Consider the following 121,896-nt stretch of genomic DNA (forward strand, 5'->3'; position numbering starts at 1 on the left):
AACCGCTGAGCCAAACTGGCCAGGCGGGAGATTCTTGATTACCTCTTCAATTTCCTTAGTTGTTATTGGTCTGTTCAAGTTTTCTGTCTCTTCCCAGTTTAGTTTTGGGAGACTATGTGTTTCTAGAAATTTGTCCATTTTGGCTAGATTGTACAATTTGTTGGCATATAATTGTTCATAGTATTTGTTAACGATCCTTAGTATTTCTGTGGAGTCAGTTGTTACTTCTCTTTTGTTTCTGATTTTGTTTATTTGGGTCCACTCTCTTTGTTTCTCATTGAGTTTAGCTAAGGGTCCATCAATCTTGTTTATCTTTTCAAAGAACCAGCTCTTTGCTTCATTGATTTTTTGAAATTATTTTAGTCTCTATGTCGTTTATTTCTGCTTTGATCTTTACCATTTCTTTCCTTCTACTTGCTCTGGGTCTTTTTGTTTTGTTTTGTTTTCTAGTTGTTTAAGTTGTGAGGTTAGATAGTCAATTCAAAATTTTTTTTGTTTCCTGAGGTAGGCCTGGAGTGCTATGAACTTCCCTCTCAAGACTGTTTTTGCTGTGTCCCACAGATTTTGTTTTGCTGTGTGTTCATTGTCATTGGTTTCCAGGAAATTTTAAATTTCTTCCTTGATCTCCTTGGTAACCCATTTATTGTTTAATAACATGTTATTTAGCCTCCATGTGTTTAAATGTTTTTGTGTATTTTTATCATTAATTTCTAGTTTCATGCCATTGTAATCTGAGAAGATGCTTGATATGATTTCAATCTTCTCAAACTTGTAGAGACTTAGTTTATGTCCTAACATGTGGTCTATCTTTGAGAATGTCCCATGTACACTTAAGAAGAATCTGAATTCTGCAGTTTCAGGATGTAATTCTCTGTAGATATCTATTAAATCCATTTGATCTAGTGCATCATTTAGAGTCTCTGTATCCTTGTTAATTTTTTGTCTAGAGCATTTATCCAGTGATGTCATTGGGGTGTTAAGTCCCCTGCTCTGATTGTATTGCTGTTTATTTCTCCTTTGAAGTCCTCCAGAAGTTTTTAAATATATTTTGGTACTCTTATGTTGGGTGCATATATGTTTACCAAGGTTATATCATCCTGTTGAATAGACCCTTTCAATATTATGTAGTGGTCTTCTTTGTTTCTAGTTAGGCCTTCATTTTGAGGTCTATTTCATTGGATATGAGTATTGCTACCCAGCTCTTTTTTCCTTTCTGTTTGCTTGGAAGATTTTTTCCTATCCCTTCACTTTCAACCTATGTGATTCTTTTGTTATGAGGTGGGTCTCTTGTAAACTATATGTAAGCAATGCTTTCTTAACCAACTAGCTACTCTGTGCCTTTTGATCAGAGTGTTCAATCCATTTACATTTAACGTTATTATTGATATGTACTCGTTTATTGCCATTTTTGTTTATTGTGGATGGGTATAAATATATATTTTTTATCCTCACCTGAGGACATTCTTCCATTTTTTGTTCAGATAGAGTGGGAAGGAGAGAGGAAGAGAGAGAGAGAGAAACATCAACGTGAAAGGGACACATCGAGGGGCTGCCTCCCGCAGGGCTCAACCAGATCCAGGGACAAACTGCAACCAAAGTATGTGCCCTTAGCAGGAACCTAACCCAGGTCTTTCTGGACCACAGGCTGACACTCTAACTGCTGAGCCAAACTGGCCAGGGCTATTGTGGTTATATTTTTCTTCCTATTTCTTCTACTAATTACAGCAGTCCTTTTAACATTTCTTGCAGTGCTGGTTTGGTGCTAATATATTCCCTTAGCTTTTTTTTTTTTTTTTTTTTCTGGGAAGCTCTTTATTTGACCTTCTATTTTGAATGATAGGCTTGCTGGGTAGAGTAGTCTTGGATTCAGATCCTTGTTTTTCATGATCTTGATTACTTCATGCCATTCCCTTCTGGCCTGTAGTGTTTCTGTTGAGAAGTCAGCTGATAACCTTATGGGGGTTCCTTTGTAGGTAACCTGTTGCTTATCTCTTGCTGCCTTTAGGATTCTCTCTTGGTCTTTAATTTTGGGCATTTTAATTATTATGTGTCTTGGTGTGGGCCCGTTTGGATTCTTCTTACTTGGGGCTCTCTGTGCTTCTTGTACCTGTACGCCTTTTTCCTTCACCAAGTTAGGGAAGTTTTCTGTCACTATTTCTTCAAATATATTCTCTAACCTTTGCTCATTTTCTTCTGCAACTCCTATTATATGGATGTTGTTACATTTCATATCATCTCACAGTTTTTTTAGACTGTCTTCCTGTTTTTTAATTGTTTTTTTCTTATTGGTTCTCTGATTGGGCAATTTTTTCTACCATCTTCTAATTCACTGATCTGATCCTCGGTGTCCTCTACTGTGCTGTTTACTCCTTCCAATGTGTTCTTTAGTTCTGCTTTGTCATTCTTCATTTCCAGTTGGTTGGTTTTCAGTGATTCTATATCTTTACTCATGCTGTTGAGCTTCCTTATGATTATTACTCTGAACTCTCCCTCTGATATCTTGCTCAATTCCCTTTCATTTATTTCATCTTTTGTTGAATTATCTTGTTCTTTCATTTGGGATTTGTTTCTTTTTTTTTTTTCACCATTTTGGCTGTCTCAGTGGGTTTTAAAGCCTGCCAAATTTTTGCTGTGGGTGTTGGTATTCTGCTGGTTGTGGCTCCCTCTACTGGGTTTGGATGAGTGTGGAAGGACCAATGTTAAACACCACTGTCAAGTCTTACTTTCCTGGGTAGATTTGCAAGCCCAGGAAAGGTTCAATTATCCTCAGGCTTTTTGTCTGGGTGCTATTAGTCTTAGTTACTTGATGAGCCTTGGGTGTAGCCCTCAACTAAATGAAAAAGAATCCCTCAGGTATTTAGGGAAAGAGGATTTCCAGAGGGTGGGGCAGATGCTTACTGGTCATTAATGAGCCTTCATTTGCATTTCTCTATCCTGGTCAGGTGGTGTTAAATTCCTGAGGGAGGGGTGTTGCTTCTCCCCAGGGTTCTGGCAAGGCACTCTTTGAGTTAGATGGCTACTGTCCTATGAGGGAGTGATTCAGCACAAAACTCCCATTGCCATCCCAGCTTTCCAAGCTTTAAAGTATCTCCACACAGTTCCAATCCAGTCTGCCCTCCAAGGTGAGTGGCTGAAGCTAATTTAGTGCTCTGTTCCCACCCTTTGTGCTGTGGAACCGGCTTGAGATTTTAACCCCGAGGGAGCTGCTCACAGCTAAAATTGCTGCTGTCCGTGGGCTCCCAGTCCACCCTCTTGCACCTTCGCAGTTCCTACCAGGCTCAGTTTAGTGTTCTCTTTCTGACCGTGGTTATATGGGTCCTCTCCAGCTGCTTTTCTGTTGGTTTTTCCTGATGATTTGCCTTTATTTTAGTTGTAATTCCAGTTTTGTCCTGGGAAATGGTCTGGTTAGCTTCCATTCACTCTGCTGCCATTTTGGAATCATCAATGTAACCATTCTTGACAAAGCAAGAACCTATAGGTTGCAGACACTGAGTACAACAAGCTTTCGAAAATATTATGATGTTAAATGTTTTGTATAAAATAACAAATCCTGGAGATATCTATTCCTTTAATGCAAATATGTATTTTGTGGGGTTTTTTTTTCCAGAAACCAACATTTTTGAAGTTAGTTTCTGTCCTTTGTGCTGTGGAACCGGCATCTACAAGATTTAGAAAATAAAGGCAGATAAATGTTCTCTACAGAATATTTTTCTTCTTTGGCTTACTAAATAGTTTCATAAATACCTGTTCTGATATGGTACAATATCCAATGTTATAAATGAAAAATAGAGGGTTAGAAGTATTGACAGAATGGTTACTAAGAAAAAAATGTATAGATATACACAGAGATGATAGATACATCTATAGATAGATATATAGATAATAACTGGATAAGGACATAATTGAATATAGAGAATATATTTCTGGAAGAAAGCTCAAGAAGTTGGTAATTATTGCCTCTAGTTAGGAGAACCACAGACAGGAAGATAGGTGGGAGGGAAATCTATTTTCTACTGTTGCCTTTTTTGTACTGTTTAATTTTTTATATCTTCTAAGGGACTGATAAACTGAAACAGAGAGATGGACAAGCACACACACACACACACACACACACACACACACACACAAAGTGGATAGGTAATCCTAATCCTAAATTCAATTTATGACTATGTGATCAATTTATTATATAAAATATAGGTCACTACTCTTGAAAGAATTAGCTCCTAGTGTGGAATATCTTGACTTATTAAAAGAGTCTTTATTTAATTGGATAAATTTCTATTCTGTTTGCAAATAGAATTAAATAGAAAGGACCTGCACTTTTGAGGCTTGGTAATTTAATGAAACATTTACAATATCAATGAAGAGAAATAACATTTAAAATGTTTCATCTTATAAAATTTTCTCTTGAAGAAATGAATCTCAGCAAGACTAGGCATAGTATTTGAGATAATTTTCAATAATATTAAAATTAGAATTGAAACTATCCTCTACTGAAATAAATTTTCTTGATCTTACTGGTAACCAAGCACTTGAAGAAATAATATTTTCTTAACTAAAAATAGTATAGTCTACAGAGAAGTGCCAACTGAAGTTGATGACAATCCCACATATATTTACCATAAGGACAATTTGAAGATTGCAGGCAATTTAATTAAAAACATAAGCATAAAATCTCATTGAAAAAAAAATATTGATACTATCAGCAAAACCTTCAGAAAAATGCTAGCCACCTGTTATCAGAGACAAGTATGGTTAAGAAACCAATTAACATAAACATATACAAAGAATACTTTTTAAATTTCTGCCATGAAGTATTTTAAATTTTTTTTACTGTTGAGATTAATCTTTAATAAAACTATTTGTGATCTATTATGTAAAAAATTTTACTTGACATATACATATTTCAAAATATTATATAAAAATTATGTAATTCCAATAAATGTTATCTCTTTCTATTCTCAAAGTTGAACTAGTTTAGAAAATATAGACACAGTCACACCAGTGGGAGAGAATCAATGACGCTGATCAACAAGGTACCAGACACCATGGGACCTAGTTTCACTACCCCTTAGGTACTTGACTTCTTTCTCATTCTCATCACATTATCCATTAAATAGATAATATGTGAGCACTGTAACAGGGATGTCAGGCATTTTTTAGATTCTTTCTGTAAACTGCTACCAGTCAAGAACAAGGTAAAAGCATTCCCACCCTCCTTTGAAAGAGGAAAACATGAGTCACTGCCCAGCTCTTTCCTTGCTTTGCAAACTCTGGACTTAAAACTAAAATTGTAGGCCAAGTTTCTTAACCTTCAGCAGGCAGAATTCCATATGAATAGCCTGTCCCAAGGAAGGTTCCCTTTGAGAGTCCTTTATAAGGAAGAAAGCAGAATTTAAACAAATACACAAATCAGTGGGATAGAACAAGAATACTACAACCTGGCTACATGGGGCTTCTCTCAGGATCACAAGGAAGGTTCAGTGAGGAAAATTCTAAATTTTATATATGACATGAGAAAACCCAAGTGTCCATCTATCTAGAATAAAATCCAACATTCCTAATTTTGAGAGATGTAGCATAGGAATACGCAGTGGCTACCTTCCGTGGTCAATCAAACCAGCACTGTGTCTAAAGTTAAAATACTAGAAACGTGCTCATTTTAATGTCAGAAGCTAGACAATCATCTCCCCCTCTTTAGGATTGCACCTGTCAATTTATTGAGTAATTAGACAAAAGGAGGGAAAGAGAGGAAAGAGGGAGGAAGAAAGAAAAGGGAGGAAGAGAAGGGAAGGAAGGAGGAAGGAAGAGAAATTTATGAAACAATATCCTGCCTTAGGGGGTCAGCAAATATCTTCTGTAAAAGGCCAGACAGTAAATATTTTAGGGCTTGCAGACCACACGGCCCCTCACAGACACAGCATTGCAGTTACAGAAGTCGCCAGAGGCAGTACCTAAGGAAATGAACGTGGCTGGGTTCCATCCAGCAATCTCTATTTATGGGCATTGAAATTTGAATTTTGTATAATGTGCACGTGTCACAAAATATGATTCTTCCTTTGATCCTCACCCTCCCCCCCCCAACCATTTAAAAATGTAAAAGCAATTTTTAGTTCCTTGGTTGTTCAAAAACAGGTGGGGCAGATTTGGTAACCCTGCCCTACATCATTCTGACACTGATTAACTTTGGGGAGTGGAACTTGAGAAGTGTGTGTGTGTGTGTGTGTGTGTGTGTGTGTTGGGTGGGGTGCACAAGGAAATGCAGCACTGAAGAGAGAAGAGAGTTATACTTTTTGTTTTGACACAACTCCACTTGAAAGATGCTTTGCCATAATCATAGATTAATGATAAAAATGTAAGTCTATTTGATAAATATTAAACAAATTTATCTAATTGTCTGTTTTCCTATCTGCTGTGTTTTTGCATAATACGGTAAAGGGTTTTATAGAAAGACTGTAAAGAGTAATCAGATTATAAAAATGTTGAATTTTAAAACAGCATTTTTGTTCTCTCTCTCTCTCTCTCTTTCTCTCTTGATAAAATAGGACCTGATCTCTGGCTATTAATTGCATTCCTGTAAAAAGAGTAACCCTTAGGAATTTGTTTGCTTTATGTCTAATCTGCAAGACTCACTGAACTTTCATGGAGAACAATGGTGTACACACAGTTCTTACATTCAGAACAGTCCTTTCTTCCCCACTTATTTTTTTCTGGTGTTGAACCCCAGCCAAACATTAAATTACCTTGGGAAGTAAAAGGTAGACGAGAAAAAAGTCCAAAGACTGTATTTGGCCTCATTTTATAAGGACACTCAATCTCAATTTAGAGAACGAGAGGCGAGGATTTAGCGTGAGAAGCATGAGAACAGGACTTTTCTGACAAGCCTATTTTGTAAGTTTGCAGGTGAATGTGCTCTTGTTTCTATGCAGGCAGGGCTGTAGGTCAGGGGTGTGTATTTGTCTGTGTCTATAAATCCACACCCATTTTTAACCAGAAACATCCAGATTACACTTCCAGCAAGAGCACTGCTCGTTCAGGTAAGCAAGCAAAATCTCCCGATTATTTAATCAGTGGTCAGGCTCTGCTATATTGAAATAATCCATGTGCTGCTATTCAAAAGTGAAGTCCTCGGGAAAGGGTAGGGAGCATTCAATGAAATTCTATATTTTTCTTTTAATGAACTGGATTTCCTTGGCTGACTTCCTATTTTTATTCTCTACTTATATGAATGATATGATAATAAACTAGCATTGACTAAAATCTGGCCCTTCAAAAATTATGCGGCAAGGAACAATTGTTCTTCCTTGTTTTCTCTAAAATTTTGTTTTAAAATAGGAAATATTTTTATATAACATCTAAGTAAGTGATTTGTGCTGGATTACTTTGAAGAAGTAAAATACCAGTGGTATCCAAAGTTCACTGGCCAGTGTTTATAACACCTAGTTGTAGACACTTGGTTAGGAGCCTCCTGAGTGCACTATTGGAGGCAGCGCCAAAGCCAGAATGCATTCTCCTCTGCATCCCCCTGCAGCCTAACGTGCGCCTGGTGTCGGGGACTCAGCAGCCCGCCTTCTATTTGCCCAAGGAAAACATGTTCGTCCAAAAATAGAAATCTATGAATTGATGCAGCGTTATCATAGACTATATTTTCATACCCATTTTACAATTTCTCAAGTTATGTAAAACAGAAATTCAGTATTTTTATTTTTGAAGAATAGTCTGTGATAATAATACATCATAACTTGAAATTTGAAGAAAAAAAGTTTGATTCCCGCTCAACTCTAAACTTGGCAGCTGTAAATCAGGCAAACGGTGAATTTAACTTTTTTCAGTACCGAGTTCACCTACTGATCTCTGTCTCTACCACAGAGAGCCTTTTTGGATGCTTTTCTTCAGATCCACTTTGCTGACCTCTGCGTTCTATCCAAGACCCCTGGGAAAATGCTAAGCACATCAGATCTTCAGGCATCTTCCCCAGGAAAATAAACTGAGGCCCATAAAATTTTACATAGAATTTCAGGGTTTTTTGAGCCTCCTGTAACTCGCTCACAGACTTTCTGGAAGTCACTGGGTCAAGGCTAAGGCCCTGCCCTCGATGTTCACTTCAGTTTCTTTGCTGCAACTTTCAACCTGACTGGGACTACCCTCCCCCACAGTGGACTCTGTGGTCCCCCTTCAGCTGTCTCTGTCCCCTACTGAAGTCTTTCAGGTATAAGAAGACCAGTCCTTAAGGTTCAGGATGGCATTCTAAATGCTTTATGGTATTAATGACTCATAGGAACTTGACTGGACGTTCTTATCAGACACTGTGGTTATTTTTTAACAGGTTTTTTTCAACAATTAAAAAAAAAGAAAATTTTAAAATGGGTTCATTGAAGATTAGGAAAGGAAATAATTTAAATAGGGCTGACCTGGAGTGGCAACCCTTTTCAATCCAGAGGGGGACTGAAGGGCTATACCACGGGCAAAAAAATATACTAGAATGAGTGGGATGAGGAAGCGTCTGGGAAAACCCAGGACACTTAAATTCCCCAGCACCATGTTGTTCTCCGTGACTACAAGTGCTCTGATACATAATGAGCCTGTTACCACTGCCAAACAGTACGTTATTTGAAGGTGCATTTGTCCTACAAATCGTTCTGTTTTCCACCATGCCCAATGCAGTTATATATGGCAATATTCATGTTTGAGCAGAATCACAAAACAGTCATTCACTGTTTTGTTGGGGAATTCACTACTAAGGAATGTAAGTCAACAGGAAAACTGCTTTGAAGGAATTTTAAAGAAACATGAAAGGTTTCTGTACATTTAATATTTTGCGATGCTTTCAGAACTGCATGCTAACTATTTTTCAAATGGGTTTTATATGCTACCAATGCTGTAACTGTACATCTCACAAGCATTAAATGCTCCACGTAAGATATTTATCAAGTGGTTGAACAGGACTTTTCTGACAAACCTCAGATGCAACTCTAGACTTTTTTTTTCTTCTTCTTTATTGATTTTAGAGAGAGAGGAAGGGAGAGTGAGAGACAGAAACATGGATGAGAGAGAACATTGATTGGCCACCTCCTACATGCCCCGACTGGGGATTTGGCCCACAACCTGGGCACACGCCCTGACCGGAAATCGAACTGGCAACCTCTTGGTGTGTGGGTCAATGCTCAGCCACTGAGCCACACTGGCTGGGCTTCAACTCAAGACTTTTAGTTCTATCTTAACGTGCAGAGTAGAAGGGACAGTACCTTGACTTAATTCATTTGAATTCTAGCTAACCAAGAGAAAATTATAGATGCAGTGAGTCTGTTCTTTGCACACATATTTAATTTATAGCACGGTGACAATAAACTTGATTATTAAAAGAGCCAGGTTGTAAACTGAAGGACAAGAGGCTGAGTCACTGATGGAAGAGTGAGAAAGATGAGTGACCACAGAGAACTTGAAAAACAAGAATCTCCCTATTCTATTTTCTTCTCTGAACTCTATTATACGCAATATGTGTTCATGCCTAATGTTAATTATCTTGGCATAGAGTTAAAATGTTTTAATCCACCCGATCAAGAAGAATCAAAAATAATATTTTAAAAATTTATTTATTTTTGTTACAGATGTTTCTCCTTTTCCCCCCACTGATTCCCCCCTCCCTCTCCCATACAGTGGGTTGCCTTTCCATTTTGATGTGCAGAAGCTTTTGAGTTTGATGTAGTCCCATGTGTTCATTTTCTCCTTTGTTTCTGTTGCCTTAGGGGATGTATCAGTGAAAATTCTGCTGCGTATGATGTCTGACATTTTGTTGCCTATGGTTTCTTCTAGGATTTTTATGGATTCATGAGTCACATTTAAGTCTTTTATCCATTTTGAATTTATTCTTGTGTAGGGTGTAAGTTAATGGTCTAGTTTCATTTTTTGGCATGTAGCTGTCCAATTTTCCCAACACCATTTATTAAAGAGGCTGTCTTTACTCCACTGTATGCTCTTGCCTCCTTTGTCAAACATTAATTGAGCATATTGCCTTGGGTCCATTTCTGAGTTCTCTCAAAAAGAATATTTATGCATGTAGCCCTGGCCAGTTTGGCTCAGCAATTAGAGTGTTGGCTTGCGGTCCAGAGAGTCTCGGGTTCGGTTCCCCCTAAGGGCATGTACCTCGGTTGCGGTTTGTCCCCGGCCCTGGTTGGGTTGTGCAGGTGGCAGCCACTCGATGTGTCCCTTTTACGTCAATGTTTCTCTCTCTCTCCCTCCCTCTCTATCTGAACAAAAAAATGGAAAAGTGTCCTTCGGTGAGGATTAAAAAAAAAAAAAAGAATATTTATGCATGCCAAAAGTCACCTTTGCATTGCACTGTAGCATTGAAAGACCTTTAATGCACCTGGTCTTATTTGTGTTTCACTGTAGTGCTGTGAGCACGAAAATGCAGCCAGACGTGAGCTTTGAGTGCCCCGACCCAGTTTTCTTTCAACTTCACTGGACTGCTCCCAGGATGCCCAGAATGTGCCTTCTCACCAAGTGGACATTTATTGAGTTGATTGCATTTTAAAAACATTTTAAAAATAACATGTGAAGGAAAGTTCTAGAAGGTGGTACCATGTCAACTCACACAAGCAGAGCAAACTGTCAGCCCAGGTGTGGTCTGAATCTTAAATGGCAGCTGGAAGTGACCTACTAGATTCTGAAAAGTATGTTCTGTCGTCTAGTTCTTCGGAGGGATTGCCGAGAACACGCGATGCTACACTCAGCTTCGGCTTTCTGCCTCTTACTGGTGGCGGTTTCTTCCAACCTTGCCATCGCAATCAAGAAAGAAAGGAGGCCTCCTCAGACGCTCTCTAGAGGTACCAGAATCTCATTTTATTTTCTAAACTCAGCCTTTTGAATTGTTTTAAAAATTCCCAGTCTCTTACCCATAGACTACTTACAAAGCAAAGTCAACTGGAATATTTTGTTGTTTACCACTTTAAAATAGGCAAAAGCAAAACCCAGAAGAGATCGGTTGGCTTTTAAAAGCGTGAACCAAAGAAACGGAAAAATAATAACAATTTGCTATAGCTTTTGTTGAAATAGTGGTGAATTGGTTTGGTTGCCTGTAACTCTGGTAAACAGAGTCCTGGAAAATAATAATTGATGTGTTATAATAATATCCTAAAGGGAATTAAGATCCCTCAAAATCTGCTCCAATTCCCTGTTCTCTATTCAGGCAAATAATAATAATTTGGAGGGATTCTATACAAGGATCTCCAGAAACTTGCATTTCATCCCGCCCTCTGAGAATTGTGGTTAACCAAGTGTCTGCTATACTGACTCCAGAAAACTGCTGCAATGGTTTTTGACATCATAATCTAGACCTATAATTGGCTACGAAACATTTCTATTTTGTACTTACTGCCTTCCTTTGGCACAAGAAACCAATATATCTTCATCTGTAAAGAAACAGTTTATACAGAAAATTCTCAAAATCAATTCCTACATCCAGATAACAGAATGGGAACAAAATCATTTGTCTCCATATAGCGAATTTAAAACCATTAGAACAAACCTCAAAAATGCTTGTCCACCACTTGGAATAGTATATGAACGGAGCAAACAAATGGAGATCAATTATAGCATAGTTTCAAATTTTAAAATATTGACTTTCCAAGTTTGTTCATTTCTTAACAGCTGTATTGAGCACCAGCCAAGTGTCCATCCAAGTTCAGCCAAGTTAATTCATTCCACTTTAGTTTAAAACCATAGAAACTATAAACCCAAAAAACCAGTGAATTTTTAAAAAGAAATAATTTTAAAAAGGAAATATTTTCCTAAGTATAATTTATCATGTATCTGTCTGTATAAACAACAGTTATAAGCCAATGAGCTCAGTAGTCTTACATACTAACCTTAATGCCCCTAAAGTCCTCCAGGACTGAGTTAAACTGCAAGCTACAACTAACTTGACCATAAGGCATCAACATTCTGTCTATTCATTTTCAAACACCTATTAAAAATGTTTGGTGGCCCTAGGGTGGTGACTTAGTTGGTTGGAGTGTTGTCCTGCACACCAAAAGGTTTTGGGCTTGATTCCCAGTCAGGTCACATACCTAGGTTGCAGGTTTGATCCCCAGTCAGAATGCATATGGGAAGCAGCTGATCAATGTCTCCCTCTCTCTCTCAAAAAAAAAAAAAAAAAGGCAATAAAAAGCATATCCTCAGATGAAAATTAAAAGTTTGGTGAGTTTTCATGAGAAATATACTCAACATATATGGTAATTTTTTTTTTAGTCCTCACTATAGGATATTTTCCCACTGATTTCCAGACAGAGAGGGAAGGAGAGAGAGAGAGAGAGACATTGATGTGAGACAGACACACCAATTGGTTGCCTCCCACATAACCCCAACCAGGGCTGGGACCCAACCAAGGTCCATGTCCTTGACCAGAATCGAACCTGCAACTCTTTATTCCGGGGGCTGACACGCTGACCACTGAGCAAACCAGCCAGGCCTGCATGGTAAATTTCAAACAATTTGATGAGTCTGCTACTTCACTTATTTAAAAACTATTTTTTGCCCTGGCCGGTTTGGCTCAGTGGTTAGAGCGTCGGCCTGCGGTCCTGAGAGACCCGGGTTCGGTTCCCGCTGAGGGCACGTACCTCGGTTGCAGTTTGTCCCCGGCCCTGGTCGGTTGTGCGGGTGGCAGCCACTCGATGTGTCCCTTTCACATCGATGTTTCTCTCTCTCTCTCTCTCTGTTCCTCTCTCTCCCTCCCACTCTACCTGAACAAAAAATGGAAAAATGTCCTCGGGTGAGGATCAAAAAAAAAAAAACCAACTTTTTTTTTTTTTTTAATCCTCACCCGAGGACATTTTTCCATTTTTGTTCAGCTAGAGTGGAAGGGAGAGAGAGAGAGAAAAACATCGACGTGCAAGGGACACATCGAGTGGCTGCCACCTGCACGACCCAACCAGGGTTGGGACAAACTGCAACCGAGGTACATGCCCTTAGCGGGAACCGAACCCGGGTCTCTCTGGTCTGCAGGCCGACTCTCTAAACGCTGAGCCAAACCGGCCAGGGCTATTTTTTCTTAATATATTTTTTTATTGATTTTTTTTTTTTCAGAGAGAGAGAGAAACACCAATATGAGAGAGAGAAGCATGGATCAGCTGCCTCTTGCATGCCCCTCACTGGGGATGGAGCCTGAAACCCAGGCATGTGCCCTGACTGGGAATCGAACCACGACTTCTCAGTGCATGGGATAATGCTCAATCCACTGAGCCATGCTGGCTGGGCTTTAAAAACTATTTTAATCGGGATTATGACTGGTATCTGCTGGGAACTCCATTATTAAGAACTGGTGCACATTCAGTCAAGCCTTTTACCATTTGTGAACATGTAGGGAACAATGGCGGGAATGAGGCTCAGACAAATGAGGACTAAAGTAGGGGTAAGAGGGAAGAGTTGGGGTGCAGTGTACAGAGACACATATGGAGTCCCTTAGAGAAGGGAGCAACACCAGTTAGGTAGAGTATGTTAGGAAGAAGAGGAAAGATTATTGGGAAAAAGGTAATAAATGTTTCAAGAAAAAAAACAAAAAACAAATGAACAGTACCCCCAAATCCTAACTTCCTTTTGAGTCGAACCAACTGTCCAGCATTCAACACCCAGCCCTGTGACTGGCATATAGTAACTACTCAATATGTATATATTCTATGAATAAATTAACTCTCAGAAGACAGAGCTGGAAATAGAATTATGATAATGAACAGAGAATTATGATAATGGACAGAGAGCCTGAAGACAGTTCAAACTCTATCATCTTTGGCCTATTGTGATTATGAGATAAAGTGTGTATAACCGATAATTATAACACAGTATGGCTCCCCTACAATGAACTGTTTGAGAGCAGGGATTGTGTTATTTTACCCAAACATACCCAGTGTTGGAGGAGTAAGGCATACCGCAGATGTTCTAATGTTTCTAGGAATAAGCTGAACAGGAGAGAATAGTAATTCCTCCCATTGCTGAAGTTCCAGAATTGAATGATATTTACAATAAAATAAAATACAAAATTAAGTAGGAGCCCAGTCTCACTGGCTGATCCTAGAATAACTCTTATTTAATGCAAAATATGGTGTGAGTTTACTACACGGATTCGAGCAAAGTTGTAAAGAAAATCTTCCAGTTCTTCGGTTTCTCTCTTCCCTCTATAAGCATAACCAATGGATACAGGCAAGGATGCTGTGAGGGGTGGGCGGGATCGGGAGGAGGGTGTCAGTGGGGGAACAGGAGAAACATCTGTAACAAAAATAAATTAATTTAAATTTTAAAAAAGGAAAATTATTCAGGATTATTACAGATAGAAGGAGTACTAAACTAATATAATATGTCTTCCAAAATCAGGCAAAAACAAACCAACAACATTACTGGTAAGAGTGCAAAATAGTGCAACTACTTGGATAAAAGTCTAGAAGTTCCTTAACCGATTAAATGTAGATACCATGTGACCCAGCAATTCTACTCCTAAGTAGATGACCTAAGATAAATTAAAAATATGTCCACATAAAATATCTTTGGGTGAGGATTAAAAATAAATAAATAAATCAATAAAAATATGTCCGCACGAAAGCTTGTATACTATTGTTTATAGTAGCAGTACTCATAAAAGGAAAAAGTAGAAACAACCTCAATGTCCATCAACTGATGAATGAATAAATAAATGTGATATAGCCATACAATGGAATAATATTTGGCCACATAAAGGAATGAAGTGCTAACACATGCCACAACATGGTGAACCTTGGAAACATTATATTAAGTAAAAGCATCCAGTAACAAAAGACTACATATTGTAGGCATCCATTTATATGAAATATCCAGAATAAGAAATTTATAGATACAGAAAGTAGATTAAGTGTTTCTTAGGGCTGGGGGAGAAGGAGGGATTAGGGGTGATAGCTAAAGGGTACGGGTGTTTTTTTTAAGCGATGAAAATGTTCTAGAATCTATTATGGTGATAGTTGTGCAAATCTGTGTATATAGACAACAGGTGTTCACTTTCAATGTATGTGAACTATATTTTAATACAGTTGTTATAAAAAACAAAACAAGCAAAAATCATGGAAATGTGTTTATCTTGCTTTATAATTCTGCTGTATAATTTCTCACCATCTTTTTTTAAAATTATTTTTTTCTTTATTGATTTTAGAGAGAGAGAAAAGGAGAAGGGGAGAGAGAGAGATAGAAACATCGATGAGAGAGAACATCAATTGGCCGCCTCCTGCGTGCCCTGCACTGGGGATCTGGCCCACAACCTGGGCATGTGCCCTGACCAGGAATTGAACCGGCGACCTCTTGGTGCATGGGTTAACTCTCAACCACTGAGCCACACTGGCTGGGCTCTGGCCATCTTTTAGCTATGGTATCAAAACCAGAAACTTCAGTCTGACAACATGGGAAACACAAGAACATCTGGGTCCAAACTAACCTAGAAATATGTCTATTTTCAAATTAATTCAATCTTCTTCATGCAAAGACCGAGACATTTCCTGAAAATACTCAGTAATATTTCTGAATGTTTTTGTGTATTCTGTTTCTCAATAATGTTATTCTTTAATCTCTAATACACATTTCCAACTACCCATATCACTTTTCTAAAAGCTAGTGGGTCTGCCTCTATTCATTGCTTTCTGTTTCCCTTTCCTTCACTCCTCTAGATGCTTCCAGAACACCTGGGTTTGTTGTGTTTCTCAACCATGAAACACCAGAATTTTTCCAAAGCAAAATTTTGGAACTTTTTTTCATGAGGTATAATGATTTAGAAAGGTCAGCATTTCTTGACACTCAAGATACAAGGGCACTGTATAGCATGGTCCAAAGTATTCCTAATAGATTTACAAAGTATGCAAAGATTGAGTATTATTTTCTGCTGTTCATTCTGAAACTAGAGTTTTTGCATGGTCCAGAGGTAGCCTTTCAACTATCACTAATAGAATTTATTGGGCACTTACTGGGTTCAAAGCCATGGAAGGACCTGGAGGATTGAAACACAGTCACAAAACCTCAGCACTATCATCTGAAAAAATAGCATCTCTTCGCATCTAACTATCATTATATATCCTCTAGTCTATACCATATGTCAGGTGACTGCTTGGGAGCTTAAATATCTGTAGATAGATATCTGCTTGTCACGAGCCTGTTTGGGAGCTGCTCTGAGGTCCTGAGATAATGAACTGATTTCTATTTTAGGATGGGGAGATGACATCACTTGGGTACAGACTTACGAAGAAGGTCTCTTCCATATTCAAAAAAGGTAAAATGTCTCTCCGTTAATTTTGACAGATCACACACAGAGGAGCCAGAAACTAGCAAGCTAGCTTCTAAAAGGATACCTCATGTATTTTGCTCTACTATTGTATGCTCTTTTGACTAAGAGTTACAGTTAGAATATTTTTTTATACACAAGAGCTCTAAATACCTTTGTATTAATGTCTTTTTTAAAAATATTTTTGACTTTTAGAGAGAGTGGGAGAGAGAGAAACATCGATGCAAGGGCAAATATCAATCAATCAGCTGTCTCCTGCACACCCCCTACTGGGGATTGAGCCCGAAACCCGGCATGTGCCCTGACCAGGAATGAAACTGGCAACACTTTGGTGCCTGGGGCAATGCCCCACCAGCTGAGACACACCAGCTACGGCTGTATTAGTTTCTTAATTAGCCAAGCAAGTTTTGGAATTTAGTATAAACGAACAATTATCAGTCAGTAGGCATTATACAAGCTTAAACAGGAAACTGGTTTAGCATAGCAGTTCCCAAGCGTATCTGATCAGAACAATTCAGAGAATTTTCTTTAAAATCCATATTCATGATCAAATAGTTACTGAGTAGCCAATGCTATGTGCCAGGCATTGTTCTATATGCTCAGTGACCAAGAGTGACATGATTTTTATCCTTGCAGACTAACTAAATCCTTGGGGATCGAGCAGAGAAACTTGTTTTTATATTTTTATTATTATTTTTTTCATGTCTTTTTAATTGATATTTTTAGAGCGATGGTAAGGGAGCGAGAGATAGAAACATCCATGTGAGATAGATACATCAATCAGCTGCCTCTTGCACGCCCCCTATTGGGGATTGAGTCAGCAACCCTGGGCATGTGCCCTGACTGGAAATCAAACCAGATCTCTCAGTCCATGGAATGATGCTTAATCGGCAAATTTGTGTTTTTAAAAAGCTCCCCCCAAATTTATTAACTATCTGAAGAATGTTCTATTCCAATATTCTTTAAAGAAGGAGAAAAGATTTGGAAAAAATTCCAAATGAGACAGATTCCATCTGTCTCAACGCTGAACAAATATTACCAAAAAAAGAAGTCAACAAAATAATCATCTCCAAATAGGAATGTAATAAACAAGCAACATATTAGCAAAGAGCAGCCAGCCAGCAGAGCATTTAGAGAATGCACCCGATTAAGTAAGATGTAGTCTGGGAATGCCAGGCAGATTCAAGGTTAAGAAATCTATTAATTTAAATAATTTAATATTTATAAGGAGACAAATCATACAAGTATTTCCTATCTCCCTAAATGCTGAAAGGCATTTAATAGAATGCAAAACCCATGTTTGAATTAGTTTTTTAAAGATTATTTAACAATATTAATTTATTTCATTTATTTCATTATAATAAGGAAATATTAATCCCAGCAAAGAAAAACCCACATCATGCTTAGTAGGAAAACAAACATACAATATACAGATGGTGTATTATAGAATTGTATCCCTGAAACCTATACAATTTTATTAACCAAAGTCACCTCAATAAATTCAATTTAAAAGTTAATTAATTTTTTTAAAAAAAAGGATCCCATTGAAGTCTGGATAAGATGAGGATGTCTACAGCCACCATAATTCGCCCTTAAAATGAAACATTTGGCAAAGCTATAATATAACAATATATCTGTGATAAATAAATCAAAATGGAGATTATAAAAATAAAACTGGGTACTACAGAAACTTTTTACACAACAAAGTGGCATTTTAAATCGTAGGAGGGGAGATAAAATATGTAAAATCAATTAGTGTTAGAGAGAAGTTGGTAGCCATCTGGGAAAAATAAATCAATTTGGATCCATACCTTAAATTTCATCACAATAAATTACAAATATTTCATCCTAAAAATGAAGCTATTAAGGTACTAGGAGAGACTATTGCAAAATTAGAATTCTTTAAATTCTCGGAGCAGGGAAGGGCTGATAGTGAGGCAAGAGAGTTTCCTTGGAAGCAGAGATAAAACACGTAAGTTTTGTTCCCCACATGCTCTTCTTCCCCCCCCCTGGGAACTCTGCTTGCAGTTGTAATGCAGATAAAAATACAATCATTGCCCTGGCCGGTTTGGCTCAGCGGTTGGAGCGTCGACCTGCGGTACAGAGAGACCCGGGTTCGGTTCCCGCTGAAGGCACGTACCTCGGTTGCAGTTTGTCCCCCCGGCCCTGGTTGGTCGTGCTGGTGGCAGCCACTCGATGTGTCCCTTTCACGTCGATGTTTCCCTCTCTCTCTCTTCCTCTCTCTCCCTCCCACTCTATCTGAACAAAAAATGGAAAAAATGTCCTCGGGTGAGGATAAAAAAAATAATAATAATACAATCATTAATAAATTATAATACAAGAATAAACTGTGTTTCATGTACTCACAACTGTAAATTTACTTTTGCCCACCCCTGTATATCAAAATTATAAATGCATATACTCTTTGACCTAGAAATTCAACTTCTGGAAATGTATTTACCCATGTGCAAAATCTTATACAAATAACATCACCAAAGCAGTGTTTGGAGATAATCTAAACACAAAAAATGGGAAGCAATTTAAATATCTGTCTTCAGGGCACTAAAGACTATCCAGGACATGCTATCCAGGAGGTGCCATTATGTTAAAAAGGCAGAATGCAAATACATGTGTATAGTGTGCTGGTATTTATATTTTTAAAAAAGAAAGGACTATATACATACACATACACGTGGGCATGCATATGAACACATGCACTACATGGACATTCATATGCATAAACATAACCATATACATTTATAGATATATGCATGTACATAAACATGAACATATGCTTTTTAATATTCATAAACATGTACATACACATATTCAGGTATATGACCTGAAAACCTGTTTACTTCTGGAAGGCAGGAGTGGGAGGGAAAATGTTTACCTTTTAAACTTTTGAATTTTAAACCATTTGAATTTGTAACCCATTTTAAAAGAAAAAAATGCAGACTTTTAAAAGATGATTCACCAAATGATGCTGAGAAACTGGGCTTGGATGGCGCTGGTTTTAGAGAATCTCAGAAGCGCAGCTATCAAAGATGTTTACTCTTTCTCTCAACGCAAGTTTCTCACAACCCAGGGGGCTAGTCATGAGATTTTTAAACCGGGGACCACCTGTTTGTATTTGATCTGAGACCTAACGATGATTTTTATTTTTTAAAAAATGTTTAATCAAAAGAAAACCACTATTTTGGACCCATGAAAGTTACATGATATTCAAATTTCAGATTCATAAATTAAGTTTCACTGTTAATACAGCCACACTTGTTTTGTTATATATTATCCACGGCTGCTTTTGTGCAATATGGGCCAAGTTGAATAGTTGCAAATAAGACCCCTCAGCCTACAAAACCGCAAATATTTACAATTTGTCTCTGCCGAAAAGAGCCCTTTTCCAGACTGTTCCTACTTCAATGTCTGCCAGAAACACTTCTCCGCTGTTCCTGAGATAGTGTCTTGGTTTGAATGCCTACACAACCTATTCATTGCTGAACTGTTAAGACTGAGATTTCTGTGGTCTTGATACATTTTTCCTTGGACACCAATTATCCAGAAATCTGATGCAGAAATGAGTTTTCTAAGAGTTATATCCATGTCTTTCCCTACACATATCTCCTTGTCTCCAGCTGTTGGACAGGTGCTGGGAAGAAATTCGCTGACTCATGACCCTAAGCTGTTTCGTTTCAGGGTACCTGCACCTACCTAAGCTTAACCAGAGGAAGAGTTATCTAGTGGAAGGGTTACCACTTGATGTTTAGAAGAACTGAGTGCTATGCTTGCCTCTAAAAATATGTCAATAAATATTCCTAGGGTTAGGTTTCTTAAAAAGCGGAATAATATTTCATTCATCAAATTTCTAATCTGGTTTTTCACCAATGAGTTTGAAGTTGTAGGCAAATGTTGGTTTTATATCCATGTCATACATTTTAAAAGTGAGTTATAGGATTTATTCTCACCTAAAATTTACTTATATTTCAAGTCTGATGACTAAATAAAATTAATAACAATCCAAAGTCTGTTATTTAACACTTTTCAAACTAAAGTTAAAAATAGGATTATCTAGGGACAAGTACTTCCCATGATCATCTCTGTTGTTTTTAAAGAGATTTAATATGCATACATGAGGGTCTATCTCTTTTTTGTACCCAGCATTCTCTCAAATTAAAGAAACATTTTCAAAAACATTTTATATATCCAAATCATAATTATTTTCTCCTTCATTATAGTTAATATTCTAATGTTTTTCTTACTATAATGATCAGGAAAGTCAATTAGCTACCACAAAGACTTTTTTTCAGAGAGTTAAAATCAAAATAAAATTAAAAAATGTATAGAGAGGGAACTCTCACTGAGATGGTTTGAATAGAGTGAGTTGTTACAAGAATAAAAGGATGTGAAAATAGTCAAACATTAATAGCATTTTTGCAAAAACTAAGAAAACAAACACCTAAATAAAAACTTTGACTCTCCTGAACTCTTACACCAGCTGGTCATTGGAAATTGATATCTTGTTTATAATATCCTTTCATCTCTGGAGAATTGATTTTCGTTTCTATAACTGTACTACAGTGCACAGCGGAATGAGCTGATGAGCTTGTTCAGTTACCCCAGAGGTTCTGAGTGGGCCTGGGATGGAGCCAGAGAATTTCCATTTCCATTGAGCTACCTGGCGATGTCCAAAGTCCTGGGGCCATGTTCTGAATGACCCGACTGAAGACAACATAGCTATGATTTGTCAATCAGATTGTACTTTAGTCTTGTTAAAAGTACGAAAACTTTACATCTCATTTCACTGTGCATTCTGACCCTGAGTTAATCACCTGACCTCACTCCATACTCTCTCTGTTTAGTAACAAGCCGTTGATGGTTATTCTTCACTTGGAGGACTGTCAATACTGCCAAGGTAATTTTAGCTCCTGAGCTCTTACTGTATTTCCAAAAGAACTAGAAAAGGTGACCTGGTAAAAACTGTTCAGGTCTCACTCAGAAAATCCCATTAAAAAAAAGACAACTCACATACTACCATTTTACTCAGGTGCTTAAAGGCTACGGTGATTGTTAACAATCTTCTGAATATATTTATATGTTCTTTAGAATTTTATTTCCCTTTCCCTCCCACCAAAATAAAAGTGGAAAAACTTGCTGTTTTAACCAGTGTTACATGAAATTATAAAATTGGTGGCTTGCTTAGTAAAAACACCCCCTAATGTCTTCATGGACAAATTCTGTCCATCATTGCTTCCCAGTGACAAAGTGGCCATAGACCAATGTACTGTTTACGTCCAAAATATAGATGCAAGTAAATGGGAAATACCAGTCTTACTTTGCTATGTTATTTATATTGAAAGCATCTTTATTCTTAAAAGTGACTGGTGTTCATTATGTTTTCCCCACAGCACTCAAAAAGGTGTTTGCCCAAAATGAAGAAATACAAGAAATGGCTCAGAATAATTTCATCATGCTGAATCTCATGGTACATGACCTCCACAATGTTTTCTTAACATCACAATTCAATGGAAAATTTGCATCCCTCTTTAAATCTATTTTTAAGACTAAAAGAGCTATAAAATATTGCTGGATATACACTGTTGCATGAAATGGAAAAAGACCACGATGTATAATTTTCTGATAACCTTGTTCACATAAAATATTTTCAAAATCAACTGTCAAAAACAATGCAACCCAATGACATTTTTTTTTTCCTTTTCTTTCTAGCATGAGACCACGGATAAAAATTTATCACCAGATGGACAATATGTGCCTAGAATCATGTTTGTGGGTATGTGTGTAATCTCATTCCATCAGGTTTACAAAATCAGTAGCATTTTTGTTTTTATTTATTTTTAAATGTCAGTTCAAGGGAAGTCATTTCTAACCCAGTCAATAACAAGTATTGTTATTTCTACAATTAAAATTCACTACATCTATAATATGATAATTTAAATATTTTTAAACTAACTGATGCTATTAAATCATTATCCCAGTATAATTTCAGTAAAGTTCCCCAAAGTGTATTGAGAGAGAACTATGACACTGTAAAATGAAAAAAAATTCAGGTTAATTCATCATAAATGTGTTTAACATTTATTTGTTTTAGATTGAGGCAAGAATGATTGTTAACACATTTCAGATAACTCATCAGTAAATTATTTTTTCTTTGCAGATCCTTCTTTAACAGTCAGAGCTGATATAACTGGAAGATACTCTAATAGACTGTATACATATGAACCACAGGATTTACCAATATGTAAGTATTCACAGATTATCTGAACTGTTAGAAGGGCCAGTGATGCCCCACATCGGTGCTTCCCACAAACAGTGCTATCGACAAACCAGAATCACTGGGGTAGGTGGTGGTGGTGGTAGTGTTTAAAATGCAAACCCTTGCACTGGCTGGTTTTGCTCAGTGGTTAGAGCATCAGCCCATGGACCAATGAGTCTCGAGTTTGATTCCAGTCAAGGGCACATACCTGGGTTGCGGTTCGTCCCCAGCCCTGGTTGGGGTTTTGCAGGAAACAACCAGTTGATGTGTCCTTCTCACATCGATGTTTCTCTCTCTCTCCCTCCCACTCACTCTATCTGAAGATAAATAGAAAAATATCCTCTGGTGAGGAATAAAAGAAAAAAAAGCAAACCCTTAGTTCCCATCAAAATTAGAATTTCTGGGGCACCTCAGAATCTTTTTTAACAGAAATATCTAATAACTCTTACAGTCACTAAATTTGGAGACCACTAAAAAGAATAAAGTAGACATTAAAATTAAACAAACTTTAAGAGAGGCAGTCCTTTCTGTGGATATCAAAGATCATATGTGTCAGGTTCAAATGAGGTCCATGAAAGCATAATATTCTTTAATGTTGTAGATACTCATGTTTTCATGGCTATTATTTTAAATGGGCCAGATTTAAGTTCAGAGATTAAAAGATGATAACATTTTACACTTTCATTTACTAATAAACTAATATTTATTTACTTTTATTTTAGTGATCGAAAACATGAAGAAAGCATTAAAACTTATTCAATCCGAGTTATAAGGGATTTCCTCGAAGAGGTTACATGTCATGAAGACAACCTGCTGGTGAACTACTACTAAATATGCAAATATATGGGTTTTGTAACATTAGCATTTAGATTTTTCATGTTTGCAACATTCTTACGAAAGTAAAATTATATTTCAATAAATGTCAAGACCTGAGCATGACAATGTAGTAGTCGTTTGACTTCTGTCTGCATCGGTAACAAAGAAAGTTGTCATGAGCTGAGAGCTAGGTTAGGTTGGAGACAGGAGGGCCTGACCGAGAGATGTGTATATTAGGGGTCTTGATTTCTTCACCTCCCTTTCACGCCATGTAATTTAATCTCATTCTGCTCCTCCGCTGCATTGAACCTGACAGTATAGCTCATGAATGATGTTCATGTTTCCGGAACCAATGGGTGGACCTCTGGCACTTATTATTTGAACTATTAATAGCGTATTTCAGAGTTAACCGTTTACTTCTTTTTTACCTTAAATTAAAATAGACATTTCAAAACTAATTGCAATCAATTAAAATATTTTTAAAAATTTTAATTCTATGTTTTTCTTAATTATTGGGTGGATATTTAATACTTTTAATAATTTTAGAAAGAGTGTATGTAACTGCCTCTAGACGACTGAAAATTTTCTCCAGTTAACTAGCAGGAGAGGTTTGCATCCATTTTGAAATTATCAAAAAACCAACCGCCAATTCAACTCTTCACAGGAAGCTCTGGAAGAGCTGGGAAATATTCTCAGAAGTGAGAAAACGTTTGAGATGGACAGAAAAGATCCTAACCCATAGGATTTTATGGCATTAAAATAATTTGAAAATTTTTGACATTTAAAAGTACACTTTAATATGAGACATATGTTCAATGTCTATGATAGAAATTTTTGATTAATTCCAATGTTTCATGAGTCAGAGAGAGAAAAGTTTTTCCAGGTTTTATTTGATCAATATTCCATTCTTTTTAAGCAGACTTAATAACAGACCTATTTGGATATGAGTGGGTTTCCTGACCAATAACTAGATATCAGTGCCAGATATCCATGTACAAAAGAATATTAAATATCTTATTTTATTCCTTTTTTTTTTTAATGAATGTCAATGCCAATCAGCATTCGCTGATTTAATGGTTTAAAGTATGTAGCTGATCCGTTGTTGCTTTGATAGTACAGAGGCAGAAAAGGTCAGTGGTCATTTGCCATGAACTAAGAAAAGGTCAGTTGACAATTTAGTTGCTGTTTTAAGACCAAGTAAAATAAAATATTTACTTTTTTTTTTTTTTACTGTGGTACATGCCTCTAGCGGGAACCGAACCCGGGACTCTCTGGTCCACAGGCCGATGCTCAACCACTGAGCATATTTACTATTTTTTTCAATTAGTGTAAAAATATTACTAAATGAAAAATTGATTCTTCATCCTAAAAAATATATGTGCCTTTGTATTTTAATATGCATTTGATTATATTTTATTATATAATTTAATTATAGATATAATTACATATATGTGCTAATATTTAATATACATATACACATGATTATTTGGTAAGTTATGTTAGTCAGTGTAATCTTATAACCATTTTAGTTTTGTTCTCTACCCTACTTTAACAATTAAACTCTTATCCCAGTTGATATTTCTGTCTAATTTCTTCACTTTATGAAATTAGTGGTTTAGATTTGATCACTTGTGAGGTGATCCCTAACTTTGAAATGTATTGCTATGCTTAGAATCTATATGCAGAGTTGGACAAAAGTAGGTTTACAGTTGTTCATATGGAAAAGAATACATTAATAAATAATAATACAAGAATAAACTCTGTGTTTCGCATACTCACAAATGTAAAGCGACTTTTGTCCCACTCTGTAGGTATATATAACTTTATTTCCATTTCTCTTAACCTTGTAACTTCCAAAAATTAATTATTCCTTTTCTAACACATCCAATGTTCAAAATTAAATTACTGATATCAACTACCTAAAATAGTACACACAATTCTGTGTGTATAGGGATATTTACAGAGGAGAGTTCAGAACTCTCATTTGCATTTTAAAGAGATAGCGTAGTCAAAAAGTTACAGATTCACAGAGATTAGAGTTGCAGTAAAGGATATTAGTTCAATTTAAAATAGAGATAAACGACAATTTTTTTTTTTTTTTTTAGTATAAGTATGTACTGTGCAATATTTGGGACCTACTTATACTAAAAATATATTCACCATTTATGTGAAATTTAATATTAACTGGGAGACCTGCACTTCCATTTGCTAACAACGGCAACCCTAGCCTGGAATTACTGTACTAGATGCTCCCTCTCCCCTTTTTGGGGCCTAAAATAGCAAGATTTCTTTTATATTTCAAATCAATCTCTCAATTTCTGAGTTTGAAAAACCTCAATGATTTTATAGCATTTACTATTTCCCAATTATTCAAACATTTAATCTCTGCGCTTTGCCAGACACTGTGTTTGGTATTGTGGACCGAAAGATGAATTAGATAAAAATAAGGCCGCTCGGCTCGCCTGCAGCATTCATAGCCCAGCGGTAAGACCTGTAAGTGAGGGGGAGAAATCTTCATTAAGTAATGCAATCGAATGCTGTGGGGGCAGCAGGGAGACTGCCCGTCTTCTTCAGGACTGGGAGGCTGCTCACACCTGGAGCACCTGTGGAGCTTGAGCTACAAGAGTGTCCTCCGCCCCACAGGGATCAATACAGCGAAACCGAGATCAAGGCATGCCGCAGGGCCTTGGGACATTCTTGTTCATGTGCTCACTCTAAAATACAAAAGGAGGCAGGGTTTTCTTGGTAGAGTCTTTCAAAATTTTAGATTAGGTTTAAAAACATATTGTGCCAAGCTCAGACAAATTTACCGTTTTAACATACCGATTGACATCCTATAGAGATTGATAGGGATTAGCCTGAGAGTTTACTGTAGTACTCTTTAAAAAGGGGAGTACTCTTTACGCTTAAAATGATTTATAAGACACAATCTGCATAGTCACACACAACCTTATTGAGTAAACAAAGTTAAGCTTTTTTTTCTGTTTTTAAAAAATTGTTTCTTATACAATGTGTCTTTGTCACTAAATGGAAAACCCGTGAAAGCAATCTCTGTCTCTCTGTCCCTCTACCCCCATTCTCTCTCACACTTACACACATACACACACACACACACACACACACACACACACACACACGAGCTCACAGAACAAATTATGAATGTTGAGCAATCATCCATAGTAAGATGCCATTAGATGTGTAACTCCCTTGGTGTTTTCAGTGATTAGCTTTATGAATTTCGGTTTATAAACATCAGTTTATAACAGATGAAACAAATCCACTGTCTACAACTTTGTAATCATGCAACGGGATTTTTGCTGAGTATTGATTACTGCAAATTCTGGAAGCATATTAGAGTTATTTCCAGGATAGGATGCTGTTACCGGTTAAGGTGTACCGCCCCTCCCCCCCCAAATTCATAAGCTGATGTCCTAAACCCCCAGCACCTCAGAATGTGGCTTTCCTTGGAAATGGAGTCATTGAAGATAGAATTCATCACGTTCATATGAGGTCATATACAAGCAGGATGGCCTCCCATCCTATATGACTGGTGTCCTCATAAAAAGGGGAAACTTGGACACAGAGACAGTACACAGAGACATCGCAGGAAGGCGAAGGCAGAGATCAGGGCCATGCAACAGATGCCAAGGGATGATGCCAAGGTTCCAAGGTTGCCAGGGAAGCATGAGGAGGTGAGAGGTATGAAACAGATCCTCCCGCACAACGTGAGAAGGAGCCGCCCTGGCAACACCTTCATCTCAGACTTCCAGCCTCTGGAACTATGAGGCAATACATTTCTGTTCCTAGTCACCCATGTGTGGTATCTTGTTATGACAGCTCTAGCAAACCAGTGCAGATGATTTCTCCTCCCTTCCACAATTAGTGTGGTTTCCAGGGGTAAGGAAACACCCCAACTTCCCATCACACTCTTGGATAGCAGCCCTGCGAGGATGGAAGGATCATTTCTCACAATGAATTTGTCAGGTTCTAGTTCTACCCTCCAAACACATTTCTGCCCAATTAAATGCTATTTCAGTCCAAAGAGTTTTACAAAATAAATTAATTTAGTGGGGTTTATGAAATACCCAAAGTCAATGCTTTGGCTTTTAATTCAAAAGCAAATGTCATTCCCAGAGAAAGAGCTGATTATTGTATTTGGCATTTTTAGTTATTATTAAAGCAAACATGTGCTGAACGCTTTCTGTGTTCTGGTCACTGTGCTGAGGTCCTTGCATGGATTGTCTCATTCGTACCTCCCCACACACGTGTGAAATACTGTTATCCTCATTCCACTAATGTCATAGCTTAGGTCTGAAGATGTTCAATAACTGGGTTTGAAAAAAAAGAGGTCGCAGCTAGTTAGGGGAGCCAGTACTCAAACCCAGCCTATCTGGCCCCAGAGTCAGCACATTCACCACCATAATATTCTGCTTTTGAGTCACATGTTGTCAAACGCTAAGATTTAACCAAAACTAACATGCAACGACTGAAAATATTCCGAGGAGATCCTTTATAAAAGAACAGTTCACACTGATCTCAAGGAACGTTTTATAGGCAAAGTGTACACGGCTGTCCTTCTCAACTGTGAGCCTCCATCCCCACACACCAAAGGACAACCTTCCACCAGGCTTTGGTGACTCATGGTGACTGTGCTGCTGAACTGGAGAATCGTGGGGGCTGGAGGCGGAGGGGCAGGATCATGTAACTCCAATATTCTCAACACACCCCTCGCTGAAAATCCCTGACCTACACGACCCATCAGTCTTACTTTGTCACGCTGTGCACGGTACCCAGAGGACAATTGTAAAGAAGACACTGTGCCTTTGGCAGCTTTCTTCACTTTCTCAAAACCTCTTCCCAAGTTGCACGTGGTCATCTTGACATGACCACTACCCAAATCCTCCCCCTACCCAGGTGAACCCTTACCCCCACAGCTTTTGGATCGCCGTGACCCATGTTTTCACCTGTATTTCCATGTTTGAGGATGGAAAGCTGGAGATCTCAAAGTTTTAGAGGTTCCAGGTGCTAATAATAAGTGGCCTTTTAACGACCCCTGAAAACCACCTGTTTACCTAAACACCTGCAGCTGGTACCACACAGAAGCCACTCTCTTCTAACCATTCTTTTTTTTTTTTTTGGTATGTGCTCCTAGAGGGAGCCGAACTTGGGACTCTCTGATCCGCAGGCCGACGCTCTAACCGCTGAGCCAAACTGGCGCAAAGGCCACTGCTTCAAGGAACACCGCTCCAGTGCAGACGCATTTCAGGTCCTGTGGGCGTATTGTGAAGCAGGGAGAGCAAGCATTTCAGGGAGAACTCCAAGGTCAAGTGTCAGCCACATATCTGTGTCAGTTAAAATGAGGACTTCTGGTCATTTAACAAGACAAACCCCTGAGCACAGATTGTTCTTTTCTGCCCTCACCCTCTCCACGAATGAACATCTCTTTCTCTTTCAGCTCATGTGGGGAGACAGACCTGCTGTCGCCATAACAAAACATGAGTGACTTAGTTTATGTATTCATTTCATTCCTTGCACTAGATCATCAGCATAAAGAATTCACAAATGCACCCGCGTACCGAAAGCTGATGGTATTTTTTAGCCTCCTTTTGACCCCATTACTGTACACGAAGAGAACTGAAAGTAATCTTTGTGGGTTGCAGAAATGTACACACCCCTTTGCAATTTTATCAGGAAATCTTTGCATGGGGCAGCTCAAACAAACCAGGGCTGCGGAGCGTCCGCTGCCGTCACCGGGGCTGGAGAAACAGGATACCAACCTGTATCCGTCTCCTTGCAGGTGGGTGTTGGCTCGCTCTTAGCAGATGGTGGGTCTGGATTCTAATGTATGATATATTTCTCAATCGACAAATATTTGCACTGGACCAGAATAGACTAGAAAAAACAACTTCCTCAGCTTTGCTTCTAAAGACTATTCAGAGTTCTAGGACACCTCAGCATTGAAGTTCAAAGTAGGAAGTGGGTGAATGAACAGGAGTCCTGTCTTTCATTTCTCTGCTGCTGAAAACCTGCCCTGACCGATGAAGGGAAAAGGTTGGAAGGCAGAGTACGATGAGGTGCATTTGGAAATTACCAGATTTTTCTCGTTTGGAGAGCTCTCTGGAGTGTACCATGCAAGCATACTTTAGCTCTAGTGAAAGGATGCTAGTCAGGTTCCCAGTTGAGCCAAAAAGGTGGCCTATCTAGTTCTCCTTCTCTAGTAATTTATAGTTTTTTTCCACAGTATGCTATGGTCATGTTTTACCCTAAATGTGAATATGCTGATGAAGGAATTTGAATAAATGTTCAACAGGTTTAACAGAGTATTCGTTTCACATTATATTTTTACAGCACACGTATCATAGTCGCCTCTTCCGTGCGGGCCTGTTCTATCGCTTTTGTTTCTTTCATACTTATTGAAAAGGCAGGGATTAGTGTTTGTTCAGCTTCCCTGCTGAACTCGAAAGAGCTGCCCCACCGCAGAGGAAATGAGACAGGCTGATTTCCAGGGGACGATGATATCATGGAAAACATGTCGCCTTCTACAAAGCAGCACCAAAAGAAAACCAAGAGTCAATCCCTGGAATGAGTATAAATTTCACAAATGCAGTAAATGTTTTAAGTCCACTAGAATGGGGTCTTTTGACTTTTGAAAAGTAGTAACAATGGGAAAGCTTATTTGCATGAATACTCCTCCAAAAAGCAAAATAGTTTGATCCATACACCTCATCCACCATGACTGGAAAATTTGATTTGAGAAGGAAGATCATTTGATTCATTTGTATGTCTCCACTAGGAAAAAGCAATCAGGGCAAGACACAATTTCCAAGGGGCTTCCCTCCAGAAAGAAGGTCCAGAGAAATGCAGTGAGTGACTGGGCCTTCCAATCATTCAGGAATGCCCGAAGATAGCTCGTACGAGGACCCAAAATCTCAGCAACCACTGGGAGAGCCAGTGCAATGAGCGTGGAGGAATGTGGAATAAGAGAGAAAGTCAAGGTTGGGCATCTGGGAAAGATTCAGTGAAAATATTAGGGGATTAACATTAACACACAAAATAGTTTGATCCATAAACCTTGTTCTCTCTCTCTCTCTCTCTCTCTCTCTCTCTCTCTCTCTCTCTGTCCCCCCACCCCCCCCCCAGCAACAAGTTTGAGATAATTAGAAAAAGAAAGGAACTTAGACGTGAGGCTATGAGTTATGACATAGATCTTTACTTATGTTCTTTGAGAAATTCAAGTAAAGTGGAAATCATGTCTAATGATTTTTGTTGGATGGAGCTCTATAGGGCCTGAGAGTTATCTGAATTAGAATTATCACTTTCATCAAACATTCTGCTTATTTATGATTCACAATCTATGAAATTTATCTTCAGAGCATAGATATGAGAACATACCGGTCTTAAGAAAAAAATTATTCTTTGATTATTGAGAGCCTTCCAGCATCTCAGATTCAATCATGCCCAAACAAATGGACAGGTGTCTCTCCCCGACTACGCAGACTCTCAGGAGACTTCCCCAGAGTTGGAATCTTTTCCCTTTTGGGTACTTCAACTCTCCGTACTGCAGATTTCCCACCTGCCTTTCTGACCAATTTTTCGTGATCCCGATGCTCTCTAATCAACCTCCCAACTTCTAAAGCACTAAGGCTCCGCACGAGCCCTCCTTCGTCTATTACATACAATCTCTCTGCAAGCTATCTCCTCTAATTCCATGTCATTAAAATCTAATGAGCCAGTGACTCGCAAATTTTATGTTCAGCCCAATTGAAATAGAGGCTTCACTTGATTGAAAAATAATTAGCTATTTGTTTGTTTTTTTGTGTTGTTTTTTTTTGTGAAACAAGAAAACTCTCTGAGGAGGATCAAAGAAACCAATCCTGAAACAACCTTGCTCCTTCAGCAGACAAGAAATTCTGTTTATTCAAGCAACAACCCCACTCAAAGAAGGAATGTAAACTACCAAATTGGGAGGCATTGAGCCAAGGACATACGTTGGTGGCCACCGACGCAGCAGCCCTGATTACAGGCCACGGCGCACCACCTGCTCAGTGGGACGTCTTCCTTGCAGGAGCTCGGCCTAAAGGAATCCCAGTTACTGGTCTGTGAGCATTCTTTCATAAATTGCAAGAACTCGGACCAGTCCACTGTGGTCTATGAGATCTGAGTAAACTCTCAGAACATGACTAATCTTGGAAAATTGGAAGAATCAGCAACATTTAGCACATTTGCTGCTGCACTGATCAAAAACCTATAAATTGGTATAAAAGCTTGCAAATGTTCTGTGATGTTTTAGGAAAAGCTAAATTAACGATAATGGATTTAGAAAAAATAAATTTTACAAGGAAAATGCCAGGATAAAGTGAGGCACCAGAGGCCTCTGATACAGGCGATGCCTTTATTTGTGGAACAGGGGAATGGTTGACAACACAAAGAGTTGCCCCAAAAAATGTCACTGGGTCTTGGATGTACTCCTCTGAAAGCTCACCCTAGCAGAGACCCAGGTAACACTGATGACCAGGTGTCTATATGTGAGTAAGGATGCTGTATTTGTGATACAGGAATGAGACACCAACACTGGCCTCATTTGAAGGCCTTCTGGATTTTTGAGTCTTTTACTTTTCAGTTGAGCACTACACCAGTCATTTAGGACAGCGATTTTCAACTTGCATGCAGCAAGGATTTTTAAAACATGCAATGCCTGATTAGTCAGTCGGGGGCACCGCCTCTTTTTCCTTAGACTGTCAAATCAAAAAATGACAACAGTCAACACAGATGTAGTCTGGTGTGAACAAATCTAAATTATACCTATTCTTTTAATCAGATCGGCAATAAATATATTTTTGGCATGCTGAAGTATTTTAGTAATTAGTTTCTGTGCGCCATGAGATAAAATAGTTTGAAAATTGCTGATTCAGAAGGGTTTTGGAGGTATTTGCTTCCTAGGGTGTGTCTGTGATTGTTGCAACAATACATCAGATACCAGCATCTGGCTGGATGAAGATGTGCAATATGTACATTTTACCAAATTAAGACACAATCTATTGTAAGAAAGATCATTATTTTATATATAACACTAAAAACAACTCAAGTTGATGTAAAATGTTGCCAATTCAACTAGGACACGTGATCATTTGTGAAAAAACATTCCAATTTCAGATCTGGTAAAACACCGAAAATGTACATTTTGAATAGAAGAAATATGTGTGTAAAAAGATGGAATGGAATGCTAATCTTGATTTCTAAGTTCAGACACCAATTCATAATTCCCTGGATCCCAGCAACCAGTTAAAGTTATTAAAAAAAAAAAAAAAGGTAACTTCTTGTTTTTGTAAGTTCAAAAGAAGTAGTTTTAAATAAAACATTTTCAGTATATTATATATACTGAAATTATATATCATTACTTTCACTAGCCTCTGCACTTTTGAATGCAGAATGGTTTTAAAGCCAATGCCTAGTAGACGTATGACTTTGGACAAGTTGTATAACCTGTGGCTTTTTTCATTTGTAAATGAGGATAGCAATAACAGTGTACCTTTTATAGTATTGTTGGAGGATTGAAAGAAGATGTGGAAAGTGCTTGGAATGAATGGGGCCTAGAGCACAGCGAGCACCAAGTAAGTGTAAGTGAACATATCGCTTCACACCCGTTCATACTATTGTGTGCACTGCTTCTGTGGGTTAGGACTTCACACAGAGCACAGCTCTACAATGTTGGGGATCTCAGCTGGGAAGACTTGAGGTGATGGAAGGTACCCATCAACTGAGAATCATTATCTTAAGGTGTCTTGTATGTCTGGCAGTTGATGCTGGTTGTTGGCTGGGACCTTAGCTTGTCTGTCCACCAGAAAATATATATGTGTATTCTCCTTGTGGTCTCCCAATGTGTATTAGTGTGGGTGTCCTCACAGCATGATGGCCGTGTTCCAAGAGCAAGCATCCCAAGAGAACCAGGCAACAGTTGTATTGCTGTTATGCACTAGCTTTAGAAGTTAGATAATGTCACTAAGCCCCACCAGGTTTATTACTAAGAGGAAACATAGAACTCATGTTTTAATGGGAGGAGTGTCAAAGTCACATTGAAAGAAGAGCATGTGGAATGGGGGGTATTTGTTGAAAACTGGTTGGAAAATACAATCTGCCAAAAAAGAGTGAGAGAGAATGAGTGGGAGAAAGACAAACTAAGACGACCGGAAAGAAGAATCCCTCTTTGGCATAGCCATGCAGAGAAACAATTTGGAGAGGCACTTGATTTTGCTGTGTCAGAAAACCATTGCCCAAACACAGAAACTCATTCAGAACGGTCAGAAGTGTACTATGTTCATAGACTCTGAAAGACAGAATATCGTAAAAAGATTTTAAAAGTTGCTTCCTTCTCAAAATAAGTAGAACAAAGAGAACAATAAAATCAAGTTCTTGTTAGATATATCTATACTCGGGATCCAGCATAAACTTGTTAAGGAGAGAAATTCAGCTAGCCTGTGCCTAGAAAACAAAGTGAGCAAAAACAAATCATTTAGGGGATAAAAAAGGCAATTAAAATCTTTTTTATAGCTCTCAAGGGATTACCAGATCTGTCTGTGCTCTTGACATTTGAACCAAGATGGATGAACTTGAACAGAATCACCAGAGACCTATCCAGTGCTTCCGGGCTTATGCAAATGTTCTGGCTGCTGTAACTTCCTGAAGAGAAATAATAATGTCAGATCCTGACACTTGATAAATGTTTATGCTCCTATAAATGATGATGACTCAGAGGGCCACACTTTATCACCTTCAACTTATCTTCAAAAATAGGGAAAATACTCTTTTTTGGGGAATGAACATCATTATTCATCTGCAGCTGAGGATATAAATTCAAATCCATCATTGAGTAGGATACAATTTGAGCAATTTTTTTTTCAAGCTTTGTTTGGAACTGTAAGGGGGACCCAAGGGGAAAGTAAAGTCATCAAAACCTCACCCTCATCTGCTGCACACAGCTTCATAGAAGACTAAAAATGTTTTAGGAGAATATTTTTTAGAAGGAACTATAAACAGTAAAAGAATATGGAGAGTCCCCTTGGGTTAGAAATACTCCAAGGTCTTCCTATCCAGTTCCTACAATTTTTTTTTTTTTAATGTTGGTTTTGTTTGGTACCTTCAGAGTTCTCAGAACATCATAGACACCCATCAACACATTAGTCAATAGAATGATGTAGACTATTGCATTGGTTAACAGATATGGAACTCACCCATATACTCAATGCTTCATTCATACTGTAGGGAACAATATAAAATAGATGTGTTAAAAAGAAATACAGTTTATTTTCAAGTTTAGATAGCAACTGGATCTAGCTTATCCAACTGCTACTAAAGGCTTCACTTCAGTGAATGGACAAATCAGTCTGTTTTTAAAATATAAGATGAATGGCTTAAGAAGCGTTTATCTCAACCTACTGATATTAGGTTTTATGTTAAACTGCTCAGGTTTTTAACTAGTTTGTTGTCTTAAATAAGTAAATGTTCCCACTTGAAATCTTATTTACACTATTTTTTGGCAGAGACTTTTCCAAAGGCATATCAAAGTTTAACGTCAAACTGGCCGGATATACATTATCATAAAGTCCAAATTAATGATAATTGACACATAACTTCATGGCAACAGGAAGTCACTGTTCCAAAGCAGTACTTGTTTATACAGTTGCATTATGAAAAGTTTTCAACCCAAAGTTTCTTTTCCCTCTGCTGTATCTAGAAATTCAGACTCATCAATGGTCAAGATTTGGATTAAAGAACAAAAAGGAACCAGAGGGAAGTAAGGATATATAAGAATAATGCCTTCTCCTTGCAAGTTATGAAGGTACCCAAGGGCTTTCCAGAGAGAACTAACAAAGCAAAGTAAACTTGGAGCAAATGTCTTGAGTCTTATCATCAAGACAAACCACTACCCTCCCTAAAGAGAATAGAGGAAAGAATCAGTAAACTTGAAGACAGAAGAAAAGAAAATCACTCAATCTGAACAACAGAGAATAAATGTACTGGGGGGAGGGGCGATGGACACAGACTCAAGGACATGTAGTACTAAATCAAAAGATTTAACGTTCATGTCAATGGCATCTTGGAAGGAAAGGATAAAGATGTTGGGACTTGAAGTCTGAAAAATAATGGCTGATAAACTGCAAGTTTGGCAATAGACATAAACTTACAGAATTCAAACAGGATAAATTTATAGATATCCACACCAAGACATAAGAGAATTGAAGTTCTGAAAACTAAAGACAAAGGACTTGAAAACAGAGAAACAACACATTGCCTATCTATAGGGGAAAATAATCAAAATGACAGATTTTCATAAGAAATCCTGGAAGCCAGGGGAAAAAAGTGAACCCAGAATCCTGTATCCAGTAAAATATTCTTTGGGAATTAAGTGGAAATCAAGACATTCTCTAGTAAAGGAAACAGAGAATTTGTTGCCAGCACCTACTCAAAATGGATGGCTCAAGAAAATCCTTGAAACAGAATGCAAATGTTGAAAGAAGGAATCTTGAAACTTGAAGGAAGAAAGAACAACATAAAGAATAAAAATACAGGTAAATGCATAGATCTGCCTTTTCCTCTTGAGGTTTCCAAATTATGCTAGATACCTTAAGCAAAAATTATATCATGTGATGCTCATGATGCATAGAGAAAATATTTAAGACTATTATAAAAAGGTAAAGATAAAGAGATTTGAAGGAAGGTAAAGTTTCTACAGTTCATTCAATTGGTAAAGTGTCAACACCAGTAAACTATGATGTGTACTTGCAACATAATACTAGAGCAACAGCTAGAAAATATATACAGAGATACACTCAAAAATACTATATCTAATTCAACATAAAATTTTATAAAATGTTCAAGTAACCTACAAGAAGATAGAAAAGAAAACCTATTCTGCTTAGGTTTGAGTAGAAATGGCTGGTGGCTTAGTCATGTCCTTTACCAACACAAGCTGTGATCCAGCTTTAACCTCCCTCTACTGTGACCATTGATTATAACACATGGGTCTACATACTCAATGGGCCCCACTGCTAGCCACGACAGTTGGACTCAATATTAATCAAAAGTTGTGTTGAAAAAAATAATACTCAGGGCTGAAAGAAAAACAAGAAGCCTATTTTCCCAGTCACTTGGGTCAAGCAAGATCACTAGAGATAAGAACTCTTAAACTACAATGAACCCCTGTCCCTCCTCCCTCATTCCATGCAGAATAGCTTTTATTACAATGCATTTTGGTATGAAGCTATCAGCTACACTGATATGAAGGTTTTTCAAAGAAACAGCCTCTATCTAATAATAACAACATTGGTATCTTCCATTCATTGGGCACCTCTTACATATCAGACATCTTGTATAAATTATCATTAATCCTTAAAACAATCCATTTAGACTGTGACTATACTGAGAACTTCATTGCAAGAATTTTTTTATGACTTTACAATATTCTCATTAAGAGGAGATACTGGGCAGCCCTGGCCGGTTTGGCTCAGCGGTTAGAGCATCGGCCTGCAGTCCAGAGAGACCCGGGTTCAGTTCCCGCTAAGGGCATGTACCTCGGTTGCAGTTTGTCCCCGGCCCTGGTTGGTTGTGCGGGTGGCAGCCACTCAATGTGTCCCTTTCACGTCGATGTTTCTTTCTCTCTCTCTCTCTCTCTCTCTCTCTTCCTCTCTCTCCCTCCCACTCTATCTGTACAAAAAATGGAAAAATGTCCTCGGGTGAGGATAAAAAAATAAAAAATAATAAATAAATAAATAAATAAATAAAGGAGATATTGGGCAAATTCTGAGTTTAGGTGGGAGAATAATTGATAACATGAATTATAATCAAAAGGCTGAAAGACAAATTTAAATGCTACTGGATGTAAGGAGACAATTGAAGGGGCATTTCCTTTTTTATTTATTTTTTTGTTATCCTCACCGGAAGACATTTTTCCATTTTTGTTCAGATGGAGTGGGAGGGAGAGAAAGGAAGAGAGAGAGAGAGAGAGAGAGAGAGAGAGAGAGAGAGAGAGAGAGATAAACATTGACATGAAAGGTACACATCAAATAGCTGCCTCCTGCACAACCCCTACAGGGGCCGGGGACAAACAACCGAGGTACGTGCCCATGGCGGGAACTGAACCCGAGTCTTTATGGACCGCAGGCCAATGCTCTAACTGCTGAGCCAAACCAGCCAGGACTAAAGGGGCAATTCTTATAGTCAGGGCAGTATTGCTATATACTTTCTCAGGGGTTCTTAGTATATTTGCATGTCAAAAGCAATCCAGATTTGGCCCTGGAAATTCCTCCATGCTCTCTTTCACTGTAACAGACATGAAAAGTATTCAACCCAAGCTTCTTGAAAAGTCAGACAGTTGGGATTTTGTCCATTCCTGCACTAAAGCAATAAGTGTGTGGGAGGCCCCTTAACCTCCTCTGCGCCTATGCCCCCATTTGTAAGATAAGGAATCCACAGTAATTTATCTCTAAGCTCACTCTCAAATGAAAAATCCCATGATCCTACTGAAAATATTTTAGAGACAAGCTTCTAGTCCTGATTGTTTGAAGCACGTGCTATTTGTTTGTTTGTTTATTTGTTTATTTTAGAGAGAGAGGAAGGGAGAAAGGGGAGAAGGGGGAGAGAGAGAAACAGAGAGACAGAGAGAGACAGATTTGTTGTTCCACTTATTTATGCATTCATTGGTTGATTCTTTTATGTGCCCTGACCTGGAATTAAATCTGCAACCTTGGCATTTCAGGACAATGCTCTAACCAACTGAGCTACCCAGCCAGGGCAAAGAACATGATATTTATAATTCCTGTTGGCTTCTGGGTGATTACTCAATGTCCAGTAATTTCTGTAAAAGTTAACACAACTTGACAATGACCAATCTTCATCGTGGTGTTTTAGTGTGCTAGCATTGTTTAGTTATTTTAACTGTTTAGAACACACAGTAAAACCACTGTTTCCTCAAAAATTTTTTTCTATTTTTGGTTCCAAGGCCATAAACTTCTTTCCGTAGCAGCCAGATGTTATGTAAGATAGCTCATAGTGGAAACACCACAAAAGATGATAAATCAACACAAACCAGTCACCACAAGGAAAACTACAGCTCCAAGCACACCCCCAACAGTAGTTCAATACACTTATGAAACACAGTGACTGCAACCGTGGCCTCTGGATGTCTGAGGAGCGGGACAGCTCGCCCTGGAGCCACGTTTTTCCTGATGTCACGTGAGATAAGGACAGCTTCCTGCTTTCTCAAACAGCGCTTTTATTTATCTATTTTTAAAATCTTTTTTATTGATTGATTTTAGAGAGAGAGGACGGGAGAGGGAGAGAGAGGTAGAAACATCGATGAGAGAGAATATCGACTGGCTGCCTCCTGCATGCCCCCCACTGGGGATCAGGCCCACAACCTGGGCATGTGCCCTGACCAGGAATCGAACCAGTGACCTCTTGGTGCATGGGTTGATGCTCAACCATTGAACCCACCGGTGGGGCCAAACAGTGCTTTTAAAAATCAGATGAACCTGGCCAGTGTGGCTCAGTGGATTCAGCGTTATCCTATGAACTGAGAGGTCCCAGTTCAATTCCTGGTCAGGGCACATGGCCAGGTTTCGGACTCAATCTCCAAGAGGGGGTGTGCACGAGGCAGCCAACTGATGTTTCTCTCTCACATTGATGTTTCTCTCTCCCTTCCTCTCTCTCTCTAAAAAAATCAATATAAATTTTAATAAATAAAAGATAAAAGTCACACGATATGATGATGTCCATAAAAGAATTTTGTGCATCAAATAGCATACTGACATGGGAAGTTATAAGTAGCTCTATCTTTCTAGGAATAGGTTGTACATTATCATATCAACTAAGCAGCGGTCTCTAATTCTAAAATATCTAATTTGATGAAACTTTTTTTTACATTAATTCAAGATTTCCTCAAGTGTGTCCCATATACTGTTAATAGATATCATGCAAAAATGAACAATAAAATCCCTTCCAAAATATTTTTGTTCAAATAGTCTGAAAAACAAGCTTGTTTAAGTGAAGTCAAACAGACTTCTTTCCTGCAGAACTTAATAAAGCTTTTAATATGCTAATGTGCTATTCTCCATGGACACTGCTTAACGCAGTGAGTTCTAAGCTTATTTGACTGTAGAGCTATTTTCCTAGGGAACATCACTTGGTAATAATGCCCAGTGAGTATCATTAGGAAACATGGCGCTAATACACATTTTTTTCCTGTACAGCTTGCTGACTGAGGCAGAACCTATTCAGCTCCTACCTCAGAGGTGGAATTCCAGGCAGAGCCATAGAAAGATGGCCCAGGAGCTAACACTGATCCAGCTGGGTTAATCTCTATTCACATTACATTAAAATAAAGAGGGCTCTGGGCAGCAGATATTTTAGAAATGGCACATTTTTCTCCCCAGATTTTAAAGCAAAACCACAAGTAAACAGATGTCATCAGGCTCAAAGTCACCCATGTGTATCACCAGGGATATTCTCACCCCCACCCATAGTGTAATAGCCCATGTTCTTTTTCCTTCTGTTCTCTACTCAAAACTTAAGGCCCTAAACTTTCTAGAGCATAATGGGGGTCCATAATAAGAACTTACTTGGCAGCCAGACTACCTGATTCTGAGGTCCATCATCCACAATTTCCCAGCTGGATGGCCCTGAGCAACCTACTTCCCTTTCCTCCCATGTTGAGTAAATATAACAATATAGGCATTCTCACTCCTTCAATTTAAGAACTGAATACACTGGAATAAATCACTTGTTTTCCAAACTCACTACTTGCTGTCTGAAAGTCAGGAACCAAATGGATTTGGACAACATGAAAGCCCTCGTTATCAAACTTTGAAACCCAAACTCAATAACCAAGTAGATCTGAGAGTCAAGAATATGTATGGTCCCTATATGATAGCGTCATTGTGAGAAGTAAATTATTTAATATCCATTAAACACTTATGAGAGTGCTTGGCACCTAGTATTTGCTATTCCTATGCTTCTGGCTAATGTGACATGATATTCCATAAGGGGTATCAATGATAAACCTCTTCTAGGCAATTTATTTTTATTTAACAGACGCTCTTAGTACTTTAATCTGAAGTTCCATTAAGGGTCTGACCCTCATATGTCATTTATGCATTCATTATTTGTTTTTACCAGAGGATGAGGATCTTTTGAGGAAGGAAAAAGAATACAGGGATACGAACCTCATTTCTAGTCCCATCTCTGCCAAGTACTAATCACAACGCATTAGGCACGGACATAATCTCTGAAGCTTCTGTTTCTTCTTTGGAAAAGTGGAACAAATATTACCCTGCCTACCTGGTGAGGTCAAAAGTGTTCTACAAATGGTAACAAGTGACACGCAGGAAAGGAACTGCTTGTCACTCCACTTAGACCCCTGCTTATATTATTTCCATAATATAACCTCAGAATTATAGTCCTAACCCTAACACCCATATGAAACTCAAGAGTCACAAACAAATATTTTGTTGCAGAGGAACTTAGAACATCTTTCACACTAATCAGCAGACTTGGCTGTTATATTCAGTAAGGACATTTTCTAACACAACTTGCTCAAGCACCCAGCATTTATTGAGCACCTAGTAGGGACCAGGAGCTGATATTGGTGCAACCCTGGTTGAATCGTGGAGTACATGACTCATTACCTACACAAGCAGATGTTAATGTAGCTTTTCCCTTGCACCTGCCATATTGCTGATCCTTATCAAGTCACTTAGCCACTGCTCAAGCTTCCTTCTGTGTAAAAGTGTCCTTCTGCTTCATGGGATCAGGACTATTCATAAGATCATGTTACTGAACTGTTTGCATTTCCTCAAAAGGAAAGTATAGCTGAAAACCAGTATACTTATCAGTGAAGTATTAGGGACTGATTTGCAAATGCAATGCCTGCTTTGTTGTTCACTCCCTTTTTTCCCTCGGAAATCTAAAACACTTTATCTAAAAGGTCATGTGTCCTTCCTGAATAGCAGAGCCGAAGGTGTTTGTATAGCATTTAATGTTTAGCCAACCCTTTACCTGTCACTGCTGATTTTCCTCCTAGCAATTCGATGTAATTCATTACTACCATACTCTTTTAAGAAATGGAGAAGCCGGGGACCCAGTGTATACACCGCTATCAGGTGCGACCACCCATATTATCCTAACTCGGTCAGGTGAGAAGTCGTCGAGTTGAGTAGCATTTTTAGCTTCTTTTTAATTTTGTCCCCAAGTATAATTGACCATGCAAAAAAGATTTCATTCTAGCAAGAAAAGAAAAAGGCTCACATAAAATATGAATCCAGTGACAGATAATAAAAAGTATTACTATTATTTAATACAAAAGAAATTCTTCTCTCTCTCTTCAGTATTATTTCCCCTGATCCCAAGTATCTGCTGAATTACCCATAAAATATGCCATCGCCTTATCTCATATAAATATGAAATTAGAAAAAAAAGAAACAAACAAAACAAAACAACTAAAAACCTTAGGTTAAAGTAAATGGGAAGAGCCTGGCTGGTTTAGCTCAGCGGTTGGAGCGTCAACCTGCAGACCAGAGTCCTGGGTTCGGTTCCCACTAGGGGCACGTACCAAAAAAAAAAAGTAAATAAATAAATAGGAAGAGCCTCTAAGAGTGATTTCAACTCCACAACCTCTACTGTGTGAGTTTCCTTATTCAAAAGCAATTTGATTTTCTGAGAAAACACCATAAACCCCAGCTATCTGAGGACCATTTAAAGTCATGCTCTCTGACCTCAGTTGGGCCCTTACTATCTCATACTTTCACAATGACTGCTTTAAATCTTCTCCTTCTCCAATTCCCAACTTCCCTTAAGCAGACAATATATCTCCTTTTTGCAGAGGAGACTAAAACCAACCATACCAATGTCCATCAGCTTCCTTTGACCTTCCATTTCTGCCTGCTAAAGAAAAGATATTGCACTTTCTTGTCAAGCACAACCCTCCACCAAAATTCCTCCACTGTCTCATCATGCCTCCTGTCTCCCTTCAATTCCTCCAGCCCCTCAGGACCCTTTCCCCACAATCTCTAACGAGCTCAGATGGGTTTCTTTCTTAAGTAAACTTTCATCAGCCCTGCTGCTTCTGCAAACTCCCCTCCCCTCTCTTGTGATCAGTTTCTTGAGTTTTCGGTAGTTCATCTTCCACAAAGTATTCTCCACCCAATCACATCTTCAGAAGGGTCTGGCCTTCACTCTCAGTCACTGACTTCTAAAACATCCTTTGCAGAAACTATTCTATTCGTAGTTGACCCATGAGAAAGACAGCTGACTACAGAGTGGTTAAGAAATTTACCAACCTCAGCCCTGGCCGGTTTTCTCAGTGGTTAGAGCACCAGCCCATGGACCAGTCTTGGATTCAGTTCCAGTCAGGGGCACGTACCTCGGTTGTGGTCCAGTCCCTGGGGTTGTGGGGGAGGCAACCAGTCGACATGTCCCCCTCACGTCCATGTTTCTCTTTCTCCCTCCCTCCTACTCTATCTGAAGAGAAATGGAAAAATATCCTCTGCTGAGGATTAAAGAAAAAGAAGAAGAAATTTATTAACATCATGTCTTCAAAATACAACTTGATTTCATATCAAAAAAGAAAGAAGTGGACCTCCAGTCCTTCCTGGTAGGCAGGATTGCAGCCCGAGCTGGTGGTGGCCCAGGCTCCCAGCCCCCCGCTGTGCCAGGTGACCATGCAATCTGACGCACCCCAATACAGGACGCACTTTTACAGGTGCGATGCCCCTATGTTTTACAAATAGCAATGTTCCCACGCACACAGTAACCACGTCCGAAAGTCGCTCAGTGGCAGGATTTTGCGGTGGCCTGTGACCAGGCCTCCCGACCTGCTCCTCCAGCCGGCTCCCCAGGGCCAAGGTTCATGTCTCACTCCCTTTGTCTCCCTGAGGTTCCCAGCACAAGGCCATGAGCAGTCAAGTACAAAAGTCACTTTATGTGTAAAGAATCTAAATTATCTTTGAGTCTTAAAGGAAGTGTATGCTCCAGCGTCCTGCAGAGGCAAAGTGGGCGACAAACTGAGACAGTATCAGCCAGGAACAGGGCAGGGACACAGCAGAGAGCAGGATCCTGAGGAATGCGGGGTGGGGAGCAGGGCAGGCCTGGCGAGGTAGTGGGGGGGCTCTGCCATTCCCGCCGCCCACCGGGTCCTGCTCTGCCGTGTAATCCACGTGTAATCCACATGTAATCCACGTGTAATCCACAGTCAGTGCACAGACATCGCAGCCCCTGGCAAGTGTTCTCGGCTCCATGGACACTGGTGTGGAGCCTTCTGTTGCACCAGGACGTGTACACGGCCCCTGGCAGTCTCTGGCTCCCTCCGACCTCACTCAGCTCCAGCCTCCTCCTTTCCTGGGGCTCCTGCCGCTGCCGGGCTGGCACCCTCACCTCCTCCTCCGGGAGGCCTTCCCTGAGCACCCTGTTCAGCATTACAGACACCGCTGCCAACTCGCTCACTTGCGCTATTTCCTTCTGCCCCACTAACCTCTGACACACTTGTCTCACTAATGCATTTCGTTTACTGTCTGCCTTTCTGCCCTGAAATGTCAATTCCGTGAGACCAGAAATTGCTCCCTTTTAGTCACTACTGAAACTCCTGTGCCTATAAAGGTCCCTGGAAATAGCAGTCACAACTATTTCTTGATTGAAGGAAGTCCCCCTCACCTTTACCAATGATTCATTATCACCAAAGATGCTTAAGCACCTGGTATGTGCACAGGGATAGATGAGATAGATACAGATATAGACAGAGATATATACACACCCATATGGATATGTATACATATATGCATATACATATGTATATACATATACCCCCCTGGATAGTATATTAGATATACAGTGATACCTCGGTTCTTGAACATAATTCGTTCCAGGAGGACGGTCGAGAACCAAATTGTTCGAGAACCGAAGCAATGAAACCCAATAGGAAATAATGGAAACTGGATTAATTCGTTCCAAGCCCCAGAAAATGCCTATTTACTGGCCTAATTTGTATATAATATGTAGAAAAACATAAGTCTCAACAAGAAATAAAAGTGTACAGTATGTCTAAGGGTTAAATTCAGTGTAAAGCGTGACTCTCTCCACAAAGCGTGACTCTCTCTCTGCACTCACACTGACGACGCAAGCAAGGCGCGCTGGGCCGAATGAACGCCATTCGGCTCAACTCGGCTCATCTCGGAAGTTCGAGTTCCAAATATTTGTTCGGATTCCAAGACAAAAGTTTCTCGAATCTCCTGGTCGAATACCGATTTGGTCGAAATCCGAGGCGTTCGAGAACCAAGGTATCACTGTATTAAGAACATAGTTCATATTAAACACTGAGTGTTCTTGCGCATCCCAGGAAATATCCCAACTCACCTCTATTCAATCAGTTTGCTTTCTTAGATGTTTACACTAGAGTACACATATCCTGAATCTTATCACTTCTCATTCTGAGGATAAACACATACAAACAGGAAATAGAGCCTTCTTCTACTTCTCCAGAAAGAAGTAGGCAGTATTGTCCTTCTTCCCACCCCCGCCAGGCCTCTGTCTGGGTACCCATCTGCTGCCCTGTACATTTTAATCACCACCTGACTCGCTCAGGCTTGCTGCCAAGCTCCCGCCTCACCTACATCCCTTCGTCTCCTCACCAATCAATATGGGTAAAGCCCAGGGATGGCTCCACCAGGACCTTAAATAAAGCCACTCCCATGTCACCATGGCAACAACCACTCCCTAAGAATCGCTCCTTAGACAGCACTCTTTATGCTATCCCCACAGGACCCTCTTTTCCAGGGAGCAACTCTGAGTGCCAAGTTATCGCGAGAGCATGAACACAGATGAAGCCAGACCTAGATCTTGCAGGAGACGGGGCTGCTTCTGTACCCCCCTCATCTCCAAGTGACAGTTCCCGGATCCTTCAGAAGTGCAGGATGTGTTTAGGAAGTGATTTTGCTGCAAGGAAGAGAGCTACAGCTGAGAACTCTGCTGAAACTAGGGCCCCTCAGCCAAGAAACAAAGGAAAGCAACTTGTTTTTTGCCGATAGAAAAAATAAAATGTGCTCTTGCAAAAAAGGGAAACTCTACACCTGTGCTATGTGTGAGTGTGGAGAGGAAGTTTATACTATCCTCTGTGCTGGAATCTTCTAGAGGGGATGTCCCTGAACCAGAGATACCACTCAGGCACTTGCCAGACACAAATTCACAAATCCTTCAAAGAAACCTGTCTAGAACCCAGCACACTGGACTCCTGCAGAAAAATAATCTCAATAGATGATGAGTTAACAAATAAAAAGTACAGACATCTGCAAAAATGTTCCCCCCCAAGCAAGAGTCAGCAGACAAAACAAATCTGTTGAGCACTCACCATCCAAAAAGTATGTTTAAAAGTATTAAATGTTTAAAAGGAAAGAAGGTAGAATGCTGTGAAAAATAAACAGGTGGATTGAGAAAGAACGCAATAAAATTTCTAAAAAGAAAAAAATAGCCCTGGCCAGTCTGGCTCAGCAGTTAGAGCGTCAGCCCTCGGACCAATGGGTCGCAGGTTCAATTCTGGTCAAGGGCACCTACCTCGGTTTCGATTTGTCCTCGGCCCTGGTTGGGGTCGTGTGGGAGGCAGTCACACGATGTGTCCCTTTCATGTGGATGTTTCTCTCTCTCCCTCCCACTCTATCTGAACAAAAATAGAAAAGTATTCTCAAGTGAGGATAAAAATAAATAAATACATAAAAACTAAAAAATAAATAAACTTTTTAAAAGTGACCAGAGCCTACCAGGTCCATGGCCTGCAGTGGTGACAGTGGAATCCCCACCCTGATGCTTTTGGCAAGACTCGATGTGATATGCATTTGCATTCGATGAAGGGAAAACTTTCCCAGGATGTCAGAAGGGCAGCACTCCGCTCCAATTCCGGCAATGAGAAGGACAATTCCTTCAGAGCCCAGGGGCATCATGCTAACAGAGAAGGACAGAGGCATCCTGTCTCAGTGCTGATTTACCCCACTTCTTGTCAACAAAGCGCTCCGCCTACTGAATACACAGACATCTTCCCTTGCCTTAAGCACTGAGTACAGGTATATTCCTGGGACCACTTCTTTTTTGGACTTTAGATAACAAGACAGTGCATATTTGTGGCCATATCTTTGATGCTGACCTGGGGTTGGGAATAAAATATAAAACTTTTTGTGCTAAAGTAGCATGTCAGAATCCCGGCAATGAGCGAGCATAACTTGCCCCCTGGGCACCACTTTTGCATTGCGAACTTCCTTTTTCTGAGCTTAATAAATTTTTGCTGCATTATTGCCTAACCTGAAATGATCCTGCAGGGTGTCTTTCAAGGGGGGAAATGACTGCAAAATCAGAACAGTGTGCAAAGCTCCCTGGGAAAGCTGTCATTTTTGAAAACTGTGAGCTAGTTCGATCCATAGTTCCAATGAATCCTGCAGTTTTTGCAGGTAACAAGATGTCAAAGGAAGTATTATTGTTCCTGATATAATATGTCTTGAGGTTTAGTTCTGTTTTGTTTTTTACGTTTAATCTTTCCTTGATCACATGTGCCAGAATAAATATTATATTACTTCCTACATGGTCTCTGCTTTATTCTAGCTCAGAACATGTAGTTAGTCAACAGGGGAGGCAGTTTTGCCAAAATTCATAAATGTACACTGTTTGAAACAGTTACAAAAGTGACACCTGAAACCAACAGAAATAAAAATTCTATTTTTGCTAATGACAGTAATCTGTAGGGAAAAAAAAAACTCTTTATTAAAATGTATGTGTTAGTTGAGTAATCCCAAAGGAATTCTTTTAGGACCTTTTATCCAGTAGTATTAAACTAACTAAATGACTCTACTAGGCAAAATTATGCAGAAAAGCTTACAATAAAAGTTGACAAATGGAGCTGCAGGAAAAGTGGTCTTTTATGGCAACCAATTCACTGCAAAGAATAAAGAGAATATGGAACATAAGATGAGGGGCCAATTATCTTTTGAGAGTATCGTACTTAATAAGTTAGCACTATAATAAAACTTCAAAAATCATAGCTATAGTTATTAAAAGCAATTTAAAACACCCACTAAAATGTAGTCTTTTAGAAATTTTAATAATATTTTACAGTTTTTTGCTTATTTTCTTTCCCATATTAAGGAAACCATTAGTCCCAGTCTTCTAAACTAATCTGAGCCACAAATGATACACATTTTGGACATGTCACAGAAAAGTCTTTGAAAGCACTCTGAGGAAATGAAAGTTTTCATTTAAGAGCAGAATAAAATGAGCCCAAGTTCGACTAGTGAAATGAATCAGATAAGATTAATCTTTAAGTCATAAATAAGATATCCATGTATTTATTTGACATTTTTTAAAACTTCCTATTTATAGTTCGGTGCTTAAAAAACACACAAATCATCTTAGTACCAATTCTTTTATTTTAAACAAGGTGACCTAGCTGATTCCATATAGAAATCATCTTATAGAATATCTATATTTTGTGCCCTGGAAAATTTTGAGTATTCCTTAAACCATCTTTACAGCCTCAGGAAATTCACCAAATGGTTTAATATTTATAGTAATTAGTCGGTAGAATTTCTTGCATTAAGAGACCTGTTACGACTGACATCCCTCAGAAGAGGGGATGGGGGGGTGGGGGTGGGAAGAGATAAACCACAGAACTTATATGCACGTATGCATGACCAATGGACATGGACAACTAAGCCAGGGACGGGGCGGAGGTGGGGTGGGGTGGGGGTTGCCAATGGGGTAAAAAGGTAAAATATCTGTAACAAAAAAATAAATAAAAATTCATTAAAAAAAAAAAGAGACCTGTTACTTGGCAACCTAATATAAAATAGGACTAATAGAAAACTGGTTTAACTGTAATTAAGATACACTTCTAAAATTACATCCCAAATAGTCACTGAATTTAACCCATTAATGTCCATCGTGCAGAGTCGAAAAGCCCATAAATAATGAACAAATGTGATCTTTTCCTATAAAGCACAGATTAGAAAAAATGCAATGTGGTGAACACAGCAAAGCTTAGTCTTCAAATGATGACGAGGTCTTAACAAAATCAGGAAGAAAGTAAATGGGGCAAGTTTCTTTTGTTTGTTTTCAGGGCTGACCTGAGCACTATGAGAATAAGGTTATTACAGGATGAGTCAGATGGAAAACCCAGGCAAACAGAAGAATACTGAGAATGTAATACATGTTATTCTTTCACTGGTAATTAGCTTTAAGGATAAAATATAAAAATTGGACAGTGCAAAGTGTCCCAAAAGCATAGTTTGTGAAAGCAATAAGATATTGTACTTCTTTAAATAACCATAGAAGTTTATCTGAAAATACCCAAATTACCCAAACTCTAATTTTTTAAGCCAATTCTTTCACTAGGAGAAATAATGTCACAGAATCAATTAGTATAAAAGATACATACAAAACCACTCAAGGAATATTTGGAACCAAAGATCACAGAAAGACTATTGTGATCTTCCAAGAAATATATTCAAGTGCATGCACAAAAAATTGGGGTTTTGGAAAGTTACTTATTACGATTAGACAGATGAGAAGATTATAAGCATAATAGTACTTTCCTTTTAAGCCCATTTGTTTAATCTGTTTTCTGCTGTGGGTTCAAAATATTAAAATTTGTGGGGTTTTGCTTGTTAAAAAATAACTTTACAAACTTGGAAGTATTATATTACATGAAATAGTACACCATGTGTTATGTTCACCAAGATAATATTGATGTGAATGTATTTGTTATTTACATATTAAGTGGGTACTCATTTAACAGTCTCTTACAAAACACCTGCCATTTCAGTATATAGACCGCTGAATAATAAGACCGAAGCTGTGGTCATGACCACAGGACGCTCTGCTTACATTGGATAATAAAATAATGATATAATCGTTTTTAAAGGAGTAAATGTGGAAAGAATTATTTGAAAAAAATTCACAGAACTGAGTCCAAGTCAAGTGGGATGATGCTTTATAAAAACTCACTCCCATGCTTCAGGAGGCTGACAGCATCTGACGGCATCTCTGCTTGTTCAGCCTCCACCCTAAGGAGTGTATTTGCCATGTAACAATATTGACTCTAGGATCAGACGCCAACTGCTAAGGACACGTCTCCTTAATGTATAAGAAACTCTTCTTTCATATATGGCTAACGTAGTCACTAGACCCAGACCTATTTTCTCAATGACACTTATTTCCAGCCTGTCTAAACTCGTCAGTAACATGTCACTTCAACTGGAAGTTCTAAGTATTTATGAGATAATTCACTTCAAATTCCGAAAGAATGTTCGTGTGTCCTTTATAACTACCTATCTTCGAAAAGATGAGAGTTCATGGAGAAATGACTTAACCAATTTGGATGCTGACAGTTTCAATTACTTTTGATTTCTCCTTCCGGGTGAGGCCTACCTGCACCGTGATCTAATACGATTTCGGACTGTGGGCCTTTATTCAGGCAGAACAAGAGAACTGAACATCTGTGAGACTAGGATTCCTTCCAGCTTAGTACAAGGTATAACATTTCTGATGGCCAGGGAAGAAATATTAGAGTGTGCTATAAAACAAGTGCAGAGAGCTAAATGCCAAATTCTAAAGCTGTGGGCTCCTTGAGATGGCTAAGCATGGACACTCAAGCAAAAGTTGTCTAACCTGGGTGTACGAATGCCGCAGAGGGCTCCTTGGGTTAGGTCCAGTATATAAATGAGCCCCGTAAAATAATTGTAAAATTGTGTGTATGCCTTTTACCTGGAGAAGAACATTATAGATCTCGTCATCTAGACCATATAATTTATTGTTCAAATTACTGAGCCAAACTAGCCAGGGCAAATTATAATACTTTTAAGAGTAAAATGGAATATCCTCAACTATTATGCTCAGCAACAGGCTTAAAATGAGACTTTTCTGGGGAAAGTGGAAGTATAGTCACTTTAGCAATAACCCAAGAAGGTAATATGCTACTGTACCAGAGAATTTGGTTTTTCATTATTTTTTTATTTTTTTATTTTATCCTCACCCAAGGACATTTTTCCATTTTTTGTTCAGATAGGATGGGAGGGAGAGAGAGGAACAGAGAGAGAGAGGGAAACATCGACATGAAAGGGACACATCGAGGGGCTGCCACCCACACGACTAACCAGGGCCGGGGACAAACTGCAACCGAGGTACGTGCCCTTAGCGGGAACCAAACCCAGGTCTCTCTGGACCACAGGCCGATGCTCTAACCACTGAGCAAACCCGGCCAGGGCTGGCTTTTCATTATTTAAACTCAAAAGCCATTCATGAATTTTTATTTACGGCAATTGATTGTTTACACAATCAGATGTACTCTCCAGGTGTCTGGAAACATATCAGACAGCTTTTGGAAACCATCCCAAAAATTTTAAGCCTACAGTCACCTTCTCCTATCCTAGACTCTCTCACGGGCTCTTGATGTCGGTTGCTACTGTGTGCTTTGCAGTTTGTACTAAACTTGGGTTCAGGGCATGGCACTGGCCTAAATGTCCTCATACTCTTTTCTCTGATTCTTTCTGCAAATTGCAAACACTTCTTCATCCTCCTAAATAAATGAGTATACCAAGGTTTGGGGCTGAGCCATCTGCTCTACATGTTCCCTTGAGAAATAGATTGAATTATACATCTTTCAACAGAATATATCAATGACAGATTCACAGTATTTGATTCAGGCCAGAGCCCCAAACTCGACCCGGGAACTTTGGTCTCCTTGAGGAGCAAACTGATAAAGTTACTCATATTCATAGTATTAAGATTTCTATGTAAGGTTAAGAAAAAAGTTTTTAAAATATTGGAATAACGTTTTTGGGTATTTGTAAGATAGAAGCTTACATTTTACAGAATCTGAATATTAGTCGGTGACTCATTAAAAATGGGACTAGAATTAGGATTTTTACTGGAAAGCTATAATATATTTCCTGGTTTCTGAGCAATATTTATATGGATAATAAAGGTCAAATTACTCCCCAGCAATTTTTATTTATGATAGTTACAAAAAGTGCTAAAGTGCTTAGAAAGGTGTTGCTAAGGAAATTTGTAAATCTGCCCCCTTGAATACTCAAAAAGTTTAAGAGAATTAGATGTATTGGTAGTAAACTTATAAATATAGTTAAAAATATTCAAGGGAGCCCTGGCTGGTGTTGCTCAGTTGGTTGAGCATCCAAAGGGTTGCTGGTTTGATTCCTGGTCAGGGCACATGCACGGGTTGCAGGCTCTGCCCCAGTAGGGGGCATGCAGGAGGCAGCTGAGTGTTCCATGTTATGCTCACATGGATGTTTTTTCTCCCTCTTCCTTCTTCTCTCTCTAAAAGTCAATAAAAATATTAAGAGAATTTAATTAACAAAGTTTGCAAAAGGGGCTTTTTAAAAAATTATAGAATTTATACCTGAAACCTATATAATTGTATTAACCAATGTTATCTCAATAAATTCAATTAAAAAAAAAAATACTGAACACATAGCTACAAAGAACAGACTGGTGGTTGCCAGAGTGGGATGTGGGGGGAATGGTGAAATGGATGATAAAGGTGATCAAAGGGTATAAACTTTATTATTAGACAAATAAGTTTTTATTATAGATATAATTGGGGTGTAATGTATAGCATAATGACTTAGGTAACAGTACAATACTGTGCATTGGAAAGATGCTAAAAGAATAGCTCTTAAAAGTTCTCAAAACAAGAAAAAGTTTGTGGTAGTGATGGATGTTAACTAAATTTACTGTGATGATTGCTTCACAGTATATACATATATCAAATCATTATGTAGTATACCTAAAACTAATTAAATATTATATGTGCAAAACATAAAAAATAAAAAGAATTTCACTCTTGGACAAGAGTTAATAGGTCACTCTGGCCAATCATACTTTAAATATATGCTCTATGCCCTGGCCGGTTTGGCTCAGCGATTAGAGCATCAGCCCATGGATCAGAGAGTCGTGGGTTCGATTCCAGTCAAGGGCACGTACCTCGGTCGCAGTTTAATCCCTGGCCAATCAGGGTTATATGGGAGGCAACCAGTTGATGTGTCTTTCTCATACAGATGTCTCTCTCTCTCCCACTCTAGCTGAAGATAAATGGAAAAATATCCTCGTTGAGGATTAAAATATATATATATATATATATATATATATGCTCTAACGAATCTCCTTTGTTTTTTTTAAAACAGTTAAAAAAACATCTTTATTGTTGAATGTATTTCAGATGTCCCAAAAGGGGCTTTTTAATTGATTGGATTTAATTTAGGTAAATTTATTCTATTGAAATTTATTTTAATTAGACATCAAGAAACAAGTTGTAGAGATCTGTTGTACAACACTGTGTTTACAGTTAACAATAATGTACTGTACACTTTGAAATTTGTTAAGAGGGTAGATTTCATGCTATCTGTTCTTACCACACTAAAAAAGGTAAAAAGAAACAAGCTAAAACAGATTTTCAATTTTATACCAATTTACTATCTTTAAAGACTACATATTTTTGTATGTTTTATACAAATATGCAAAATTTATATATTTTTAAACTCAAACTTGTAGATTTAAGAGAATTAGGTTTTAAAATTTTACCTTTGATACAATGAACAGCAACTAAACCCCAAGGAGTGCCAATTACTTTTGTACACAAAAGTCCCCATTAGACATTAAGATAAACTCAAATGGCAATCAACTCTTCCTATATGTCAAACACTAATACTATCTGTCTAATTCTCTAAGCTAGAGTTTAGGGAGAGCTTATTTATTCAGCAACTTGGTTTGCAGTTAGATATACAGGAAGTCTCGCTCAGTATCTGTAGGGTATCGGTTCCAGGACCCCCGGGGATACCAAAATCTGAGGATGTTCAAGTTCCTTATGTGAAACAGTGTAGTATTTGCATATAATCTATGTACACTCCATTGTATATTAAATCATCTCTAGATTACATGTAATATCTAATACAATGTAAATGCTATGCAAATAGTTGTATTATTTAGTGAATAATGACAAGACAAAAAAAAGTCTGTACTGTACATGTTTAGTGCAGACACAGCTATCATAGGTTTAACTACATAATACATATCAGCAACAACATAAGATGTTTTTTCAAAAATTTCCATCCGTCGTTGATTGAATTCACAGATGTAGAACTCGCAGATAGGAAGGGCTGACTGTGTTTTTGAAAAAGCTCCATTAGGAGCAAGGTGCTTGAGTACTTAGAAGCTATTCTCATTTTCCTCTTCATAAAGCTCATTATCATTATTTTGTGAGGTTAACATTTGCTTATAGGTTTATGTCTTTACTTCTTGACATCAGAGGCTAGATTGGTAGACTGGAAGGAATACTGAATTAATTATCAACTGTTATGGGAGATTTCAGGTCCTCTACTCATAACAGTTTTGTGTCTCTAGGCCAATTATATCCACCCATTTGAGTTTATTTCCTTATTTTTAAAAGAAAATTATAATGTCTTTGGAGGTTGTTATGATGACTAATTTTTTCAAGAATACGTGTTAAAAGTTTAAGCCTTATAATAGGCTATATACAAAGAGGAATCAATAATTCTGTTGTCATGGAGTTAGCAGACATAATATTAGTTAATTAATAGATTGAAATCTAAACAATTTTAATACAGAGAAGCAAATGATACATTCTAAAATAATAACTAGTATTTTTTAATGCTGACTATGTACTATGTACCATTCTAAGCACTTCACTTCTACTATCTTCGTAAAAACACAGATCCTATAAAGTAGGTCTTACTGTCCCCACTTTACAAGGGAGACATCTAACACGGAGAGGGCAGTTAGGTTAGGAGAGTATGGAATAGTCATAAAGCTAGATGTAAACTCAAACCAATCTGAATCTATACTTTGCCCTCTTAACCACCAGACAACACTTCCTTGAAAGTCGAGTCTAAACTCCTTAGAATGGCACTAGAGATTCCAGCCATAAAGCCCCCAAAATGCCTTTCCAATCGTATTTATAAATTTCCCAGATGGCTCTCACGGCAGCAAAGCTAATCCTATTAAATAGCCAACCAAAAAATGTTTTGCAAATTCTAAATCACGGTCTTTATCTGGAAACCTTGCTTTCTACTATCAGTTTGAACATTCTAATGGACAGCTATCTCTGTCTCCTCTGAGAAATAACAACGGATGTCTATACCACTTGGCTGACGTTCATGGCATGCTCTTCTCATGGGAATGGTTAATTTTCAGTGTGGCTCTATCTTAATTCTTCTATCAGATTGTAAGTACCCTCAGGGCAGGAACAGTATCTTCAACTTTGTATTTTCCAGGGCATAACCTGAATTGCGATTATTTCTGCATGAGTCTGGCTACCTTCATAACTGACTATGTCTTTTTCAGCTTTATATCTTTCACATCTGGTTGTAATATCTGCTACGTAAATAGGTTCAATGGATATTTAGTGAGAGGGGTTGCAGGGCTGGGGGGAAAAGATAAAGGAATTAAGGGGAAAAAACCTGACACAGACAAAAGTATGGTGATTACCAGAGAGAAAGGGGCATAGGGCGAGGTGGAAGAGGTACAGGGGGGATAAATGGTGATGGGAAGAGACTTGACTTGGGGTGGTGAACACACAGTACAATATACAGATGATGTACTATCTGAAACCTACATAATTTTATTAACCAATGTAACCCCGATAAATTCAATTAAAAACTTTAAAAAGCTAAAATAAAATCAATAATACTAAATACTGTTTAGTAATATTTGCTAGTTATTATTACTATGTCTTCAAATTTTACTCAAAAATAGAAAATAACCTACTTTAAAATCTGCTTGTACAACAGCCTCTAAAATTACAGTGACACAAATATAGAAAACACAAAGGTGTAGCATCCACTCAATTAGGCTATTAGTAGGGTCATTAGTACTAAGCTTAGTTCCACTCCCAAACATTACTTTATATATCAGATTTTCCAATCCTACTCAGGAAAAAAAAAATGAATTAAAAAAAGTAGCTACCTAGTAACAACAGATTTTTACAGTAGCAGACAAATCTCAAAGACTGATCATATGGCATCATGGTAAAAGTAATGCTGTTTAATAAAATATAAGAAAAACTTTTACGATCTACAAAACCCTAGTTGCTTCACACCAAGACAGTTGTAGGTGTCAAGGATACCAGTCACCATGGTGCAGGTGGGCTATGTTCTATTATCTACTTCCTCCCTGCCATACCTTAGGCACTAAGGCACTAAGGCACGAGGTAGGCACAGGAGCACCGTAGAAAATTATAACATCATCATAAATTATAAGCCAAAGACCCACATTTCAGAGATGATACATGATGGCTCTGAGGTTATCCAGTGAGCGAGCACCAAGGCCCAGGACTCAGGACTCAGACTAGAATCTCTATAAAAAAAAAATACATACTTAAAAATGTTTGGAAATATTATGAACTTAACTCATTTTAAAAAGTAATTTTTGCAAGCTTGCATCCCATTAGTTAATTTCTGTTTTTAAACATTTCTGTATTTTGAGCTTTTAAGAATTGCATACAGCTTCATGAACAAAACACAAGACTGGCTTTTGTTTTATTTTGTTTTTCATAAAAATCTGAATTCAGGCTTAAAATTTTTAGTGAACAATTGCATAATCTTGAATTAAAAAAGAAAAAGTAGCCCTGGCTGGTTTGGCTCAGCCGTTAGAATATTGGCCCTCGGACCAAAGGGTTGCAGGTTCAATTTCCCATCAAAGGTGTACCTACCTGGGTTCCAAGTTCAATCCTGGCCCCATCTGGGTCATTCGGGAGGCAACCAATCAATGTGTCTCTCTCACATCCATGTTTCTCTCCCCCCCCCCTTCCCTTCCACTCCATCTAAACACCAATGGGAAAATATCCTCGAGTGAGGATTAACAACAACAAAAGACAGCTGTGACCTCAGGTTTCTAGGTCTGAAAAACTATGTAAATAGCTTCCTGCATGCCTGGAAGGAAAGTTGGCCATTAAATGAATGAAAATATCTGTGAAATACCTTTGAACTCTTTGGAGGGAAGTTGCTGCATATATACAATTGCAGGGTAATTCATAAGAAAGCATAATATCAGGGCATCCTTTTTCAATCCATTTCTTCAGTCTCGAAATACTATGTAAGTGTTTGATTTGTATGTTGTTCATACCAATAGTCAATGTATATTTTGTTTGTCAGGAAGAGGGGAATATATCATGGAAAATAATTGGTCCCATCATGGAAGATAGCAGGTTATCTGATTGTGAGGTTGCAACTGTGAGTCATCTCTTGTGTGCTTTTTAACTCAGTAAAGGCAGTTTGCCCAAAGGGGAGGGGAAAACAACCTACAAACCGCACACTCCACATCCAATCCTGTAAAGACAAATCAGCCTTCGGGCAAATCAAATGTCTTCATTCCAGAGTTTACCTGGATTTGGCAGTCTGCCCATCTTCTCCAAGTCGCTTAACAATGTGCTTTCACAGTTAAAAACGTGCACACTGAAACAGCACGTCGTTTGCAACATTAAGGACAAGAACTCTTTAGCCCAGGAAAGGCAACTGCTTGGAAAAAGGAAAGTTCCCTTCTGAGTTTGCAACACGTAAACGAGAGACTAGTGGGTGGGACCGAGGTGTGCTCTGGTGCATAAATAGAGGCTGGGCCGAGGGAGCACACTTGGAAGCTTGGACGCATCAAGGCCACCTGGCTCCAAGACAGGTGGGCGGGGAAAGACAGGTAAGGCTCCTGATATTAGCACTTGTTGGAAGGACACTCACTAGCGTATATTCTAGCCTCTGCTTACTGTGTGAAAGAGAGTTTCAAAGGCAATGGAAATGGGATTTGGAGAAGGACTGAATGGAACTTTCACCAAAGGTTTGCGGGGCCTTTCTTTGGCCTGAGCTGGCAGAGCGCTACGCTCCTGAACTGGTTCAAGGTAATGCTTTCTCCCTTAGGAAATAGGAGGTTTGAGAGTGGGTGAACTCTAGGTGTTTTCAAGCGTGGGCCAGGGCTCAGAGTCTTCTGGCACTGGGCACTGGGCACTAGATGCTCTGCTTCTCTCCCACTGTCTAAAGCAGAGGCTTGTGGTGCAGGGAAACCTCAGCTCAGGCTGCCGACTTGCAACTGCAGTTCAGAACATGACTGCAAATCAGAACGACAGTTCTCTTTCTCTGGGTGGTATAAAGAGATTGTTGTTGCATTTTCAACCTTTAAATTGTAGTGTAGACTATCAGAGAAATCTGGGTGCTTTCCTAGAGCAGTTATGAATAGGGACACCAAATCTTCTGCAAGTTCATTTCTTGCTGAAGAAGAAGACAGAGATAGAGTAACTAATAAAAAGTGCTGGTTTCAGAGAGAGACAAAGAACAAATGGTCACTGTCTCCCAAAGCTAGCATTCTGCTTTTTTTTTTTTTTTTTTTAATTAAAAAAATTTCTTTTCTTTATTTATTTTAGAGAGAGAGGAAGGGAAAGGAAGAGAGAGATAGAAACATCAATGAGAGAGAACATCAATTGGTCGCTTCCTGCATGCCCCCCACTGGGGATCGGGCCCACAACCTGGGCATGTGCCCTGACCAGGAATCGAACAAGAGACCTCTTGGTGCATGGGTCAATGCTCAACCACTGAGCCACACTGGCCGGACAAGCATTCTCTTTTGAGATGATTTATATTGGAAGTTTGCAGAGCAGAGTCTATCCGCATTATGAAAACTCAGTAGACTGAATCTCAGAAAGTCAGCCCACAGCAGGATGTTTGTACAGCAGGAGTTATATTAGGCGAAATTCTGTTGTCCTGCCATAAAACATATGCAAATAGCAATAGTTCCAACCTGTAAGCCATAGAGCTATCGCAAGGGCTCCTGACAGTCACTTGCACAGCCAGAATTGTCAATGGATTAAATAGGTAAAGCGCTTCACCACCAGTTTATGATTTTTAAAAGATATACATAGATGCTGTTGCTCTAAATAAAATACAAAATCAAATGAATGTTGATAAATTCAATGTTGATAAAAGTAGCTATTTACAATGATGTTTCTAAATCAACTAATATTCAAAAAGTACAATTATTCTCTCATAAAAGTTCTTGGTTTTTTTAAACACTCAAAATAAGTCTGTGTTCTAAGAGGTCTGGGGATTCGTTGACTTGTAATACATTTGAGTTGTTTCTGCAGAATGCTAGGGTACAAAAAGTGTTATTGGCATCTCCACGAATTTATCAGTGCAGAAAATAAAGAAAATGCATCCTTGATTTTTATTTATTTATTTTGAGTAAGACATTTTGTGGCTGCATACTACTACTTGCATAATAATTAGCCAGTTTAATATATGGGATCAGGTGGATTTGACGATTTAGCAACACTTTTTTTTTTTTTAATTCGCAAAGGTTCCCACTCAAGCAATCAGAACGTGAAAAACTTCCCCCTTTAAAAACACTAAGCGTTGAAAGTCCATCCTACTTCCTTTGCTGAATTTATTTGCTTTCATTCCAAGCCTACACCAATATTAGAGTTAGATATTTCTTTCAAGCAATTTCAGTCTTTGGCTTTACTGAACTCCCAGGTCTGTGGCTTCGCGTGTCACGTTCCCTGGATAACCAGCCTGCTCTCGCTCTCTCACTCATTCGGATCTTCCCCCATTCACCCTCCTGTTCACGGGCATCTGCTTCACAGCAGTGCAACCTTCCCTAAGAATTAACTGTGAAATACAGGAAAAAGACAAAAACTAACAAAGAGACACCCACGGGGTTGCTTTCTCTGTTATGAGTCCCATCAAATACTTTCGTGCACACAAGTACGTGCCCACAGCCACCTGCTATACCAGGCCAAGAGTCAAGGTTGTGTCGGTAGAAGGAACTTGGTGGATATATTTCAGTCCATTCAGAACTAATGTATGGTGTTTCAATGAATAGTACACTGGGGAGTTATGTGGGTGCAAGTTTTCAGTTAAATGACAATGTTGGCAGGTTTTAAATTAAATAAGGAATCACTTTACTCTGATCATATTCTTCAAAGGCAATGTCCCCATTTTAACAGAAGACTAACGAAGTATCTATGATTAGAGTCACTGTTTCAAGATGAGAAAACAGGAGCCAACACTGCAAAGGTGCAAGATCAAGGAGCCTTTGGGTGATTTATCAGCACCCATCTCATAAATCTTCATCTCTCTGAATTTCAGATGCTTAATCTATAAAATGAGGCATTGGGGAGGTGGGAAAACTGGAGGGAACCGATAAGGTACCTCCCAGTACTAAATGTTTTAAATATAAAATTTAAGTGTAGATTTCTTTAGCTATAAGAGTATATACATCTACTTATTTTAATAATATATTTATATCTACATTGTAGATTTCTATGGAGATCTATATCAGTAAATTTATATCTGTATGGAGATTGAAAGATAGATGATCAATAGATAAGATAGATGATAGATAGATAGATAGATAGATAGATAGATAGATAGATAGCAAGCAGACATTCACACTCTGTATTCTTAGGAAATTTCTGTGGAAGGTAGTTTCTCACTTCAATTCCATGTTTTTGATCTCAGCTAATCCTGTTTCTGTTGTAATCCATAGCTGTGATGTGGTCTGAAGATTTTAAAGACTGCTAATTCCCTTTTGTTTCATTGATTTCTTGTTTGTTTGTTTGTTTCATTATCAGATTTGCCATGGAGAAGATTTCAGTGTCAACATTCTTACTCCTGGTGGCCCTCTCCTACACCCTGGCCAAGGATACCACTGTCAAACCAGGAGCCAAGAAGGATACAAAGGTCTCTTCACCCAAACTGCCCCAGACCCTCTCCAGAGGTAGGTAGGAGTCAGTGTCTCCCGAGCTTCCAATGCTACTTAATTGGGAAGCTGAGACTTGTGTGCTGAACATATTTTTTCATGTGTTCCCTCTAGATTTATCAAAATGTGTAATTATTTCTACTTCGGTTTTTCTCCTTTGGTATCAAGTATATATCCCAGTCATTATCATTGCTTTTCAACAGCTTTGGGTCTGAAATGATAACAGCTTTAACTCTACGGGTTCGTTTGGTCCTAGGTTGGGGTGATCAACTCATCTGGACCCAGACATATGAAGAAGCTTTGTACAAATCCAAGACAAGGTAAAGAGGGTTCCACAGCTTCCTCACACCTCTCAGGAGCACCATCTAGTGGTGTTTAGCTGTACATGAAACCCTCATCAGTAAAATTGTCCAATCTCTCTTTTTCTTTTAAAGCAATAAACCCTTGATGATTATTCACCACTTGGATGAGTGCCCACATAGTCAAGGTAATTTATGCTTCTAAATATAATTTCCTTTATAGGCTTTGAGCTTTAGGGCCAAGGTTTAGATCACTCATTTTGATACCCTTAGCACCTAGCTCAGTTGAACAAAAAATAGTATTTCATGTAGTAGAAAGATATTTAAAGTAACTTCCAATATTTCCATGTTTTGTGTAAACCACTGTTGCATTATTGGGAAAAAACCCCACAAGCTCTAGGATTCATCCTTGACATCCTCCTCTTTTACCCCACACCCAGTACATCAGCAAACACCATTGGCTTTGCCTCCAAAATATATCCCCAAGCCAGTGCCAGCTTCGCGGGCATGAGCGGCACAGGGCCCCACGCTTCGTTTAAAAGCTCTGTAGTCGCTGTCTTCAAATTCTTAATAATTTTTGAACAAGGGGCTCCATATTTTTATTATGCACTGAGCTCCATGTATCATGTAGTCCTGCCCAAGCCCAACCACTTCCTGTTGTCTAACTGCTCCTGCCCTGCTCCAAACCACGCTCTGGACTTCTGTAACAGCCACCTGCTGGCCACCCTACAGGCAGGTCTCCGTACAGAAGCCCGCATGAAGCTGTTAAACGTAAATTAGATCCTATCAGGCAATGTGCTCAAGTGGCTTCTACTCACAGGTAAAATTAAATCCAGATTCCTGACCACGGCTACGAGGCTGGACACAATCTGGCCTCTGGACCCTTCCTTTCTTACCGCTCTCTCTTGTTTCTCTCCACTCCATCGAGTCTGGCCTCTGAGCTCACTTCTACCCCAGGACTATTGCTCTCAGCGTCCCCTCCACATAGTGTGGCATACCCTCGACATCTTAGAATGGGCCGCTCTCTCACTTCAATGTCACCTCCGCACAGAGATCTATCCACTCCACAGCGACCTCTTACTTTGTTTCATTTATCTTTAAAGCACATTATCCCCACCTGAAGTTATTAGATATGTATTTGTTTACTTATTTGTGATCTGTCTCCTACATGGGGCATTTGAGCTCCATGAATAAAGCACATTACCTTTTTTTTTTTTTTTACTGCGCTATTTCCGGTGCATAAAACAGTGCTTACCATAGAGTATCCACTCAATAAATATAGGCTGGGGGAAAAAAATAAAAGAATGATGGACACATGATGATAGATGAATGAATGAATGTCAAAGGTGGTCAATAGGCTAGGTACTACCACATTAATCATTTGCTGAAAGGGAAACGTTGAACATACTGTTAAAAATACAGTTCAACTTAAAATATAACAGAAAACAGTGCTTTTACTTGTGCTGAGATGGATGCTTACTGATTTTTCTTTATATTATAGCTTTAAAGAAAGTGTTCGCCGAAAATAAAGAAATCCAGAAACTGGCAGAGCAGTTCGTCCTCCTCAATCTAGTTGTAAGTTTCCTTTTCATCAACACTGACCTTTCTCCAGGGCTCACCATTCAAGATGGGTAATTAATTTTTCCTATACATCTTAATCATGTGTAGGATGAACTGGGATCTGTTCCAAAAACTCATCTCAAACACTGGAGAGAAAAACGATACTTTATTTTATTAATTATCTATCTTCCATGTCAATGTTCTTATTTAGTAATTAATAACTCCAGGTTGTCTGAAAAGTACTCTCCTGTTAGGATTTTCTCTGTTGCTGTAGTAATTGGAAGGTTTTGGTATTTTGCAAATTACCTCCTGTGCCCCTTCCTGCAGGCTTGGCTGCTCCTCAGGCATCCTTAGTCCTGTCTCCTCTCTCCCTGGAACAGACAGCTCTCTGGTTGTCCAACTCTAATCCTGCCTTTGTGCCTTAGCCTCCTGCATGCCCACTGACTTCACCATCACCCCCCTCCTGAAGTTCAAGCTTTCTGCCAGACTCTATCATAATCCTCAACTCAAGTGAGTCAGTCAGTCTCCCTCCCTCCCTCCCTCTCCCACTCTTCATAGGTTGACAGGTTGGCTTCTAAGAACAGCAACCCCATCAATAGTTCTTCTTCTCCTCCCCTCCACAGGGTCTTCTTCTTCTTCCTATCCCTAAATATTAAGTGATTTGGTGAATCTCTGTTTGATCTACTCTCTTATTTTTGTAGTTTATATTCTCTATGGATCACATCTTACCATGTCTTTAACCATCGTCCACACACTGATAATTCCTACATCTTACCCACACATGCCACAACTTCCAACTGATGTATGCAACCGTGTTCCAGGCATCCCATAATTCGCTTCAACTCAACATGTTCAACTGAATTGCTCAGCTGGGTCCAGGCTGTTCAAATTGCTCCTCCTTCTTTATTCCCTATTTCATCGGAAGTGTTATTGTAGATTGGACTTTCCTACACACCTACGGTCGTCAAAAAGACCTGTGGTTCTAACTTTTAAATATTTTTGTGCTTGGTCACTGTCCTATACACTGAGGATCACCGTTTTAGTGTAAGAATTGTTCACTTTGACCCTGGCCAGTTTGGCTCAGTGGTTAGAGCGTCGGCCTGTGGTCCAGAGAGACTTGGGTTTGGTTCCCGCTAAGGGCACGAACCTCGGTTGCAGTTTGTCCCCAGCCCTGGTTGGTTGTGTGGGTGGCAACCACTCGATGTGTCCCTTTCACATCGATGTTTCTCTCTCTGTCTCTGTCTCTCTCTCTTCCTCTCTCTCCCTCCCACTCTATCTGAACAAAAAAATGGAAAAATGTCCTCGAGTGAAGATAAAATTAAATTAAATTAAATTAAAATAAAAAATAAAAACAACATATAAGCCCTGGCCAGTTTGGCTCAGCGGTTAGAGCGTCGGCCTGCGGTACAGAGAGACCCGGGTTCGGTTCCCGCTAAGGGCGCATACCTCAGTTGCACTTTTTCCCCGGCCCTGGTTGGTATTGCGGGTGGCAGCCACTCAATGTGTCCCTTTCACGTTGATGTTTCTCTATCTCTTCCTTTCTCTCCTTCCCACTCTATCTGAACAGAAAAATGGAAAAATGTCCTTGGGTGAGGATAAAAAAAAACAGAATTGTTCACTTTGCGTAGCTCACTGCCATATTACTAAATGGCTCCCTGCCTACAAGGTAAATTCCATCTCATCTCACATGCCATTCGGGTGATCACTTTGAAGACCAAGTGGAGATCATGTACCTCTTCTAACAAGCCTCCATTGCTTCTTAGCTAGTTATGAACACATGTAAACACAGCGGCATGGTGCGCAAGAAAATACCTGAGCTGGCCCCGAAGCAGCTCTCCATTATCTTCTCTCACACCCCCTCCTGCACCCCTCTGCTTTAGTCCTTCCCAAGCACCTGGCCCTATCAGAAAGTGCTATGCATGTCCTCCGCCTTGCAGTCTCTCCCCTCTGCCCAGCATGGCCTTCGTTTTCATGTAACTGACTTATTTTCAGTTTTTAAGATTCCTCCTTACCCACTTCCTGAAGTCCGAATAGAGCTTGCATACTGGGCTAAATGTCCTGCTTGGGGCACCCATGGCACCTGCATATCCTCCATCATAGCATTTCAGCCACCGGGTCCCCAGTATTCATTTTCCTACCTGTATCTTCCAGTAGAACATGCATCTATAAGGGATAAGTGCTATACATTGCTACATAAAAAAACTTTTAAGTAAAAATGTGATAAATGGGTAAATGAATGCTCAAGAAAATCCTGTTTCTTTCTGTACGTTCTCCAAAAATGACTTCTGCATTTTTTCATTAATCTACTTCCTCCTACCTCATAAAAGATGTGTTTGCCAAACACGATAACTCCTTTTGAATTCTTCCTTCATGGACATTTTTGCTCTTTGTCACAGACATTCAGCTCTTTTCTTATTTTTATTGTTGAATGTATTACAGATGTTTCTCATTTTTCCCTCATTAACCCCCTCCTCCCCACTCCCACCCTCCTCCTGCCTTTCCCCACACTGTTGTCTGGGTCCATTGGTTATGCATATAAGTTCTTTGGTTTATTTCTTCCCCTCCTCCAACTGCCTTCCCTTTGAGGTTGTCTAGCGACTAATTTGTACTCCTTAATCCCTTCACCTTTTTCACCCATTCCCCCATCCTCCCTCCCACCTGGCAACCAACAAAATGTTCTCTGTATCTATGAGAATGTTTCTGTTCTGCTTGTTCATTTTGTTTGTAGATTCAATTGTTGGTAGATATGTAATCATTGCCATTTTGTTTGTTCATATTTTTTATCTTTTTCTTCAAAAAGACCCTTCAACATTTCGTATAATAATGCTTTGGTGGTGATGAACTCCTTTAGCTTTTCCTTGTCTGCGAAAGTCTTTATATGGCCATCAATTCTAAATGACAACTTTGCAGGAGAGAATAATCTTGGTTGTAGGTTCTTGCTTTTCATCACTCTGAGTATTTCTTGCCACTCCCTCCTGGCCTGCAAAGTTTCTTTTGAGAAATCAGCTGACAGCCTAATGGGAACTCCCTTGTAGGTAACTAACTGATTTTCTCTTGCTGCTTTTAAGATTCTCTCTTTGTCTTGAATCTTTTGCATTTTGATGATGATGGTCTTGGTGTGGGCCTCTTGGGGTTTATCTTGTTTGGGACTCTGTGCTTCCTGGACTTATATGTCTGTTTCCTTCACCAGGTTAGGAAAGTTTTCTGCCATTATTGTTTCAAATAGGTTTTCAATTTCTTGTTCTCTCTCTTCTCTTTCTGGCACCTCCAAGATGCGAATGTTGGCACGCTTGAAGTTGTCCCAGAGGTTCCGTACACTATCCTCATTTGTTTTGGATTCTTTTTTCTTTTAGCTGTTCTGCTTGGGTGTTTCTTACTTCCTTATATTCCAAATTGATGGTTTGCTTCTTGGCTTTACCTAGTCTACTATTGAATCTGTGTAAATTATTCTTTATTTCAGTTAATGCCTCCTTCATTTCTGACTGTGCCTCCTTCATTTCTGACTGGTCCTCTTTTATGCTCTTGCGGCCCTCACTAAGTTCATTGAGCATCCTTATAAGCAGTGTTTTGAACTCAGCCATCTGTTAGGTTGCTTATCTCCATTTTGCTTAGTTCTTTTCCTGGGGTTTTGTTCTGTTCTTTCATTTGGGACCTGTTTCTTTGTCTCCCCATTTTGGCTGCCTCCCTGTTTGTTTCTGTGTGTTACTTAATGAGAGGTATGGGGCTAGCTGAGACCAGATGCTGCTTGTTTGAAAGAATTTAGGAAACCCTGAGGCAGGAGCCAAGACAGGTCAATCCTATGGTAAAGCAAGGGCAACAGCTTGGGTGGGCCTGAAAGTTGGGTGGGGCGGGGCCTGAGGGAGTCAGCAGGGCGGGGCTACCAGTGTGAGCCAGGTTGCTGGAGTCCCAGATAAGGCGGCTGTCTGCCGCCCCAGGGAAGGGCTCACCAAAGGAACAAAGGTCTCTGACAGCATGTTTGTCCTGGAGAAAGCCCCCTCTCCAGCCCTCGCTCCAGTGCCAAACAGCTCAGTTCTTCCCTGTATGTCTCTGGCGCCCCTCAAGCTGCCTCCCCTCCAAGCTTAGAGGGAGAGAGTCCGATAAGTCCGTGCGCGGGCCCTTTAGGGAGCTGCCTGGGGCTCCAGCCCCTCAGCCTCCCTGAGCCTCAGTTCCCGCTGGTTTTTCCAGCCAGAAGTGATGGGGACTCTCTTCCTGGCACTGGAACCCTGAGCGGGGTGCCTGGTGTGGGACGGGGACCCCTCAGTCCTTAGGAAGGACCTTCCCAGGCGCGGGAGCCTCCTGATTTTTATCCGCCACACGTGGGTGTGGGCCCAGCCCGTCCCCTCCGCCCTCCTACCAGTCTTGTGTGGCTGCTGCTTTAATTCCGTAGCTGTCGGACTTCCATTCAGCTGGATTTCAGGCGGTTTTGAAAGATGGTTGTTCTGTAGTTTAGTTGTAACTTGGATGTGGCTGTGGGAGGACGGGTACCGCGTTTCCCTACCCGCCATCTTGACCGGAAGTCGACGATCAGCTCTCGCCTCCGGCTCTGCATCCCGCTCTGCACTAACTGATCAGTTCATGGGTCTGCCTTGTCTCCACGTCTGAGTTACAACTCCCTGTGGACGACATGTGCCTTCAAGTGTCTTAAGATGCCTAGCCCAGTAATGGACATACTTTTGTATTAAAAAGTTTGAAAACAACTAGAGATTAAACAAACAAAAAGCTGATTTTTTTTTATGTATATATTTTAGTATGAAACAACTGACAAGCACCTTTCTCCTGACGGCCAGTATGTCCCCAGGATTATGTTTATCGGTAAGTGACAATGACCGGAAACACACTTGGACAATGAGATACTGCTCCCATATTTCCTCCCTCGCCCTCCCCGGCTCCAGTGAGGGGTTCAACAGTCCTTGAAGTTTCACAAAATATCTTCATCAGAAAGTGTGAGCTTCCAGCTCTTTCCACAGATGACACTTTTTCCTCCTATGCTAATTTTCACTTTTCATCTGCCACAAATACATCTGAGTAGGAAGCACCCCGTTAACTGTTTAAATGTATTGATCCTTTTCCTCAGTACAGGGGTGGGCAAAAGTAGGTGACTAATAAAAGTAGGTGAATAATAATAATAAATAATATAATAATTAATAAATAATAGTCCAAGAATCAACTGTGTTTCATGCACTCTCCACTGTGAACCTCCTTTCCCCCCACCCCCCACCCCCGTACCTCAGGCCTATTCATGCGGGTTGGTAATCAGGCAAGCTTTCAGTTTGTTTGTTCGCTAGTTCTTTCTGGCTTTGTTGATGATTTTAGGAAAGTAAAGAATATCGGTTAAAAATAAAAATCAAAGTTATTATGCTCCTTCCTGCCACTGGAACTGGTTGAATGCTGTCCCCTCTGCTGGGCTGCTTTCTCCCTGGCACCTAGTGAACCTCCAACATCACTGCCATTCACCGCCCTGGCCGAAGCCCAGCGACACGGGCTTTGGTGGCACCATGTTCCTTTCAGGGGTCGTATTTCCCTGAGTTATAATTTTATAATTATTGATATTTTTTATTTTATTTATCCTCCTCTGAGGACATTTTTGCATTTACCTTCAAATAGAGCGGGAGGGAGGGGGAAGAGAAAGAGAGAAGCATCGATGTGAGAGAGACACATTGACTGGTTGCCACCCACACAACCCCAACCAGGGCTGGGGACAAACTGCAACAGAGGTACGTGCCCTTAGTGGGAACCGAACCCTGGTCGCTCTGGTCCGCGGGCCGACACTGAGCCAAACCGCCCAGGGCAATTATTGGTATTTTTTAAATAAATATTTTCCCCCATGGGACTATAAACTCCATGTGCCAGGGACCATAACCGTTTCTGCTCACCATTATATTTTCAGTGTGATCCTGTGTGAGCTCACAATATTTCTTAGATGACTGAACGAATTGATTGAGTCTGGCTCTGATCAATATCATACTGATTTTAAGACAGTCCATGACAACAGTGTGGTGATGACCAGAGGGAAGGAGGGGTAGAAGAAGGAAAAGGGGGGATAAATGGTGATGGAAGGAGACTTGACTTGGGGTGGTGAACACACAATACAATACACAGATGATGTATAGAATTATACACCTGAAACCTATATAATTGTATTAACTACTGTCACCCCAATAAATTCAATAAAAAGAAAAATAAAGACAGGCCATGTTTAAATCCATCACATAAAAAGAGCTCACTCGAATCAATTAAAAATACTTTCCTGGCTCACCTAAGTAATTCCACCAAGTTCACACTAAATGCACAAAACAGGGAAGAGAAAATGTGAAGGAAGAAAGGAGGAAGGCTGAACTAGAACTTTATAGATTCAATTTTGTTACAATTTAGAAAATTTTGAGCCCTTGAAATTGAAAGAGATTTTAGAGGTCATCTAGTTTTACCTTGTGCTCAGGTTCTGTTCTCAGTATTCCCATCTCAGGGCATTTAAACCCACGTTTGGTCCCTTCGGTCCTAAGAGCCAACCCCACCTCCCAGGCAGCTTGCTCTCCAGCTCAGTGCCCTCCAGCTGCCTGCGCATGACACTCACCTGGAAGGTTTTTAAAAACCAGCTGCCCAGGCCACACCTCACACCACTTAAACAGAATGTCTGGGGGTGGGGTGCAGGCTTCCATGTTCTTTTACGGCTCTGCAGGTGATTCCATTGTGCAGCCAGGCTTGTGAGCCAACGGCGGGTGTTAAAAGCCTTGATTTAATGTAGTACCAAGATCAGGCCAGGTGTTTGTATCCTCTGCATCAAGCCGTAGCAGGTCTTAAGTCTTTGTTGAACAAAAGAATATCTGCTTTTTGTAAAGCATGTTGGTCCTAGTCCCATATTCTGAAATGAGAGACTGTCCTTTCAAATACTGTGACAGACACTGCAAACATGCAGGTGTCGCACATGTCCTCTTCACCTAGGTTTCAGGGAATAACCCTGGGCTCCTTCAGTCACCTCTACGAAGGTGATGCTTCTAGGCATCCCGGTACTACCTTGCTGTTGGATGCATCTTATTTTAAAAATACTTTTCTGGCTCATTGATAACTATAAGTTAATATAAAACATGAAAGCATAGATTTAAACAATGCATAAGGGATGACTCCTAAATTTGTATTTTTTAAATAAAAAGTAGAGTGGGGTACTACATTCTTATTTGACCTTTGTTACTCTTAGGGCTTATCTTCTTTTATTCATTAAAACATATATATATATATATATATATATATATATATATATATATATATATATATATATAAAATTTGAACAGCAGCATTGGATGTGGGTTTCTAATCTACGTTGTTCCTAGTAACAACACATCACAATTACAAGAAAATAATTTCAAAAGTTTAAAATAATTCCTTGGTAGAGAATGCTAATGTTTTTACCCACAATGAAAACACCAGACCAACAATATGTATTATCCTGTTCTCAGGTTGCTATAGATAGCACAGCAGGGTCATATCCTTTTCCACAAATAGCTGCACAGAGCTGTGGCTGGTCCCAGCCTGGCTCGAGGTCCTGACCGCCCCAGCTGCTGCAGAGCGGATGGGGAAGAAAAGAAAGGACACGCGGGGTTGCTCTTACAGGTCATGGGCTTCACCCCGCAATAGTGCTCCTGCTAACACATCACCCTAGCACTTCATCCCCTTTCGCTTTTTCCTTTGCAGACCCATCCCTGACGGTTAGAGCAGACATCACCGGGAGATACTCAAACCGCCTCTACGCTTACGAACCTTCGGACGCAGCTCTGCGTAAGTCGCCGCCTTGGCAGGGGTACAGGCCACCTTGCTGAGAGGAAGGCCGGGGGAGCTGCGCGGGGACCCCGGGAATCAGCTGGACTAGTCTGGTCACTTTGGTCTCATTTTTAAAAAATTGTAACTGAAGATGAATAATTTAAATTAGGTGTCATTTTCTCTAGGAGGATGCTGTGGCCATATGACCTGCTTTCCGGGTTTTTCTCTTAGGCACACTAATGTGCACTCCTTGTATCCCAGACCTGAGTACCACCGTTGTAGTAATCTAGTGCTTTGTTAAATGTTTCTTTTTTTTTCCCTCCAAATAATGAAAGGGAAATAATTTAGTCTAGCTTGTTGACATTGAATTCAACTTCAATTTTATTTTTAAAAACATGTTTTTATTTTTAGTTTTTACAGAGAGAGAGGAAGGGAGATAGGGCTAGAAACATTGATATGAGAAACATTGATTGGCCAACTCCTACATGCCCCCTACTGGGGATGGAGCTCACAACCCAGGCATGTGCCTTGACTGGGAATCGAACCGACAACCTCTCAGTCCATGGGACGACACTCAATCCACTGAGCCACACCAGCCATGCTCAACTTCAATTTTATTTTATCTATTTTTTAAATATTTTTTCTTTATTGGTTTTAGAGAGAGGAAGGGAGGGAGAGAGAGAAACAATGATGAAAGAGAACATTTACAGGTCACCTCCTGCATGCCTTCCACTGGGAATTGGGCCCATAACCTGGGTATGTGCCCTGACTGGGAATTGAACTGGTGACCTCTTGGTGCATGGGTCGACGCTCAACCACTGAGCCACACTGGCTGGGCTTAATTTCAATTTTAAAGAGCAGTAGGAAAGATATCTCCACATAGTTTCCAAGAGACTCACTTTCCAGAGAGAGAGACCCACTCAAGGAAGCCAAGTTACCTCCATATGAGACTGTACCTGCTTGTGACATCTAATTAGTCCTTCTGGGAAGAAAACTGGGTTTTGTCCTAGGAACCAGTTCCGCTCAATGACTAGTGGCTGCCTAGAATTGCACTGCCCAATGTGCTAGCCCTTAGCCACATGAAGCTGTTTAATAGTACATTTAAATTACTTACAATGAAAGATTCAGGTCCTCTGGCATACTGATCACATTTCAAGTACTAAGTGCAAAGACACTGAATATTTTTTTTTTATTATCACAGAAAGTCTCATTGGGAGGCACATAAAGATTCTCGTTACTTGGCGAAGGGTTTGGAGGCTGTGTCTGGGCAGCAGAAGGATTACCAGGGTCCATTAGCAGCGCCTTCAGGGGGTGCTGGGAGAGCCAGGAGAAGCACATTCCAAGCATTGACCATTCTCAAAGTAATACCATATATCTTAACAAGCCTTTAGACTCCTTAAAGGCAGGTCTCCTGAACAAGTAATATTGTAGTATCTTGTAGAAAAGGCATTTAATAAATATTGGAAGAGAACTGGATTGTGATAAAAGCCATTTCACATAATTTTAGAAAAAAATTACACAAAGATTACCAACTTTACACCCTATGATAAAATAGAACCTCATTAAACAATCAATAGAGAATACTCAAGTTGGGAAGATTACTATTATCTATTAATATAATTTCTGGTCACGTCTTGACTCTTGTAACCTTTTTGCCCATCAGTTGTTGACAACATGAAGAAAGCACTCAAGTTGTTGAAGACTGAATTGTAGAGAGAGAAAACAACATTTGCAAGCTCTTCTCTCTGTGTTTGGCCATGACCTGGGACCAGAGGGGACTTCAGAAGACTCTGGAGAAGACAGGAGCGTGGGTGGACATGCTCATTAGATTATGGTTTAATGTTACAACAGCTATTTTTTTTAAATTTGGTTTTAAGTATACATGTATGAAAACAATATTGTATACTACCATAGTGAGCCATACTTTTTAAAAAAATAAATCCTTTGGGGGTGTTAAACTGTTGTTGTTGTTTTTCCGCCAACTTGGTCCTTCACAGAAAAGCTATTGGGTTCATTCACCAAATAGAACTTCTGGACACACAAAATGTTTGGGAGCGGAGGGGGTTGACAAGAAGGAAATAGTTCAAGCAATGAAGACTAAAGACAGTCAAAGCTATCATCTCAGCTCACCATAGTTTCTCACTGGGAGACTAAAGCGACATGAGCTTAATCAACAGCAGTATCAAACAGAACATGCTTTAGTGTGAAAGAACATGTAGACAGGCATCCCCAAGAAAATCAGGTACCTAAATGGAAGACAATCCCCTCCCCCAACCATAGCCAGAAACTCCTATGTACTCACTTTAATTTAGTAATTCAATTTTACTTAGATTTTGCCCAACTCAGCGCTCTCAGAGAAAACCTCTGGCAGGTAGCTTTCCCCTTCAGAAGACTAATTTTGTGAAAAGGTCATTTAAAGAACATCTGTACTTATGAACACACGCTAAAGATATTATGAGAATTAGACTTATAATAAATACATTGGGTCTCTCAAGGGCTTAGAATCCTGTCCTGGTAAAGTCAGTTGAATTGTTCCCATTTTTGTCACCAAAATGTGACTGGCTAAGAGAAGAGCAAAGGGCAGTGATGTCCTGTCCGTGGGGTACAGATCACAGGTCACTATCTTAGGGAAAGTTGAGAGGTGTGGCATCCTATAGGGGAGCAGAGTTAGCTACTTTTAACTCTATTCTGCCTGACAAAAATTAGAACTGTATTAATTTCTTCATTACATGTTAAATAACCTCACATTTATTATATGGAATTCTTTTGTTACCCACCCGCCATGGACTTCCTTAGCTCCTCAATGACTGTGGTGATCTATACAATGCTTTTCATAATGATTACCTATTGGCTTGTCTTGAAAAAACTTTTTTAGATAGGTCCTTCTCTGAATAGATTCTTTGACATTATTAACTTTTCCAGGGCAGATAAGATGTTTTCAGTAGTTTTCTTGCTCGCTGTATTCTGACACACCTATTCACTACTAGGTTCTGAGCATAGACTGTTGGTTCAATGACATACATACAAATCTTCAGCAGAAGGGTCAACAGAGGGACTGGGCTCCCTTCGAATAAGCAGGTAACCTCCATATGCTTAAAGAGGTAAAATAGTCCATTCACAAAGTTCCCTGAGGGTCAATGAGAGGGGAGAAAAGGAGTTTTCACTTATATAAACAAACATTTTGAATTATAACTTCTGAGTTATTCAGGTTTCATCCGTAGTACAGAGATATGTTTACTTTTTCATTGGGCTGATGCTAAATAAGATTAAGTCTTTAACATTTAATGAATGACAAAAGGTTATTTTATTTATTTTTTTATCCTCACCAGAGGACATTTTTCCATTTTTTGTTCAGATAGAGTGGGAGGGAGAGAAAGAGAAAAACATCAACATGAAAGGGACACATCGAGTTGCTGCCACCCGCACAACCGAACCAGGGCCGGGAACAAACTGCAACCGAGGTACGTGCCCTTAGCGGGAACCGAACCCGGGTCTCTCTGGACCGCAGGCCAACACTCCAACCACTGAGCCAAACCAGCCAGGGCACAAAAGGTTATTTTAAATTGCTGACAGCTCACAAGTTAACAGCTCACCAGTTAACTCGTGCTTTCCTGCCCAAATTTTGTGGACCGATTGTGAGTTAACTCACGTTTGCACTTGCATTAGCTATTTCAATTTTTGAAACTCAGGGTAATATAGGATTATTGTATTTGTGACTCTTTGCCGGGAGGGTCGAAGTTCAAAAACCAGCACATGGTTCTATATGCTCATGCGGAGTCCTTTACCCCCCAGTCCTCCGGGCGTGAGACCGCACCATGGAAGGTCCGGTGAACAGAAACAATAGTATTGAGCCATCTAACCTTGGACTGTCTTCTAACCGCTCGCAGGTTGAACATACATATCAAGGATATTGGAAAACTTTTCTTCGTCGTGTTGAATTGTGTTCAGTTTATTATAAAAAAAGTGACTTTTCTTGATATCTAGGTTTTTATCACAATTATAGTATTACAAAAGTTTCAACCATGATGGATCGTGAAGGTGAAGAACTTTTCAATGAATTATATGCAGACACTTTATCTGATTGATTTTGAAATATATTGTGGTGATGTAGAAACTGTCGGAAGACAGTAATGAGTCAGATATTAGACCACCTAAACGACAAAAAAGAAATGTAATAAGATCTGATAGTGAACGTATTTTGAAGGGTGGATTGAAAATGATATCACACCAATTTTGGAGGATTATTCAAGTATTTCGGGTGTAACTGCTGAAACTTAGTCATCCACAGAGCATCAGGGAAGCGACGGAATCACTTTTTAGCGATAATTTTTTGGATTTAGTTGTTTCTCAAACCAATTTATACCACCACCAAATGGAACAATTTTACAAAAAAATCTGCTGACACTGTACCATGGACGAAAGTTACCAATACCAATTTCAAGAAGTTTCTCGGTTTGTTGATATTGATGGGACAAATGGAAAAATCGCATTGGAGGGATTACTGGTCAATGGACCCTTTGGCTGAAGCTCTGTTTCCTAAAACTATGAGCAGAATGAGGTTCAAGCAAATTCTAACATTTTTCCATCTTAGTGATAATTCACAACATACATCTAATGAAGACAGACTGTATAAAATTAAGCCTGTTTTGGATAACTTTCTTCCAAAATTTCAGTCTTTGTATGTACCTACGCAGGAGTTAGCCCTAGATGAAGCAATGATATCATATAGAGGACGTATCAGCTTCAGAACATATAATCCGGCAAAAATAATAAAATATGGGATTTTAGTGAGAATGCTTTGTGAAAGCAAGGATACATTTGCAACTTCGAGATGTATTTGGATGAAGGCAAAAGGCTGCAAGAAACTGTATTATCTGTCTTAGAGCCACATCTTGATTCTTGGCATCATGTATACCGAGATAATTACTACAACAGTGTTTCTACAGCTGAAATATTTTTAGAAAACATTAATCTGTGGTACCATAAGAGAAAACCGTGGCTTGCCAAAGGTACTAAAAAAAAAGTCAAAAAATATTCAGAGAGGGGAAATGACATTTTTATGGAAAGGACCCATTGTCCTTATATCAGGGAAAGATAGAAGACTAGTGAATATGATATCAACTATCCACGATGCCTCTATGAAAACAACTGGAAAACTAAAAAGAAATTCTACAGAAGATATAGTTAAACCTGTGTGCATATTAGACTACAGCAAATACATGAAAGGAGTCGACCGGGCAGACCAATATTTGGCAAATAGCAGTATCTTTCAAAAAAGTATAAAGTGGTTTAAAAAAGTAGCATTCTTTCTGATCAATTGCGCTTTATTCAGTGCATTCAAAATTTACTGTAATTACAATAGACAAAATAAGATACAAAAAATTTCTACTTGAAGTAGCTAGGGAATGGATATCTGCTGGTTCACATGAGTGCAGCTCAGAACCTAACACTTCTGGTCCTTCTAAAGGAGCTCCTTACATTGATTCACCTTTTGGGCTTTCAGGGCAACTAAAAGACCACGTTTTGGAAAAAATAGTCACTAAATTTTTTTTGGTATGAAAAAAAATCCAACTAGAACATGTAAAGTGTGTGTTTCAAAAGGAAAGCGCAGCAAAACCAGATATATTTGCAAAACATGTTGCGTACCATCACACGTAGGTGATTGCTATGCAGTCTACCGCACTAAAAAATTACTAAAATATATAATATGTATCAAATATAATATGTAGCAGATATGTACAAAGTTCCACTCAAATTCATTACGTATAAATAAAGTATACTGAAGTTTATTTAGATTGTTTCACTTTCATACTCAATTACGAAAAAATAGCTGGTGACATGAGATAACTTCTACATAAAATTGCTGGTCAACAATGTGTTAACAACACATATAATTTTAAAAGTGTAAACAAACCTTTGGGAAGTCAAGTTTGCAAGGAAAACAACTCTCCCTTAGAAAAGTACTAAACACAGAACAATAGTCATTGAAAAAAAAACTGATTGACTTTGAAGATGCCAATGGCAACATGATTTAAACATACCAAAAAAAAAAAAAATCACGACATCCAAATATATTGATTACATGGTTTATTAACACAGTGGAGTATGTTGTCATCTATAAAAGTAATAAACGGTATGGAGAAATAAAAAGGATACGTGAAGAATTTAAGAATTTTTGTGCTTTTTGCAACTACACAAAATGTGTACAAATACAAGTTAGAAAGAAAAGTGAAGATGCAAACATCAAACTGCTGTTTTAAGCTCCTAGAAATATTAGCAAGGTCTATCCTATCAAACCTTTATAGGCGTCTCACAATTTTTCCGTTGTGTTTAAATAAATTTAAATGAAAGCATTTTTGTTGTTAATTCTTTCTGAAGGATATTTTTTTTCGCATTGATCTTCAGATAGAGTGGAAGGGAGGGAGGGAGAGAAAGAGAAACACGGATGTGAGAGAGAGGCATTGATTGGTTGCTTCCCACATGATCCCTATGCAGGGCTGGGGATCAAACCTGCAACCCAAGTATGTGTCCTTGACCAGGAATCGAACCCACAGCCCTTCAGTCTGCAGGCAGACACTCTTAACCGCTGAGCCAAATCGGCCAGGGCTGAAAGCATTTCTTGACTACTTCTCTGACTGCAAAGGAGCGAAAGAATGCTATAAGATGAGAGAGTATTATTTCAAACAGCTGAATGAAAATGTTGGTAACATAGTGGGACTGTAAAATGGTGCAGCCACTATAGAAAAAAGATGAGTGTTCCTCTAGAACCTACATACAGAATGATCATACGATGTGGTAATTCCACGTCTGAGAGTGTACCCACAACTGCAAGCAAGAAGTTATTTGCACACTCACTTTCACAGCTCCATTATTCATAATAGCCAGGAAGTGGAAGCAACCCAAATACCCATTGATGGATGAATGGATGAACAAAATGTACCATATACATAAAATGGAATATTTCAAAAGGAAGGAAATTCTGACATATGTTACAACATGGATGGATTTTGAGGACATTATGGTAAGTAAAGCAGTCACAGAGAGACAAATACTGTGAGTCCACTAATTTGAGGTATATATTGTAGTCAAGTTCGCAGACAGAAAGTAGACTGGTGGTTGCCAGGAAACGGAGATGGGGAGTTACTGCTCAACAGGTGCAGGTTTTCAGTTTGGGAAAATGAAAAAGTTCTGGAATGGGATGGAGGTAATGGCTGTGGAACAATGTGAATATACTTAATGACACTGAATGATACACTTAAAACTGGTTACAGTGATACGTTTTGTTGTTTATCTCTTACCCCATTAAAATCGTTTTCATAAGATTTATCTGAGGCCTCACAACTTAGGGAGAAAGAAAGAACTAACTTGTAGAAGAGTTGGTGTAACATAAGTCATCTGTAAAAGTCATTTACATGGACAACCGACATGCTTGATGAAATCGTTTTTGCCTGTTTGGAGCCACAGTTGTCTTCGAATGATTGTTCATGACCCACTTTCTCGGCCTCCGGTTTCTTGCCTGTTCTGTGCATCCAGTAATCCTAAAGAGCACCGAAGTCCTTATATTTAGCGACCACTGGTGAATGGGAGCAGGGGAAAGGACAGAAAACACTCAAAGGCAAAAACAGAGCTTTCTTCGGTGCTCACCAGGCGGGCTTCCAAGTCCAAGTCAGCCTTTATTAAAAAGCCCCTTGTCGCCCTGGCCGGTTTGGCCCAGCGGTTAGAGTATCGGCCTGCGGTCCAGAGAGACCCGGGTTCAGTTCCCGCTAAGGGCACGTACCTCGGTTGCAGTTTGTCTCCGGCCCTGGTTGGGTCGTGCGGGAGGCAGCCACTCGATGTGTTCCGTTCACGTCGATGTTTCTCTCTCTCTTCCTCTCTCTCCCTCCCACTCTATCTGAACAAAAAAATTGAAATATGTCCTCAGGTGAGGATAAAAAAAAAAAAAGGCCCCTTGTCATTGTGACCTCATCTACCTGGAAAAAGCAAAATCTGAAAGTAAGCAAAAGTATTTTCACCCTCCAGACGATATAAAAGTCCATTCTTTGACATGCATTTTAAACTCAAAGGCAACTCCCTCAAGCCTTCATTTGAAAATGAATTCCAAAGGCTGATTTTCCTTCGGAGAGTAATTGAGAAGCCTGATACATGGCAGGAGGGTCTGATTTTTCCCTTTTCCCATTGTCTCGAGAGGTATTTCAACGATTACAATCACTAGGTTACGATTTGACGTTCCAGAAACACGTCAAGAAGAAGAGTTTTGTTCTCTGTCTCTCGCTTCCTCTCCAGTGTTGGACAGGTATTGCTGCTTGCTCCCTTAAAACGGTTTAGAAAAAACATTCCCCAACAACACATCTTGTAATTGCACTTGGATTAGAGAGCCAGGAGTAAAAGTTAACCGCTAGCCCCAAACACACCAAGTGCAGAGCAGCTACACACAAATCCCCTCACTGAACCAGAAACTGAGAAAACCCGGCCTGGAGCGTCATCAGCACCTCTAATTACGCAGCGGACACGTGGAGGATCACAGGTGCACAATCACAATGCCTGCAAGTGTTTTTCTCCTATGCAATACGATGTAAAAATGTGACTCTAACTTTTCTGTGCCAGCTAAAAGGTAAAGTAGTTTCATATATTGACTCAGTGCATTTTCAAAAGGCTGAATAAACTTTCCTAGGGTTCAACAAATATTTATGAAAATTGTAGAAGGAGGTTTGGGGCTAAGGACTTAAAAGGAAAGCCACACTCTGGTTCTTCTCCTACTCTGAAAGGTTCTATTCAGCGGCATATTACTTGGGCTGACCACGCAAAACTGGTTTTCATACCAAACTCATTGCTGCTTAGAAAACAGAGTACCTGGGATGAATTTATGCCACACAAACTCAGATTCTAGAAATTATAGTCTGACATTTCCCCTTTGTATTCGCATTATATTCTCTAATTAAAACTTCACCTTGAACATCAAGGAGTCTGGGCGAATGTTCTAAGAAATATCCCAAGCAAACAACAACAAAGAAATACTACCCTAAATGGAATATGTAAACAAGGCATAATAGTAGTATAGTTTCTCTTTTTAAATAAATGCCAGGCTTAGAAGGACCTCCTGACGGCCATTTGTTGTAATTCGAGGACAGACTGATCTGAAATACACCCTCCTCTGACACCATATAAGTGTGGCTTTTCTGTGCACAAACGTGGTGGCCCTCCTGGAATTCTGACATCAGTCTGACTCCCCCAGGCTCACCAGCAGCCATTGGGATTCAGGATAGACCTGTTCAGAGGCCTTTCCAGCAGGCACTAAAATATCCCTGCATCCAGACATGAAGATCACAGGAGACCTCCAAGAAGAGAGCTGGATAATCGATCACTTTTAGATCTTCCCGAGGCAACAGGAAGCTCAGATTATTCTGACAAGGCTGCTCTTGGTTCTTAAAAATTTGTATTTCTTGTGTAGCTAATCACTAGCTATTACTCACTCGTATAATTCTATCATTTATAGTCCTAAAGATGCATGCTTCCCAGCCTTTGATTTGTAATTAGGTTGACCCAAATAAAGGCCATTGCAATTAGTGCACAGACCAAGGCTATGGGTATTTTCTCTCTGAAACAGCCCCTTCCACATATAATTATTTGTAGCTAGAAATTTGCTATACAAGAAGATTCCAGAAACTCATGTGAAGTTCAAAATGTCACAAAGCAAACAAAATCCCTTAAAGGAACAAAGACACAGTTCGAAAGTTCACTTTCTGTTCACAACCTCATCTTATGGTGTAAGTAGGACCTTGTTAGGACTGGCCAGTGCTCAATATACACTGGAGGGTATCAGAATATGCTACCCCACAATATTCTTCTTAGGCATAAAAATTATTTTGAGCTGATTGTTTTTGAGAAACAGCAGATACAGGAGAAGGTCTGAAAACAGAGAAGCTTATCCCGCTATAGGGGACATTTACGTTTACTATGGAAAGCTCCATTTGTAGGGTATCTCCTCTGTACCTGGAAGAGAAGGATGGCTCCAAGTCACAAGCTCTTATCAATGTAGGTCACTGACTTAGTTCTGCATAACAAACCTTACCTTTCCTTTGTTTACCGTGCTGCTCCTGGTAACCCCCATGACTGGCCTACACACACACACACACACACACACACACACACACACACCTTGCTTTTGTTTTTAGCTAAAGATGGTATTTAATATGGTGGCTTGGGCCATCTCAGGAAGCTACTCAGTTTTTCTGGGTATCTCCTGTGTACTCATAAGGTATACATGTGAATAAACTTCTGTTTTTCTCTTGTTAATTTGTCTTTTATTACATGGGGTCTCAGTCAAGAACTCAGAAGAGTAGAGGGACAATCCTTTTCTTCCCTTACAACATTATAGGAATTGCATGACTCCGTTTTCTTGAAAGATTAGCCAGCCTTCCGGTCCTGAAAGTGACACACACAGAATACTCTAAAATTCTGTAGATCAACATTTACCCTCTTTCTTGGTCTAAAACCCATCAAGACAATTGCCAATAAAATACCATAGAATGCAAGACAAGAAATGAGTCATTCTGAGTAACAGGAAAGAACTTACATATTTTCCCCAAATATGAATGACTTCTCTTTTAAAAACAATTCTCACCATGGAGAAGATATTTAACACTGAAACATTTTAAGAAAGGATGTTGGGGATGACTACCAGTAGATATTAGCACTAGAAGTTCATTTCCATGACTGGATTATACATTAAAATAGCAATACTCAGCTCTGGGTTGCGAAGAGAACCCACTGTAAAAATAAAAGTATTCATTTCACTTAATCCATGCATCAATTTTTCCATTACTTTCTTTTATTTTTTTATTTTTATTTTTTTTTTTATCCTCACCCGAGGATATTTTTCCATTTTTTGTACAGATAGAGTGGGAGGGAGAGAGAGGAAGGGAGAGAGAGAGAGAAACATCGACGTGAAGGGACACATCGAGTGGCTGCCACCCGCACGACCAACCAGGGCCGGGGACAAACTGCAACCGAAGTACGTGCCCTTAGCGGGAACCGAACCCAGGTCTCTCTGTACCGCAGGCCGACGCTCTAACCGCTGAGCCAAACTGGCCAGGGCTCCATTACTTTCTTTTAATTCAAACACTCATACACGAAGAAAGGTTACCATCCTTTAATTTTTTAACATAATATACAGAATTCACAATACTATTTCAATTTCAAATTATGGGAAGTCACATTCAAATATGCTTGGATTTGACAAGCTGCTTTTACAATACTGAAAATTTTCATGAAAAATTTATTTAACAATTTGTAAGATAATCAAATATCTTTTTGCTACGTGGGCCAATGCATTAATAGTAACTTGTTTAAAAATGCAATCTTTCGGATTTTAAATTATTAAAAAAGAATATCAAGAGTATACAGATATACTTTCTGCATTTCTCAAACTCCATTTTGAAAGCTGAAGGCATATGTCACATATTAGGACATTCATAAGACCATTTCTCCTTCACACTTACCTGTAAAAATCAAAAACTAAACCACACTTCCCTAAAGACATAGCTGTTTCTAGAATACATTAGTGTAATCATAAAAGACCACTAGACTACATGATCACTTTTTTGTTAATTTTCACAAGACATACTTCCTACAAAGACAAAAAATTTGGGAATTTGATTTCCCATTCTGAACTTAATGTAATAGAATCTCATACTTACTGGCTTTAATAAACTTGAACTCTTTTTTTCCAGTAGGACCTATCTACACAGCACAGCGCCACATACAATGAGTTATTCCGGTAGGATGTATATTTAGAATCACAATATGATTAACACAGTAGTGCCATACAAAGTTTTCTGCAGGTAAAAATGCTAAGAAAGGCCACAGTGGACAGTGTCAGACACTGTGAATACAGTAGATTACAGGTACCACTGAGGTTCAGAGGAGACCACACGTTTCAACTTTTTTTTTTCAGCAATGGAAAAAGAAAAACATATAGAGAAACATTAAGAGTAAAAATATATAATTCCACTGTCAATAATGAAATTTCTCAGACACTGTTTCCTTAAACAGGCAAATTAGCATAACTTAAAGTTAGCTGTGAACAAGATCAGAACGTGAACATCTTTCCTCGTTTTCTCATCAAAGGAACGCACTAGGATTAGCACGAGGATCTTTCTGGTTCCTGTATCTGTAGGTCAGCCAAACGCCCAGGATCTGCAACGGCAGAGAAAAAAGGAGAAAGAAAAAGTAACAGTTGTGTATATTTATTCAGTTTATCAATAAAGTAATCTGGAACCTCGGAAGCACTTAGCATTATTTGTTTAGAAAGAAAAACATTTTTCTTTTCAAGATGTAGCCAGTAACCCAAATGGGAGGCCCTAAGAAAAAGGAATATAAACACTGTGGTAGGCTGAAGACAGCTCTCCAAGGATGTCGTCATCCCCAGGTGTCGCCTTACACAGTACCAGGGACAGATGTGACTGAGCGGAGGATTTTGAGAGTGGCAGACTATCTAGGTGGGCTCAGCTATAATCACTGGGCTCCTTGTGAGAGAGGGAAGGATGCAATCCGAGACAGAGAGAAAGGTGACGTGAGGACATCTGGAGGCAGCTGGAAGCAGAGTCAGGGAGAGAAGAGGCGACCCAGCCGGCTCTGGAGGTGGAGAAAGGGGCCGAGGAGTGCTGGCCGCCTCCAGCGCTGGGAAACTCGAGGGAGGGAGCAGGTTCCCCGCTGGCGCCCCTAGAAGCAGCTCCCCTTTGAGGCTGTTGACCTCCAGGAGGGAGGACAGTAAACGTGCGTTGCTTTAAGCTACCACGTGTGTGTGTGTTTCCTTGTTAGAGCAGCAATAGAAAACGAATACAAACATTGCACTGCCTGAGTGGCTAATTTTGGTAATTCAGAAACACACTGGCTCATCAACAATTAAACAATAACACAAGTTATATAATAAATAAAATTTACAACACAGATCATAGAAATGTTATAATTCCTACCTATCCACGGGCGGGGGGGGGGGGGCAGGGAGGAAGGCTATAATTTTAGAAAATAGGTTATTATTGTGCCATGTCCCACACCAGGTTCACTAAAGACTTAACCAGTATAAATTATTTTTTAAATTAAGAAATGTGTTCATTTTGTTACTTTAAGTTGATTTATTTAAAATAATTAAAAATTCTTTTAAAAAAAGATACAAAATTTTAATGGAAAAAAATGAATTTCAAATTATATTTCCCACTTTCGATCCGTGTCAACTTTTAATCTAAATTTTGTTTATTTGACTTCATAACTACTAATTACTTCCTTAAACTACTTCTAGAAAATTATGGGAAGTCCCAAATTTTCTCCATTTACCATAATGGTAATTGCTGAGTTACTGTATAATTTATGACTGGCGACGTTTATAGCTACAACACACGAGGGCTTGGGAAACTATGGTTTGTGAATTCAATCAAGAAAATAGAATTTAAGGAAGTAGAAAGCCTAGTGGGGAGTCTGTGTGACTGGGGAAAGAAGGAACTTACTGAAACACACAGACTACTTTGTGACAGGCTCCTTACAAATGCATGCAATCCTCCCAACACCCCTACATGACAGGCATTATCATTCTCCTCATTTTATCCGTGAGGGAACTGAGGCAGATAGGTTTTATGGGTAACAGTCAAAGAGATCATAAGGGGTAGAACCAGGGTTCCAATCTGGAGTCCATGCTCTTAATGACATTTATAATTTTATGTGAGAATTTCGGGGTAACATTTCAGCTGCGCTGGTCGTTACAATACTGAGACACTTACTCCTTGTTGTCAAACAGCTACTTCTCTGATGCCCCGCAACCTGCCCACGCGTCGTTTATTTCCCTGACCCTGCCTCGGAAATGCTGCACCCAGGTACCTTCTGGTTAGACTTTTTGAGATTGTGAAATATTTTTATCATCATCTCTGGATATATATCGATTGTGTAAATTGCAATTCTTAGGGGAAACAAAGCAGTTGGGTGAATTAAATACTCATAATCTGGAGCTATATTTTATTACTAGAATTGAATTCCTCCAATTCGGCTTTAAGTGACAAAACAAGGCAATCCCTTCCTTTGCCTCAGTGCTGAATCGCTGTCTCCTCCCTCGGTCCCAGGCCCAGCCCGGAAGGGAGGCCACACTCAGGGTGCAAAAAGATCACAGTTAGAATTAACTGGGTCTTGAGCTTACAAAGGTGCTCATAATTTAAAGATTTCCAAGGGTAACTTTGACTAGACCTGATCATGAACCCTGCAGACTCTAGAACCTACGTCCAGTAATGCAGTAAGTCGCCCAATTACAATTGATAACATAGAATGTATAGAGTATGTAAGAATAAGTCTGCATTCATTCAACTTAATATAAATATAGAAAGGCAGAGGAAATGTGCCAAAATATAAATATTGACTATTTCTGAGTAGGTCGTTATAGTTAGTAGATACATTTAATCTTTCTTCTTCTTAATTTTCTGTATTTTCTAAAGTTTCTACAAAGAACATGTACTAATTGTCATAACATTTTTTTCAGATTCTAAATCAATCTTATTTTGATGGCTTAAATTTATTTTCAGGTATTAATAGTTTAAATCAAATCTGTTTCACCTATGAAAGGAAATCATTAGCCAGTGAGCCTCATACCTTCAAACTCTGAGAATGTGATTCTGTGAAATACTAAATAAAATAAAAATTTTAAACTGACAGAGTCTATAAAATATTCGTTATCCAGAAAATATTAGGTTGCACAAATTATGATTAAAATCTCTAGCCAGGGCCCTGGCCGGTTTGGCTCAGCGGTTAGAGCGTAGGCCTGCGGTCTGAAGAGACCCGGGTTCGGTTCCCGCTAAGGGCACGTACCTTGGTTGCAGTTTGTCCCCAGCCCTGGTCGGGTCGTGTGGGTGGCAACCACTCGATGTGTCGCTCTCACGTTGATGTTTCTCTCTCTCTCTCCCTCTCACTCTATCTGAACAAAATATCGAAAAATGTCCTCGGGTGAGGATAAAAAAAAACAAAACAAAATCTCTAGCCAGGTTTCAAAATATAAAACAGAATTCCTTAAAAGAACATTTTAGGAATCTAAGACTCATGAGTTTATATTCTTAAAAAAATAATAATTTTTTAAACACAGCAGGGGGAGATGCCCAGCCGGTGTGGCTCAGTGGTTGAGCATCGACCCAATGCATCAAGAGGTTGCCGGTTCGTTTTCTTAGTAAGGGCACATGTCCATGTTGTGGGCCCGATCCCCAGTGGGGGGCATGCAGGAGGCAGCCAATCGATGTTCTCTCTCATCAATGTTTCTCTCTCTCTCTCCCTCTCCCTTCCCCTCTCTCTAAAAGCAATAAGGAAAAAAATTATAAAAAAAGGCAGGGGAAGAGGTGAAAAAGGCAGAAGAGGATTTGTAGGTAGTGAAAAGACTGTATGTTATTATAAATAATGTATATGTGTCATTATACTTTTGTTCAAAGCCACATAATGTATATCAAGAGTGAACCCTGGACATCTGTAATACTTTCAGCAATAAAGATAAATTTAAAAAATAAAAAAGTGAACTCTAATGTAAACTATGGACTTTGGGTGATTATGACATGTAATGTAGGTTAATCTGCTGTAACAAACGCATCACCATGGTGAGCGATGGTGGTAATGGAGGAGACTGCATGTGCAGGGCTGGGGAGTGTGGGAAACCTCTGCACCTTTTTCTCAGTTTTGCTATGACCCTAAAACTGCTCTTTAAAAAACCAGTCCTTTTTAAAGAAAACAGGCATAACTGAAGGTGGTGTGATCTGGTGAGAAGAAAGAGAGGTGCTCAAAAGAAAAAAAATTCTCAAAATAATTTCCAGATATAGAAAATAAACCATGTGGCAACATTCTGATCACTTGAATCTAGCTAATTGTATGCATGGAGATTGTTGATTCCAGGTTTCTCTATCCATATCAAGTGCTCATAACAAAAACTTATGTTAGTTTTTTTTTTTTTTTTTTTTATCCTCACCTGAGGACATTTTTCCATTTTTTGTTCAGGTAGAGTGGGAGGGAGAGAGAGGAACAGAGAGAGAGAGAGAAACATCGACGTGAAAGGAACACATCTAGTGGCTGCCACCCACACGACCGACCAGGGCCGGGGACAAACTGCAACCGAGGTACGTGCCCTTAGCGGGAACCGAACCCGGGTCTCTCCGGACTGTAGGCCGACGCTCTAACCGCTGAGCCAAACCGGCCAGGGCTTATGTTAGTTTTTTTTAAAGAAAGGAATGGAAGAATGCACAGAGCTGTTTTCAAGCTGTATATGAATTTCCTTGAATCAATGTCAAAGCCAACCCACAAGTAAGGCAGCTTTTTCCTGAGAAGAAAATAAAAATATGTTTAGAGTAGGAAAAGATGTCAGGAAAAACTCCTTTTAAAAAGTAGTTATTGCCCTGGCCAGGTGGCTCAGTTAGTTGGAGTGCCATATCCTACACCAAAAGGTTGCAGGTTCAATTCCTGGTCAGCGCACATACCTAGGGTGCGGATTCAATACCCAGTAGTGGCATGTTCAAGAGGCAACCAATGAATGTTTCTCACATCGATGTTTCTCTCTGTCCCCCCTCTCCCCCCCCCGCCCCCCGTCCCCAACCTCCCTTTCTCTCTCTCTTAAATCAATAAACATATCCTCAGGTGAGGATTTAAGAAAAAAATTTATTAAGCTTGGTCTTTATCTCCACTTTGTTACTAAGAACCAAGTGGATTTTTCATGCTTGAGGGGAAAAAAGAACAATTAGTATAAGATAAATAACATACACATATATATATATATATATAATGTGCTACATATTAATCATACATTATATATATATTTTTTCATTGGGTATACATTATATGCATGTTACATACACACAATCAAAATGAGAGAATCTAATGTATAACATGTCCAGTTATACAATATCATAACACAGTATCATATAATCAAAATTCACTAAGAGTAGAACTTAAATGTTCCCACACACAAAAAGTTATAATAATGGGAAATATATGACCTGGTAATTAACTTTCACAATGTATACCTATGTCAAATCATGATGTACACTGTGAATATCTTACAATTTTGTCAATTAAATCTCAATAAAACTAAAATAAAACCATTTATTGATTGATTGATTGATTGATTGATAAAAATACTTTTCCAGACCCAGGGTGTCACATCAGCAAACCGAAACTTAGATAACTTCTGTGTCCCAGTAAATGCTGCACTTGACCAGAAACTGTATTCAGTCAGTCCCCAGACACTAGGGGCCACTCTGGGCCTTCTCACCCCAAACAAGGCCCCAGCCAATCAGATATTTTCCATTTTTCTCTTTCTTGTTCTTTATTCCTTATCTTACAAAAGCTTCTTATTTTCTGCCCTATGTTTACACTTCTCCAAAAGGAGATTGTCATCTTCGTGAAGTATTGAAGTTTGTGCCACCTAGATTTTCTTCTTTAATCATTACTGAACACATAAAATCAAAATGAGAAGGGCCTTTCTAACCACAAAAATCAATTGGATAAACCTCAGACGAAAAAAGCAATAAATTTAACTATATAAAAACTGAAATCTTCTGCAAATTTTATTTAAAAGTTATTAAAAAGTTAAATAAATGCCAAAGAAATTGAAAGCAGAACAAAGAAGCCGAGTAAAGTGAGGAAGGAGTGGGGGGGGGGGGATAAAAGGGGAGTGGGCAACATTCTTGCACACCTGGGTTTTTGGACCCTCTCATGAGCCCCAGCTGTGTGCCTACTTCTCAGTTCCAGGCCCTGAGGCCCACTCTGGTATTCTTATACTGACTTCCCTTTTGTGTGTTTGCTACTTTGAGTTTGTTTCATGCAACTTAAAGGGCCTCCATCAAGACAAAAAAGTGGGCAATTCACAAAAGAAGAAATGCAGATGGTCACCTAAGTATAATGTCAAATTCACTAGAACATTTTCAAAAGAGCAGATAGAATTGTAATGCTATTTTTAGCTATCAAACTGACAAATATTTTTATAAATGAAAACATCTGGAATTAGTGGTTGAATCAAAATTTGGCAAAATTCCCCAAAAGGCAAGTTAGCAATATTTATCAAACTCTTTTAAAATGTCAATCTACTGAGTGTGTGGTGTTTTACTTTTAGAGATGTCATCTAAGAAAAAAAAATACATACTTTAAAAATTACATTACAAGGAAGTTGACCATGTTGACCATTATTTATTATAGAGACATTTTAAAGAGACAATTTAATGTCCAAGAGATTAAGTGAACACATTAAACTTCAACCATACAAAACACTTAGGATTTTTCTGGTTTTCTTTTAAAGATACACGGTCACTCTTACAACGGTGTACTATATTTCTATAGTTATATATACAATCTTACTTAATAGCATTATTCTATACATGTTATTCTGTTATCTGTTTAAAATAGGGTTGTGACATGGGCAACTACCATGACAATCACCTGGATCCCATCACCTTTTTTTAATGAGGCATAATATGGTGACTTATACATCAATAATTTACTAATGGCTACAAAATGACAGCTGACACACAGCACCTGCCATGCACCAGTTATTACAAGTTTTACTTATTCTGATTCCTTTAATTATCGTAACTCGATGGAATAGGGGCTTTCCATCATGATGCCTGTTTTTTTAAACAAGGAAATGGAAGCACAGAAAGGTTATGTATTTTTCCCAAACTCACACAATTACTAAGCAGTGAAGCTAGGTTTCCAACCCTTAACTTTTGTTCCTGTCACATGTACCCGAAATCAACCAGCTCATTTTTGAAGAACACAAGCAGGCCCATCAAAAAAGTCCATGGTTACTGAAAGTTTCATAAAGACACTGAGGAAGGAATTAGCAGTCCTCAAAAATTATCAAATACTATGTATATGGTTTTGCTTAAAGAATAATATATTATACATACATATATTAATTAATATAAAATATATTAATACAGTATAAGTATATATCATATAGATAAGAAATTAATAACAGTGGTTACCTGCAGGTTGTCAAAGGCTAGGAACAAAGAGAAATGCAATTTTTCAAAGCGGACCTTTATATACAGGGTGGGGCAAAAGTAGGTTGACAGTTGTTCATATGGAAAATATTAATAATTAATAAATAATAATATGTACAAGATAAATTCTTTCACGTACTCACAACTGTAACTCTACTTTTCCCCACCCTGTATATGTGTGTATTATATTAACACATATATTAAACAATATGATATCCTACCTATTCCAAAATCCAATTTAAAATTATCATACAACTCTAAAAACACAAGAGATCCTAGAGATAACCCAGTCTAATCTCCTTATTTCATTTGTTCACTAAATTTTATATAATTTCATGATCAAGCATTTCACCCTGTAGAAAGTTTCTGCTAGATCTGTGAGGTCTCCTGATTTCAAGCCAGGGCTCCTCCTATTAAGCATCAGCTCTCAATTAAAGTACCCATGTATACATCCTAAGTGACATGCTTAGGTAAAATGCCATATAAACAAGAATCCCTTTGACAAAGGAGGGCAGATGCTGAGTTATCTGTACATACCTCTGTGAAACTGAAGAAGAGGCCAATGCCCCCAACAAATCTCAAAACCTCTCCAGCGTATTTTCCTATTATCGGAGCACATGATGGACAGTTGTGCCCGTTTTTCATACAGGCCTGAATCAATGAAAGAAAAGAACTTTTATTTCAAAGTCCATTTATAAAGAGCAGATAAAAACTACACCCACAAAAAATTAACGCCTGGAGAATTATATCTGGTTTGGGGCCTTGGTTCTTCAGTAGCATCCAAAATTCTAAGACGGTCCTCAAGATTCCCACTCCCGTCCGTGCCCTGAAGAATCACCCTCTTGAGTGTGGATGAGATTTCTGAATACTATGGATAGTCATGTTTATGCTGCATTGCGTAGAAAACTGTCTTCCCAGAACGGAGAGATCACCACGCTGACTGTGATGCTGCCCTGTTGTGACATGGCTGCCTAGTGAGGACCTGAGGGTAGCCGCTAGGAGCTGAGAGACACGGGGCAAGACAACAAAACTTCAGTCCTACAGTCACCAGGAGCTGAAGATTGGCAGAGGATCCCAAACCTCAGATGAGACTGTAGCCCCAGCCACACCTTGATTTTACCCTGGTTAACCCTGCACAGAAGACCCAGTTACGCCATACCCAGATTCCTGACCCACAGAAACGTAGATAATAAATGGGTGTTGTTGTTTTAAGCCACTATTATTTGTGATACTGTACTACACAGCAATTGAAAACTAATAATCACACAAAAGAAACCTCACTGAGGACATGTCAAGCTCAGGGCTCAGAGAGCTGGTAATAGGAGCTTCTCCAAAATATAAACACATGTGAACTTCCTAGGTGAGCCAAGGTCCAAGTCCATCCTCACACAGAATCAGGTTGGAACTTGAGGGTCAGGGGTCTGGCCTGGGACAAAAGGGTGGCTCTCACTGGTCCATCACTAGCTCAGCTCCCAAAAAGAAAAAGCAAGAAGCTGTGATGGGGAAGAAGAGAGAAAAGACAGTTCCATGCGTCCTCCACCTGACAGTTCCATGCGTCCTCCACCCTGGGGAGGATTAGTAGTTAAAAAGCCCAATTTAGTATAGACTACCTACCACCCTGATACATTTCAAAACAAAGATATTTGAATGCCTCCTCTGCTCTCTAAGGCTGATCTGCTGTTATTTCTCTTCCACAGCTTGTTCTAGGAGGAGTTGAATGGGAAGGAATTACAGGCAAAGCACCAGAAGCACCTGTGTTTGGCAGGACCCTGGAATACTGAGTACTTTCAGAAGTAGGTATTTGAGGACAAATGATACAGTAGTGTGCATGAAATATAAATAAGGCATATGTAAAGCATTTTTAAAATACAATTCAGCACAAAGTCCATTTCTTCTTTGTTCATCATTATATCTCCGAAAAACATTCCATACTTTACTTACAGCCAGACAGGTTTCATTTGTGTTAAAACTTCGGAACCCACAGCAGTTTAAGTTTCTCTGGATGTCATCACGAGCACTTGCGGTATTGTTCCAACCAACTTCCAGAAGCTGACCCTAGAAAATACATTTAACATACACATTAAAATGTGTCATCCCTGAACAAAATGTATAAATCTACAGCCTGCAATTTTTAATACTGCAGGTACCTAAAACAAATACTCTTTATAAGACTATTAAAACTTTTCAAAGGGTGTACCTCAATCTGCAACAAAAATTAAGGCCACTGTTTCTATCCCCAAGAATAAAAAGTCTTAAATTTTACATGCAATTTAACAGAACCACTTGGTCGAAAGGCATAATCCTCAGAGTGTAACAAGAAAAATTTTCCATTGCCCCAAGACTGAGACCCATATGCTTCTGCAAATTACTTTGAAAAGATTAACTGCTAGAATGGAACCATACACATTCTGGAGAAAATGTTTCATTGCGTAATGATGAGGAAAGACTGGGTGAACATCTGTTAGCGTTATCACTTGATTACTCAGCGTAGGCAAAATCCTATTTAAAAGATGCAAAACTACAGCAACAGTTTTAGGGTTCCAATCAGCCCCACTAATGCAATGATTTTCAACTGATGCACTGCAAGAATTTTTAAAACATGCAATACCTGACTATCTAGTCAAGGACACTGACCTCTTTTCCCTTGGACTGTCAAATAAAAAATGACAACAGCCAACACAACAATAGCCGGTGCGAATGAATCAAAATTATACCTATTTTCTTTGTCAGATCATCAAAAAAATATATTTTTGGGTATGCCACAGAATTTTAGTAATTATTTTGTGTGTGCCATGATGAAGAAGGTTGAAAATCGCTGGATTAATGCAGTCAGGAACACAAGATTTTAGCTATGTAGAGTGAAATGGCATTCTGCATAAGAAGAGATATTTTATACTCCAATTATTCCTCCCCCCTTTTTCTTATGTATATTATGTGGCATAATGAAGCAGAAGGGAAAATTCTTTGCTTACCTGTTGTTCCTCGTTCAGGGCCAAACAAGCACACGATACAGAAAACTGAACAATAAATACAAGTAAGAGAATGATCATGTACTGAGAATTAAAGTTAAGGTTATTTCTTAACACTCTTAAAACAGTATAAAACAGAGGTACTAGAAGGAATTCACCTAGAAAACAGAACAAATGTCACTTAGAGGAAGTTCAAATAGAATACATGTAATTATTATTTTGATAATACACAGTAGCTGTAAGTTCAAATAGAAAAATATTGATAGCAATGATAATTACTTAACTAAAAGTTGACCTATTAGACTTTCATTGAGATTAAAATAAAATTCTTACATATATAAAATGGGAAATAAGAATAAACATGTATCACTATAAAATTCTCAACCGAATATTAACATGTTGGAAAGGGCCAGAAGGTTCTGACTCATCGCAGTGCAAATGAACTTGTACCACATAAACAGAACTATACTGACCCTGCAAAATACATTCTGCATGATGTGCAAAGCAGAGAGTGGGAATATGTAAACACACAGTAACCTCACCCTAAGACGTGCTCCTAATGTTGGTTGAACAAATGCACACAGCGCTTGCTGGGAGTTTCTGACAATTTACTAACGATAATTTTTAAATAGTTGTAGTTATTAAAGAGTAACCACTAAAAGTAAGAACAAACCCAACTGGGGTACAAGTCCCCTTTTAAAAAAGGATACAAAGAAAAGCAACACCTGGTGGTGTTTCACAGCTCCGATCAGCCCCACTAAGGCGATCAGGAACAAGAAGATGCCCACCGCAATGACCACGCCGACCACCCGGAGGCTGGAAATCAGCCCGAAGCCAATGCCCCATGCAGCAATTCCAATCAGCAACAGACTGACCAGCTGCAAAAACAAACAAAAAGGGAAGAGAGAAAGAGGGAAAAGCATCAATTTGATAAAATAATATCAAGGACATTGTTTAGGCACCCACTTAGTGTCTTACAAATGATAGCTAATATTCAATATTAGCATACATACAAGATCTCAGTAGAAAATATCACTTTAACAAATTATATCAAATCCTCAGTCATGCTTTTAAAAAACTAACAATAATCTATAAAATTATTATGGAGCCTCAGAGGTCCTCTGGTTGATACTAAGTCTAACTGATTTCTACTTAAGTGTTTGAAATAATAGCATATGTAAAACTTCTAGACTCCAATACATCTCAGTCTAATGTACTGATTTCTTCATGTGGAAATCACTTATCTTTCCTTCAAAGTCTAGCTGGACTGTAACCTTCTCTGTGATGCCCTCCTAGATCCCAACAAACTAAATTAATCTCACCATTCTCTGGGCAACTAGAGAGCAAGACTCCCCCCATCCCCATCTTTTCATTTATCTCCCCCAGAACCTATCACAGAACCTGGTCATTGGGAACAGTAGAACACTTCTCAGAGTTGTTGCAGGAATAAATGGCTTTGGGTGTCATTATCTACTCTAACAGAATTCATACACACTTGGTCCTTGAAGAATACAAGTTTGAACTGTGTGGATCCACATATACGCAAACTTTTCTCAATAAATACCGACAGTACTGTAAATGTATTTTCTCTTCCTTACTATTTTCTTTTCTCCAGCTTACTTTATGGTAAGAACACAGTATATAATACATATAACATAGGAAATATGTGTTAATCAACTGTTTGTGTTATCAGTAGGCTTCCGGTCAACAGTTAAGTTGACTGTTGTTAAATTCTGAGGAAGTCAAAAGTTATATGTGTATTTTCAACTGTGTGGGGGGTCAGTGCCCCAACCCCTGCATTCTTCAAGGGCCCCTCTATGGAGCGAGACCATTAGAACTTTTAGGATGAAAACAGTGTAAGAGACTTTAGCTATTCAGAGTAAAAATGGCATTCTGAGTAAGAAGAAATTATTTTACATTCCAATAATTTTATTTATATATTTATAAAACTAAACCAAGTGAAGAGAGAGAACACATGCCTCAAAAACCGGTCATTATCTATAAAACTCAAAGTTACAATTATTTCTTTAAAATAACACAAATAAATAGCATCCCGTATAAAGATTATAATTAGCTGATAGAAGACACAGCATAAACAGGTAAGTGGGAAGGGTGGGGGTGGGGGGACAGGAAGGAAACAGTATTTTCTTTTTTTCTATATAGCCCTGGAAAATTAGGAAAGGTAATAATGCTAAGTGCTAATATTTTATTGAGCTATAAACTGGCTATTTCATACTTTACATGTAAAAACCTTCCTAACAACCTTAAGATATAGATACTACTATTATTGCACTTTACAGATGGGGAAATGGAGGCATGGAAGTACCAGGTTAACGAGCCTACGATTACATAACTAATAATGACAGAGATGAGCTCTGAATCCAGGCAGTGTGTCTGTTTCTCATGACGTGGCCTCACCATGCAGGGCCTTTATTCTGAAGGTTCTGGGTCTCCTAAAGTAGAAGGCTGGAGACATGGCTGGAAAGATCGTCTTCTATCTCTCTTATTTTTTTTTTAACTCATCTTTATTGTTGAATGTATTACAGATGTCCCCTCCCCTTTTTTACCCATTGCCCCCTCCTCTCCAATCCCAGCCCCCTCCTGCCTTGCCCACACTATTATCGGTAGGAGACAGTATTTTCAATTCAATGAAGAGTCAACCACTTCCTGGAACGAGCTGACAGTATAATACCCAGTTGGGAGAAATAAAAATGAATAAAATATACTTGTTTAGCATCATTTCAAGGCGTAATAAAAACGTTCTTTCAAAATAAAAAATAAATCATCACTCATCCCAATGGATCTTTTTACACTCAAATGTATAATTTCTGATATGTGTAATCATAATTTAGACACAAATTTCAAATGTCTTGGCATATAAAACTTCATACACATGTAGAGATGCAAGTGAAACTACTAAATATTGGCAAATATTGCATCTATTTGTATTTCCATCCATTTATCATAAAGAAACAAAGTTTGAGAATGAAAGAAACTATCAGAAGCAGGACAGAAAGAAGTTATGGATTTATTCCGACTTGTTCTCTAGAGCAGTTCGTACACACAGAACACTTTTATTTTTAGAGACAGAGGCGGAGGGGAAAAATTCTGACAAATTTTGCCACCCAGAAATTTGCAGTCCCTCTCATTTTCTCAACAGCTTCTTATCAGCAGCTCTGTTTGCTTCTGTCTCACTCCTATTATTTCATTCACAATCTTCTCACAACTTCAAACAACCTTGGATTGAGAAAAGTCCTCTCTGCCCCATCACAAGTGGGGCTATTTCTGACTCTGTTGTATCCAAATGTAACACATTCTCTTTCAGGAGGCGTGAAAGGCAGAAGCCTGAAGGTGTGTGCAGGGGCGAGATGATGGCAGGAGGGGAGAGGGCAGGAGGGGAGAGGGCTGCACGGCGTCCGCACTGTAGATGGTCCACGCTCTCCCTGCACATCAGAGTGACTTGCCGTATCGTTCAGGGTCTCCCGAGAAACAGAACCAACACGCTATATATGTAGGGAAAGACATTTTAAGGATTTGGCTCATGCAGTTGTGGGGACTAGCAAGCCTGAAGTTGCAGGGCAGGGTGGCAGGTTGGACATCCGAGTAGGATCTGTATGATACAGTCTTTAGAGAGAACTCCTTCTTCCTTAGGAAACCTCAGCCTTTGTCCTTAATGCTTTCATATTTTATATTGTGGATGAGGACCACAATATGGAGGGCAGTTTGCTTTACTTAAAATCGATTGAGTGTAAACGTTAACCACGTCTAAAAACTACCTTCACAGCAACATTTAGACTAGTGTTTGAACAAACATCCGAACATCGCAGCCTAGCCAAGCTGACATGTAAGTTAACCAACACATGACAACTTTGAGTTCTGGATATGATCTCTATTTCTTAATTCAGTTACATTCAAGGGCAGGACTATCATTCTATATTTCTTTATTTGAGTCTTACAGCCAAAAAGTTCTGAAGCATGAATATAATATGATACATAAAATTCTTCTAACCCCATAGTTTTAAAGAATCCTTTTGAGAGTCATACCAAATCCTTACTACATCAATGACATTCTCACCACAAGTTAAATATTTATCAACAAACAGTTGGTGCCCACTATGCACTAAAGCCAAAGACAAAACATCCCAACCAGATCAAAGGTTGGAAAATTTCTCTGTACAGGGCCAGATATTTACCATCTGGCTCTGAGGATCCCATGGTTTCTGCCACAACTATTCAATTATAGCCTGAAAGCAGCAATAGAAAATAGCCACAGAAACGAGCAGGGCAGGGTTTCAACAACACTTCATCGAAAGACATAAAATTTAAATTCATATAATTCTCATATATAACAAAAATATTCTTTCTTTGTCCCCCCTTCCCCCCCACTCGCCATGGAAAACCATTTGCAGGGGGCAGGCTATTCAATAATAGTCAATGGAGTGGATGTGGCCCATGGGCTGTAGTTTGCTGACTCTTGTTCCAGAAGTCAGCATAGGAGAGAATGAAAACTTACACGTCCCTACAAATAATTGCTATGCCAGAGATTTCCTAAAGGTGGGTCAGAGTACAGAACAATAATCCAAAACATCCAAATAACCAGAATAGGACAAAGATTGCAAAGATACGGTAAAAGAGCAGGCAGTCGGCTGAAAAATGATCACACTGTGAATATTACCTTACAGAGCAAAAGAATGACTAGCATCTTATACGGCAAAAGATGTGACTAAATTAAGGATCCTAAAAAGAGGAGCTTACCCTGGATTATCGGGTGGGCCTAAATGTCATTACAAGTACCTTATAAGAGAGAGGCAGTGGGAGATGACAGGGACACCCAGAGAAGGGACGACAATGAAAAGATAGGCAGAGTTTGATGTGGCCACAGGACAAGGAATGCTGGCAGCCATCAGAAGACACAAGAAGCAAGGAAAAGATTCTCCCCCAGGGCCGTCAGAGCCTTGCAACCCTGCTGATACCTCGATTTCGAACTTCTGGTTTCCTGAACTGCGAGAATACATTTCTGCTGTTTCTAAGTGTCTGTGGTAATTTGTCACAGCAGCCCTAGGGAAGTAATACAGAACAATGCACACATCTGGAGTTGGGCAAGTCAGGAACCTCTAACTCTTACAGAAAGCTCCCTGATCTCTTACCACCAATGGCATCCCTACCATGTAGCTGGGGCGAAGTATTCCGGTATCCTGCCAGCACCTCCTGGGAAACCAAATGCCTTCTTTACAACAGCAGCATTTCAGCAAAATGAGAAAACTGTTCTCTGCTCTTCTAGCTCCCAACTGACAGGCTCGTTCCTAATGAGACACTTTTCCCCTTTGAAACATAATGTCTGCAACTAAAAGGTGGGGGCGGGGGCACTTTATCCCTTCTATAAAGTTTCAGGTCTCAGGCTAGACATTATGCTGTTATTGAAAACATTATCCAGAATATTCACAAGTATTTCTGCCGTGATTTTTTCTTCCCTAGCTAGGGGAAAATAAAGGCTACACCCTTCTGTATATCTCTCTGTCAAGAGTCTTCCCCATCAAGTGCACTCTGCTACGTGTCTAATACAGTTTTCAGTCTATCTTCATCACTAATACCAGGTACCTTTCCTTCAAACACACTGAAGAGAGAATTAGTTTCCCACTGTTGCTTTAACAAGTTATCACAAGCTTAGTGGCTTAAAACAATACCGATGAATTCTCTTGCAGTTCTGGAGGTCAGAGTCCAACATGGAGCATGGGTCTCACTCAGCTGAAAGCGTGGTGTCAGCAAGGCTGCATTCCTTCTGGAAGCTCGAGGGGAGAATCCATTTCTTTGCCTTTTCCAGCTTCTAGAATCCATGGCCTGCAGCCGCTATTCCACCTCCAGGGCCAAGGTTTCAATCACACTTCATTGAAGATGCTGTAGCATCCTCAGATCTCGGACTACAGCCTGCTTCCCTAAGCACGTCTCTTTCTCTGCACAAACTCTCCTACAGCCCCTTATAAGGACCTTTGTGATTACATAGGTCCACCCCAGATAATTCAGAATAATCGCTCTATCTCAAGATGCTTAATTTAATCACGTCTGCAAAGTCCCTTTTGCTATATGAAATAATATATTCATAAGTTCCAAGGATTGGAATATGCACCGTTGTGGGGAGAGGGGTATTATTCAGCCAACCACATAGGGTTCTGGGAACATGGACAACTGAGTTACTATAGAATCATTCCTTCTACAAATACTTTGAAATATTGAAAAAGGCTGTAACATTTAATTTAAATATATAGCTGGGCACAGAGAAACTATGAGAAATTCCCAAGGGAAAGAACTTTAAGTCAGAACTAAAAGCATACATGTGGTGCCCTGGCCAGTTTCGCTCAGCAGTTAGAGCGTCAGCCCGTGGACCAGGGAGTCCCGGGTTCAGTTCCCACTAAGGGCACGTACCTCGGTTGCAGTCTGTCCCCGGCCCCAGCTGGGGTTGTGCGGGTGGTAAACAGCTGATGTGTCTCTCTCACACCAATGTTTCTCTCCCACTCTATCTGAAGATAAATGCAAAAAAATATCCTCTGGTGAATATAAAAAATAAAATAAAAAAATTTAAAAAGTGTACAAGTGGTGTTGTGCGGGCCCAGGAGAGGGTGGGAAGGACTTCCTGGATCACGACAGTCCCTGCAAGGGGAAGGACTTGAGTTTTAAACCAGGCAGAATTGGGAAGTGAAACTAAGACCCTTGAATAGCTAGGACCTCCAGAAAGCAGTATTTTCCGTGTAAGGGGTTATAGGAAAACTACGCCACTACACCCAGGAAGACAGTGCAGATTTTTGAGTCTCTTCAGAAAGCCTTCTGCAAGAAAGAGAAACAGCAAGCCCACCATGCCCATGTCTGGGTGTAAATGTGCGCTACCCAGGCATGCAGCAATCGTCAAGCCAAGCAGCTTAGATAAGAGCTGGATCACAGGCGGTGATGGAATTCAGGAAAGAAAAATTCACAGAAACAAATCCGAAATGACTCGGGAGGGGCACGTCTGAATCCCAGTCCTGATACCATTCCCAAAGAAAAAAAATAAAAAGTTTGTTGTTAATCAAAAAATCACAAACACATTAAGAAAAAGAAAAATCTACCATGACAGGGGTGCAAAAGAAGAATTAGCATTCCCAAGAACTTGAGGTAATAGAGACAAATAAATAAGACTAAAATTAAACTCACTAAAAAGATAAAAGGAATAAAAACAACATGGAAAAAAACGAAACTATATTTAAAAATGCAGACCTGAAAAAGAGCCAAACACAGCAAATCCATTAAACACGGAAAGAAGAGAAACATATAACAGGAAGGATAAATAAAGCTTCATTAAAAAAAGAAAAAATTGACTTTTGAGCAAGATGGCAGCATAGGTAAAAGCCTCCTCCCACAACCACATCAAAATTACAACTAAACCATCATTGAGAACCACCTGCCATCGAGCTGATGGCAGTCCTACAACTAGGAAATTAAAGCAGCAGCCACACAACACTGGTGGGAGGGGACAGGCTGGTCCCACACCCACGCGCGGCGATAAAAATCAGGAGGACACCTCGGCTGGGAAGGTCCTTCCTGAGGACTGAGGGGTCCCCGTCCCACACCAGGCCCCCAGCTCAGGGTTCCAGTGCCAGGAAGAGAATCCCCATCACTTCTGGCTGGAAAACCAGCGGGAACTGAGGCTCAGGGAGGCTGAGGCTGCAGGAGCCCCAGGCAGCTCCTCTTAAAGGGCCCGTGCACGGACTTACTCAGACTCGAACCCTCCAGGCTCCAAAGTGGGGGAGGCAGCTTGAAAGGCACAGAAGACAACGGGGAAAGAATTGAGTTGTTTGACATCAAGGTAGAGCTGGAGAGGCAGCATTCTCCCAAACAATCATACTGGCGGAGGCCTTTGTTCCTTTGGTGAGCCCTTCCCCCACGAGGCAGGCAGACGGCCACCATATCTGGGACTCCAGCATCCTGACTCATGCTGGTTGTCCGGCCCTGGTGACTCCCTGAGGCCCCGCCCCACCCAACTCTCAGGCCCACCCAAGCTGTTTCCTGTGGCTTTACCATAGGATTGGACAGTTTTGGCTCCTATTTCAGATTTTCCTAAAATCTCTCACACAGCATCTGGCCTCAGTGAGCCCCATACCTCTCACTAAGTGGCCCCAGGCCTGGCACTAGAAGCAGCCAACCTTGGTTCACAGCTTGGCTTCACCTGGGCACCTCCAAGCCCAGCAAAAGAAGCAGCCATCGGTAGCTTTGTAGCTTATGCCTGGTGGCCCCAGATAGAACACAGGCAGTGGCTGACCTTGGCCTGTGCCTCCCGTGAGGCCACAGAGCCAGCACACCCAGTGGACAGCTTCATATCACGTCTAAGCACCATGACCCAATCACCTCCCCAAGTGACACATTCAAGGGGTGGACTCAGTGGGTACCAGAGACCTGCTGAAGTAAGTCTTGCTCTGTGTGGTGGGCCCCTGCACAGCTGATCCTCCAAGGTGGTCAGAGGTCAGTGGGCATAGCCAATTCTTACAGCTGATCAGCCTGAGTAAATCCCCCCCATTGACATGCCAGTAGCAATCAAGACTCAATTACAACAGAAGGGTGGACAGTCCACATGAGGGGTGCACCTTGAGTGCCTAGCTGGGGTGATCAGGGAGGCTGTGCCCCTAGACCCTACAGGACACCTACTACAATAGGCCACCCTACTTAGCCTAGGAGACATAGCAACTCTACCTAATACATAGAAACAAACACAGGGAGCCAGCCAAAATGAGGAGACAAAGAAACATGTCCCAAATGAAAGACCAGAATAAAACTCCAGGAAAAGAACTAAAGGAAATGGAGGTAAGCAATCTAACAGATGCAGTGTTCAAAACACTTGTTATAAGGTGCTTTATGAACTTAGTGAGGACCTCAAGAGCATAAAAAAGGACCAGTCAGAAATGAATGATGCACTAACTGAAATAAAGAATAATTTACAGGGAATCAACAGTAGAGTAGGTGAAGCCGAGAATGAAACCATCAATTTGGCATATAAGGTAGCAAAAAATACCCAATCAGAACAGCAAAAAAAAAAAAAAAAAAAAAAAAGAATCCAAAAATATGAGGATAGTGTAACGAGCTTCTGGAAAAATTTCAAGCATACCAATGTTAGTATCATGGGGATGCTGGAAGGAGTAGAGAGAAAGTAAAAAATTGAAAACCAATTTGAAAAAAAACAAAACAACAGAAAACTTCCCTAATTTGGGGAACAAAACAGACATACAAGTCCAGGAAGCACAGAGAGTCCCAAACAAGATGAACCCAATCAAGCCAAGATGCATAATAATTAAAATGCAAAAGGTTAAAGACAAAGACAGAATCCACCCGGCAGGTGTGGCTCAGTAGATTGAGCCACCTCCCATGGACTGAGAGGCCCTGGTTCAATTCCTTGTCAGGGCACATGCCCAGGTTGCAGGCTAGATCCTTAGTAGGGGGTGTGCAGGAGGCAGCCGATCAATGTTTCTTTCTCACATCGATGTTTCTATCTCTCTCCCCCTCCCTCCCTCCCTCTCTAAAAAAGTCAATAAAAACATATTTTTTAAAAAAAGACAATGAGAGAATCTTAAAAGCAACAAGAGAAAATCAGTTAGTTACCTACAAGGGCAATTCCTTAAGAATGTCAGCTGATTTTTCTAAAGAAACTTTGCAGGCCAGAAGAAAGTGACAAGAAATATTCAGTGACAAAAAGCAAGGACCTACTACCAAGATTACTCTATCCTGCAAAGCTGTCATTTAGAATCGATGGTCATATAAAGAGCTTCCCAGACAAGAAAAAGTTAAAGGAGTTCATCACCAGCAAACCAGTATCATATGAAACACTAAAAGGGTATTCGTGAAGAAGATAAAAAATATGAACAATAAAATGGAAATAAATACATATCTATCAACATTTGAATCTACAAACAAAATGAACAAGCAGGACAGAAACAGACTTGTAGATAAGAGATTTTTTGATGGTTGTCAGATAGGAGGGGGTTGAAAGAATGAGTGAAAAAGGTGAAGGGATTAAGAAGTACAAATTGGTTGTTAGTCTGACAATCCTCAGAGTGAAGGGGGTTGACGGGGTTGGGAAGAGATAAAGCAAGGAACTTATTGCATACATGCATAACCAATGGACACAGACAATAGTATGGGTAAGGCAGGAGAGGCGTGGGAGTCATTGGAGGAAAAAGGGGGGATATGTGTAATACTTTCAACAATAAAGATAAATTTTTTTAAAATACAGTAAAAATTTACAAGACTTGAGCAAAACAAAAAAAAAAAAATTAAAGAAAAACAAGAATAAATCTCCCAAAATTTCCTTTACTGATAAAAATAGCTATCGCCCAGCTGGTGTGGCTCAGTGGATTGAGCATCATCCCATGGACTGAAAGGTCCCAGCTGGATTCCCAGTCAGGGCACATATCCAGGCTGCAGGCTTGATCCCCAGTAGGGGGGCATGTAGGAGGCAGCCAATCAATGTTTCTCGCTCGCCAATGTTTCTATCTCTCTCCCCATTCCTCTCTCTCTAAAAAATCAATACAAACATATTTTTTAAAAAATACGTATCAAAAACCCAAAACAAAAATCATACTTAGTGATGAAACCTGAGAAACATTTCTTTCAAAATTCAGGAGTAGGACAAGGGTTCCAGCTATCACCATGTCTGTTTGCACTGTAGTGGAGGTCTTAGACATCTGAATAAGAGTGAACACAGAACAAAGATGAAGGGAAAACACCATTGCCATTATTCTAATTAACAGGAGGCTCTATGAAGGAAATCTAAGAGAATGCAATTATTAAAACTGGAAAGAACCAGAAAAGTAGCTATAGATAGGATCAATACACAAAAATCAGCAGCATACTGATGTACCAAAAAAAAAAAAAGTTGATGCATTTTTAGGATGAAATTTGTAATAGGCCCCAAAATATAAGGTACATATAAATAAACCTAACAAAAATTATTACAAGAGATTTAGGGAGAAAACTGTGAAATGAGTTGAAGAACATGAAAAACTCCTAAATTAAATGAAAAGATATATCATATTCATGGGTGGGAACACTCATTATAATAAAGCATCAACTGACCTCCAATTTAGCCTACAACTTTAATTTCTAGTCAAAGCCTCAACAGATTTTGGGTGAAATGTTTTACTATGACCCATTAATTTACATGGAAGAATAAATGTCACCAAAGAACTATAAACATTTTGAAGATTAAAAAGAAAGACCTGTGATCTGCTGCGCTTGTCCTCAGCCCAGCTGCACCGTCACCAGCACCATGCACAAGAAATGCTCCAAGTGGCAAATCGACCTTTCTCAAAGGTCACATCTAACTGTCCCAAATTGCGCCTTTGCTGTTGTCTTCACCATGCTCTGCAAAACCTGAACCTCACTCTACATCTTTTGGACATGTTTTAGTTTTAAAATTAGTAAATACATAAATGAAACTAAAAGAACTAAAGAAATTAAAAATCATCCAAACCAATATCAGAACTTATTTTAATGGTTCAGTAATTAAAACCAAGGAACTGACACAGATCTAAATAAGCCAACGATGTGGGCCTGGAGAGAGATGAGTTCTAAATCAGGAGGGAAAGAGTAGGCTTCCCTTAATAGCTTCTCATTTTCAAAAGAATAGTAGTCCCTACCTCACACCATAGATGTAAACCCTAAATATAAAAAGCAAAATTTAAACTTTTAGGAAAAAATACAGAAACATGTTTTGATTTTGTGGTTAGTTAAGAAATTCTTCTTAAGCAAGAACCCCCCAAAGCATCTATAATACTAACATTGCATTTACTATGTGCAAGGAAGTACTGTACGTGCTTTGCATTTATGAACTAATCTCCACAACAAGAAGTAGGTAGTACTGTTGCCTCCATTTTCCAGATGAGAAACATCGTGCACAGAGATGTTAAGTAACTTGCTCAAGGTTACACAGCAAGGAAGGGACAGAACTAGGATATGAACCCAGGTTGTCTGGCTACAGATTCTGTCTTCTTACCTACCACACTATACCTCACATTAAAAAAATTTTTTTTAATTTTTCTTTCTTTTATTGATTTTAGAGAGAGAGGAAGGGAGAGGGAGAGAGAGACAGAAACATCGATGAGTGAGAACATCGAATGGCCATCTCCTGCATGCCCCCAACTGGGGATTTGGCCCACAACCTGGGTATGTGCCCTGACTGGGGATCGAACCGGCGACCTCTTGGTGCATGGGTCGATGTTCAACCACTGACTCACACCGGCCAGGTAAAATTTGTAAATATTATATAATAAAAAACACCAGAAAGGGGGAATATCTGTAATACTTTCAACAATAAAGATAATTTTTAATGTAAAAATATAAAAACTAAAAAAAAAATAAAAATAAAAAACACACAAACAAACATAAGATAGGCCTAGGACTAGAAGATATTTCCGGCACACATATATATTAAAAAACACCTACAAATCAACTTAAAAGAACAAAAAGCACACTGAATAGTAGTCAAAGGTAATTTAAAAGGCAATTCGCAGAAAAAGAATCCAAAGGCCAGTCAAGATGATGTGAAATCTCATTATACACCAGGAACACAAATTTTAGAACAACGAGATACCATCTCACATGTACTTGATTGGAAAAAATCAGCCTGATGACACCAAGAACGTGGAGAATCTAGACCTCACATTCCAGCGGAAGTGGAAACTGCTGTAGCCAGATTCTGAACAATTTGGCAGCACCTAGAAAAAGTAAAGACATGTATCCCGTACTAAACAAGAAATTCTGCTTCTGGGTTCACACCCGAGAGAAACACCATGCCCCCAACCAGACACACATCAGGATCTCTGCAGCCTTGCTTGTAATAGTAAAAAATTGAAAACCTCAACACCATGACTAGGGAATTCATAAACTCAGGTGTGATCACACAGCAGAATACAAACGATTTGGATCCATTTTTATTAAGTTGATAAATTTCAAACATAAAAGAAATAAAACAAATTATATAAATATTTATTTTTTATATATATAAATTTTCAAACACAAAAAACAATACTAAATACACTTTGTGGTTGATTAATAGGTCAAATTGTCATAAATATATAAACGTGCATGGAAGTGACATGTTGATTTCAGGACAGTGACTACTTTTGAGAGGAGAAGAATGGGACATGGGATGGAAAGTGCACCTTTAGCTGTATTACAACACTTAACTTCTTGAAAAGAGAGAGATGCGGCAAAACACTGGCATCTGTGAAATCGGGATGTTGGGCTCACAAGAGTCGACCGCGTTATTTTCTGTGCATGTAAAATATATCTTGATTAAAACTGGACTCGAAAATTTAACAGCCCCTTTCTTACTAGGGCGACAATTCTAAATTCTGCTTTGCTTTCCTCTGAAAATTGGTCCAGCTTTCCTCACCCAGCCTTTGTTCTCACAGCTTTGTTCCCAAACAGCTATTTAAATCAAGATCTCATTTGTCTCTCAAGTATTTCACATTAATTCCTCTCTGTGCATCTCCAAGTACTGTCCTCACTCTCCCCTACAACCTGTTCCACGTAGGGAAGAGAAGGCCTTCGGATGAAGGTGGGTACCCCTGAAATCAGAGGCAATAACGCTGCCCCTCCACTTGTTTATGACAGAAAGCAAAGCTCTAGGTTTATCACGCTTGGGTGCTCTTACATGTGGAACAAGACATGACCCTATCACCCCCTTCTCATACCCAATTCTCAAGCACACACATACACACAAATAGACATTCTCATTGGTAAGGTGGGAGAGAAGATAGATGTAGCCGTCCAATCCAAAACAAATTTTGAATATATTATTACAACAATGAAACTGTCCAAACATAAACTTATTTGAGCTAATAATTTTCTGAGAAGCCCCCAAAATATATTAGTTTTTTTTTACCTAAAAAATTGAAAACAATATAAATGTTTTCTTGCCTATGACCAGTGTTTCCAATACATTGTAACAAAAATCCCGAGTAGTCATAATTCACATTTTCAATTAGAAGTAACACCTGAAGATTTATGATATGGCTCTTAAGTAGATATGATTATCAGTGTTTTTCCTATAAAAGAAGCTTTTAAAGATAATAATTAAACTATTTCTGAGTAGCAGTAATTATATGTTATGGTTGGTTTGTAATTCTGAAGGGAACAGAATTATAAAGAAGTCTCCCAAACTAGTGATCTGGTTAATTAATAATTAATTCCATAAAACTAATTCTAACTGTATAAATTAAAAGCCTCTGTTTGTCACTAGAACTTGGTAGACTGCAAGAATCTTTTGTTCAATAATAACAAGTTTCCTTATGAGACAATTGTAACAGAAAGTAAATTTAGACCTATGACAAATAGTTTCCTTCCTCTGAGACAGAATGCTGATAAAAACAGACCATGAATCTGTTAACTCGTTGATAGCAATGTTTTTATGAGCAGGAAGCTCCAACCTTTCCTGTTTTCTCCTTAAAACAAAGAAAAGTGATTCATAAAAAGAGCTTTTCAAAGAGAGATTACGAAAACTACGATCACGCCAAAGCAAGATTATGAAGGTGTCTACAGCTAGCATTGCTTCCCCAAGCAAATTCTACAAGGAGGAGGGGGAGGCAAAGCCACTGCACACACCTGGAGAGACCTGATGAAGGCGCAGAAACAGAGGGCCTAGTGGAAAGGACACGGCCATTCGGAGGCAAGGCTCCCGGGATAGCCCAGGACACCGAGGCGCACAGCGATGGCCAGTGATCTCAGTCCCCTTCAGTTCAGAGCAGAATGACGTGCCCCATGACGCAGAGGCAGAACACTGGCAAACTTGGTGCTTGGTGCATTGTTTTTCTCCCTGTAAGATCATATCATAGTGCCTCACAATACAGCTAAGTAATTTTTAACACTGAGATATGATACTAAAGACGGCATTATACCACCTAAGAAATTGTAGTTTTTTTTCTCTGTGGCCAGATGGAGATGCATTGGAATAGCATCTCTTTAACTTGCTTCCTATTAGACCTGGCTGCACAGCCATGGATAAAAGAACAATAGTCCTCTAAGTCACATGACCTTTCTATTAGTCAACTACCACATGCATCCTGTGCTTTCTTTGCCTTTTACCTGACCTAGAAATGTTGTCACATACGCCTACATTCACACACAATCACGCAGTGCGTTGCCTGGAGCAGCGAGGCAAGAAATTCCATTGTGGATGAAGAACCTTTACGTTTGCACTCATTCTAGCAAATACAATTGTTTAAAGCTAATAAACATGTATCGGTGCACCTTTGGGGTTGTTATAGACAATGCCATTACAGAACAAAGGAAAAATAGGTTGTGCATAATGTTCTTTCTAATCTAGCTTCAGCGGGTGCTGAAGGATTAAACCACTAACTTTTTCAGATAAAGGAGTTACCTTTCTTTTAGAATTAGAAGTAGAAGAATCAGACAAACTGCTACCCAGAGAAGTGACCTCTGTAGTGGACATCTATTGCTTTTACAGCCCAGCATATACATTCCCTCTGAAACTCTTAATCAGACTGCCTCACTGGCCCCTCCCACCACTACCAGCAGCAGAGACACAAGATTTAGGCCTATCAATCATGGTTGCTCATCCTCCTATCGACAGTGATTGATCCATGGGATGGGTCCATAAACCAAAAGGGTCAATCAGTATGTCCTATATGATAATACAAGGATACAGAAAGATTTTAAAAATGGGATCCTCTGGTATAACAAGCTATAAGGGCAATTAAAATCAATTCTGCCATCTCGCAAATGTAAAGATCTCATCTCAAAAGAATCTAAGCAGAGACAAGGTGAGCTGAGAAATAGCAGAAGGAGCAAGAGTTCTGGCCTTTTCTGAGCCCCTTGATCCAGCCATACGTAGTGATCCAACTACTGGATGTCCAATTGTGTTTCTTTTAAGAGTTTGTGTTACCTTGCCAACACATTCTTTTAAGCTCATCTATGAATCTGGTGAATATAAGCTTCATTTTGCAAGCACTTATCATAAATTTGTTCAATACTGCAAATTTGCTTTGACTCTGTCTACCTTCACCGCTGTGACCACCTTCCAAAACAAGGAAATCAATGAGCCAGAGAAATGTCCTAGGCCATTTTCTTTCTGCAAACATCCTCCCTACACTCACTAAATTTAACTCCAGACTATATTTTACCAGTGAGCAGGTCAGTGGTTGCCTGCAGAGTGGGAGCAGAGGGAGGGATTACAAAGGAGGATAAGATAATTTGGGGTGGGGGTAGTGATGGATGTGTTCAGGTCTTGAATGTGGTGATGGGTTTACAAGTGTATACATGGTATGTATATATTATATGTCAAAACTCACCGAACATATACCTTAATGGGAAGCTTACTGTACGTCAGTAATACCTCAATTTAACTGTACCTCCCCACCCCCCCAAAAAGAAACTCAACTTTACAAGGCAAAAGCATTTCATAGCATCATCCTTCTTGATATAATAAATCCTGATGCCTACAGTTCAGATGTAATTTGGTGACAAGGAAGAAAGTCACAGGCCAAGAATGATGGAGCAGGAAAACAGTTAAGACTAGGACTAGACAACATGCTGGGATTGTGCACTTGCTCTGGACACGTTGCTACATGAAAATAATAAAACTTAGTATTTTGAGCAGCAGTAACTGGGTTTCTATTACCTACAGTTGGACTCTTGCTAACATGGTAGTCTTTGATGGTCTTTTTGTTAAAACCAATAGGATCAGGTCATATCCACAATGGCTTTTTTGTTTGTTTATTTGTTTTTATTGATTTTTTAGAGAGAGAGGAAGGGAGAGAAAGAGAGAGAAACATCCATGTGACAGAGAAACATTGATCAACTGCCTCCTGCACGCCCCCTACTGGGGATCGAGCCTGCAGCCCGGGGATGTGCCCTGACCAGGAATCGAGCCAGGACCTCTCAGTCCATGGGATGCTCAATCCACTGAGCCACACTGGCCGGGCTATCTTTTGTTTCTCATCTTAGCATAAAGTCCAAATCCCAGGTTGGCAAACTCAAGAATGCAAAGGGCCTGGGTGACCTCTGAGGTGATTCATGAGTTCCTCTTCACCACCTCCAGTCATACTTTGAATGTTTCTACACTTTAAGTGCCATATAATCAAGGCATGCGTTGATCTGCTAGTCCAAGCACCTGGCTAAGTGCCTGGCACAGAGATACTCTGGATGAAAGAACTCCTAGTATCGCTTCTCATGCTTTAAGGGACAGAGGATACTTATTCCCTACATTATACAGTATTTTCAGGAAAGAAATCCAGCCTAATGATATTCCAGATTATTCTATCTCTATGTCACCTACAAAAGAAATTTTCCTTCTTTCATCGAATATCCACATTTCAAAAACAAGATGCAAAGAAAGACCTGAATTAATCTACAACAGCTACATTTCTTTTTTTTCTAAGCATCCAAATTCTACCAGGGCAAGTGAATAATGAAATGAAAATGAGAATGAAATTGAGAATGAAAAAGGTATGTAGAACATTTGAAAAAACTGGATTCAATTCTGTCATTAAATGATTCACAAATGTTTTGTCAGCACAAAAGCAAGAGCGGCATTGTGGTGGTAGTGGAGGGTAAGAAATTTAAAACAATAATAAGATTTAGAAGGATTACAGCACCAAAATGCAACAGCATCCACAGATGTATAAGAACACAAAGGCTCCAGCCCTAGCTGGTGTGGCTCAGTTGGCTGGAGTGTTGTCCTGTGCACTGGAAGGTCGCGGGTTCAATTCCCGGTCAGGGTGTGTGCTGGAGGCAACTGATTTCTCTGTTCCCCTCTCTCTCCCTCCCTCCCTCCCTCCCTCCCTCCCTCCATTCCTCCTTCCCTCTCTTTCTAAAATTCAATAAACAACACTTTAAAAAAAGAAAACAAAGGGCCCAAATGATCTGCCTCTTACATGGTTCAACATTCCTAATGAGGAATCACACTTGAACACTGAACTGTCCCTCGGAACATCTGCCTGATGTGGAAAAGTAAAGAAAAAGTCAGCAGTGATCCAGCAAGTGTTTCAGTGATGTCCAACATCTGGATGGAAATATGAAAATCCTATAAATAAATCTGGATACCACTAAATATCCAGGCATTTGGTGTTGAAGCCAAAACCTAAGTTCATTCCATTTTCATCCTTCAGATGGCACCGAAGCCCGCCCTGCCTTGGGTACACGCTGTCCCTCCTTATGTTCCCCATAAGCAGATTACTCGATACTTATAGGCACAAAATACATAGTAACAACTGCTCTAAGGGATCCTGACTCATCATTTTCCAAGGATAACTAGTTTGAGGTGGCACCCACAGCTGCCAACAAACCTTGTTGGAGCAGTCTGGGTGACAAGAAATAGAGTTATGGGCAGAGAGCCCTGCACTGATTCCTTTATTCAATTAACTAAAGGCCAACCATATGCCAGGGCTGTGCTGGGCACTCAGGAAAGCAGAACCTTATTGCTGAGGGGCATATAGTCTATAATAGGAAAAATAAAAGGATAATTGCTCTTTTTAATGACTTCTGCACTGATCAATTCAAGTATCAAGCCTTAGTCCTCCTCTTAACTCAGCAGCATTTGACACAGATATTCAATTCTGTCTCCTACAAACAATTTGAACTTGGCTCCTAGAACACTAGCCTTTACCAAGTTTTCCTCCTCCCGGACCAGCCATTCCTTCTCAGACTCTTTTGCTAGCTCCTCTTTGTTTCCCAAAGCTCTTATTATATATAAGAGCATCCTTGGTTCAATCCATGGACCACTGCCCTTCTCCCTTGAGCCTCACTAACTTGTTAATTTCATCCAGCGTCAACCCTAATTGCCATTCTGTATGTTGATGCCTCCATGAATTTAAACCTCCAGCTATTCCTCTCCCCTGAACTCCACCGTTGTTAGTCTAACTGCTACTTGAAATTTCCACTTGGGTATTACTGGCATCCCATCTAATAGTGAACCCCTTACTTTCCTCCCCAAATCTCTCCACCCACAGTCTTCCCCATTCCCATGAACAGTGGATCCATCCAGCCCATCGCTTAGGCCATAAATCATAAGTAATCTGTGATTTCTCTCTTTCTCTCATGCCCTGTTTCAATCCATCAGGAAATTATGTTGGCCCCATCTTCAAAATATACCCCAAATCTGACTATTTCTCTCTCTTTTTAAACTTCTTTATTGATTTGAGAGAGAGAGGAAGAGAGAGGGAGATGGCACATTGATGAGAGAACATGGACTGGCCGCCTCCTGCATGTCCCCCACTGGGGATTTGGCCCTCAACCTGGGCATGTGCCCTGTCCAGGAATCGAACCAGCGACCTCTTGGTGCATGGGTCGATGCTCAACCAGTGAGCCAACTAGCCGGGCTAAATCTACTTCTCTTATTTCCACTGCTATCATACTGGTCCAAGCTGCCATCCATCACCTCTTGCCTAAATTGCTGCAAAAGCCTTACATTCATTCATACATTCACTGCTTCCATTTTTGCCATCTATAATCTATTCTCAATTCACTACTCAGAGAATCTGTTAAATACAAATCAGGTCCAGAGGCACCAATTTCATTTGGTGTAAAAGTACAAAGTCCCTACAGTGCTTTGAAGACCCTTCATAATCTGGGTCCCAGAAATTCTCTGATTCATTTCCTACCACTCCTTCCTATGCTGACTCTGTCCAGTCAAACTAGACTCTTCTCTGTCCCTTGCATGAACCAGGAATACTTCTGCCGGCTCTTTTCAAAGGCCTTACCCTCGGCCTTAAATACTTCCCCAGATATTTGTCCTTCATCACCTTTGAGTCTGATCCAAGCAGGCTAATCCTGACCACTATATATAAAACTATATACCACTCCTCTGCCACACTACTTTATTCTTCTAGCTTCATTTTTCTCCAAAGCACTGTTTTACTTTCTACTATGATATATAATGTATTTACTTATTTGGTTATCATTTATCTCCCCCATAAATGTAAGATTCATGAATGCAGGATGTTTTGTTTTTGGTTTTGTTTATGGCTGTTGATGCCTAATCACGATTATTATTAGAATGAATAAAAGAAAATTATTTGAGTTCATTTGATACTACATTTATATCAGACTAATAATAATATAGTAGATTAATAATATTAAAAATAACTCTAGCCAACTATTATTACAGTACAATTTTACAGGAAGTTGGGGAAAGTTTCAAGAAAACCTTAGAAATGTATGAAAGGTTGGGGAACAATGAAAGAAAAAAAAGAGTATTTAAAGAAACATTAGATTCTACAGTAGATAGATAAAAGTGATTCCTACTTTTTATTTCTTTTAAACCAATGATAACTTTCATGTTTTAAAATATTTGGCTGTATCCCAGCTTTAATTTTGATCAAATTATCCTTTTTATGCCCCATTAGGTATGTCTGACCTCTGGTGAAAAGGGGCAGCCAATTCTGCAAAATTCAATTCAAGAAGTATTTAGAGACTATAGTTTCTGGGTTAAAAAAAAAATACTGCTTACTGAAGGAAGCCACAAACAAGAAGTTATGATCTCTTCCAACAAAAGGTTAGTGACCAGGCTGGGGGAAGAAAAGGAAAGCAAACTGCTACCTACAATGGAGTATTGGTATGGTCAATGGCAAAACCAAAGTAAAACAAAATCTTACAACATAGGCTCTCTGTTCTCACTGCAGTTTACTGTTAGCTAGGAAGCTATTAAATTTTTTTGTTTGTTTGTTTAAAAAAATCACAAGCTCTTCCCCTCCCTGAACCCTGATTGAATTAGTGTGGGGTAGTATTAAGATTCTTAAGTGAAAATTTAAGGAAACAATTCATTCTGACTGAAGGAAGAAAAGGCTCTATTTGAGTAACTTTACAAAGACAGAGCAAGGCATTATAGGTTGTCAGCAGAGGATCAGCAAAGACAAAGGCAAGAAAGGGCAAAATAATGGGAATCCTCTGTGGCTGAGATCTAGAAAGGGATGCGATGGAGGAGCAGATGGTGACAGACCGTGAATAGCATGCTAAAGAATTTGGGTTTATTTTCCAAGAGTTTCATCCATTATTACAAGTGGGTTTGGATTATTCATTTCACCATGGTAAGACAGTCTGGAGGATGAATTCAGGTGAAATGTGATTTTAAAAGGAAAAGGAAGAGGAAGTTAACTTAGCCCGTTCTCACCAGAAATTCAAAGGTGTTTAGAGGACGATGGCCTACTTTCGAACCATCTACAACTACGGAAATTGAACCACTGAGATGTTCAAATCTCACTTTTCATACATGTGCTGAAATACAATTTTCCCCAAAATTAATTATGTCTTTGTCAATGCGTCTTAAACATGCAGTTAAAGTTTGTGAAAGTCGATAACCTCATTTTAAGTGAGAAATGACAAAAATGGCACCTTTTGGTGACTGTGTTTTTAAATCAAAAGTTGGGAAATTTTACAAACAGAATTGGCACAAAGACAGACTATAAATATCAGCACAACAGCATCATGTGACAATTCCCGGTTCTGTATATAAGGAATCCTTTTTAAATTCAAAATGCAAGTAAATATTCAGCAACCAATTAAATATTCTAAATTAATTCAGTAGTTTGAACAAGGGCACAGAGAAAAATAACATAAACCTAACTACACATTAAAATATCAAGCAAGAGCCCTGGTTGGTTTTGCTCAGTGGTTAGAGCATTGGCCTGTGGTCCCGAGAGACCTGGGTTCAGTTCCTGCTAAGGGCACATACCTTGGTTGCAGTTTGTCCCCGGCCCTGGTTGGGTCGTGTGGGTGGCAGCCACTCGATATGTTTCTTTCACGTTGATGTTTCTCTCTCTCTCTCTCTCTCCCCCTCTCTCTCCCTCCTACTCTATCTGAACAAACAAATGAAAAAATGTCCTCGGGTGAGGATAAAAAAAAAAAAATAGATATATATATATCAAGCAAGAATAATTTGAAAAAATGATGGGAATTTTGAAAAATGCTAAATGCAAAAATTTGAAAGCAATAAGATTTTCTTTTGGCTTAAGGACTAGTATTTTTCATTTATTTTGAGACTGAACAAAATTAGAGCACTCTAATAACCACAATAGGACTAAAAAAATTTCAGGTAAATCATTCCAAATTTATACTTACCACATACATCTCAGTCTTTGTGTGTGTGTGTGTGTGTGTGTGTGTGTAACTTGTTTATATCAATAACATCTCAGTCTTTTGTCTTTATACCTGAAAGATTATTACTACTTGGAGGGTATAAATTCTTGCTCCCTAGGGCCTGCATGAATTAACATTAGCCTGTTAGTTTTAGAAATTCCAATAGTTTGAAAATTTCTTCATGATAACATGCAAGTTTGTAATTCAGAAATTTAAAATAATTTCACTTTTCCACCTGAAGCTGTAACAATTTAATTTTTTTTAATTAGTGTATCCAAAGCATTTATCTACATTTTCTCATTTTATCCTCACCACAACCCGATAAGGGGAGAGTAAAAAATATCACCAGTTTATAAATGAAAAAACACAACAAAACAAAAAAGCAAAACAAACCTGAAGCTCAAATAAACCGTTTGCCCAAGGTCACATTCCAAGCAACTTGTAGAGTTAGTATTCAAACTTGAGTTTTCTTCCTTAATCCAGTGCTTTTCCCCCCACAGACTGCATACATAAATATATGCTTTTATCTGATAAAGATGGTATGTTTACCTATTTGGTATGTTCCCAGTGTCAGAGATATTACAGTGTGTATCTTAGAAGGAATGGAAATCTGTATAATTTTTGATGCTGCACAGGCATCTTTTTTCTTTATTAATTTTAGATAGAGGAAGGGAGAGAGAGATAGAAACATCAATGAGAGGAAACATCGACTGCTGCCTCCTGCATGCCCCCTACTGGGGATTGGGCCCACAACCCGGGCATGTGCCCTGACCAGGAATCAAATTGGCAACCTCTTGGTGCATGGGCCAATGCTCAACCACTGAGCCACACTGGCTGGACTGCATGGGAATTTTTGTCAAGGCACTCAAATGTATAGGGAAAAAATTGCAAAAGAAAAAAATAAATAGAAACAAACTTGAAAAAAATGTTAGAAGTTAGAGTGATTATAGAAAAAGGCACAAAATTGCAACTTCTGAAATTGCCTCTTTCATTTTAAGACCACATTTTAACTTATTTTCTGTTCCTTACATTCTTAATTAAAATTACATACATAATCTACATATAATCTCAACAGTGCCGTTTCTAAGTCTTTTCTCTGCTTAAGAAGCACAAGATGTATTATAAATCTTCAAAATGTTATCTATATTGTAATACATCATTTATTTCATATTTCCTAAAATCCCCCACAAATCACTAAGTATAGTTTTTTAAAGTTGTTTTTCACTATTTGCCCAAATATTTTCAATGAAAATTATGTTTTAAAAAACTATTAAAAGGCCCTGCCCAGTTTGGCTCAGCGGTTAGAGCGACGGCCTGTGGTTCCAAAAGACCTGGGTTCAGGTCCCGCTAAGGGCACATACCTCGGTTGCAGTTTGTCCCCGGCCCTGGTTGGGTCGTGCAGGTGGCAACCACTCGATGTGTCCCTTTCACGTCGATGTTTCCCTCTCTCTCTTTCTCTCTCTCCCTCCCTCCCCACTCTATCTGAACAAAAAATAGAAAAATGTCCTCGAGTGAGGATTAAAAAAAAAACTATTAAAAGCCCTGGCCGGTTTGGCTCAGCGGTTGGAGCATCGGCCTGCGGACCGGAGAGTCCCAGGTTCGGTTCCCGCTGGGGGCATGTACCAAAAAAAAAAAAAAAAAAAAAAAAAAAAACTATTAAAGATAAAATAAACCATTTTCCTGAAGAAGCTTTAATTTGGATCTTTTATTATTGATTTATTTAGAGAGAGAAAGAGAAATATCAATGTGGGAGAGAACATCAATTAGCTGCCTCCTGCACGCCCCCTACTGGGGATCAAGCAGGAAACCTGGGCATGTGCCCTGACCTGACCAGAAATTGAAATTGAACTGGGACCTTTCAGTTCAAGGGACAACTTTCAATTCACTGAGCCACACCCGCCAGGCTTAATTTGTATTTTTATCCAAAATAGTATTAAAAGGGGGGGGGGGGGGCTCATGTTATTTCTATTTCCCCAATTCAAATCATACTTTCACTCCCAAATCTCTCTAACCCACCAGATCTGCCCTGAATGTTATGTCACCTGAAGGCAGTCCCTCCCACATACAGCACTTAACTTTCCCATTCCATGAATCTCAAGATCCTGTCTTCATAGAATAGGTACATATTGGCCTATGTATGTGTTTATTATTTCCCATAGTTTTCATCAGACTGTACCCAGTAGACAAATGTTTATTCACTGACTAAAGCTCTTGAGATTGTGTGTATAAAATAGAGTAAATAAAACAGAGGCTTAATAAATGCATATTGCTTTTAAAGCCCAGGTTGCTTTGCTGTTGTATTCCCAAGCTGAGAACAATGCTTAGCACACAGTAGGTACTCAAAGAGAAACTTTCAATTTATTTAAATGTGGCACGTTCTGAAACCAGTCATTCTCTTTCTTATAGCACAATGAAGGAGCACACTGAGACTAGCTTCTTTCTCCCTTTCTTCCCAAACTTATAAACTATTTATATTCACTACATTTAAAGTCACTTGGTACTAAGGATTCTATTAATTAAAACAACCTAAACATAACAATGACAACAAAAATTAACTGCACCTTTGTCTAGTGATCAAATGTCATGACAAGTTTGGGGAACGTTCCTTCCAACCTATTTTAGTGACATGCTTTCTGAACTGATCAGAATTTCTGCTCTAATCTCAGCCCTGCTTGAGTACGTGGTCAGTTTGGCTGGTAGAGTCCTACATTCCTCAAGTAAATGCTTCAACAAGTAAATGCTTCAACACAAAGATGACACAGCAGGCCGTGGCCTTTACCCCTGCCACTCCTTATGTAATTCTGGTCTTACTAAGCAATTTTAGAAATGACTTCAGGACTAATCCTGCAATTTCAAGCATATTTTAGAGGCAGTGACTCAGGTGGGATTGGAACCTACCAAGGGTACTTCTATTCTTGCCTTAAAAAAAAATGTCTCCCAAGTCTTCAATCTCAATCCCACTCCAACCACCTCAAATTTCTCGTCTTAAAATGCTGACAGAGAGACCAGGAAAAATAGAGAATCTAAATAATAGCTGTGGCACATTTTCAGCATTTATTTCATAAGACCTGGTCCAACTTTTACCCTTTGTTCATCTCCAACTTGAACTGATGAAATTGTTTTCGCTTGTTCACAATGTATAAAAAGTAGACACTAACTCATTTAAAGAAAGATCCTTTTGTCTACAAAGCCTAAAATTTAAAAGGGCTAACCATTTTCATAGTCCTGTGAATTCCCAATTAAGTTTTACCGCATAGCTATTAAAATCAATAGAATACACTCTGAAGATCAATAACTGAGAACAGGTATAAAAGTCTTAATATGTTCATTTAGAATTAATTACCTTTCTCCTTGCTTTCCTGATACATAGTAAATGCAACTAGAAATGATATAATTTGAAAACAATAGAATTAGATTTAAAAATAACTTGCCTTTTTAAAAATATCCATATTACACATCATATATAGACATCTCAGTCAAGTAACTATGCAAAGTAGACCTTTTACTGTGTGTAAACAGACACGATAAGATTAAGTGTCTGGTCAACAGGTGACTAAATCATTGGGGGGCGGGGTAGCAGAGGTCACCGCATAAAATGATGAATTTGAAGTTTTATCATGCCAATAAGAGAAAATACCTGGAGAATTGGTCAGCATGTAGTTAATAAATAATCAACGTGATAAGCATAATTCAGGTAAGACAACGGTGGGTTTTAATTTGAAACGTGGCATGGGTCTCCAATTACAAGGAACTGGACCACGAGGTTTTCTAGAATTGTTTTCCCCAAGTCTACCATTAGTGACCGTGTTGATTAAATTCCTAACTAACCAGAAAAGCATATTTTATTCCAACTCTGTTTTGCCTTTACAGCTTTGCAATCCTGTTCACATACAAAGAACCAGTAATGGTAAACTGACCCAGTCTGTCTCTCCTGTTGGTGACCACAAGGCAGTCTTTCCATTCCAAAAATGTAACCTAAGCTTGCACAGATGGTCTAGCTCATTGCTATTGCAGGGGAGCTGTGTTTGTTTCCAGGGTCGGTGCTCTAAAACGCCAGGTGTATTTATAGATGGAAGCAAGGCTATATGATAGAGGGATAATGACAGAAGAGGAAGTATCTTCCGCCTGGTGGAGAAGCCTGTGGAAAGATCTGGATTCCACGGCCTGGGTTCTACTCCTGCCTCTCCAGCTACCAGCTATGTAAACTTATTAAGACTCGTCTGGCCTGTTATCTTAGGGATTTAAATAATACCCCTTGCTTGCGATGGATGTCAGTATGATGAATGAAAATCTCAAGTCAGGGGCTGGTGTGGTACGCAATCAATAAACGGAAACCTGCTCTCCCATCCTCCGGTTCACCCAGAACTGCGCTTCAGAAATCACAAAGAGAGACTGCAGCGTTAAAACTAAAAGGCCCGAGCTGGTTGTAAGGCAGAGAAACGACTAGGGAGGAGGCTCGCGTATTTACTGAACGATTTCGTTTAAAATGGAGTTAGGATGTTGACAAGAGGGAAGACACATGGAAAAAGCATCGGGTATGAGAAAAATTGGACAAAAAAAGAGGCATCCCTTTACGTAAGCACGAGACAAACTTCGGAAGCTGCGGATATCCTGTGAACCTCATCTGTGACCCCAATTAAAATCCCAGTAGCACGTAGAGCTAACCTAGATGCACAAGGTCCACATGCCACCTTGTCAGTTTCAGATCACGCTATTCTGCAAAATTGTCCTCCAACCCGAGGCAGCTCTCCCGCCTCCTACCCCGCCCCAGATGGGTCTGGAAGCCTGGAGCGAGAATCAGAAGGGTCAACGAGAGGAAAGTGGGAAGGTCTGGTCAAATAACTGAAAGACAAGGCGGTGGATGAGGGGGCGGGGTAGAGCAATGTGGCAGAGACCGGGCCAGCGAGCCAGAAAGACCGCGGCTCCATAAAAAAAGGAGAGGAAGAGACTGCGACAACCGCCGGCTCCTGGGCGCCGTCGGGGGCTGACGGCCAGGCCCGGGGCGCACTAAGCGTGGGAAGACGGGAAGGGGGCGTGGGACGAAATAGAGAGTCGCTGGCCAGGCAGGGAAGCCAAGGAGCACCGGACCAAGCAGGTGCAGAGCCCCCAGGCCGGCAGGAGCGGGCTCGGGATACTCACGGTGTAGAGCAGGTTGAGTGCGCACAGGCAGTTCTTGGAACACGCGAAGCCCCCGCAAACCATCTTGGAGCCTGTGGTTCCCGGCAACGGCAGGTAAATCTGGCTCCGGCGGACGCTGCCGAACAGCCTCTTTGTCTTCGCCTTCCGGGCCTGGCCGAGCCAGGAGAGCAGAGCGGACACCGGCGGGGGCCCCGGGCTGGGGTGGCAGTGCGCGGCGCGCCCAGAGCGGCTGCGACCCGCTCAGGAACCTGCGGCTGCTGCAGCTGGAGCCCGAGCCCCGCCCAGCACCCCCGCCTTCTCCCGCGCGCTGATTGGCCGCCAGCAGGGAACAAAGGTAGAAATATGCAAATAAATGCGCTCAGCCGGCCGGGATCCGGGAGGGGCGGGGCGGCCCTGCGGCGAGGGGGAGGAAGCCGCGGGCCGGAGCTGGTGACTCGTCCTCGCGGTGGTTTCCTGGGGAGCAGGTGAGGAGAAGAGGGCGGGGCTTGCTGGAGATCCGCCCCGGCAGGGAGGGACTCGACAGCACCTCGCAGTTCTCGGCCGCGGCGGATGACGTGGAACCATTTTGAATGAGATTTTCAAATTAAGCACGAAACCTTCTTTGAATGAAGGAAGGTAGGCATAAATAAATGAATCAATAAATGAATGACTGGCAGAGATTAAAAAGTGAGAATGAAATAGAGAAAAATGAAAGGAAGGTAATGAGTGAAAGAATAAAAGGAGAGAATGAAATTTCTACTTGTGACTCTTGTCAGGTCAGATTTGTCCTACAGGGATTTGCCAAAGAATATTAATAAACTTATGAATATGTGCATGCAAAAAAAAAAAAAAAAGAGTGAGAGAGAGAGATTATTTTGGGCTTGCAGTCCTGAATTTCAATAAGATTTTTTTTTCACAAATAACTGTGAAAAAAATTTTAGTGACAGTCTTCACATCAGTCAATTCATTATCACTTTATTGTCTCCTGTAGAAACACATCTAGTATCCTCAGATTCCTGACCTATAAATTGTGATATAAACACTATGTTAAGCTTTTTGCAATGTCTGGCTCAGGGTAAGTGCTCAATAAATGACATCTACTAAAAATATAAGATTTTATTATATGTCTCGTTTTTAATATATTTTTTTCTTTTATTGATTTGAGAGAGAGATAGAAACATGGATAACAGAACATCGATTGGCTGCCTCCTGCATGCCCCCCACCAGGGACCAGGCCCACAACCTGGGATGTGCCCTGACCGGGAATGGAACCAGTGACTTCTTGATGTATGATTGGCGCTCAACCACTGAACCACACCAGCCAGGCTAGTATTAGTAGATCTAATAGTTTTGAATACCTAGTATGTTCCAGGCATTAAGCTAAGCCAATAAAAGTTTGGTTATTTCATAGTACCTTCTACCAAAAAAAGTTCTTATAAAGACATTTTCAGATATTTACATGGAACCTAAGAATTTATGTTGAGTAAACAATATGATAGCAAATGCTAAATATATGTTAAATAAAATATAGCAGCTGATTAAAATGATTTATCCCCTTGGAATTCTCTGCTCCCTCTTCTAACCTCTCCTTACCTCTCCAAATCCCACCACATCAAGAAGTCTCAGTGATTCTTTAGCTTTTGTACTCCACATTGACCTTTTGTATATATCAAGAAGTATTCCGAAAAGTCAATCTGGAAAAGGACCCTCTATCTCAAACAATACTTTGATGCTTTGATTTCCATTTTGAAAGCCAAAGGCTTACTAAAGAAGTATTAGCAAGGAGATCTTTTCTTCCTTCCTCTTCCCATTTCTTTATGTCACCAACATTGCTAGCACTTCATCATATTCAATCAACTATGGCAACTCTCTCTTTGTCTTCATAGTATCCTCAACCATCTCCCTGTGGGTTTAATCTTTTTCTTTTTCTCAGAGATATGCCACCTATCAGTCAGGGATCCAGCAGGATGGAGATGGTTCATTCAAATAGCATAATTGAGAAGATTTTAATAAAGGCACTCTTTTTAAAAGTGTGGACAAGGTTAAAGGAAACCAACAATAGATGGTGAAGCAGCTCATACCTAGCAAAAGCAGGTAGTTATGATTTCACTTAAGTCTGAGGGGCAACATATGGGAGCAGTTGCAGAAGCCAGGCAAGAGCTGTAGTTGATAGGAACTGGGGCCTTTAATAGAGAAATCAGAGAAACTACTGCAGATTGGGAAAGAAAACAAATGATTTCTCCTTAGGATTGGGATGTAGGATTTTACAAAAGACCATTTAGTTCCTGTTAACAAGGATCTAGAGAAACTACAAAATCATAGCTTTTAAAAAAACCTATCAGAGAACTGAGGCCCCAAAGACATCTAAAGGAACCAAAATCTAGGAAGTAACGAGACATTCTTAGGAATAGAAAGCCCACAGTTGCTTTGATCTCCTGTGGATTGGCTATAGAAGGAAGACTGTCACGGAAAGGGATAAAAAGAAACCAGTTGATCATTTAAATATCTTTTAATGCCCAAATGTGGACTAGTGTGACAGTTTATAATCCAAGTATTACCGTCTAACGATTTGAAAGGCCAAAATTCAAAATGTCAGAGTTTGAAGGAAAGAAGTTTTTATTGACCAAGAAGGCCCAACTGATAAGATGGGAGCTGTAGTGGTACCCCAAATCTATCTTAAGAAAGTAAAGCCTGCCCTGGCTGGTTTGACTCAGCGGTTAGAGCGTCGGCCTGTGGTCCAGAGAGACCCGGGTTCAGTTCCCGCTAAGGGCATGTACCTCGGTTGCAGTTTATCCCCGGCCCTGGTTGGGTCGTGAGGGTGGCAGCCACTCGATGTGTACCTTTCAGGTCGATGTTTCTCTCTTTCTCTCTCTTCCTCTCTCTCCCTCCCGCTCTATCTGAACAAAAAATGAAAAAATGTCCTCGG

At 39.5% G+C, this 121,896-nt stretch overlaps 3 protein-coding genes across 4 annotated transcripts; 2 read left to right on the forward strand and 1 right to left on the reverse strand.

Moving 5' to 3' along the window:
- Positions 1-7,016: 7,016 nt before the first annotated feature.
- AGR3 (anterior gradient 3, protein disulphide isomerase family member) lies at positions 7,017-23,807 on the forward strand. Its single transcript, XM_036247221.1, has 8 exons — positions 7,017-7,037; positions 10,692-10,826; positions 16,210-16,273; positions 21,145-21,197; positions 21,691-21,767; positions 22,010-22,073; positions 22,458-22,541; positions 23,279-23,807. The coding sequence occupies exons 2-8, from the start codon at positions 10,721-10,723 to the stop codon at positions 23,326-23,328; spliced, it is 498 nt and encodes a 165-aa protein (XP_036103114.1). The 5' UTR covers positions 7,017-7,037; positions 10,692-10,720; the 3' UTR covers positions 23,329-23,807.
- A 33,163-nt stretch (positions 23,808-56,970) lies between these two features.
- AGR2 (anterior gradient 2, protein disulphide isomerase family member) lies at positions 56,971-71,713 on the forward strand. 2 transcript variants are annotated; one of them, XM_036247024.1, is made up of 8 exons: positions 56,971-57,107; positions 60,031-60,176; positions 60,415-60,478; positions 60,593-60,645; positions 61,959-62,032; positions 66,766-66,829; positions 69,704-69,787; positions 71,433-71,713. In XM_036247024.1, exons 2-8 carry the CDS (start codon positions 60,038-60,040, stop codon positions 71,480-71,482), a joined length of 528 nt encoding a protein of 175 aa, XP_036102917.1. In that variant the 5' UTR covers positions 56,971-57,107; positions 60,031-60,037; the 3' UTR covers positions 71,483-71,713. The 2 variants fall into 2 exon arrangements, with proteins under 2 accessions (XP_036102917.1, XP_036102918.1); XM_036247025.1 differs by lacking the exon at positions 56,971-57,107 and adding an exon at positions 57,214-57,306.
- A 9,230-nt stretch (positions 71,714-80,943) lies between these two features.
- Positions 80,944-119,226, reverse strand: TSPAN13 (tetraspanin 13). The gene is made up of 6 exons (XM_036247564.1): positions 118,992-119,226; positions 92,453-92,620; positions 91,746-91,826; positions 90,715-90,828; positions 89,311-89,424; positions 80,944-81,964 (listed from the first exon to the last, which is right to left on the reverse strand). The coding sequence occupies exons 1-6, from the start codon at positions 119,052-119,054 to the stop codon at positions 81,890-81,892; spliced, it is 615 nt and encodes a 204-aa protein (XP_036103457.1). The 5' UTR covers positions 119,055-119,226; the 3' UTR covers positions 80,944-81,889.
- Positions 119,227-121,896: the final 2,670 nt, after the last annotated feature.

The sequence above is a fragment of the Molossus molossus genome, unplaced genomic scaffold, assembly GCF_014108415.1.
Source record: "Molossus molossus isolate mMolMol1 unplaced genomic scaffold, mMolMol1.p scaffold_m16_p_7, whole genome shotgun sequence".
NCBI lineage: Eukaryota > Metazoa > Chordata > Mammalia > Chiroptera > Molossidae > Molossus > Molossus molossus.

What these genes read in the sequence shown, in the direction of transcription:
- AGR3 (XM_036247221.1), top strand. Translation starts at nt 10,721, where the DNA reads ATGCTACACTCAGCTTCGGCTTTCTGCCTCTTACTGGTGGCGGTTTCT. An exon ending in TCCTCAGACGCTCTCTAGAG is followed by an intron (nt 10,827 to 16,209) that starts GTACCAGAATCT and finishes TTTCTATTTTAG; the next exon opens with GATGGGGAGATGACATCACT. An exon ending in TCATCATGCTGAATCTCATG is followed by an intron (nt 21,768 to 22,009) that starts GTACATGACCTC and finishes TTTTCTTTCTAG; the next exon opens with CATGAGACCACGGATAAAAA.
- AGR2 (XM_036247024.1), top strand. Translation starts at nt 60,038, where the DNA reads ATGGAGAAGATTTCAGTGTCAACATTCTTACTCCTGGTGGCCCTCTCC. An exon ending in TGAGTGCCCACATAGTCAAG is followed by an intron (nt 60,646 to 61,958) that starts GTAATTTATGCT and finishes TTTATATTATAG; the next exon opens with CTTTAAAGAAAGTGTTCGCC. An exon ending in ACCTTCGGACGCAGCTCTGC is followed by an intron (nt 69,788 to 71,432) that starts GTAAGTCGCCGC and finishes TTTGCCCATCAG; the next exon opens with TTGTTGACAACATGAAGAAA.
- TSPAN13 (XM_036247564.1), bottom strand. Translation starts at nt 119,054, where the DNA reads ATGGTTTGCGGGGGCTTCGCGTGTTCCAAGAACTGCCTGTGCGCACTC. An exon ending in CAAATGAAACCTGTCTGGCT is followed by an intron (nt 89,425 to 90,714) that starts GTAAGTAAAGTA and finishes TCATTGATTCAG; the next exon opens with GCCTGTATGAAAAACGGGCA. An exon ending in TCTTCTTCAGTTTCACAGAG is followed by an intron (nt 81,965 to 89,310) that starts GTATGTACAGAT and finishes CTGCCGTTGCAG; the next exon opens with ATCCTGGGCGTTTGGCTGAC.